General features: G+C 42.9%; 1 protein-coding gene and 1 pseudogene across 1 annotated transcript; one reads left to right on the forward strand and one right to left on the reverse strand.

Moving 5' to 3' along the window:
- The first annotated feature begins 47,948 nt into the window (after window positions 1–47,948).
- LOC116901194 lies at window positions 47,949–48,627 on the forward strand (annotated as a pseudogene).
- Window positions 48,628–58,820: 10,193 nt separating this feature from the next.
- Window positions 58,821–120,543, reverse strand: Faxc (failed axon connections homolog, metaxin like GST domain containing). The gene is made up of 6 exons (XM_032905212.1): window positions 119,894–120,543; window positions 114,922–115,057; window positions 102,341–102,537; window positions 90,890–91,113; window positions 69,045–69,161; window positions 58,821–60,777 (listed from the first exon to the last, which is right to left on the reverse strand). The coding sequence occupies exons 1-6, from the start codon at window positions 120,157–120,159 to the stop codon at window positions 60,488–60,490; spliced, it is 1,230 nt and encodes a 409-aa protein (XP_032761103.1). The 5' UTR covers window positions 120,160–120,543; the 3' UTR covers window positions 58,821–60,487.
- Between the last annotated feature and the right edge of the window lie 19,125 nt (window positions 120,544–139,668).

Below are 139,668 nucleotides of genomic sequence, written 5' to 3' on the forward strand. Positions count from 1 at the left end.
TTTGCTTCCTTCTTTCTTTCCGATCAGGTCACATATCAGAAAGTTTCCAAAAGACTTTTGAATGCTTAACTGTGCTACCAATAAAAACACATGAGAGGGGCTTCTCCAAACGGAAATTCCAATGCCTGATGAGCTTCAATTATGCAAGACTACTAACACTGTGCATAAATAGATACCACCATTCAGGACAACTTATCTGGAAGGCAGTGGGGACTCAAGCATCTAGACTTCTTTAAGTGTTTGTTAGATCTGACTCAGTAACTCCTCCCCAGGAATTCATAGTACAAAAATAAGAAGAAATGTGCTGAAATTCATATACAAAGTTTTTCATCATCTCATTGTTTGAAATTGGGTGGGGAGATGAAAATAAAATGAATTCCAACAGTGGAAAGATAAAGAAATTGTGCCATCAGTTAAAAAATAATCATGTCTATGACAAGGAAGTTGTACCTATGAAATCTTAGCAATATGGTCACCTGAAGAAGACCTGAGTGATTGATATACCAGTTGACAGCCAGTGTGGATGGGGGCAATTTCACCAAGCTTCCAGTCCGGTGTAAAGAATTACACATAATCAACAGCTATGGAGAGAGGAAGAATCCATTTTCTCTAAGGACAAAAGTCCTGATAGGTTATCTATCTTAAGTGAGCAGCCTTGTACACGAGTACCTATGAGCAACGCTAAGTGTATTCTGTAGGAATGTGTACGTATGTGTATGCACATATGTGTGTGTGATAATAATTAAAGAAGAAGAAGTCATGAATTTGAAAGGGAATGGGGGCACATGGGAAGAGTATGCATGTGTGACATTCTCAAAAATCTTTAAATTAAAATGAGTGCAATAAAGATAACATTTGGATAGGAAAATTGAGAGGATTGTATAGGAATGATAGGCAGCATGTAGAAAGGATCTCAGGAGAGGCAGAAGGAGAGACCAAAGCGTAAAGCTGAGAACACAACTAGGAAGGGATTCATTTAAACTCCATATTTGAGGTAGTATTGATAAGACATAATTCCTGAACGGTGCTAGGACATGTAAGTATCTCAAATCTGAGATACAGATAAAGCCAACACTTTAAAGAAGAGACCAACACTTCCTTGCTAAAGTAGTTTAAGCAAGTTTACCTAGTGCTGTAGTCATCTTACAAAAGAAAGCATTTAGTTGGGGGCTTGTCTACGGTTCCAGAGCGCTAGTCCACTGGCATCAGAGTGGGGATTGTGGTGGCACACAGACATAGTTCTGGAGAAGTAGCTGAGAGCTCACATCTGATCTGATAGTTGAAAGCAGAGAAAGAGAGACTGAGCCTGAAGTGGGCTTTTGAAACAACAAAGCACACCCCACGTGACCTATCCCCAACAAGGCCACACCACCTGATCCTTCCTAAATAATTCCACTAACTGGGAACTAAGCATTCAAACTACCACCCCAAGTGACAGCAGAAGTTGAAGAAGTGGTGTGTGTCTTTGAATGTGTCTGTGTGTGGTTGTGGGCAAGGCAGCAAGGAGCTGAGACTTGGAGGAATAGTATAGCTACCACATCAGAAAAATAGACAATGATGTTAATGGAAAATCTCAGTATCTTAGTCTCTCTGTCTCTTTCCTCTCTCTCACTCCCTCCCTACCCTAACTAGTGGTCAATCTAGTCTCTCTTCTTCATTCTTCCCCTTTGACCGACAAATAAATCAAGTAAATTCAACGAACCTTTTTTGTGAGTCTAGTATGTCTTACACTTTAGGGGGCAAACAAAAGACATTGTTCCATAGGTATAAGCAGGGGGGGACAAGGTCACCTCCACCAGCAAAGGCTGCTAGACTAGTACAAGTCATATTTACTTCAGAACCAACTCATTGTCTTTTTCTGGCCTTTCTTCCCTTCCAATTTAAATTTTCTACAGCTAGCAATTATCAGTAAATATTGTAAGGACCAGAAGGGAAAAATAATAGCCTTTCACAAAAACTGTAGGGTCTGAACTTGATAGTTGTACACAAAAATACTCAAATTCAAAACCACAAATGAGTTGTTTGCTTTTGGTGCCCGAGTTAAGTGAAGCAAACAGCAGTAGACAAACTGCACAGATGAAAAGTCAACTTACTTAAAAGAGTTGTTCTCTCCTTAACAAATCATAAAACGTGGTTATGAGTTGCTTTGCGTCTGTCTGACTCTGTCATTTGCTATGTGTTATAGTCCTCTGTTCACCAGCAGGTTAGGGGGAAAAAAGGAAAGAGACATGGGGTAGGAGTCTCCATATAAAGATGTACCACTATAAGTGGATTCTGTTTCACTGGGTTCATTCTCTTCAACCCTTGCCTTTCTACCTCTCTCTCTCGCTCTTCCCCCTCCTCTTCTTCCCCTCCCCCTATCTATCCTCCTCTCTCCCTCCCTCTCTTACTCTGTCCCTCCAAATGATATCATTTTTATGGACCTCCCTTGATGTTCTCATAAACAAAGAGCTCTTCGGCTCCTGAGAGGATTCTGTTTATGACTGGCTGACTTGATAAGACTAGACCCAGGTCTATGAAGAAAACTTCCAGGTCCAGACTGTCCTCCAAGAGCACTGTCAGAATCCAAAGGTGATGTCTGGCACTGAAGAACACTGTTTTATTAAATGTATACAGACCTGTGTCTTACCTGTAAGTGATCCCAGGTCTGTTTATGCTTGCAAAGGTATTTGGTTAAAGAGAATAATGCAATACACTGAACAACCAATCTGGGAAACACTGTCAACAGGGGTGCAGGCCTCAGTTTACATGATTGATGAAAGCCTGGAGCACTCTGCCATTCTGTCCACATGAGTAGCGTGCAGTGGGCCAACGCCAGGAGAATGAAATCCAGCTGAGCCAACTGCTCAGCACCGAGAATCCATAAACTCAGTGCTCAGAAGGAAGTGCATTCAATTAGCCAGGGGCTGCTGTGCTTTGCTATTTTGAGCAGTGGGAGCAATAGACACAGGTTTTTACCTTTCAAATTTGTATCTGAGACTCGGTTCCTAAAGAGCGTTCACTCCAACTCCATTGGCCTTCTAGTTCATTTCAACAGCCACTGTTGAGCATCATTCTTGCCAGATGATAGGCACTGTGCTAGGCACAGCAGAGGCAAATAAGATAGCATGTTACCTTTATGGGGAACACTGGAAGAAAGACAATTTTACTATAATATTAGTGGACATCTTGCAGCCTAAACTTTCCTTTTTAAGGTGGTTGCTTGGTCTCTACAGAGGATACTTCCCAAAACCCCAAACCTGAGAATACTCAAGTCCTTCCCATAAGTACCTTCGTATTTGTATTTAGTGTGTGTGCTTTAACTCATCTCCAGATTCCTTACAATATATAATACAACATAAAGAGTATGTGAACAGTTGCTCGCTGTAGCCAAATACCCAACAGAAACGCCTTAAAGGAGAACTAGCTTATTTTTGGCCCACGGTTTCAGAAGATTTGGTGCATGGTTGCTTGGTCCCATGCACTAGAATAAAACCTGGCAGCAAGAGGGTGGTACATCACTGTGAGCAGAAAGAAGAAAACAATGTAGGCAATGGTCAGGAATACTACACCCCGAAATACCAGGCTCCAGGGATCCACCTCCTCCAGCAAGATCCCATCTCTCAACATTTCCACAAATAGCAGTGCCAACTGGGGACCAAGCATGGACATTCATATTCAAACCACATTGTTTAGGAAAATAGTGACAAAAGAGAGAATCTATACTTGTTCAGTCTGAATACATTTTATTGAAGAGGTTTTCTGTGAAGGCTAGTTCTATCAAAAAATGTATAAACCATGTTCAAAGAAGGGCAACTGTACTTCTTTTGTTAAAGGGAAAGGAAAAAACTCTAAATCTCCCCAAAATTATTTCTTTGGACAGTCAATGAAAATGCTTCAGAGTGGAAAACATCAGGTTTGTAAGACAATCTGATCTCTAGTGCAAGGCTTTCCAAGTGAGGAGAGAAGGGCCAATTATAGAAATGCCAAGGTTCCAAGAGAAAAGACACTAGGAAATATGCCAAAAGACCTGGTGACAAAGGCCCTGTCAGTAACCTGTCTTTCAGCCAAAATTACTTGTAGCCATTTTTGCCATCTGGAGGTTAGCTTCTAGAACTTACTGTAGGATATCAGAAGTAGAAGACCTTTGCTCCTCGAGTTTTTATCCTTTTGACTTTAAAATTTACATTGTCAAATCTTTCTGTCCATGAATGTTGATTGACTAACTGACTGGTTCGTTGATTGATTGGTTTGATGTGACTGACATTTTGTGTGTGACCCTCTGAGTTTAATTGGTAGGACGTTATTTACAAGGAACTTAGCAGTGACTATATGACTAGAGAAAACAATAACCCCTTTCCCAGCAACTACTAACTGCTATAGGGCCTCAAAAAAGGTTGGGGCCTCATGGATCCCTTCCCCATTAATGATGAGATTTTGATGGGCCCAATCTTGTACAGGTCTTAAGCAAGATGACCAGAGCTACAGTGAGTTCATTGAATCAATGGCTGTGTCATATCTAGAAAACATCATTTTATTGCACACTTCTCATCCTCTGGTACTTCAATCCTTTCTGCCCCCACTTTTGCAATATTCCCCAAGCCTTGGAAGGACAATATAGATTCTCACTTAGGATCAATCTCTCCACCATCACCTATACTCGGCATTTTGTCTGTGATGGGCGTCTGCCTTGCCTCAACCTGCTGCAGTAATAAGTTTCTCTGGGGAAGATGGAGCACAACACTAATCTATGGCTATAAACATGAGTGCTTAGAAGGCATTTGGACAACATGACCAGTTAGCAAAACAATAGCAGTACAAGGGCCCCTTCTAGGACCTCTGGCCTCCCAGCCACCGGTTCTTGGACTGGACCATCATTATTGAAAACCAAATGGCATGTCCTATTAAGAAAACCTAGAAAAAAAAAAGCAACACATAAAATTAATGACTATTCACAGGCGTGACCCATACAGTGTGCTCTCTAAACCTCCTTACCTGCATGCATGGCATGCTGCAACACCTGCATGCATGGTGAGCTAGAGAACCTGTGTGATGGCGTGCTGTAGGGCCTGCATGTGTGGCAGGCTGTAGTGCATGCTAAGTCAGTCTGATATTATTTCCATCCCACCTTAAAGTTGTGTCAAATCATTTTTTTTTACATGCTCCAGAATATGATCTGGGTCATGGATGAATTTTGCTCAGCTCTGGTGGCAGATCCTTTCAGGGAGCAGGTGGAAGGAGGGATTCTAGGGGTATCTACAGAAACAGAGGTAGCTCTTCCCCTAAAAACAACTTTACAAAGAATTATGACCCTGTTATAGAAAGGGCTCCAGAAAGCCATGGTTTGGAAGAGAGGTGTAGGGTTTTGGTGTCTACATGTCTACCCATTAAAAGGTAGAAATTATTTTTAATCTTTAGAAAGGGAAAGCCTTTCTGTATCTTCTCTTCCTCCCTAAGCTGTGAAATGGGTTACCTAAGAATGTTCTGGAACAGAAAAGGATAGACACAATGGCCTTTCTGAAGTCTTTCTGATTTGTGACTGTAAAAGTTCACTTGAGTTCTTACGGCCGCTGTAAGATGTTTTGCCTACTGGCCTCTTATATAGGAGGTACCTTCCTGAAGCAGCCCTGCATGGCTGGCACAGAAGTGTGGCCCACACTAGGCTGCTCTGTGCCTGCATCCCTCAGCTCTTAACTCTTGTAACTGACTCAGAATCAGGGCTGTGCTGGGCTCACATCATTGGCTTGCTCCGGGAATCGCACTGTCACCCCGTCACTCACATTTTAATTAAATCTCATCTGTTAAGGTGTCAGTGACCCATCTTGGCAGCTAAGAGGAAACATGTGAAAGTTAATTTCCTAAGGTCCTGGGAGCACAAAGCCCTAACAACATGCAGGAGGTGCACGTTTGAACCCATTTCAAAAGCAGTGTGTCTTCACTAGCTGGATAGAAAAAGAAAGAAAAATTGGGTCTTTGATCAATGAGAAAATGTTTATAAAAATCAAGATAACCTAACTATTAAATATACTTGTCCTGACTTAAATGTTTCATACTGCCATGTTCTCTGGAACTATATAAAACTAATGGGAAGATTATTCTTATGAGGAGAAATATATAATAAGCCCATTTGGATTAAAAAATAACAATAGATCAAGAGGCAGTCTGAGAGAGTTACAGTTATTCAATCCAATTCTCTACCACTATATTACTTTACTATTGCCATTTGTGGATTATATATGGAACTCACCGACTATTGTTGAGGTGTTAGCAAGGTTACCTTCCTTTCTCAAGGCTGTACAAACAATTTGTTTTTGACCTCTCCCATCTTATAGAGACAGCCTACATCCCTAGAGGGAGCCTACATCTCCATCTGCAAAGCCAGCAACATTGCATCCCTTTGATTATTAAATATAGTCACATCTCCCATGGACCAAAGTCTTGAAGGTTCTCTGCCTCTAAGAGTCCTTGGATTACATCAGACATACTGAGGTAATCCAGGATAACTCCCCATTTCAATGTCCCTAGTGTAACCATAACTATAAAGCCTAATTTGCTCTGTAATGATAACAGGATTCAGGTATAAGAACACAGACATTTCTGTAACCACTATTCTGCCTACCATAATTACTGAGGATGGTGCTCCGTCCACAGGACTGTAGGGTTATTGTGTGATGATTGGTCTTGAATGACGGGATTCAGAATTATCATGGAAATTAATTTCTATGCGTGTCTGTGAGGGATCATCTTGATTAGGTTAACTGAAGTGAGAAGTTCCACCCTGAACATGGGCACTAACATACTCCATGACCTGGGGGTCCCACACTAAATAAAAGAAGAAAACAAACTATGCACAAGTATTCATCTTCCTCTGCTTTCTGAGGCTGATAAGATGTGATCAGCTTCCCCAAGCTCCTGCCGCCATGACTTCTCTGACATGGTGGACTGTACCATAGAACTGTAAGTTTCCTTCATCAAATCCCTTTTGTCAGGTATTTCATCCTAGAAACAAGACAAGTAACCAGTATAGCTATGTTCACCATCACATCACAACTGATAGCACGCAAAGCTGCCTAGACTGTCTTTCTTTCTTCTTTTTTTTAATTGTCTATAATCGGCAGGTTCCACAATGCCCTACCTATTAACTGTGTTTCCTCCTCCATGAAACAACACTGTCCTTTGGTTCCCTACAGCAATGTAGACATGAGAGTCTTTCACTGTGACTTAAACCTTTAATGACTTTCCAGAAGTGTCTTTCCTGTCCCTGCCCACCTGCATGCCACCCTAGCCAACCATGTCACTCATAGAAGGCCAAGCAACTTCTTGATCACTGCAGGTATACACTTCAAGGCGGTTTATCATATCCATTACTACAGATTCAGGGTAGCTGTAAACCAATAATTCAAATGCAGTGACACTTCTGGAGCTGGAATAGTTCCTTATTCTTACATGTTTCTCATATGCAAGCACTTTAAGGTCATTCCATTGTATGAAAGTAAAAGAGCACTTGAAATGTCAACATCCCAACTTCCACTGAAAGTTTACAGTGGTAAAGTCCACACATCAAGCTAAGAGCATTTGAGTAACAGGTTTGGATCCTGGGACAGAGCATAACACTGTAGATATATTTTGCCTCACTGCAACTGACAAAGATCAATATAAACACACACACAAAGCTCTTTGGTCCTTCAAAAAGGCCATCTAGGTAAATTAATTTAAAAGTAAGGGAAAGTATGGCCACTGGTCAGGCTGTGACAAAGGACAGATCTCATTCTTCCCTAAAAGAAGTTGTAAAATTATTTTCTCTAAAGCAGATTTGTCTTAGAAATGCTTGCTTTCTCTCTCGCTGTCTCTAGCTGCCCCCATCATCCTGACAGAAACACCTGTGTTGAAGATTATTATCTACATAGAACTCCTGTTCCTCTGTCACCAAGGGCACTTTTAAGCAAGAAGCCTTCCTAATGCTGAAGATTATGAAGTCCTTAATTGTTTTCCCAAGTTGCATGGCATTAGCTGCAGGGAAAACATCTCTCCTTTTTAACCAATCATTTCTTTCTGCTTTCATTCCAGAAGTGGAAATGCATGGTATCTCCACCTTGAACCAAGTGCTGCTATGATTTTCTGAATCTCCCAAGTCTGCCTGAGTTAATTCAGGGACAACAGGAGCATTGGGTTCCTCAAAATTCTCCAGATCCAGGATCTGGAATGAGAACTGGCCTAGCCTGGCAATCCCGAAAGCCTGGAACCCAGGCAGGCCTGAACAGAACTGGATATAAAGATTATTATGTGATTATTCTCAACAAGAAGTTGTAGCCTAGGTACTCCTACAACTGCCTCTATAAAAATCAAGAAGCAGATCAATCAACTACTAGCTTACTGATAATTTATTAATGATACACACAAGGCATGATGTGCTTCGAGAATATTGTCCTTTCTCTCAAAGTATAATGGAAATGAGAAAAAATGAGAAAGAGGGAAAGAAAACCATTAAAAGAATGAACATACATTTGGCTGTCTAACTGTGGCCAGGAATTTCGTCTCTTGTCATCATTTCTCCAGGTGTCCTGGATCATTGCTGTTATTCCCAACAACAGGAGAGGCAACAGAACTGATCACGGTGAGATTAACTTGCATGTGGTTAAGGCCAATAGCAACTCTCAAGTTCACTTCCTGAGAGTGGCTTCTCTGGGCAGCAACTTAATGCATCATAGTACCTTGTTCCCACACTTCATTTGAGGGGGTCTTATCCTTATATGCCAATTGTCTTTATAAAGTAAATATAACTTCTACCAATGTGGATCCTGAAGGACAGACACAGGTGGCTGGTGTGACAGGATTTCCAGCAGTTGAAAGTCTAAATTGGAGCCTCACCATCCCTTAGACAAAAAAGTATCTGCGCTCTCCCCCACCCCCACCCCCCCAGTCTGTGCAGTCCATCAGAGCACCATCCCCTAAAGGTTTCCTCAGGCTGAGGTCAGACTCTGAGGACTTAAGAACTTCAGTGGTTCAGAGTACTCTGAATTCTTCAGGCTACAAGTTGAGTTGGTTATCTACATCTACGTCCATGGGCCACTGACAACTGTCAGAGAGTCAGGCCACCTTCTCGCTGCTGGCCAATCCTGAGGCTCATGCACAAAGACAGGGACAGAGTCCAGACTGAAAGACTGGGCTCTTTCCACATGGTTCTATCTACACGGATTTGGCTGAAAAGAGCATCTGTGGTCACCAAAGCACGAAAGCTTCTTGAGGATCGTTGGGTTCACTGACTACAAAGCACGTAAGGACTGATTAGAAACTATGCTACCACAGCTGGCAGATTGTTTTGTTTCCACCAGATAGGGGTTTATTTTATCCTACTAACATCTTTTGGGCTTACCTCGAGTGCTAAGGACCACAGATGCAGCCCTCTGGGATGTGTTCTGCAACGAAGCATAAAGTGTGAAGGAGCTTTGTCATCTTCCATCTCTAATTTGCTCGCTTATTCAACAACTAGATGCCGAACCTCTGTTCTGTGCAGACCTGTGCTCAGTACGTGGAAAATAAAAGGAAACTTGCCAGGTTTCCCACCTTCAAACAGCAAGACCCTTGTACAGAATGTCAGTCACAGGTGTCACTTCCTCTAAAATGAGGGAGAATGTACCAGATGTATAGGGGAAAGTTCAGGTAAAATCACGTGAAAGAGAAAGCGATGTGAGCATTTGTAACATCATAGACATCGTCTAGAGCTGGGAGTTCCTCCACCCCAAAAGCAGATCCCAAGATAAATATATAGCGAAGAGAAGTTTGCCCCTGCAGTGGTTTGAATAAGAATGGCTTCCACAGGCTCATGTATTTGAATGCTTAGTTGTTAAGGAGTGGCACTATTGAGCATTAGAATGATGAGGAGGTGTGGCCTTGTTGAAGGAAGTGTGTCCCTAGGGGTGTGCTTTAAGGTTTCAAAGCCCATGTTAGGCCCAGACTCTCTCTCTGTCTCTCTGACTGTCTGTCTCTCTGTCTCTGTCTGTCTGTCTCCTTTCCTCTTTTTCTCTGTCTCTGTCCCTATCTCTCTGTCCCTCTGTCTCTCTGTCTCTCTCTCTGTCTCTCTGTCTCTCTCTCTCTGTCTGTCTGTCTCTCTCTGTCTCTCTCTCTGTCTCTGTCTCTCTCTCTCTCTCTCTCTCTCTCTCTCTCTCTCTCTCTGTGTGTGTGTGTGTGTGTGTGTGTGTGTGTGTGTGTGTGTGTGTCCTCTCCCTGTTCCTGCCAGTGGATCAGGATATAGCTCTCAGCTACCATTCCAGTGCAGGAGTGCCAGTGTGTTCCCACCATGCCCCCTACCCTGCCATGATGATAACTGACTAACCCTCTAAAATTGTAAGCAAGTTCACAATTAAATGCTCTTTTTTACAAGAGTTGCCTTGGTCATGGTGTCTCTTCACAGCAATAGAACAGTGATTAAGACAGAGGGGAAAAAAGAGGTATCTTAGAACGTTCCAGCATGTAAGGAAGACAGAAAAGACAAAGGGAGGAAGAAGTCAGTAAAGAATCCTTAAATGAGCAGGTTACTTCTATGAGAAGCTGGATTCTACCAGACCAGGCTGACGTGAATCAGAATCAGTGGAAGGAAAGATGAAATGGTTGGTGTGTTTACCCCACAACCCCATCCTTCAAGACTGGCCGTTTCTACATTAGCTATCTCTCCTTTCCCAGCATCTCAGATCCCATGGGTGATCAGAGAGCACAGAAACAGCAGGGAATGTTAGGGTTTAGAGGACTTTCCCTTCAGTTCCCCAGGACACATAAAGGACAATGAATAAGGAACTGCCGGCATGCTACAAAAGTCTTTCCAGAGGGTCAGTACTTGACGAGGCTTCCAACCCAAAATTTACCCTGTGTACCAGAAATATAAAAGCAGGGAATTGAGCAGACTAAGGGAATGGCCAACCAATAACCACCCCCACTTGAGACCCATCCCATGGATGCGCACCAAGCCCTGACACTATGAATGATGCTCTGTTATGCTTGCAGATCTGAGTCTAACAGGGCTGTCCTCTGAGGGGCTCCACACAGCAACTGACTAAGATAGATATAGACACCCACAACCAAACAGTGGATGGGGCTTGGGGACTTGAAGTGGAAATTTAAAGGTTCTTTGGAGAGTCAGTTGTGTTAGATGGTGTTTTGCTGGGGCAAACACACGAAGGAGGGTTTTCCTGAAGTGAACACAGGTGAAAGACCAAGGCAGACTTGTGAAGGAATGTTTCACTGAAGCAGACACAAGAGAGAGGATATTCTGCTAAAGCAAGTACATGAAAAGACACGTGATGATTGCGTAGTTGAGCTATATTTGTCAAGACTCTGCAAACTCGGGCTGACTGGATGTACATGCTAAGCCAAGACATATGGAGGACATGTAATGTTTGGAGGGTATAAGGATTCCACAGAATGACAGAGATAGAGCTCGGATTGCTGGTATAGCTAGCTATGCAACATTTGTGGGTCTTGTGTCTTCAATGATCCTTGCTTCCCTAAGAGAGGCTCAGCCAAGAACTTCTCCTGGTGTCCCTCCAGGTCCCTCCTGCTGACTCAGGCTGAGGCTGGGCCCTGGCTGTCTCTGCTAGGTCATATTACCACTGTTGCTAACCTAACTGTATAAAACTGTACTGCTGGTGTAGCCATAAAGTGTTTGTCAGTGGATCAAGCTGCCACTGTCTGCTAACCTGTGAACTGAACTGCTGATTTCCAGACAACACAGATGGGAGTTGCTCCAAAGAACCTTTCTAAACAGATCTAGTTCCCCCCATCCTTTCTTTCCTACTACCTCTGGCTGGTGGTGGGCTACAAGGAAGGTTAAAGCATTTAAGAACCATCATTAAAAATAGGATTTGAAAAAATTAAAGTTACAGGGACCCTTAAGGAAGAATAGGAGGAACAATTGTGGGCCCCAGAGGGGACAGGGATGCCACAAGAACACCAACAGAGTCAACGAACCTGAACCCTTGGGACTCTCGAAGACTGAACCACCAAACAGAGAACAAACAGGGCCTGGGCCTAAGCCTCCCCACACATATGTAGCAGATGTACAGCTTGGATCTTCATGTGGATCTTGAACAACTGAAGTGAGAGCTAACCCAAAAGCTGTTGCCTGTATGTGGGATATGTTCCAGCTGGGCTGCCTTGTCTGGCCTCAGTGGGAGAGGATGTGCCTAGCCTTACGTAGACTTGATGTGCAGTCAAGGGGAAGTACCCACTCAGAAGAGAAGGGGAGGAGGAAGGGGCAAGAATTATAGGAGGGGATGACCAGGAATGGGTTATAAAGTGAATAAGTAAAATAATAATAATAAAAACAAATAAAAAATCCAGCAAAGCCAGGCTTTGGGACTCATGGAATGGAGCTGGAGCATAGAGAAAACTTTAATCAAACTGACTTTAATTTTGTTGCTAGAACTATTATCTAAGTGGCCACCAATACTGACCGTGAAACGCTACAGCTAGTGATAGTTCATGTGTCCATGGTGGTATGCTTAATATTGGTAAATAACTTCTGGGGAAAGCAAGTGAAGTGACTAGGACGAACAGCCCAGCAGAATAGCCCCACCCCCCTATGTGGCCTCTTTTGGGAATGATCTTTGGAGGAGGTGTTACTCTTTATCAAGGTCTTCCTTTGCCCTTGGTATTTCTAGGGTTGCTTTATCTCCCTGCAACCCAAGAGTCCAGAAGGATCTTCCTTTCTCCACAGGACGAGCTCCCAAACTGAGAGTGGAAGATACTGAGCCCCACAACACACATCAACACTGAGCTAGACCGTCTCTCCAGGCCTTCCCATCCCCACAACAAAAGTCCCTCATATAAGCAAGGGCACACAGGCCACCCAGAGGCTCTGGAAGAGGAAGGGGAGCAGTGAAGAACAGAATGTATACTTCTGGTCTTGGGAGTTTAGCTTTATAGATTCGTATAGAGCCAAGAATATTTATGATACTAACAGTTCCCCAAAATGGATGGAAAAATTGATGTTATTAGATGTGATTTTTTAGCTCATATAGGAATTTTCTCTTGAAAGTCACTATTACTCTGTAAAATAAGAAAACATTTGTAGTGTGAATTTTAATTCCTTTTACAATGAAGCCAAAAGCCAAGTACCGGGACACATCCTGGAAACAGAGGTGGGTGTGGCTGTGTCTGGGCTCTAGGGAAATGCACCCCATCCCACTTTCATGGCCTGTTCCAGCAGGAACTGTGCAGTCACTGTGGGAAAGTAGGGATTCTTACTGCCGTGCTGAGGGAGTAACTTCGTGGACTAAAGCATTTGAACCCAACGGATCTTTTAGATCAGTTGCCAAGGCTATAAAAGCACAAGAGTAGGCCCATATTCCTCTTCTTCCATGGGAGCTGACGAGTGTGGCAGGTGAGCACTGTGTTTACCCGCTCTCTAAACAAATGCCTTGGTATCATTTTTTGAGAGTCAGTGCTGCGTCTTGAATTCTCTCCACTTGCTCTTCAGACCACTCCATTCTTTACTAACCATCTCAGACTTCAAGCAAATGAAATAGCTCAAAATGCTTTCTAAAAGTTGTTTTTTAAAAAAAAAAAAAGCCCATAGGAAATCCCAATCGAGATACTTGCTGAAACTCAGACTGAAATACAGACTGCCTATGAGCCTCCGCACAGCAGTGCTTGCCTGGGACCTCTGGCACTTCCTTCGCAAGCTTAGCACTGCTATGTTCTGAAACCCAGCCGGTGGAGAGACAAGGAAGTCATTTCATGTGTCACCACATCCCGTGTGCATGGTAGAGCCTACCACTAAGAGCTAGAGAGCATTAACACTACACACAACAAAACATTGGTGATGTTGAAAACCACACACAGGTCAGTGGGAAAGCCAGGATCCAGCCCAGGCTATCTAATGCCAAAGATCAAGCTACTTCTGCTGTACCCCACAGTCAAAGATAGACCCTTACTCCTCTTATACTATGTATCCACCTGTTATGGACCCCCAACGTGCTGGTATCCATAGACTGAATATCCATGAGGAATACAGAATCCTACCACCCAGGGACTCTCTGCTGGAACCTCCAAATACTTCTTTTCTTGCGTCCCTCTGTTGACTGCACGACTACTGTGTCAGGTTATTTTCTTACTCTTCAGAATCTGCTATACTGGTCAGACCATTTCTCTCTTGGCTTCTAATGTTTAACTGGGTATAAGAAGTCTTTTAGCTCCCGTTAATCTCCCATCATTCTGTGCGTGCCTCAGTCGGGGCAGCATGAATTTCAGAGACAAAAAAGCATACTGACACAGACATCCAGTCAGAGACCATGTAAGAACCAATATGCAACAAGACTACCAAAGCTGACTACCAAAGAAGGCTGGGGGGAACGAATAGAGACTTCCCACAAAGTTCTAGATTGCTAGTCTGAGAAGCCCAAAAGTATTCAATATTCTCAGACATTGCTAAGAAATTCACTTACTGAGAACGACCCAGACCAATCAACAGTTACAAGAAATAGAAACATAAACCTATCTCCTGAATACGTCACTGGTAGTCTTTCCAAAGTGAAACCCCAGTCCAGGCTGCCCCCACCCCATCTCCATGTCCAGTGCTGCTTGGGTTGAATAAGGAGGATAAGGAGACACACTCATCTCAGGAGGTGAGGAAGCGTGAGGATTCTTGAGGAAAACCACATGCATGGTGTAGGTTGCTCCCCCAAGTCGAAGACTGTTTCTACTCAATGCCAGGTCATTCTCTCACAGAGCACTCTGGCCTCCAGTTGTCTTTCTGCTTCTGCCATAGAAAGAAAATCACCTGTTGCGGCACAGCAGTCCTTAAACACAGCACAGAGGAGGCAACTGAGGCCTTTGTTTATAATCTCTGGAAAGTTAGAAAATGAATGAAAAGTTTTTATATTGAGCTATTCATCTTTTCTCTATTAATTTGCAAAAATTTATCATTGGCCTACCATATCTGATACCAAGATAACTCCCCAGGCTACTGTTGCTTTTTAAATATTATTTAGGGTGAATTTCCTTGGCATTAGTTCCCATTAATAGGTCATGTAAATGTGCTCCAAGTAAGAAGAAACTTCCTTCTTAGAGATGGGAGTGGCCATCGGTCCCTAGGGTGGTTTGAATGAACATGGGCCTCATATGCTCACAGGGGGGGGGAGCAGGATTATTAGGAGGTGTGGCCTTGTTGGAGGCAGTATGCCACTTGGGTTGGGCTTAGAGACTTTAGAAAGCTCAAGGCCAGGGCCAGGGTCTCATGTTCTTCCTGCGGCCTTCAGATCGAGATGAAGAACTCTTGGATCCTTCTCCAGCACTGTATCCACCTGCATGCCATCATTTTCCTCGACAAAAAGATAATGGATTAAACCTATAAAACAGTAAATTACATGGATTGTAAATTGCCCCAATTAACTGGATTGCCTTTTTTCCTTTATAAGAGCTGCCGTGGTCATCTCTCTTTGCAGCAATAGAACCCTAATTAAGACAGTCTCATTGGAAATGATTTGAGCAATGCTATTTGCCATGCACAGATACAGATAGTGACCCTGGAGGCCGAACACATGATCCACTAGGACTGAAAGGGAGAGAAGCACAGCCGAAACTCTGCCTAGACAGACTGACCTCCTATCAGTGTGTCAGGCAGTGTGCAAAGGGAGGTCTTTTTAAAAGGCCAGAAAGTGAGTATTTTAGGTCCTTAGAGACTTAAATTTTTATCAGCTTTACTCAATCCTGAGCTGGTAGCATGAAAGCAGCCATAGAAAATACATAAACAAAGCTGGAGAGAATGTTCAGTCTATAAAGTGCTTGCCTTGTAAGAATAATTTGCGGCCGAACCCACATTTTTCGAAACCCAAGTATAGCTTGTAACCCCAGTCGTGGGGAGGTAGAGACATGTGGATCACTAGGCTCACTGATCAGCCAGAACATACTACTTGACAAATTACAGGTTAGTGAGATACCCTGTATCAAAAAAAGTTTGCTGCTTTGAGATTGTGTCTCCTAGAATTCTCTGACCTAGAAGCTATACCCATAAAATCCCACCAACATGAAATGAACAAGGGCAAAAATGGATGTGCTAGCAAGGACAGGGAGGAGCCCTTGAGGCTTCAATCCTCTACAGAGAACTAAGGACAACTGAGGGAAGCTGGGATCAGGAGATGTAGTCTTTCCCAGGGAACCAATTAGTTATCCAATATTAGTCATCTCTGAAAGCATACACACGGGTAACATACAGACTGAGCAGGTTATACTTACATATATATGTAGATACATATGTGCATGTCACAACAGTTAATGAAAAGGAGGCCATGAATTTGAAAAAGAGAGAAAGAAACGGGGTATATGGTAGAGTTTGAAGGGAAGAAAGGGAAAGGCGGAAATGTGTGGTTACAATCTCAAAAATAAAATAAACTTTGAAAAGGTGGAGAGCACCAGAGGAATGACAGAGGTTGCTCTCTGACCTCCACCTGCAATCACACACACCTCATCCAAAGACATAGGAACGCACATGCCGAGAAAATACGTAAGCCATAGCACTGTCTAAAATACACTACAGTTTGATTCTCATGTGCTTCTAATATGTAAGGAAACAACTTTCTTCCCTTTACTTATTCCGATTTACTTCAAATTTATAAAAATGTGAACACTACTCTTGGCTCACAGGCTAAAAACATCAAGAGCTGGGCAGAATTCAGCCCGTGAGCATTACCTCACCCACCACAATGCCCACTGGGTGTTTATCATTCAGGTCAGCTACAGAAGGCTGAGGAAAAGAAAATTCTCCACTTTGTGAGCAGAAAAGATGTGTGCCGGGTAGGTAAGCTGCTAGAGGATAGAGGTGCCCACTGCCAAGACGCCAGAGGGCTGAGCTCAGTCCCGGAACTCACGTGGTGGAAGGAGAGAAACAACTCCTGCAGGCTGTCCTCTGACGTCAACATACACGTCCTGACACACACACACACACACACACACACACACACACACACACACACAAATCACAAATGTAATTTTTAAAAAGATGAATACCATATCTGAGCAGGGTCCTTAGAAGGAGTGCCATGGTTTTACTATCTCATAGGTCACTTCCATGAATGCCGTGACTGGTTAACCTAGTTCCTAGAGTGTAGATAGTGAAGGAGACCTACAGTCAACTACACTGAATGTAAAACAAAAGAAATAAAATAAAACAGAACAAAACAAAACAAAATAAACAGAACTATAAGAGGCGGCTGGACATATGGATACAACACTGGCATCTGGGGTCACACCACCTTCCTTGAATCTGCTAAGGGATTTGTACCTAAGAGCAGCACTGCTGTGGCACAGTTTGAGTCTCTTTTGTCCTTATGGGTGTCCTTATGTGGGGCTCTGGGACTGCTATGTGTTCATTAAATTTTGAGATAGGAAGAAAGTTCCATTACAGGCTGAAGAGGATTCTAAAGTCTTCACTCTGGAGTCTGACGTTATATTTCAAATTATTTTATTTCAACTCAGAGCGAAGACAGCCCAGAGGAGTTAGCTACATAATTGCTCTTTTAACAGTCCTGGCCACCCTTTGCACATTTAATTATTCCATAATTACTCATACTTACCGCCCAGTGTGGAAATTATATGTGGATTATCGATCTTTATGACGAATATAAAAGAAAAGCAGTCATTATGTTCTGTACCCAGAAGGTCTCTTTCTCTTGGAAGGAGGACAAACAGCTCTTTCTAGGCACTGAGAATACTTGAGGATGGGCCCAGGGGCCAAGAATACCTCAAAGGTGAACCTGGAGACCTCACAAGGAGGAAAGGCACCAAATTCCTCCCAGTTCTCAATGGCTATTACCACAAGTCACAGGTGCCCCATGAGATAGACGCCCAGTCACTCACTTGGAGGAGTCTTGAGACCCAACTTTTGAGTCGAAAGTCGTCCAGCATGATATTCCTATCAGTCCCAATTCAGGGCTCACGATCACATTCTAAAGGAGGCGTGAGCTTTAAATGTGTCGAACAACCCATGACTAGACCCAAAGTCAGTTCTGATATCATTTAACTTGACCCTTAAATCTTCATTCGGGCTTCTAGCTTCTGAATCACAGCTCTTCAACTTAATGGAAAAGGCACCCAATGACAATGAATAGGTAAATCCACACTTAACACCCATATCCTGTGGGTTTGCCCACCATGAATCCTACCGCAACCAGAATCATGCCAGAAAAGGAGAGGGCAAAACCTATTTATGGCTGTTGCTGCCACTCATGATGATTGGTTTTCTGTTCCTGGCTTCCCATAACTCTAAAGTTGTACTGTGTTGTACAGAACACATTGAGGAGAGGAGGATTTGTATAGACCCGTATGTCATAAGTAAAGCAGCCACCTGTTCACATGCAGTGTTTATCACAGACATCAGCCACCCCAAAAGACACCACGAGCATCCCAATTCCCAGGAAGTGCTCCACTATCTTTTGTGGTTCTCTCGAGTCAAAGCTCTTGGCCCCTTACTCCTTTAGTGTGAGTGACTGAGAAACCATTTCACTCATACACACCCTCTTCCCTCGTGAATTATCCAGTTATGGGACAGAGAGAGATGGTTCCTTAAGAAAAGGAACCAAACTTGTGTTGCAGTTTAAAACAACTTCAAGGTCATACAGGCACTCACGACCAAGGAACAGTTAATACTCCAGAGCAAAGGGAAAGTTTCATAGTTTTTCGGTGGTGGTGGTGGTGATGGTGTTTGTTTTTGTTTGTTTTGTTTTGGCTAGGACAACATGTTTAATTTATTCTCTGGATTTTATCGACTGGAATGGTCTAGAATGGCCATGTGGAAGCCCAGGGAAAAGGAGGGATGATTTGAGGTGGGGGGCTTTGTGATAAAATACGAAGCCAGCATTCTCAACATGCACACACAAGCCCAAGTGAAATTAGAGAGGCAAAACAGTGAGGGTCCCGGGGTGTGTGCTATGGGTCTGAGGTACCTGCCTATGGGTAAGCAGCAAGCATGGTCTGATGTTTGCCTCTGGAACAGAAATCTGAACCTCGGATTCTCAGTTTCTAAAGTGGGGTTTGCAATGGTGTCAGCCTCACAGTAGTGCTCCTGGAATAAATGACTATCTCCATATATAACTTAAAACAGGCACTGTGAACACGTTCCAGGATTGAGTGAGTTGGGATTTTATTATTTTTGGTAATATTCCATTATGCCTGCTATGGGGTTTTATGACCTTTGAATGTGGCTATGATGGCATGTTTAATTTATTATCTGGATTTTATAGACGAAAATAAGCATGATTCTTTACTCCCAGCAGCCGGAGACCTGATTCCTGATTTTACTCCTAAGAGAGGGATGGCATAGGGCAGAATAAAAGGCCCTGGATGGGAGCCTTTATAAGTCATCCCCAATGATAAAGCCTGCTTCTTCCACAGACTTCCCCTGGCACTTGGATCCAAGAGTCTTCTTCCATTGGAGCCCCAAAACAGTTATTGAGATGGACATCATATGAAGCAAATCGGAAACTTTTTCCAAAAGGGAAACAAGCTGAACTTCTACCGTATAAATATTACTAGATGGCCTCAGGCTCAAATGCCATTCACAAACTCTTCTAACTGCACGCTTGCAATTTATGACATTTAACAGAGCCCCTGGAGAGAGCGCCAGTCCTGCACGCACTCCAGAGCCAAATATTAGCCTCCTTGTATTAATGAGGCCGGGGCAGGGAAGAGGAAGAAGAAAGATCATTTGAGTGATTTTGCTTGTTAACTCTCAACCCTAGTCTCTCTCCTCCTCCTCTCCTCCCTCCAAGTATGCCTCTTTCCCTCGAGCTCCAGAGAAAAAACTGGAAGCTCTCAAAGCAAGAATTCAATGTGCCCTGCCACCAAGCATCTGTGCCAAGACCAGGGTCAATCTCATCGCTACAAATCCTAGGCTGTACACATACCACAGAATCCAGGTAAGGAGAGGGTAGAAGGGAGGAGGCAGATACAGTGCAGGCCAGGTTGGCACTGACCTCACCCAGTCTACATCCATTCATTTCTCATCCCAGCCCCTGAGTGGCTGTGTCTCCAGTGGAAGCCATTCTTGGCTTCACATCAAGAGAGGACCTGGTCTTTAGGACATGATTCTTTGGGTAAGGACCACCCTCGCTTGGACAGGCTACTGCTCATTAGAATCAACCCTCACTCTGGCCTTCTCTTGGACAGGACATTTTCATACCCGTGCCATGTAGTAAAAATGAGGGGGAAATTAATATAAGTGTGCCATATGTAACATTTAAGACCAAAAATTATTTAATTTTTATACCAAAAAATTATTCTTTGCTCATCTAAAATTTATTTTTTTCATTAAGCATCTGAATTTTATGTCAACCCTGTTAAGGCCTCAGAAAACTGTCTCCAAATAAAACGCTCAATTACTTCCATGCTCTCCAAACATTTGTGTTTTTGTGTGTTCGTGTGTGTATCCAAGTGTGTGGATGCATGTACATATATGTGTACACGCATATGGAGGCAGGAGGTCAATTTTGGGTTTCTTTCTTGAGACAGAGTCTCTCACTAAATTCAGCACAGCAATTCAGAGAGCCCAGCTGGACATCAAGACCCAGGGTTCTTATCGCTGACTTCACATGGTCTGGCTTTTATATGGGTACTGGGGTTAAACTCGGGTCCGCATCCTTATGCAGCCGGCATTTTATCAGATGAACCATCTCTCCACACACCTCTCTTTTGAGAAAGGGTCTCACAAACCTTTGCTGGCTTATGACTCTCATTGTAGTCAAGAATGATCTTGGACTCCTGATCCTCCTGCCTCTACCCCCAAGTTCTGAGACTATAGGGGTATAGTTCATTTTATTCTTTTAACATCTTTTTAATGCAAGAAATCGAACCCCAGGTTCAATTATACATGCAAAGCAAGTGTCCTGCCAATAAGATTCTTTCTCAGCTCTCAGACCATCTTGAACAAAAAGGACTTCCACTGAACAAAAACTTACCCTGATCCATAAAGTAACGAGTGGATCAGAAACAAGCTGTTTTGGTCAAGGCAAAGGTAAACCAAAATCCTGCTCCTAATCATTTTTTTAAAAGATTTATCCATTTGTTTTTGCATGATATGTATGAATTTTTTACCTGTATATACATATGTGTACCATGTTCATACCTGTGCAAACACTTTGCAGAAGCCAGAAGAGGGCACTAGGTCTTCTGAGACTGCAGTAACAGGTGATTGTAATCTACCATGTTGGTGCTGGGAACCAAATCCAGATCCTCTGCAAGAGCAGCAAATGCTCTTAACAACTGAGCCATCTCTCCGACACCACCCACCCATGCACATTTGCTGTACACAGGTCTGCCCTGGATTCTGATGAGAAACCACACAACTTCAGACTTCTTGTATCTGTGTGCCTTGCCAGTAGAATTCTTGACATGTAAACTGTTGTGAGCAGTCAGGAACTCATCTCAGACACCCCAGGCCATAATCCCAACCCCCCCACACCTATAGTTATAGGATAGACCCCTGCCCTGTGAACTTACATCAAGGAGAAGAAATGTTATAGGCTGTATACATCACAACAGCATCTGACAGTGGATATAAACTACTTGACCTTGGAGTTAATACCAGTCTCCTGAAACTGGTTTAATAATAAAGATAATATATTCATGAAAGATTTTTCTCAAATAAAAAAACCATAAACCCCTTTTGCCTCACAAAAGAGTACAATTTTGCCTGATCCCATTTACACAAAATTCCACAAAGATCCAAACTCATCTGTGATATCAAAAGCCCAAATGAGTAACTGCAAAGGGATAGAAAAGAAAGGAGATGCCTCAGTGGGTTATAGGAGGCAGGGGAAGTAATGGATGGGTTTACGGTCTTGCTTATGAGGATGACATTATGCTTGTATATGTATGTCAAGCTTATAAAATTGTAGTCTTTAAATATGAGAGCTTGCTAAATATCATTTATATACTAATAAAGCTGTTAGAAATAAATGATCATCAAACATTAAGACATCATATACAAGCATGATTATCATTGTTAAGTATAAAACAATGAAACTAGCAATAACCTTTGAGATTGAAGATTGTCATTTTCTTCCTTAAACAAAGAAAATCAAATTTGTTTAGTCCTGTATTGTCCGACCCTACTGGGCCTCGTAGGTGTTTGACCCCTGCTGAGCCTTGCTGATGCATGTGGAAGCCTTTTGTTCTTAACAAAGGAACATCTTGACCTTTCTGTTTGGCCAGAGCAGTACACCCCGGCTGTAACACTGTTAAATCGGTTCCGGGTTTTTGTTCCTGTTTCTTGTTCCTGAGGGAGTTAGCCTGTTTTTCCACTGTGCTTCATGGCATTCTTAACCTAGTGAATTTGGGGTATATATTCTGTGAACCATAGTAAAAGATTTGGCATTCACGTAACACGAATGACCCGAGTATGTGTTTTTTCTTAAACCTTGCAGGCCTACACACAGTTTTTGGTACCATGGCTGCACGGGCACTGACACCATATATGGTGGCTCGTGCAATGTTACTGTCTCAACCATGTGAAGGATTTTGAATGTTGTCTAAGCCCTAAGCTCTTTCAAATGCACCCCTCACTTCTCTCCCATCCCTAAATCCAAGTCCTCCTAGTTGTCCCCCTGTTTATGTCCCATCTGTACCCTCAGTTCTCTGCCTTCGCTATCCTCAACTCTTCCAAGCATCCTGAATCTTTCCTGGACAGTGAAACCTCCGCTGGATCCCACAACTCTAACCTCATTCGTTTCCAGTCTCTCATCCACAGGGCTCTTTCCAATGTCATTTGATCATATTACTTTGCTGGGAAGACAGCTCAGTGAGTAACATGCACAAGTATAAGGACCTGAACTTGCATCCTCATCACTCATATAAAACTGAGGCCCGTAGTATATACCTGACCCTAGTTTGGGGGAAGGGAGGATAAAAACAGGTGGATCACAGGGGCTTGCTGGCCAGCCAATCTCACTGAAATTACACGCTTCGTGCCTCAAGCTCCCATGACTGTACAAAGGCAAGTACATTTGCACATAAACAGGCACGCATATAACACGGAAGGAAGGCTAGATGCCTTAATTTGGTTCCCATAGGGCTTAGAAAAAGACCTCAAATCTCTATCTTGGCCTACAAGACCCATGTCAGCTGACCCTTACCCATCTATCCAGCGTCAGTCACTACCACCCTAGTTTTCTACATTTTGGCCAATGTGGATGTCCTCAAGGATCTCACTTTCCTCCTCAACTCTAGACCTCATGTTTCCCACAAGTCTATTCCTCTATCTCAAATATCTACTGCCCTTCTCTCTAACCATTTGGGGAGTTTTACCCAAACATTACCAAAACATTGACTTCTCTGAATTGAGTTAATCCTCCAGATAAGACCCAGTCTCCACATTTTAAATCTCTAATGCATCACACTTTCTCTTCTGCTAATTGTATAATACCTATCTTTTTTTCCTTAAAAAGTAATCAAGACTTATATAAACAGCCCGCCTCTGTATATTCACCACCAGAGTCTCGTGTACAGTTAGTTGCTGCAAAATGAATTACTGCAGAACTTCTGCTGCCATACAGTGTTCTGTGGTGACTCAAGTACAACCCTTCAAAGTCCTTAAAATGTGAACATAATGCTCCAAATCTACATGAAGTTTTAGAAGTGATCCTTGATTATATGAAGTAGGACCACTGTACAGTTTGAATGCCAGTTGCTGTATCCATTCCACACACGGGAAGCTATCTTTCAAATACATCCACATCTGAGTAAAAGGAAAAAAGTACCAAAAAATAATAATCAGATGGATGTATTAAGGAAGGTGGATTGCTAATATATTGTCACATATAAAAGTAATAAACCCAATGCTTTATAAAATTTTGTTTACAAAGTTCACTGGGGTGGAGGGGGCTGAGCAGTCCTGAGTACACGCACTAAATTGCTATATACTCATAATACAGATATATTCTAAGCTACCCAGGCATACATTTTTGCCACTTGAAAAATGAGCCAAAGAGAGAAGGTTTAAGAAAACAAAAAGATACTGACTTATTGGCATCAATAGTGACAGTGGATCCAAATGTGTTGTAACTTGATCCATACTCTTTAAATCCTTGGTTTTGCTAATGAGCTGGCAGGTGTTCTTTTGTTGTTGATGCTGTTGGTGGTGGTGGTGGTGGTGGTAATGGTGGTGGTGGTGGTGGTGGTGATGGTGGTGATGGTGGTGGTGGTGGTGGTGGTGGTGGTGGTGGTGGTTATGGTGGTGATGGTGGTTGTGATGGTGGTGGTGGTGGTGGTAATGGTGATGGTGATAGTGGGGGGTGGTATTGTTTTAATTTGGTTTGGTTTGGTTTAAGTTTGGTGCTTTGTAGAAAGCACCAACCACCGATGTCTGCTAACATCAAAAGGCTGAAGATGCAGAGCTACCTTGGTCTTATTCTACATCCTGCCATCATCTTCCCAACTAAACTTCCGTCTTGCTGATGTTCCATCCACAGGCCTACAGGGGCAGCTGGTCTTCAAACACTACCTCTAGCACAAATGCAAACTTGTGTAGCCTCTCTAGAAAGCAACTTTCCTGTGAGTATAGTAAGTCTTCAAAACATCTGTATTTTCTACCACACGCAGTGAATGCATTGATGGATAGTCTTTTTGATGAATTGCATTTCTCATGGTAAGGGAATACATTTCATTTCCAATCTTAATCCTCATAATCTTTGATTCACCATCTCTACTTGTAAAGCAGAAAGGAAAAGAAGTCTTACATTCAGAACGAAGGTTTATAGAGAACAATGTTCATATAAAAGCTGAAAAAGTAGAATGCCCAAAGAGATAATGCTGATGTTAGGATGTGTTTGAAGGACCAACTTTTAAGCAGTAATCTGAAAAGCTGTTGCACATGTATGATTTTAAATTATTTAGGGTTACATGAAAAGATGTGGCTTGTTTTTCTGGTTCTCCTTTATTATTTTTAATATAGCTTAGAAATGATCCATTAGAACTAACTTAGATTTGAGAAGGAAACCGATACAAAATAGCCCAGAATTAGGCATGTGGAGAGCTACAGTGACAGAAATTCATGTTATTTGGCTGAAATAATACTAGGACATACAATATACATCACTAAGCATATTTCCAGTCATATCAAATATCCCTCACAACCAGGCTACCACAGTCCTTGTGAATTGCTTACACAAAATCTTCGAACAAGTAGCCTCAGAATGATGCCCCTGAGGCAGACAAGAAGACAAGAATGCTTGTGGAATTAGGTGAAGCTACCCTACAGGCAACTATGGCTTTCCAGACCTATTACCTGAAGTCAGGCTCACTACAGGCCTCATATAACTAACTGAGAATATTCCCTCTTTAAAATGAATATTCGGCGTGTCCCCCAGGACTCACTCATAACCCAAGGGGAATAGTTTTGTCTTCTCTCTTGGTTCCTGCAGTAGTAACTGAAAAACAACTTTTCACGAAGCCACTATCCCCAAACTACTTGTTCTACCAAGTAACTTACCTTAACCTCATTTCTGATAATTGGATTAAAATATTTTGTCAGTAAGATGAACATTTAGAAAGTATTGCTTACTTGGTCTAATATAAAAACAAATCAAAAACTATACTACACTCAGAAGCAGTGTAGCATTGTGGGAAAAGTTCTATTTTGGAGTGAGAGAGACCAGAGTTCAAATCCAGCCTGACCCTATTTGGAAGTACTTGACCTGTACAGACCCCCAATTTCCTCCTAAAATAATGCTGGGATACTGCATTGTAAGCAGCCTGGATTCATCCCTTGCTTGCATGATGTACCATGAGAGCTTAATCAACTGCTTATGAATGAATGGCTAAAATTGCTAGTTGAGTACCCTTTAATGTCTATGCATGCTCCGACAACGTTGCATATGGAAATATCTTGGCATCTTGACAAAATGCAAATTCTGATTCAGAAAGAATGAAATGGGGCTTGAGAGTGCCAAAGCTACCAGTAACTCCCCACACTGCTGGTCCACAGAGCAAACTCTCCTTCGTGAGGCTTTACATCAGGGTTTTCAAACATCACTAGTATGGAATCAACTAAGGAACTTTATATATATATATATATAAAATGGAAAATGGTTGGATACCATCTGCTAAGAGTTTCATACAATCAGTTTTGGGTGTGGAATTAAGACTCCAAATTAAAGCTCCCTGGGTGATTCTGAGGTGTAGCATCCAAGTTTGAAAAATAATGTACCGTTAGTGTGTGCTTAATAAGTAGAACCTAATATCATTTTAAGTTTGGCAAAGTTCAAGGACCATGACCATATAAAACATATCACATACCTCGATGCTATCACATAATAAATAGCATATACCATTCTATAATACAGAACACAAGGAACAGCACCAGCCAGCAGACAGGTCCTAGGTAAATTACTTTTCAAGGCTGAAGAAACTAAATCAATCCACACCAAATTTGGAGTTTTCTAAACATCATAAATTACTACTTAAAGTGGATGCATGTGAAATGTTATTAAAAAGTAAAGGGTGTATCTGTCTGTGTGTATGTGTTTATATGCTTAACGGTGCCTTCTCAGGTGTGCATGTAGGAAGGGATTCATCTTACCTTGCTACCTGAAATAAATGGTCGAGGTTCTTTGACTCTACATTCTCATATCCTAGAGAGAGTGGGAGCACAGGACAAAATAGAGGAAATGTCGGGACAGCATTTTCAAACATAATCATTCAAATGTGATGGGACATGCAGTTCAGAAGACACAAGGCAAGATGACTGGGTGGGTGGGTGGGGCAGCAGGCAACGCAATCCAACCTAAAGCTGGCACGCAGATCAAAGAGTGACCGAGAGAAGCATTTCATTTGGAAATCAAGTGAATTGTGGCAGAGTTAAGGGAGGAGGACTGGAGGTAATAGGACTCTCTTTCAGCCACCTCATCTAAAGTCTGCCTGGACTCCATCCAGTGCTCATTTAGAACACTCTATCTAGACACAATGAAAAGTGCCCACTAGACCTACGGGATCTGCTTGTCTTCAAATACCTTCAGTGCAACACTTATCTAGAACATCACCCTTATGCCAATAATCTTCCTCCAAATGTGTAATTCCCCCTCCCTCCAATGTTTCTTATTTGACCACTTCACTAAGTTTAGTACTTCTGTTGCATTTTGAACCAATGTATTATACATGTCATAATTTTAAGTAAGAAAAAACTATTTCACTATATTTTCAGATCACCAAATGCCTTTTCCTACTCCCATAAACAAAATGGCTGAATTGAATTTCTTAAACTTTTCAACATTTTTTTCTTCATTTCATTATTTTGAGAATACCCATAACTTCACAAGAAAGAACTTTAAACTGCGTGCTTGTTTGCAAAGCTTACCTGTTGAGTCACCTAAAGAGAGAGAACAGAACAATTCACTCTCTGGTTTCCTTATTCCCTGAGGTGAATTAGTACGACAAATTTTTACCTTGTTTTTTTTTTTTCCATTCATAAAAGTCTTGAAAATATGAGCTATTTTAACAAAATGATACAAAATGTCTTGGGATACAATATTAAAATTCATCAAGACAAAACTAGAGTGGGAATAGTCAGAACTAGATATACACCTGAGAAGTAATTTGAACACACTGAAATATGGCATCATGCTTACATTAATTTGATCCTGTGTCTTAATAAAAACATTAAAGAAATGCCACAGTTATAATAATAATTGGATTAAATGTTAACTAAACATTTTATGATAATGATCAAAGTGATTGAAAAAATACCTGAAAACTAAATGCAGGGATCAGTCACGTGTGGGCAAACAAGTTACAGTGAAGGGACAGCATAACAAGACGGCTAGAAAGCATTAACATTGGGAAAGCAAGAGCCATGTCGGATGCTCTCGACAAGAGTTTAAGGGTAGGCCTTGTTACAATCACAGAAAGGAAACCCAGGTTGCCGAGGGTGATGGGATCTCTGAAGATCAAAGTCGCAGAAGATAATACCTAGAATGCTATGTCTACTCACTCATTAACTCAGGGATGGATGGAAAAATACATGGATGAATGCATGGGCAGATTCAGGGATGAATGCATGGGCAGATTCAGGGATGAATGCATGGGCAGATGCATGGATGAATGCATGGGCAGATTCAGGGATGAATGCATGGGCAGATGCATGGGTGAATGCATGGGCAGATGCATGGGTGAATGCATGGGCAGATGCATGGGTGAATGCATGGGCAGATGCGTGGGTGAATGCATGAACAGATGTGTGGGTGAATGCATGAGCAGATACATGGATGAATGCATGGGCAGATACATGGATGAACGCATGGGCAGATTCAGGGATGAATGCATGGGCAGATTCAGGGATGAATGCATGGGCAGAAACATGGATGAATGCATGAGCAGATTCATGGGTGAATGCATGGGCAGATACATGGATGAATGCATGGGCAGATGCATGGGTGAATGTTCTGAGTGGGATCCAAAATGAGAAATCATGTTATTTACCAAGGCAGTAAATCACAAAACATGTGGGATATAGGAGACTCGGTCTCCACATCAGCAGAAGAGAGAAAGTTTCCCAGGGAGAAAGAGAGCAGAGAGAGTCCAGTAAGAGCACAGCATGTAATGCTGGAAGAACCAAGCTAGTTTAAGATTGTAGAAAGAAAATCTTATGCATAAACAAATAATACAAAAACTAAAAGAAAAGTACCACAAATGTGTCTTTTTCTACAAGGTGAAAACAGCAAATGTGTCTGTAGTTCCCACTGAGTGACATTTCCTAGAGAGCCATAAGCAAACATCTCTTTATCCCAGATTGGACACCAACAGCATACCAAAACATTATTCAGTCTAAGCATGGGTGACTTTAAGGCAGCTGCACCATACAAAATCCTACTGTAGCATGGATGACAATTTGCAAAAACCATCTCCCTAAGGATCCTTGCACAGTTTGGAGATGTTCAGCCAACCACAGAGTCTCTCTCCCCATTGATTGTCACTGTTCCCATAGCCTTGGAGAGGGGACTTGTGAAACTCACCTTTTACCTAGGACACAGTGTGAGGTCTTCTAGGACTATCCCCTAACTCCAGTTATCAGAATTGGGACAAGATGTCAGGACTGGACTCATGCCAAAACTCATCTAGTACAAAACCTTAAACTCTTTAAATCTCTCTGTCTGAAGATAGGAGTAGACCTTGTTTGTTCAGGAAGACCTATACCCTGCAGGAGGAGAAATATAACAATAAATAAGGTAAACTGGAAACCAGACAAGTTGGGAAGAAAGCAAGATTTTAATGATTCCACTTAGAAAGGAACTGAGCACAGACGTCAAGTCCCAGGGACCATTACAACAGTCATGTAACACATCCACTTCCCAAATACCTTATGATGGAGAAGTGTGAATGCTCGTGTAGTCCCACTTATATTGGCCCTGGTAACCTAGTAACGCACGTTCATCTGGGCATCAATTTTCCCTAACTTCTGCCCTGTGTTACAAGGCCTTTCCTAGGCTTCTGTCAGAAAGAGAGGTTCCTAAAGGAACAGACAGGAATGTTAAGACTGATCAGGGATTGCATGAAAATTCCAAGGATTTCCTTTTCCAAACCCCAAGCATAGACCATTTTGCCCTAGCAATAGGCAAGGTAAAATGTCGATGATGGTTTATTTTGTTTCTAGTTTGTTTTGTCTGCAGTGGAGTCTTGCTATGTATCCTAGGCTGGCCTCAAATTTGGGATGGATCTTTCTACCTCATCCTCCTGAGTGCTGGGATTACAGACAGATGACCCAGAGACAAAGACTTCCCATTAGGAAGATAAATGACCTACTTGGGCACAGGAATACTTCCTACATGTGCATAGGGTGCTTCCTTTCCTAGCTCAGGTCCACACCTCCGATACCCTTAGCCAGGTTCCCGGTAGCTGAGTCTTTCAGTAGCCAGACAATAAGGAGAGCTGAAGTCGTGAGTTGATGCCCCAAAATGCAAGAGGTTTGCTCATGTAGAAAGCAGCCCCTCTCCCAGCCCCTCAGCTGTTTGTTTGAAAAGCCTTCCCCGCATCAGTATTCGGAAGGGTCCCTCTGATGCTCGGTGGCATTGAGGTTGAAGCAGTTGTTTTGGTTTTAGTCCATTCCGTACTCTTAGCCCCCAGCATTGCCTCCAGCCACTTGCACTTGCTTAAGAGGATCATTTGCTACTGATGTTTGCTCCAAGCATCAGCAAGATGTGATGGCGCTGCCTTTGCTTAACAAATAAGCCCCGGCTCAAAGAAAGGAGGCAAGCAGCTGCCGCGCAAGCCAAGTTCCTAGAGATGGTTTTAGAAGGAATAAACTTGTTTTTCCAGAACCAGGGTCTGTGGTAGCTCCGCCCACAGCTTTCCGAGGCCTGCTGCCAAGCACCCTTCCCCTCCAGGCAGTGTGTAGAACTAATAGAGTGGGAGGAGCGCTGCCCCAGAAGTCTGCCTCCTTATGATTGAAGAAAACAAAAGACAAGATACAGTCCAAGTCTGGGTGTTATGACAGAAAAGTAAGACCTTTCTTTAGTGTCCACTGCTCCCTGTGCCTCCCATACCACTGCAGTCTGCTGCAGCCCGCATACCCTCTCCTTCTCCATGTCACTTGAACAGGCACCTCCCAGTGCTGCGTCAGGCCGCTCACAAATGCATACAACTCCAGCCCCATGGAATCTGGTGCTCTGGCCTTCACAAACACTAGCACATGCACCCGTGTGCACACACATGCTCATAAATTAAGATTTTTTTTAAAAAAAAATCATATACTGGTCTCATAGAGGACCTGAATTTACTTCCCAGAATCCACATCAGACAGCTCACAACTACTTGTAGCTCTAAGTCCAGAGGATCTAAGGCGTTGCATTCTTCTGTTCTCTGGGGCAGTTGCACTCATGTGCACATAACCCTACACAGACAAATATGCATAACCTTAAAACTAAAACTAAAGCCTTCTTGAAAAAGTGTAAGAAGCTGGAAAGTTAGCTCAGTGATTAAGAGTCATGCCTGCTCTTTCAAAGGACGCAGACTGGATTCCCAGCTTGCCCAGGTTAGCCCATCATCTGTATCGCCAGCTCCAGAAGTTGTAATGCCCTCTTCTGGCCTACTTGGTCACTGCATGCACATATGAACGTGAATCCATGAAGACAAAACACTCACAAACATGTGTGTGTATACGTATGTGTATGTATGTTTATGTATGTGTGTGTATATATATACTTATTTATTAATTTACTTATATTAAAGCCTGGCAAGTCATGATGAAACAACTTTACTGCATTAGCCTGAATTTGTACTACTCCTCCTTTTTTCCCCACCCCCATTTCTGAATCCCTTAAGAGAAAAAAGGATTGGTGAACAAGACAGAGGAGCAAAAGGAGATAAACAGGGTTGCAGATGAAGGCCATCCAGGCAATGTTGGGTTCCAGCAAATCCTCCCAATGCCACTGTGGGAGAAAGTTAGAGACTCCTTCCCTTTGAGCCTGTTTCTTCCACTGGGCACTGAGAATGAAAACATCTATTTTCACGTCGGCTGAGGGAAACAGATGATATGGTGATTACACAAAGCCAAGAATGACATGGACATACAGTAACGGGAGACATTTCCATTGTCTTGTCCTCTAGCAGATCAAGATATCAGCAATGTGTGTGTGCTATGGTCACTTTTCTGTACCTGGCTACCAGAAACACCCCATACTGCTCAGCACCACTGAATATGACACATGCAGAAGTTCACCAAGCCAATCTGATTGCCTTTAACTTTGGCTCCTGTAGAACAGGCAAAAGCAACGTGTTCTGAGGAAGGCCGGACAGGGGACAAAGTACGCTCTGTCATCAGAGAGGGCAGACCTACTGGAAATGATACAGTAGTTCTTTTATAAGCCTGGCAGAGTGGCAGAGGTCTGTATCCACTCACTCAGAAGACCAAGAAAGGCGGATCACAAATTCAAGGCTATATAGTGAGATTCAGTTCCAAAATATTTTAAAGGCTTGGGACACAGCTCAGTGATATTGTGCTTGCCTTGCATACATAAGGCCTTAAGTTCAATCCTCGGTACAGAAAGTTCTCTTAGAGTTCACAGGATCTAAGAACCCTACTTTTCATTTCATAACACTTCCAGTATTTGCAATTACCAGCTGGCTTCAGAGACCTATGTTGTAATTTTAAGGACAGACTATATCAATATTTCTTGACCTACCTGAAACTATGTAAGTGCTCAAGAAAAATCCTGGACTCTATAAGATTTACAGACCAATTTTCTGAACCAAAGTGGTTTGCATAGGTGTTGGATAAGATCTGAAATCATGTTTCCTTATCTAAGCTAGGCCACAATAAAGGAAGGAGATACAGTGTTGGTTTTCCATGGCACGGTTCACAGCAATGTAAGACTGAAGAAAAACAATTATCTGGCAAATGAGTGTTACAAAGCAAGACTTTCTATACACCAAGGATGTCACACCACAGTTCCTAAAGCTCAGGGAGTAGACACCTGAATAACTAGTATAAAACAAAGACCACCAAGTGGGCTCAAATTATATCATTTAGAGATCCTAACTGCCATGTCCCGGATACTGATGGACAAGATGTGGTAAAAGGTGACACCATCTGTCTGAACAAGGGCTGGGACTGGCCGGGGGCATTTCCCTTCTATTACTATCTCACCATGCAGGAGGCCCAGCAATCTTGGCTGGAGACACAGAGCTTTGCTCAGCTACAGTGAAGGCCAGTGTCTGCAGCTCCTACACGGAGTCTTTTGAGTCCCAATTCAGTCTGGACCCTTGCAACTGTCTCTGGCTGAAGTCTCCCTCATCTCTACAATAGAATTCTTCTCCTCAACCACATCCTGGAGCGACAATGTCCTCATTTTCATCCACCCAGACAGGCGAGTGTTGTGCAGGAATGTGTAGGAGCTCATTCTAGAAATGGAAGTAACCATACAATGCATGGGCTTTTCACTATATTTACCTGGGGAAAATTAAAACCACAGCATTTAAGGAAAATGAGAATAATTAACAGCCTTACGTGAGGGATATTCTTTGGTGTGTTCAAGAATTTCTTATTTTCGTTGACAGTTGGGGAGCCTCCCAACACCATGTTGACTTCCAAACAAATTTTGAATAACATCTGCTCACAATCTCAAAGTAGCTTCAAAAGTTAGAGCATTCCCTACTTCCTTCTGAGACTATCTGAGGGAGGCTGCTAGTGAAACGGAACCTAACACACTAGGAGAAGATTAAATGTGGAGTTGTAAGAAACAGGACCCTGTTTGCAGAGTGCATCAGCACCACCTCTGAATACCACCGTCTCTCATGCCCTCATTTCTGCAAGATTCTTCTGGGCCAGGAGGTATGTATGACACCTTGTTAAAGATATAGATCGCCAGGCCTAGAAGAATCTCTTAAGAATCTACATTTTATCAGGATCACTGTGTGCAAGGATCTCGATGCACATAAACGTCTGAGAATTCAGTCCCAGACGTCAGCCTCCCCATTCCTAAATCTCTCTCCGTTTATTAACACCCTGAAAGCTTTTCTTAGTGAGCTTATCACAATTTCAGCTCACAAGTTTTTTTCTGTCACACGTCGCCTCATCTCCCACAGCACGCGAAGCTGTATACAGGAATTATGTTTTGCTTTTATGTTTTATATTATATGGCCTTATCTAGACTTCCTCCCATCTCCTTCTTCTTCTACTTCTTGCCACATTCAGGGGCGATGGACTCTGTAGCGGGTGCTATGGTTAAGAAGTCAGGATGATGCAGGACCTGTCCTCCAACAGATGCAATGCACTGAGGCCAGTGTCTGTCTTGCCATTTGTCCCAACAGTGAGTTGCTGTTGTTCCTGTTCCAGGAGCAAACAGCTGAGACAAGAGCTCTCAAACCAAAACAAAACAGGATAACAAACTAGTTATAGCTATCATGGGAAAATATCAAAAATATCTAATTTCTCTTCTCTTCTTGAATCAAATGACCATTGGCCAAAGCAATAAGACTTCTTTGCACCTTGTCAATGGTGCTTATCAGTTTTCTCTAAAAAAAGAAAAAAAATCTTACCAATGCATTCACATTTGGCATCTTTACTAAAATGGCAGAAAAGCAATTTCATACCCCCAAGCCCTCTCTAAATCTACATTCATCAAAATATTCATTCAATATATAAGCATTGATATAGAATAAAATGGCCAGAAATTCTATCATAAAACCACTAAAATTATATTTTAATGATCTTGCTTTGAATCTCAGTTGGCCCCATAGTTCCATGTGTTAGTCAACTTTCTGTCACTATAACAAGATGTCTGAGGTGACGTGCTATGGTGGTGCATGCCTTTAAGCCTAGCACTCAGGAGGCAGAGGTAAGAGGATCTCTGTAAATTTGAGGCAAGCTTGATATAGAAGGATATAGCTATAGATGATATAGATATAGATTAGATATAGATTAGAGATGATAATAGATAGATATAGAGTTAGAGTTAGATAGAGAGAGAGAGAGAGAGAGAGATATAGAGAGAGAGATAGAGAGAGAGATATATATACACACATAATCTCCAGGCCAACCAGGGCAACATGGTAAGACTCTATAAAAGAAAGAAACAAACAAACAAACACAAAGAAACAAATGAAGAGGGAGAGAAAGAAGACAGGAAGAATGGGGGAAGAAAACAAGCAAGCCAGCCTGAGATGATCGATTTGGGAAGAGAATAGTTTTAGTTTTGCTCACAGCTTTGGAGGTCTGCATGCGAGATTGAGTATCACTGATTTGGGTCAATGATGAGGCTGTACATTGTAGCAGAAGTACACTGCAAAGCAAAGCCACTCACCTATGGCCAGGAAGCACAAGAGAGAAAGGAAGGAGACAGGACCCCCATAATCCTTTTCTACGATATGTCCTAATGACCTAAAGAGCTCTTCCTAGGGCCCACCCCTGATGGCATTAAGTGCCATCCTGGTAACAAAGCCTTTAGAACATGAGTCTTTTAAAAACTCTCAAAACCCAGACAACAGTAATTCCTAATGGCTAGACATGACATCATACCAGTCCCAGGCCTAGGTTCTAACCAGGCCAGAAGCTTCCACTTTAGCTCTTTTGGGAGCTCCAGCCACCATACAGATAGATAACTTCACTATCCTTGTGAAGCCACAGAGGGAAGTGGCCTGTGATGACTGGGGAAGGAGAAGGCTGAGGTCTTCCAGTGCCCCAGGCTAGCCCCCAGACTGACTGAAGCTCCTTTCACTGCAGTCACTTGACAGACTTTAAGCAACAGAAGCAGCTAAGCACAGTTGATCAAAAGAACTGAATAGATGATGAAATAATCTGTAACTCCAGTCCATTAAGACTTAGTGAAGTTCATTACAGAATAACTACAACAGAATACTTCTGCTCAATCAGACACAACCTTGACAACTCAAAATGCTAAGCCTACTTAAAATCTTCCTCACATGAAAGAAAGTTGGCAACACTTCCAGTTAACCAGCCCAGTAGACAACCAAGAGATCAGTGCAGCCCCAATGAATGTAGGATAAACACATTAGCTGAGGAAGGGTGACAGGCCCTACAGGGGGAGACATGAATATTTCCTGGTGTGACCAGCAAAACCCCATGCCACCTGAGATTACTTGCCACCTCCCTCCGTAAACTGTGGACAAAATCACTTTCATGGAGATTAAATTCCAACTGTGACACATTACAGAAAAGAAGGAAACTCTTCAAAAAACCAACCAGATTTTTTTTTTGAAGAGCCACTCTCTCTGGATTCACACAAGAGAAAAATCTCAATATTTGCAGTGAAGAAAGTTGACTCTCTCAGAACTGAATAGTCTTAGCAACCTCTCTGGCTTCAAATTAGCACCTTATCCTTAGTTGTCATTATCCAAGGAAAAGACACAAATAAAAACATACATCAGGGATGGGGCTATTGCTCCATGGTAAGACTGCTTACTATATAAGCAAGAGGACATGGGTTCAAATCTCAAGAACCCTGATAAGAAACCAGGCATGGTTAAGTGCACACCAATAACACCAGCACAGGGAGAGCACAGCAGAGATAGGAGGACTAGGTAGGCTTACTGATCACCATCCTAGCTGTAGGGAGAGGCACTGTCTCAGGGAATGAGATGGAGTGGGTAACATAGGACACCAGATGTCCTCCTCTGGCATATGCACAACACACACACGCGCACACACACACACACACACACACACACACACACACACACGCATACAGACACATACACACACACATATGCATATATCTTTACATGTACACATAAACACACACTCAAAGCACACATCACAAGATGATCAACCGAGATTAGGGCAGCAGTTAAAGTACTCAGAGTATATTTATCTAAAATTTAGCATTTTCATTTAAAATTATAATTAATGAAGACTGGTGTTGGCATGGTGGATTCTCAGACTTTTGTTCCTCTCATGCGAAGCTTTCTGTGCCAACTTTTCCTTATCAATCAGCGGGAACAACAACACTCTACTCATTAGCTTTAAGACATGTGGCTTTTTTTTTCACTATCTCTCTGCAAAATTATAATTTACGCTGACTTACAGTTCATTAGTTGTGCTTTTCCTTTGCCTCTTAGCCTATATGAAATGCACTTTATCTTAGAGCCTACCATACTTTAGGCTTGATGACAAGCAAGGTAAGGTCTAAGTTGTAGTGAGATGGACAATGAACCCATTTATATAATTAGCATCTAATGGTAATAGTAATACCATCAAAGGGTTAATATAAGTTTGCAAACTAGGAACTGTGGTATACAAAGACAGACACGTAGAAATTAGCTACTTATAACTATTCTCAGATGAGAGTACCATTGCATACGTGTGCTCACCTCAACAGGAATAGTCACCTACCTGGCAGAGTAGGCCAAACAGCACTAACAAACAAGCAATCCCAAAACACACAGACACACTTCTCTCTTTTCACGTCTGGACTTCATATACTGCACCCTTTCCCATCCATCAAAGCAGGACTTTTAATCCTGATTCCATATCACATAAAACCTTTACAAAATGCCAGTGCCTGGAATGCCACCACACACACACACACACACACACACACACACACACACACACACACACACACACACACACACACACACACACACACACACACACACACACACACACACAAACCTACCTTGTTGGATAGGACACTGGCACAGGGATTTAAAAGCTCCCTAGATACTTCTTATATGCACCCATGTCAGAGAGCTACTGCATTAACTTAGAAGATACTTGGTGCTAACTGCCATTGTAGGAATCTAGGTGTGATCAGGGGGTCTGTAGTCAGTGAGGTCTGCCTTCAAGGTCCTGTTCCTCCTGTGGACAAGCTAAGCGACAAAGTTAACAGCCCACAGCCTCAACGTCTCCATTTGTATATTAGAAATAACGCCTAGTTTATAGGATTGTTTGGGGGATAATGAAATGTCAGCAAATCAACTAAGCACACATATCTAATACGTAAGTTATTGTGGGTATTATTTTATGTCCCTTAAGGCATGTACCCAGTGATTTTCCCGAAGAAGTACCTGATAAATATTCATTGATTTGAATTTGGAGACTATAGAAGGACCCTCCCATGAGACAGAAGGACATAGAGATGGGAAATGAAAGGATGTCACAGAAGGGCCAAACTCATAATTCACCCTAGGCCTGTCTGTGCCTTCCACGACAGGAACACGGGAACGATGATATATACTCAGTTGCAGGACAACGTTCAACCCGATGGCCAACAAGGAAAAGACTCTTCCAACAAGACACCTTCTTCAGCCTCCTAGGTAAGTAAATTGTCAACTGATTAGCATCTAATAATTTGGTAAGCGGTGTGGTGGTACAAAGGCTCTTTAGGAGCATGGGGTGTTAAAACAATAAAACGTATTTGTGCGCTACCAGATGCAGTGTAAAAGCCTTCCTTTCCCTGGATAAAAAAAACCCTGACCTCAGAAGCTGAGCATACAAAGAGGCACAATCTCTACTCATCTCCGGGCGGGGAGACCACCAGCCCACGCTTGCCACGCTCCAGTGATAAGCTGTGCTAACAAGAATGTGCGGAGGAATGAGACCCAGGTCCCATCCCTCCCATCAGTAGCAAATTTTTATTTCTTGACTAACTAGAAGCTCTCTGGAAGCAAAGCAAAATGATTTTTAGAGGAAGCAAAAGCAGATTGGAAATCATCTGCTGCCCTCTTGTGGGTGGCTTGGGGTCCTATCCTGGTGCTTTTCAGAAGGGAGACCGAATGTGCTGCCCATTACTGCAAAGAAGAACGAAGAAGAACGAGAAAACAGTACCTCCTGCTGCTCAAAGTCACCCCACTGGCGTTAGAATCAGGCTAGTTCTGCCTACCTTAGAAGTAGCCCAAAGATATCTGCACTGTACCCTTAGCCTCAGGAAGAGGAAGGGAAGAGAGAAGACAAAATCTGGTGTTAGGGATTTTTTACTTTCCTGGGGCACCAACCTGGATTTGGGCTCCCTGACTAACCCTCCCTGGTGGAAGAAAGGAGAAAGGAACTGGAGACTGTCCCTTGGGGTACTTCTTGGGGGTAGGGGTGAGGGTGGGGAGGCGGGGAAGCAGGGGGTGGAGTCATAGTGAAATCCTGAACCAGATCAACTGTGAAAGCAACCTGGGCTCCAAGGAATAGCAGGGAGGCAGGTCGAAGCTGGGAACAGATGTTATGCTCCCTTTGCACTACAACCCAAGTCCTGTTCTCAAGAGGATAGGCCAGACTCCGGGCCCATGAGGCGCTAAGAGAATTGGTTTTTGTCTTTAGGAATGTTGAAAAAGATCCTCCTGGACTTGGAATACATCCAAAGTGCACGTCACGGCCCCTCTAGAGATCAGCCTGTGCTAATGAAAGATTTAAGAGTCCCCTGTTAGCTCCCACATCATTTGCAACTTAACTAGTGACAGGCAAATGAGCGCGAACGGGTATTTTTAAGTTATTACACCCTTAAAATGTAAATGAAATGTCAGAAATCTCAGCAAAAATGCAATCACATGTGCAAATAATCTAAAGGAAGAATCTTCATAAAACAGTATCTTATTGACTATTGTTTTTTTATTGATATATCACAATCTATGCTGGAACAGTGGCTCTTACGTACCATCCTCTCTGATCCTACTAGTGCATTCACAACCGACAAGACTGCTTCCAGCACCATTTGATTCTAAATCGACTGAATGTAAAAATTAATTAATTTATTTTTTAACTAGTTTAACTATGCTGCCATTGCATAGGAATGGCTTCATATTAATAATTCTTCTAATGGAGGATTCACGAGGGTCATACCTAATCACATCTGTCCCTACCAGAACGTCTGTCTTGCACTTGTATTCTAGAGTCTCACTGTTCAACATGGAAACCACTAGCCATGTTTATCTATTTTCATTTGTATTTCAAAAAGACCTCCCTTGCAGGAGTTACATTTTAAGTATTCAAGAGGCGTGTGTGGCTACTGTATTGAACAATACATCTTGAGAGAGTATTGTCTACATATTAATACTCCAGAAAAAGATCAATATTAAAAATTCAAAATATGGTTTCCACTGAATGCATTTCACGTTCTTACCACCACAGGGTTGAAAAAAATAGACTGAATCATGATAAGTCAAGGGTCATCTGTATATGGGCAATATAGGGTCTCTTATGAACAAAATTGTTTGTTTTATAAAAAAGCTATTCAGTACTTGTCCTGTGGGATTTTCCCCCCAAAGATTCATGTGCTAGAAGCTTCTACAAGTAAATGGTATCTGGGTAGAACCTTCAAGCAGTGGGTCCTCTCGAAAAGTGACCGGGTCATGGGCTTCACCTCCATGACGGATCAATAAGACTAAGGGCTGGGCTTCTCCTTGTGTAAGGCCACCCAGCATAGATGGCTGGCCCCATGCTACATGGCTGCTCCTCTTTCTGTTTTTCTGCCATGTTGCTAGACAGCTAGGAGGTCTTCACTTGAGTCTCAGCATCCAACTACTGAGTTCCCATCTGAACCCGGCAGCCACTAGAATCAAGAGATAAATAAATTTCACGGTAAGTTATTTAGCATTTGTTACTGTGCTACAGCAACACAGTAATAAAAGTTACTAACCGTTCTCTATAAAAGTACACTTTATTGAAAAATGTTTTCTTAGATGTTAATATTACTTTATAAAATTGGAGAATGATAATTTGTAAAATAAAGATCATCTTTGATCTTATGATTCTACAGTAGAATCATAAGAAAGGAGATCTAGATAGAAGAAAATTTAACTAGGGGAGGGGAAACCTGGAGTCAAACCTTAGCTCAAATCTCCATCTTAAGCAAACCAATAAAGCGCTTAGCTTAAAAAAAAACAAAAAACAAAAAAACAAACAAAAAACCATTGGCAGTCATGTGTCCCTAGAAAATACCATTCTTCCTAAACCTTTGTGAGATACAATCAAATTCTTCCAAGCGATTCTAAGGCTCGTAATCCAATGAATCTTAACTAATCCAGATGGAGCATACTCTATTCCACTCTGTCGCCCATGATTCTGTCACAGATAGCATTATAGCACTGTGGATATTGAATTGTCACAAAAATAATTTTACTTACTGATCAAAGTCAGCTGCTCACAAGTAGGAAGCTGTCAGTGCAGGTGAAATGCATGAACAAGAGTAAATGCAGGAACAGGGTGACTGTAGTAACCTAGAAAGCACCCAGAGAACTGGGAAAATCATACCAAACCAGGAATATTTAAAAGGGAGCTTTTATTTTCCTAAGACCCAGCTTCATAGCATTGGACACACTAGCCTCAAACTCCTGAGGATGCTACATGAGCTCCCCAAGCAGATGGGATGGCAAGCATATATGTATTGTATGGAAATACTGCAAGACCTATATGGATGTTGTGATCAGCACAATCAGGTAAGAGATGTTCTGAGGATCTGGCTGCTTGGAAAGACTTTGAGATTTTAGGTGGGCCTGATCCTCACGAACCAACACCATAAATGTACACAGTGAGAAATGGCCCAAACCCAGAGCTGTCTAAGCCAACACCAGGACCACCCATGGTGAGAAGCAGCAAGTGAACCAAAACCCAGATCAGGATAGGGACCAAGATTTACAGTTCGTATGACCAAATCTGCCGTCATCCTACAAGGATGGCCCTGACTAATGATCTCGAAGATAAGGGTTCTAAAGTAATGAGAGACGTGTAAACTGCATGTGTGTGAGGAGGGCCGGGAAGGTGTAAGAGAACCTGATCGGTTCATCAAATGTTAAAAACAAAAACAAAGAAACAAGCACAAGGCAGATGTGAGGAGGTCCATGCCTGAGAGCTGAACACTAGGAAGGCAGAGGCAGGAGGATTCAGGGGAATCCAGACCAACTCAGTCTATGTAGTTACTCTCAGAGCTATATAATAAGACCTGGTCTGAAATGTTTTAAAAAGAAAAGGAAAAAAGACCCACATGGAAGCCTTGTTTGTAGCTCCAGTGGACAGTAGTGGGGCCAAGGAAAACAGAAGCCCTCTCTGAAAATTCCCCAACAATATAGTAATAGACATGAGCCAGAAATGGACTATTCTCCTGGGACTGTTCTCAAACAGTCTATGCTGAGATATTTGGAAATCCCTTCTGCATGGAGCAAAGGGACCAACGACAGAGACGCCATCCAGTCTCTTTCAACACTAAGATGAAGAGTGGTGTTTTCCTGGCTTCTACCATACATCATCTGCAGGACTCAAGCATGTGCTGTAGTTTGGTTCTGTTGCTATCTATGATAAACACCATGACCACAAGCAACCTGGGGAGGAAAGGCTGTGCTTCATCTTATACTTACAGTCAGTCCTAGAAGGAAAGCAAGACAGGTACTTGAGGAAGAGACCACAGGAGAACAAAAGCTTGCTTTCCATGTCTTGCTCAACCTGCTCAACCAGCCAGGACCACCTGCCAAGCATGGACCACCGACAGTGGATTGGACCCTCTCACGTCAGTCATTGATGAAAAAAGTAACATGCTAGTGTAAAAGGGGGAAATTTCATGAGACCTCAACCCTACACAAATAACCACAGGCAGCCAAAGAATTCAGAGAGTGGGAAAAACAGTCTTCCTCAAGGAAGAGTACACCCATTTGTTGGCTAATATCAAAGGGTCATCCCTGAAACATACATACAAGTAACATTATATAGATGGAGCAGATTGTATTTATGTATTTAGTATATACATACTTATATGTACAGGTATATGTACTAAAAATTAAAGGAAAAAAGGATATAAATGTGAAAGAGAACAAGGGGTAGGGTACATGGGAGGGTTTAGAGAGAAGAACAGGAAGGGGGGCATGATATAATCATGAAAATAATTTAAAATTAAATTAGGAAAAACAAACAAGCCTTTTGAAATTATATATTTATGTATATACATGTAATTTTATGTCATATAACAATGGAAAATTAAAACTAATAGTAAGAAGAGAACTAGGTAGAATACAAGGACACAGAGAAGCTCAGCCTTTCTCCAGCCTTCCTGGCCTGCTTCAAGGTAGCTTCCCAAGCTCTTTAATAAATCTCAACATCACTAATGCAAGCTATGTGGTTAAAACCATAGTTTTACTTCTGATTCATCATCATCATCATCATCACCATCATCATCATTATTATTAAAGGTTCTTTTTATCCAAATGAGGATTTCCCTGAGTGTAAATAGTACTTTTATTTCTGCATATGAAGTGATGACATGAGAGCCATATCCAAGCTTTGCAAATACACCTTGGATTGAGCCCATAATGTTTTCTTCTCTGTTCTAACTATCCCTAGTCCTAGGCCTAGAAGCTTCTAGCCTTCGTATAATCTAATCTTCCCAGCTGACTGATTCAATGTGGCTTCTTTCAGCTTCTGACTGAATTGTTCTGCCTGGCCTCGTACTAGCTTTGGCAATATATTCTAATCCTCTGGCTTCTCTCATTCTCTAGCTCATTCTGTCTTCACTATTTAGCTTATTTTTTTCTGCTTGTCCTATCATTGTAAAATATCAGACTAAAGCTGCCACACACACTTTTCTCTCTACACTGCTTCCTAAAGTCAAATCTTCTCTGTTCTCATGAGATTTGGGCATAGCCTATCTCTGAGTCATTTTGTCAAATCTTTCTCTGATTCATCACTTTGTCTGCCCCTCAATTAGATGCCACTTTCAAACATGTCTGCTTCCTTCTACAAACTAACCTTACCTTTATTGTTAGGGATGAAAGGTATATACAAGAATGTGTCTGTATTTCAGCCAGACCATACTGTAATTCAGGGTAGTGTTTGTATTCCATCATGTAGACCTAGAAGGTCTTTGAATGTGATCCCTTGACAGAGCAGCCATATTGCTGTATTAAATTTTCTCTGTACCTGAGGCTTGGTGAATTTCCCCTTTTATATCCATCACATATTGAATTTCCCACTTATGCTGAGTCCCCTACTTGGTATGCAGAAGATTCTGCTGCATCAGTCGTCTTGAACGAGCTACAGCAGCATTGCAACAAGCACTCCACAAACAGCTCCTGGCTCTCAGGTGTCATTACATGCAAGTTAAACCAAACGGATAAATTTCTAGCAGGGATAATGTAGTTCATGTTGACATTATTCATAACTTTCCCAAGAAGACAAGCATTAATCAGACAACACTCATGAAGATTCCTGTGTATAAATATTTGGGTGTCTGGCTAAATAATGCCCTAACCTTTAAAAGCATATAGACCTTATGCTTTAAGTGGGATCATCAGTATAAAGGGTAATTTAAGACAAATAAAAAGAAGAACTTCGGGCTGGAGAAATGGCTCAGAAGTTAAAAGCACAGACTGTCTTTCCAGAGGTCCTGAGTTCAATTCCCAGCAACCACATGGTGGCTCACAACCATCTATAATGAGATCTAGTCTGCCTGATGACAGCCACGTGTACTCACCAAAAATAAATAAATAAATCTTTAAAAAAAAAAAAAAAAAAAAAAGAAGAACTTCTTTGCCCAGGAGTCTGGATACATATGGAACCCATCACTTCAAGAGTTTGAACAACACAAAAATAAAATAATCTTAATAGTCATTAACTACCAGGTTATACGGGTTTTTCTTTTATAATCACTCAAGCAGTAGGAAGTGGTAGCATAGGCCTACACAAGCTACGTGGATTGCTGAGTAAGAAAGATCAGCTGAGCTGGAGAATCAGGCTAGGCTGCATAGTGAGGTCACAATCACATCTCTCTGAAAATCACTCAACCATGGGTTCTTTCCCATATCTTTTAGCTGTCTCCACCTTCAACAAAATATTTGAAAACACACACACACACACACACGCACACACACACACGCACACACACACACACACACACACACACACATCTAGCAAGGGAGTACTTTGTTTTAATTCAGAAACTCCATTACTTTTTTCTGGAAGTGTATAATTTACACAGTGAGATGCGGTATATCTCCTACTGGGAGTGGATAGAAAGTGTGCGGGCAGAGGCTAGGTAATAACTGAACAGATGGACCGCGTGTGCTTCAGAAGTTAAGGTAGAACCTTGGGGCAGGACATTTCCTTGGATAAGAATGAACCACAGAAGGAGGAGCACAGATAAGATGAGAGAATGGGAACCCTGAGCTGAGATATTAAGGCAACAAGGAGGCTGACACAAATTTGAGTAATAGGTCCTCTAGATGGAGAACAAAACCAATGGGAAGAAAGTTCCCATGGGGCATAAGGAGAATAAAAATCTTAAGACTTTGGTATTAAAATTGACAAGAAGGCTACAGATTCACATCCATTGTTAAAATAGCGAGAAACCAGCAAATGAGCCAACAGGAAGGGCTATAGATATAGGTCAGTGGGTTCCAAGTTCAGCAATGAAACCAGAGAAGAGGGCGCAGATAGTGGGACCCACTGTGCTCCCCTCCTGGGGGATGCTGCTGAGCAACTAGAGATTTCCCTCTCAGCTTTTCATTGTCTAAGAGCAAGCATGGCACACGCTTATGGGGGCTCTCCTGGGACGCCATCCAGCTTTGGAGGGAAAAACAAACCCCACAGAGCTGCTGTACAGTTGCCCATGTTACGCCTGTTTATGAGATACTCATTACATACAAAGACAGCATAGGAAAGAGGACCCAAAGCATCATCACATTACTATGAATTGGAACTCGTCTTATAGACAAACTAAGGAGAAGAAAAAATAAAAGAGGGCTCATTATCTCCCACTACCAGGGAATTTTCCTTCTGCCTCTGTATGCAGAGGTTAGAGGACATCGACTCATGCTGGCTCTTAAGCGACTGGTGCTTCACTAACCTCACTCTGCTTCCTATAGGGTGCAAGAGCCAATAACTAAGAGGAAGTTACTTCTCAAAGTGTTTTACACTGCTTAACATGAGTATGTGTGTGTGGGGGTAAGTATGTGGTATGTGTGGGGGCTCTGAGAGCCAGCATACATGTGGAGATCAGAGACCAACCTTTGGTAGTCAGCTCTTTCCTTCCACCATGGGTTCTGAGAAGCTCATACCGGGAGTGCTTTCACTCACATCCCAGCCCGTCATGAAACTATGAGACCTCAGAGAAATCTATACCATTTCAATGTGCTTAGCTTTGACAAAAGTGATACAAAGAAAGATCTGGGTGTCCCTGTGTTTTTATTAATATGAAATTAAGATACCTGACACTGAAGGTGCCAACAAGCGACTTTCTTGGGCAGCAGAAGAGTTCAACAGTGAAGACACATGGTCCCACCACGGGCGAGATTTGGAATTCATACCCATGCTTTGTGTGTTTCAAGGAAGCAGGAGCTATTTGAATTGTGGGGCTATAATTCCAACAAGGGATGCTAAGACTGCATAAACCCACCTGAGTCTACAAAAATTACTATCCTGCACTTCAGGCACCTGTGGTTTGCTTTATGAGTAATTTACTGACTCCCTTTGCACAGTGTGTTGTGTCAAACTTCAAACTTTGGATATTTCTTTGCAATTTGATTTGTCTTTTACCTGAGAATCTGTCCGTGTCTGTAGTAAATCTTCATTGAGCACTTACTATGTGTGTCATGCTGTGAGGAGAAGTGGATTGTGTAGTCCTGTTTGGACCTCCAGCTGCTGTGGGCTTTAAAGCCTTCATATTATCCAGCACAGCAATCAAACATCCTAGAGCCAGCAAGGAAGCCCTGCCTGGAAAATAAGTACCTATTGACATCTAAAATGAAAGCAAATGTTTATTATGGACAGAACCACAAGCGTTTCAGAATGGGCTTCTCAGAGAATTTCATGTTCAGGGCTCTAAACAGCTTCCCAGAACTTCACTTGCTGGAAAGAAAGCTAATGCACAGTGACTTGGGAATGCTCCTTTAAGGAAGCTTCTTAAAGGAAACATTTAGATGATGGTAAAAGCATGAGATAGACATACAACCATTCCATATCACTGACCTCCAGGCAACTAGAATGCCATCAGTAATACCAGGTTCTTGCCTACTGAAGATGCATTCCATATCTACTTTTAAGATGCATCGTTATATCCTTCATCCCTTCATTGCAAACATTGTTTAGTGGAAGGTGTGGATTATGGAGAATCCTTGAGAGTGTGAGTCACCCTGGCTGTTGGTACAGCTCTTTAGGATTCAGATCAAGGAGTGTTGATTGGTAGAAGGAAGGGTGGGCTAAAGTTGTAAGAGAAGCTGAGGTTTGTTTGTTCACCTGACTGCTTTTATCTCCTTACCTTTGAGGATTCAGTGTTCCCTTCTCAGAGATCTCCTTGCCCACACTGTAAGGTCCTTCATTGAGATGAGGGTGCAAAGCAGGGACTAAATACAAAATTAAACTTCTTCTTTGATGAAGAAGAGACAACTCAAAGGGGAGAAGACAGCAGAGAGACCTGGCAAAGATACATGAGGAATGAGGATGAGGACTTAGGGGATCCTGAGACTCTGCTCAGAGATGAACTTGTTGCCTCTCAGAATAGAGACAAGGGAAGTCCACATGCTGTGTTTCTGATTCCAGTTTCAGCCTCTCCCAAATGTCTGGAGACACCAATACTACATAGCAAGAGCAAACTGGGGGTCCAATGACAACTCCACTCCCAAAAGTTTGCTGAGCCAACCAGAGATTTCTTAAGAAAAGTTTTCTGTCCAAAGCTATAAACATCGATATGAAGACCTCTTTGTCTTTAGTCAATACCAATTATTCACTCCAGAGTCCTATAGAGAAATTACTCCTTCAAGGAAAGAGCAAGAGGGAAACCAGAAGCTATCTCGAGGAAATTGTAGAAGAGGAAGGCAAATCAGAATGTGCTAGTTTCTACAGGAAACTAACATGGCTTCCTGCTGTGAAAAAGCATTCTTGGGAGTAAAACTGGAACTAGAGAATTTGGTACAGTCTCCAAGTGCATTATGAGACTGGATGGATGCATTTATTCAATAAAGTGCTCTACAAAACCCTTTTCAGGCTCATCAAATCAGCCTGCCCCACATGTGGCCCATACGTATAGAGCCACCCAATTAGACAAGATGGATGAAGCAAAGAAGTGCAAACCGACAGGAGCCGGATGTAGATCGATCCTGAGAGACACAGCCAGAATACAGAAAATACAGAGGCGAATGCCAGCAGCAAACCACTGAACTGAGAACGGGACACCGTTGAAGGAATCAGAGAAATGATCGAAAGAGCTTGAAGGGGCTTGAGACCCCATATGTACAACAATGCCACTCAACCAGAGCTTCCAGTGACCAAGCTACTACCCAAAGACTATACATGGACTGACCCTGGACTCTGACCTCATAGGTAGCAATGAATATCCTAGTAAGAGCACCAGTGGAAGGGGAAGCCCTGGTCCATAAGACTGAACCCCAGTGAACTAGACTGTCGGGGAGGCAGCAATGGGGGAGGGTGGGAGGGGAACACCCATAAGGAAGGAGGGGGGGAGGGGATGTTTGCCCGAAACCGGAAAGGGAATAACACCTTTAAATGTATATATAAGAAATACTGCAAGTTAATAAAAAAAAATCAGAAATTGGATTTGTACAACACTAATGCTCGTATGGTAATTAGCCATCACCCCCATGCGATACATTACTATTCTTCTGATGGAGAAGATGATCATGTGATCACTCCAAATGAATAAACTAATGGTGGGAGCTTGTAAACTGCTATGTTTGAAAAAGTAATGCTATACCTGGTAACCACTTCCAAGAACCCAAACTCTAAGGCATTCTTCTGCAGATTCTCTCGAGGCTTAAGATCTTTCACAACTCTGTCTACCTAGACATCAAGCCCAGTAACATCTTTGTCATAAGATGCAAAGTGACCCTCCTGGAGGCCTGGGATGTTGAAAATAAAGCTAGCTGATTGGCTTCTTTCTGCTGATGTGATATATAATATTGGTGACCTGGGTCATGTGACATTAACAGTAAACCCAGAGTAGAAGAAAGGTATTTCCTGTGCTTTCAGGTTAATGAGATCTTGGAAGGGAACAGCCAACAACTTCCCAAAGCATATTTTGCTTATGGCTAACAACTGCAATGTCTTGAGGAAGAGAGTCATTGCCCACTAGTGGTAACATGTGACACCACAAAAGTGACTTAACTGACATTCCTCAGGAGCTCCCAGATTACTTTTATTGTCTACTCAGGTGCACTGAGAGAAGGTCAGCAGGCCCCTCAGAGAGACATCCACCACAGTGGTCCTGGACCCTTGGGAGCCTACACAGAGTGAAATAACACAAGACATCTGGTAGGAGAAAGTGTAGAAAGTGCTCAAGCTTTCCCAGTGGGGAATCTTCCTTTGAAGAACTCATCTCTCACTGGGCAGGCATTTTATCACACAACTTTCAGAAACATCTTGTAGGATGGAGAAATGACCAGGTTGGATGTCCAAATATTTCAAAAGCAATCCTGATTCGGCTTCTCTTGACAAAACCACAAAGCTTCAAGCAATTGTCTCACGTACAATAATTGCTAAGCACCTCTCAACCCTGTTGTAATATGTCTAGTGCCACCTACTGAGAACTTCCGGTGAATAATGGCTGATGTCTTATCTGATATTGTATTATTAAATAAAAGATTACTATTATGTGAGATGATTAGAAATAAGGCTATGGATATTCCTGAGCTGCATATTAATGTGTGCAACAAAATTAATAGGCAAAGGAGCCAAGGGACCTTGACTACTCCCCCTAAAGAAGACTGGTGTTACAGTCCCAAGGCTACTGAGTGCTTGGGCTGTGAGATATTCTGTGTTCCTTTTGCATGACCTTGCTCGATTAGCTTCCCACTGACTTTGTCCCTTTGTATGAAAGCTTTCTACTGACTCTGTCCCATCTCTCCCCTGCAAATTGTATATAAGATGCTGCATAAGTTCTTATAAAACTTCTTAATGAATTTGCTTGGCAGGATCCATCAGCTTATGCAAGACTTCTGGCCTCAAACTTTCTTCTGTATCTTCTCGTCCCCGGTCCTCCCTCTCTACACTTGTTCAGGATCCTATTCCTGTGGCTTTGGGTCAGGAATATATATCTAAGAATAGAAACAGTATCTGTGTGCCCTCAGCTTACCACGGTGTTGCTGAATTCCTCTTCAAATGTCTTTTACAGTGTGAACGTTATCCTATAGTATATAAATTCCTATAAGGCTAAGGCTAATCTTACTGGGAAACACCCTCAAAGACATTCTCAGAAATAGTGTTCAATCAATGAATCTCATGACCCATTGGAGTTGACACATAAAGTTAGCCATCATAAAGCTAAATAATGGTTAATAAAGTTAAGCATCATTAACTCACTGTTAAAGGAATGAATGTTTACAATGATGATTATGATAGTGACAAGAACAAAATATATCTCCTAACACTGCAGTGAAGATTACATGAGTTATGTGTGTAGGCTGCTAAGAACACTGTACTTGGTGCAGAGTGATTTGTTAATGCTTGCTATAATTACTTGATTTGGTCAATTAACTCCTCTTTCCGATGCTGTAAGAATCATCAAAGCAGGAGGTAAGTCAGTATTTACAGAGCAGTAGTCAGCATCAGAGAAGGATGGCAAGAGGTTTGGGCTGAAAGATTTCGAAGACCAACATGTGAGGTTCCTCATTTTATATAGAAGGGCACAGGCATAGTTTCTATTATCCTAAAGACAATTAAACATCATACACATGCAATAATGGTTCTCTATCCAACCTATGTGCTTCAGTTACCTCTTCAGGGTGGTCACACACACACACACACACACACACACACACACACACACACTTTGAAAAGTTTGAAGACTCAACCTCCTATTGGATGGGATCAGTACGGCTAGCACCAAACTCCTTGCCCTCCCCAAGCCTATTCCCCTAAGTCATGAAAATGTAGTGACACTCTCCAGCGCAGTGACCTCTTCTCTGATTATTCCTACATGCAGACCCTCATGTAAATATCACTTAAATGCAGTGCCAAGTTAGCCCTCTGCTCAGAAATCCCTCCTTGTAGCCATATTAGCTGTCTGACCCTACCTCCTCACATACCCCATCAATACTTGAGCCGCTGGCCAATATGAACTATTTTATGGTACTGTGTAAATGCGCAAATGTTCTGCCATCTTCCCTGAGTTCTCAAATAAAGTGGGAGGGAGGCCCACAAGGGCCAAGAAGGCACCTGCAGCATGGTTGGCTAGCCTGTACACCTCTTAGGACAGGGGTCTGAGACTCCTGGCCCTTTCCACACTTTTCTGACCCTCCTTTTCAAGGCTGCCATAAATCTTGGTGTTATCTGGTGTTGGCCAGTTCACACTGTAAACGTCTTGTCCAAGACAAACCAACCCCCCCCCCGCCTCCCAGGTGAGAAAATCTCAGCCTCAGACCCTAAGATCACATCCACTAAAGATAGCTCTGTTAAATTATAATCTCAACCAACCAGGCACCTCCCTCATGCACACAGAGCAACTTCACCCTACCTCTCTAAGGAAGAGACAGTCTGCCTTTCCTCCGTTCCAGAGTTCTCTTTTGTCCACAGGAAATGCTATTTTAGCCAGGGAACTCTCTAAAAGAAAAGTCTGTTGCTGAAAGGAATCAGCTCAGCTGGGAAACCTTCCATGAGAGCCGACAAAACTGGCAGGTCCTGGAGCCCAGGGACCAGTTCCTCCATCTCAGCACTTGCAGGGAAGGTAGACAAACTCTGAGAGGCAGGGAACATTCAGCACCAGCAGTAAAGCGTTCATCTTCACCCGCTAGCAGTACGTGCTGGATGGCAAACCCTCCCTCCCTTCCCTGGTGAGTCTAAAGGCAAGCACAGCAATGCCTCTGTAACAAGGCAGGTGCTGACGGTAGAGCCTATGTCAGCACCTCTCCTCCATATAAGTTCCAGAAGGTCTGGCCTACCAAGTTACATTTGGGCAGGGTCCGTGGACACTGGGCACGCATGCCTTTAATTCCAGAAATCAGAAGGCAGAGCAAAAGGAGCTCTGTGAGCTTGTGGTCACCCTGGTCAATATAGTAGGCTCCAAGCAAGATAGTAATGTACTGTCATTCATATGCATATGCATATACATGTACATCATATGCACATACACACATACGTATACATACACATCATATGCATGTGCATGTGCATATACATATATCATATACACATACACATATATCATTAAAAATAAGTGCGGTGTATAGTTAAGAATGGAGTTCTTGGGTAGGCTTGGCGCAGTCGTGGTGAGTGTCTTTTGTCTCAGCACCCAGGAGGCAAAGGCAAGCAAATCTCTTAAGTTCAAGGATATCCTAGTCTACAGAGTGAGTTTCAGGACAGCCAGGGTTACAAACAGAAACGCTGCTTGGGAAAAACAAGGACGATAGGGGAGGGAGAAAGAGGAGAAGGGAAGAGAGGGAACGAAAGGAGTGAGGGGAGAGAAAAAAGGGAGAGAGACTGGAGCTCTTAAGCAAGATGTGTATGTATGAGGTGGCCAGCACTCTGGGGGTGCTAGGCAAGCACTCGGCTACTGCGCTACCTCGCATCCCGCTAGTTCTCAGAGCACAGAAATTCAAACCACTCAATTTAGAATGGGATTCGAGATCCTCTCATTTTCCACTTACTATCCTGACTGTGGGGTAAAGTTTGGATATTACCTTATTCTACTTTGCCCCAAATGGTGTTTCATATGAAAGCATCATATCTGCAGATGATATTTGAAGCAACCTGCCTATCCCCACAGAACCTGTCATGCCTGTAGGTCCAGCTACTCTGAGGTTCAATGCCACACACACACACTTCGGAATATATAGAAACAGACTTGTCTTTCCAAAACCACACCTGTGCATCTCGGACTCCAACATACGAGCCACGCTTTAGCCATGTGCAAACCCCACCCCCTTGGTCTGTAAATGGGAAGCATAGTTACTTTACTGAAGAATAGAAATTGAGCGAGGCAATAAGAAGTGGATTCACTGCAGGGTCTAGCCACAGCTAAAGCTTTAAGATGTACTCCTCACTGTCCCTCTGATTCCTTCTTGGCCAGGGTTATCATACCTCACAGTGCTTGCAGGCCACAGGGAGCATGGTGGAGGAGCATAAAAAGGAGGACTACATATCCCAGAGACCAGTGCTTCTTCTTTAGAAACACTCACTTAAAATCAAAGCAGGAATTTATGTGCCTAAAAAAATTCATTACCTTGGCCCAATTGTACAGCAGCCTTACAACAAAAATATTCCCCCTAGTAATCTAAGAGGCCACCATTTAGCATACTTGATGCAAATTTCCATATTCCCCCCATAGGTATAAAGATTAAACATTCAAATTTTCAAAAGAAATGAATTGGAATGAAGACATCCACAGCAAACTATTTCATATCCATTAGTTATCATTTACACATCAAATACATGTAGCATAAGACCAAATATACAGAATTTCCACATTTATATAGAGTAATCAACATAGTGCACAATTTAAATCTATCTTACAGTCAAGTGTACAAGTGGAAGTATGGCTTGTAAACTACTAACAGTAACTGTGCTAAAGTAACTCGTAGCTCCAGAAAAAACACTGTATGACACCTCCCAACTGGAGCCCTCGATAGGGAGTTGCTATTCACTGTGTTTGCAAACCAGATGATACAGACACATGTCCTCCATCAGCCCCAAGCAGCTGAGAGGTAGGCTGAAATCATGCCAGTGTAGGTCTTTACTACCTCAGATATCAGGGGAGACCTGGACATCTTCCATACATTTGGATACACAAGGCGAGATGGTGATTACCAGTTATTAGCAAAGCTTGCCTGTCAGAAAGGTCCCCACACTCTCCAGCAATGCATTTCGTGTTGAATAATTTGGGTTCCTTTTCCTTGATCTTCTTGTTTTCCTTAGAGTGGTGAAAGCATTTGGGAGTTGTCAATGCATTTTAGATTGGATGTTCCCAAAAACAGAATTAAAATGAGCTAATGTAAAAGTGACATCTAGCTGCATGAGGTCCTGTCTCAAGTAGGGAGGAAGGGGAACAAGTAACATGTAGCCATGACTTTTACTTATGCCCACTTTACACAAAATAAGTAAATAACTTGACCTAAACCATGCATCCAAGTCTTTCCACTTGCCACACCACTTACAGACACATCCTCTAATCAGTGACAGCCTTTGGGGTACTATCTAAGCAACCATCTAGTCTCCATTCCCTGAACAATACTGAATCACACACTTTCTAGTGCCTAGGCCTGATGTGCTTTGTAATGGACAGTGTACATCAGCACAGCCATATACACACATGCAACAGTGTCTGTATATATACATCTGCATTTACTATAAGTAAATACAGAGAGACGAGCACAGAAAGTTCTAATAAATTAAATACAACGGTTTGGACAGATGACTAAATATAGATGACCCGGGGTATCTCCAGAGATTTTTTAAAACTTCTCATATAAAATATAATCTCTTTGTACATTGTTTATCGGTGCCGTAACTTTTGATACTAGAACAAAGTTTCAAAGAAGTAAAGAAACACACTGGGCCGGAACCTGTAAGGTCCTCTGCGAATTGCCAACCCAGTGTCCGTGGGTCAGTACTGGGGCAGGAGCACTGAGACAGAGGTGGACCAGGCTGTGCATTCAGGACTTGTGTCTCTGGTGAGAAATTAAGAGAAACGTTGCTTCACTGCTTCCCACACTGGCCACTTGTACGTCCACAGGCAATCTGTCACTGTGCAGACTGTTTCTCATTTGGAAGCCTATGCCTTTTATTTTTTAAAAAAACATTTCATCACCTAAAAACCTTTCCATGAACAACAGATCTCCGACCCAGCCACACCACACCATTGTCTGAATCCTGGTATTTATTGCTATTTCTTTCTCTCCTGTATCAGTGAAAGGCTAAGTAAGAACCACAGAAAGAGGACTTGGTACCTTACTTTCCCAACCACCATCATGAAGAAACCATCACCCAAATTAAAACCTGAGTTGTCAATTTAATCTGGTGCAGGTCAGTTGGCAAAGCCTGCTTACGGCTGGCATGATCTGATCTCATGAAGTTTGCTATTGAGGCAAAACCACTTTGACAGGAGTTGCAGAAGCATGTCAGTCCCGCTGACGCAGAGGCCTGCCAAACACTTGAATGTTCTCTTTCGTCACATTATTGCAAAGAAAAAAATTTCAAATATAATTAAAAATTAAAAACTAGCTACTGGGCTTGGTTAATAAAGCAAAAGCGATCTCTCAAAAGGGGTAGGATTGGAGGAAATGTGAAAGACTACTTCCATTCCAAACAATTATTAAAGGGTAAACTATACAAACTGAAGACCGGTTCTCTGTTTAGCACTGAAACAAACGTCTTAATTTACAAGCTAAATCCATTTTTTTAAAGAGCAGGGGATGGCTTGTGCATATGTCTATTATTCAACAGTCAGTAGATTGTCTTAAGATAGGTAAAGCTGTGATTTTAAGGTCTAGGAATTAACCGTGCACAGAACGGGTTCTAAAGCACTGTAACAGGACTAGGTATGAAACCACGTTCATGACTTGTTTCACTGTTTCAAAGACTCCTTCCGTGCCCTCAAATTGGATATTTTGGAGCCATGATTCTTTGTAGTTTTCATGGTCTAGCAAGATGACTTTTAGAAACTCTAGGCCTGGGGAAGGTCTCTGCTCCTGCAAAAGCCAGAGTGGCCAAGGTCACACTGTCTACTGGCTACAAGACAGCTGAGTCCTTGTCCCTTAAGCCTCATTGACTACCTCCCATAACTGTACTCTGAAGGGTATGGTATTCACTGACTCCAGCAACCACTTCTTCAGGACTTCAGTTAGTCTTCAAAGTCACAGACTGCAAACCTAAGTTCCAGGGAGGGAATGAAAATGAGGACAGTGTCCTACATGTCCCATGGCATTAGTAAGAATTCTATAAGTGCGGGGAACTCCAGTCCAACCTACCACAACTTGGGGTCCTTGTGCACATTGCAGGGTCATTCGGGTCACCAGGAGCATCACAGAAAGACAAACCATGTCAGAGTCTCAGTCACTTGATCTTTGGGCCTTCTAAAGGTGCACTGGTGGAGCTCAGCTTTCAAAGTGGGAAACACCGCCCTGGGTCTACGCAAACAATAGACTGCGAACTCGGAAAGGATTCTAGGTCAGCCATGAGCACTGAAGATAACTTAGTTCTGATTTGGGGTGGGGGTTGGTTTTTTAATGGAAGAATAAACTGAGCTAATCCCTACCAACATAATGCATTACCATTTTATTGAAAATACAATCAGCAATTGATCCGTGAAAAAAAAAATGAACACAGGAAAACTTGTTGCATAAATGTTACTCCATAAGGAAAACAAATAACAACAAAAGAAAAAAAAAACCCAACCACTTCTTTCCCACCTTCGGTCCCCAAACAGCTGCTTACCCACTCCCAGGTGGTAAACTTCAGGGCAGAAACCATGTCCCTGGATCCTGAACTCGTTTTGCTACATCAGCTTTGGAAGTGGTTAAAATAAGTAACAATAACAGCAACAAGAAACTTTAACGCTTTCAAAACTCTAAATCCAGGGCTAGAGGGATGGCTGAGAGGTTCAGAGGGATTGCTGCTCAATAGTGAGGGCCAGAATTCGAATCCCAGCACCCAGGTCCCATAAACATCTGTCTCTCCAGCTGGGTAGCATCCAATTCCCCAGACTGGTTTGTACACCCTCAAAGGTGCATGCATCCACAAAGACATGTACACACAACATAAAAATAAAGTCCCCAAATCTGTCTGAACAAAGATATTTTCTAGAACAATGTGAGACAGCTGTCCTTTCTCTCCTCTTTGTAGCTTAGCACTTACTCAGTGTTGATAACAATGGGCATCATTTCTCACACATCTCATTCCAGTCCTGTCCTCCCTGGATGTGTAAATGACAAGAACAACACCAACAGGGACATTCAGTGACTCATTAGAACAAGACCTCTGCATCTGGGGTCTGTGGGTCCCCCTAAGGAATCAAAGAGCAATTCCACTTTCCAAATCTTTGAATTTATATGTTAAAAATTCAGATATTTGCATATTGCACTTTTCTGGGAATAGAGCCTAGGACTCTCATTAGATTATCAATAGAGGCACCAAAACGCACAATGAAAACCCATTACTTCATAGAATGTGGCCCACTTTCTGATGCTCTGCCCATCTAGCCTTTGGGGAAAGAATGGATAAGTGTTTTTGTTTTTAGAGGAAAGGGGGTTGATAATAGGTTGGGAATTCCTCATGCGGAACTGATGAAGTTGGGCCTTAAGAGATGGGTGGTTGGGGCTGTGGTTAGGGCATCTCAGCAGAGGGACTGTCGTGACCCGAAGCACAAAGGGGGAACATGGGAGGCTTGTATAGGTAGCAATAAATGGATCTGCTGCACTCGAGGCTGTGTGGAGAGTCCTGGGAGACAAGAGAAGAAAGTGAGAATATCAAACCCTAAGAAGGAAGCATTGACTTGAGCCAAGAAATACCCCACTAGAGACCAAAAGTTCTCCAAAGATTACTCCAGCGGTATGTGTGACGTGGGTATGGAAAAACTCTGGGCATGTAAAGGTTACCACAGAAAAATAAACACAGGAGGATACCCTGAAGTCAGAATGTTATGTCTGCCCCGCCACCTAACTCTATTCCTAGTGCACATCCCAGGGTCAGACAGAGGGTAAATGCTCAGTACATACAGGGTGAGTGGATGAATGAGTGAACAGAAGTTACTTTAAAGATAGTAAAAGACAGAGTGGGGAGTATTGGTAATTTCTAAACCCACCCTCTTATTATTCACGGAGCCTAGCAGTGTTGTACATAGGATATGAACAAAGACAAGGTCTCTTGAGTTGGTTTGAACCAGCCTGACTGGATGTGGGAGGGGAATGATACAGGAACCCAGCACTCGGAGTGAGGCTGGAGGGCCGGTACTGACCATGGGGGAATTGCTCAGAAACGTGGATTGATAAGGAAACCAAGCCAAAGTGGTGCGGTAGCAAGAGCCCTCCAGGGCAAGGTGAAAAACTTGAGTTTCGGGTCTTACTGTTCGAATACACGGAATGTGATGGAGACAGGGATGATTTTGGGGGCTCTACGGGGTTCTCTAGAACTAAGTCTTGGAATTCTTCACTTCTGTGCTCTCAAACACCACCAATCTCAGACTTTCTTTCCTTGACTCTTGCTCGTTTTCCGAAAGTACACAGGAGGACGCACTCGGCCTGCACTGCCGTAGACACTCAAGTCCAAATTGTTCTGCGACTGTGATCGATCGATGTTGTCCTAGCCTTGGCTATGTCAATGGTCACAGTTGATTATAGGACAACAAAATGGGTAAGACTTGGCAACAGAGTGTCTATTTCTGCACAGACGTACTTTGCCCTTTTAACTGTCCTGATGGATCCAAAGCATAAATACAGTCACTGCTCATTGACACTGACTGTGAGGTGGAAAGCAGATGTACAAGAAACTTTGTTTCTATAATAACAGGTTAAAAAATAACACGTCCCCAGGGCTTTCTGTCCAATCAAAAGCATCTATTTATATAAAAGATTGTGCTTCCTTCAATTACTTTCTGAAGGGTAGGGAGGGGCTGTGTGACTTGAGCAAATGAGTAAATTTCTCACTGTTTTTCTTCTAAGGTGCATCTGTTCACCAGATTGGATAGGACTTCAAATCTGGGCAGCACATAAATAAGTGAAGGCCTCCCATAAAGACCCACATTGCTGCGATTTTTGTCTCGGTCATTTTGTTTCAATAACCCATATGGAGGATAAAAACAGGGGTGTTTTCTCAGGTTGTACTCGAATCTGTACCCAGCTCTAAGCTGTCCAAGTACCCATGACTCCAGTTGATAATACCCGTTCATCACATCCCCTCTAATGGTACCTGGGTCAAACGGGTTGCCCTACAATTTCACAACAAACATTGTCTATCCAAGGAGGTTCCCTCCAAGTAATGCATAAAAGAGCAACTATTCATCTGCATACTCCTACTGAAAACATTCTTACAGGGAGAAGTATCACTCAGTAAGAATAGGTTGCTTATCTGCAAAGTGTCCGGCATTTCTTTCCAGCTGAGAAAGGAAAGCAGGCAAGGAAATGTGTGGAGAGTCAAGTCCACAGATCTCCTACCCATGTTCTGTCCAAGAGTTTCCTAGTCACACAGAGCTGCCACCAGTTGCTTAGAACACCAGGAGAACTCCAAATGACACTGATACCCAAGCATGCCTTCTCTCTCTCTCTCTCTTTCTCTCTCTCTCTCTCTCTCTCTCTCTCTCTCTCTCTCTCTCCCTCCTACTCATCAAACTGGTCCTCCCAATGGTTTTAATACAAAAAATTCATAGCTAAGTTTTCTACAAGTAAGAATTTCTAACTTAGGAGTTCAACACTACTCCCATTTCCCCATGCCCTATGGCTGCTTAGGTGGCAAACCTCTTCAAAACACTTCCCCTTTGCCTCTTTGAAAATGGAAAACACCCTAAAGATTTTCATGGAACAGCTATATTAAGAAGAGTTTACTTTCCAAGCAAAGTACATTCATTTCTCAGAAACGTCCATCTTTGAAGGGTCTCTTCAACCCTCCATGAAGTAATCCTCACCCAGTTGGTCAGAAGCAAAGCCATTGGTGTGCAGTTAAGTCTTACAGCCCAAATCCACAGCCATCACACAGAAAACCCTTGCCCCACAACTGCCTGCAAAATGATCTAAGCTATCCAGTGCTGTCTCAGAGACAGACACAAATGCAGGGGAATTTCACCAGTTCAGAGGCTCTGTGGAGCGGGAGAACACGGAAAGGGTGATGGGAAGGGGCAAGCGATCAAACACTAGGATTTGGTGTCAGTGATATCATGCTGTCACCCAACAACAGGGGGACACCCGACAAGGAAACTGCAGAGGCTCAGACACTAGGAACCTTCATGCTTCTCTTTCCAATACATCTCCATCTTACACACACACACACACACACACACACACACACACACACACACACACACTGCATAACCCACAACCCACACCAGTTGACAAGCTTCTACCTTCAAAGTCAACTACTTTCCTTTATCTCTGCTAGCCTGCTGTGGTCCTAAGCTTAATCTTCTCTAAATTAATAAACACAGGTAAGTTAGCACTCGAGGGCGGGGGTGGGGGGGAGGTAAGCCACATTCCGATGCACCAGACAAAGAAAGAGATGCTGTTCTGTAAAGCACAGAGCAGAAGTTCCTCCCAAAGTTCCTCCAGCAAGGTCACTAAGAGAAATGACACAGTCCTAACTGGCTTTATGTGTGTTTCACGGGCACAGCCTTTGGCAAGTGACTGTGCTTGTTGCCCAAGTCTGAAAGTCCTTCACCCTCAGACCCTAACATTTATGAAGCACAATGAAGAATAAAATAGGTTCGCGTTGCACCACTGCCCAGAGGTTGAAAGCATCACACTAATGCTGCCACGTGAGTCCCCACAACACCCCTGTGAGGTAGGTAGGTGGAGAGTATTGTAACCCCCACCGTACAGGTGGGAGAAATGAGGCACACAATAGTTAAAGGACCTGCCCCAAATCACACAGCTAGTCACTGGCAGGGTTGAGACTGAAACTCGTGTTGCATAGCACCCCCACTCAGTGCCACACTCGGAACAGCCATCCACTGAATATCGGTGGACTCCATTTGACTTCTGTCTCGACATACAAATACACACACAAAATACAACAGCAGCCAAGGGACATAAGCTCCTACGTCTTTTCTGATGGTATGTCTCATTACTTAAAACCCCAGTCGATGAGAGATGGTCAAGAATCCATCTGACGGCCGAGTCCTCGGTTCAACAGGATCAATACGATCACCCAGTTGACAACCCACTCGTGTACCTGCCTCCCACACGATATTGGTTTTCTAATGAAAACAAAAATGGATTTCAGGTACCATGCTGATATTTGTTTTGTCTGTTTTAGACGGAGCCATCTGAATGGTTCTGTGTTTCTGTTTGTACAAAAAAAGAAAGAAAAAAAAAGAAAGAAAGAAGGCGGTTTATAGTCCAGTTAGTATGTTGAAACTGGGCCAGGCTTGAAGATCTCCTCCCAGCTCAGATGGATTTCTATCTGGGAAACCAGACCGACCCCAGGGAATGGTGACTCCTGAGGAAGATGGTCCATGATGGGGCATCATTTGCACTGTTCGTGTTCTGTGTAGTCATCCATGTCCACGTCAGAGTCAAAGAGAGAATGTCCGGTGAAATCCGTGTCTGGGGTCCTGGAAAAACTGTTCTCAGCCCCCTCATCTTCAAAGGTCTCTGTCCTTGAGTAAAAGCTAAAATCCAGCATAGGTGTGTGAGTCTTGCTGCCCTCGCTGCTCTCCTCAGACTCATAGATGGTGTTGTCATCGTCATGGTGCCACTCGGGCCAGAATTTCCTCCTGATCCTCTCGCAGTACATGGCAAGGTTGATCAGCTCACCTGCGGTGTGACAGAGAAGCAAGAGTTAGCGCCCTCAAACGCAATGACCTAATAGTGCTGTGGTCAGAATGCCTGGGTTTCCCATCCCCAGGAATGGGAAACTCCCAAGGGAAAGTCAAGGATATCCATCACAAAATCTACAGAGTCAACTAACCTGGCCTGTGCGGGCTTGCTCACATAAACCACCAGCCAAAGAGCATGCATGGTCTGACCTAGGCCCCCTACACATAAGTAGCAGATGTGCAGTTTGGTCTTCATGTGGGTCCCCTAATAAGTGAATTGGGCTGTCTCTGTTTCCGTTGTCTGCCTTTGGATCCCTTCCCCTAGCTGGGCTGCCTTGTCTGGCCTCAACAGGAAAGGATACTCTTAGTCCTGCTGCAACTTGGATGTGCCAGAGTGGATTGGTATCCATGGGGGGCTTCCCATTCTCTGAGGAGAAGCAAGAGGGTAGTGAAGGGAGGGGCTTGTGAGGGTGGGACTAAGAGGTGGGGCTGTGATCGGGATGTAAAATGAATAGTGAAAAACAAAACAAAAAAGAAAAAACAACAACAAAACAAACAAACGACAGCAAAAATTAGCTTGTTGGGTTGGGGATTTAGCTCAGTGTAGAGCGCTTGCCTAGCAAGCGCAAGGCCCTGGGTTCAGTCCCCAGCTCCGAAAAAAAGAAAAAAAAAATCAGCTTGTTTTGTTCCTTCTGCTTTATGAGGGTCTAGTGAGGAGACACTTCATCTACCAACAAGGAAACAGGGCCTCTAAGACACCAAGCCTTCCACACCACAATCATGGACTTCCCATCTTCAAGCACTGTGAGGAATAAAATAGCTTTCACTTACAAAACCACCTAGTTTGGGATGTGAAGGGGACATGACATTGTCCCTGGGCCCCCCAGGTAACATGGAAGAATGAAGCCAGGTGGACATTAACACTGTTTTTTTTCACAGAGATACTGTCAAAATATTTGGATTTTTATGTGCACAGTAAACGGTTTTAAAATAAGAAAAACGGTTTTAAACCATGAGCAGGCTGAATGGAAAAAGGCAGTGTGCTCTACAGCAGACAGAAGCAAAGGGCAGCTTGCAAAAGGCCCTCTGAATCAACCAAGCAAGGTTCATATAAAGTCACAGAGACTGAAGCAGCAAGCAGAGGCCTGCTGGGTCTGTACTAGGTCGCCTGTGTGTGTCACAGCTCTTAGTTTTGTATTTTCACGGGACTCCTGAATATGAGAACAAGTGAGCCTCTGACTCCCGTGCCTGCTGTCAGGACTCTTTTCCTCCTGTTGGGTCCCCATGTCCAGCTCCAATGTGATGGGTTTTGCTTCATCTTCTTAGACTTTATTTTGTCCTGTTTGGCTGTGGTCTCCTAGAAGCCTGTCCTTTTCTAATGAGAAATTGAAAGGGTGTGGATCCAGAGGGGGATGAGAAGGAACCAGAAGGAGTAGAGGGAGGGGAAACTACAATCAGGATATATTGCATGAGCAAAGAATCTGATTTCAATAAAAAGAAAAAACAAAAATAAACTTTAAAAGAGATTAAAAACTATGCCTTATATTTTCCATAAACAGTCCAGAATTGTCCTTACAGATAAGTGTGCCTACAAACACACATAGCAAAACTTACGCTGTTTGCGCTTTTAAATATTTTAATTTACACAGCTGTACACACAACTGCAAATATGATACAGTATCTGCCCACTGTTTCCCAATTCCAAAAGAAAAATGAAGGAATTGCATGAGTTTTTGCCTTTGACCCACTAGATGGCAGTGTTGCTTATAAATAGTATTTGACCATCTCTCTTACTGTAGGAAGACTGTACATCTTTATAGCTATATAAACATTCCGCTTATTATGCATGTAAGCCATGTTTAGTTAAAAAAAAACTAGGAAATTTCGATAATCGCAATAAATAATTTCTAGTAACCCATTCTCAATAACATTTTTAGACTCTTAAAGAAATACTTTCAAGTATTTACATAAAGTAGCACTCACTAGCGTCTGCCTGACCCTTCCTTCTAAACGACACAGAGCGAGGACCTCTGAATTTCACAGTTCAGCAACCACAGTCATCACCAGTGCATTATGTGAATGCACCCCACTCTAATTATTTCCTCCAGTCCCTTGTCACTGCCATCTGATTTGTTTCTACACTGATGGCTCTGTTGATTAGAGTCTAACTTCGTTGGCTTATCTTTTATTAAAGAAAATAACGTAATTCAGAAGGCTACCAGCCTGTGGATAGAAATTGTATAAACACAAACAGAAAAAAAGAGCTCTTACCAGGTCACCCATCCAAGGTGATCACAACTCTCATTTTAATTTAATTCGTCTTTTCTATTTATCTAAAGTGTTGTTACCTGCTACCCCATGTAACATTGTCATGAATATTGTCCCGTGTCATGAAAACCTTCCAGACCCTGAATGGTGTTTTCCTGAAATTGTCACTCCATCTACAAGCATGACAACACAGGGGCCCTGCTTCAGGGACCTGCAAGCCTTCGGTCTTCTACTGGTTGAGCTTGGCACTTTATTCTTAAATCGCGATAGTGTGGTCCACGTGACCACATTGTCTTCTGAAGAGGATATTTATGCTCATGCTGAGGAGGCAGAAGCTGAGACGTAGGCATTCTTGACACAGTTACAGTCCTTTCTCCTTCGGGGGAGGCATGGGATATCTTCCAGCTACCTCTGATAATCACAGGGAACTGAGAACTATAAACCAATGTTATGGCCACAGCAAGAAAGAGGAAAGAACTCACAAAAAAGAGAGACATTGGACGTCCCAGATGGCTCTCTTCAGCTTAATCAAATCCATCGCCAGGAGCTGCCTCAAGGGAGCCCTGGAGAATGAGAATCTTACCCTAATGGTACAGGCCTACAGTCCCAGCTGTTTGAGAGCCTGAGGCAGGCCAAGGTATGCCTGGTGCAGAAGTTTGAATGAGAATGGCCCTCATAGGCTCCCATATTTAAATGTTTAGTCGCCACAGAATGTCACTAATTTAAAAGAACTGGAAATATTAGGTGTGGCCTTGTTGAAGCAGGTGTGGCCTTGTTGGAGGAAGTGTGTCACTGGGGGTGGGCCTTGAGGTGTCATTCATAAGTCCATGCCAGTTCCAGGCTTTCTCTCTGCTTGCAGATCAGTATGTAGTTCTCAGGCACTTCTCCAGCAGCCTCTAGATCTTATGGCTAGAGCCTCCCTGCCCCCCCCCCCTGCCCCTGCCCCCTACCTCCTTCCTCCTCCTTCCTCCTCCTTTCTCCTCCTGCCTCCTCCTGCCTCCTGTCCCCTGCCTCCTGCTGCACTAAGCCTCGGGAGCAGTAAGCCAGCCCTGAATTAAATGCTTTCTTTCATTAAGAGTTGCCTTGGTCATGGTGTCTCTTCACAGCAATAGAATAGTGACTAAGACATCTGGGCCACAAGGGTGAGTTCAAGGGTACCATGGACAACTTAATAAGACTTTGTTTCTAAATATAAAAGTCAAACAAAAGATAAATAAATAAATAAATAAATAAATAAATAAATAAATACAAAAAGGAGGGCTGCAGACATGGCTCAATTAAAAAGCACTGTCCCAGCCATGAGGAGAGGAACCTTGGGCTTCATTCCTGACACTTACCAAAAGAAGAAAAAAAGTGGGAGGGGAGAAGAGGAGGGAGAGAAAGAAAAATGAGAAGAAATAGAAAGAGGGTAAGAGAGGGAAAGCAAGGGAAGAAAGAAAACTAGACTCTAGCCATAAGATCTAGAGGACACACAGCATTAAGGCTCTGTCACTAGGCTGCCTGTCTTCCTATACTCTTGCTTCTTTACTTTTCTTCCAGAAGAGTTGTCCCTTAGTGGTGTGGCATTAATGTGTGAGATCATGAAGATTGCTAATCACATCTGTCTACTTTGACATGCTCCCTTGTGAACAACACAGCATTAAAGAGCTTTACCCCGCTGCTGAGCTCATATGAACTCCCACCGCCCTCAATTCCCACCATGATCCTCATCTCATGAGAGAGACTGGCCTGGGATGTAATCATTTTCACTATTTGTCGTGGGCCAATATTGTTTCTTGCTGGAATGATGAAAACAAAGGAGCTGTCCCCTAACAGCTGTGAGCTACGGTGGGAGAAGTGGTAATTCTATTGGACAGACAAGAGGGTTTGTCTTGATGAGCAAGGACCGGGAGCCTACGCATCACATTCTGACTCTCAAAAGATACGAAACAAAGAGTGAACATCTAGACCTGGGCTCTACATTTGCCTTGCTGGGCTCTCCTTCCCATGACCAAGTTTCCCATCAGAGGACATGTTTAAAACTAAATGTAAAACACTAAATGTGGGCAGCAGAAACAGATGTTGGTTGTAAGGAGAGAGAGAGACAGACAGACAGACAGACAGACAGACAGACACAGACACAGACACACACAGAGAGAGACAGACAGACAGAGAAACGCTGTATAAACATAAATGCCTGTGCTAAATATGTAAACTTCACAAATAGAAAAACTGTTTTCCTTCAAGGCACACTCAGTCATCAGATAACAATTTTATGCTCTGTAGAGTATAAAGGGTTAAAGATTAGTGTGGTATCATCCAATACCGATGAGGATATAGAAGCCATACACAGCACTATATGCCAGCAAAGGGTTAGTTGCTACTTTGGAACATAATTTGATATTGTCTATTGAAACTCTAAGTGTGTATAGCTGCTGCCTTATCAGTAGATAAGGTTATGTGCACGTGAGTGTTACATATCAGGACAGGAAGAGAAGATGGCAAGAGGAGAAAAGGAAAGATGGGTGTTGTAAAAATTTTTATATAAAATGCTGTCTTTAACCTGCTAGGTCCGGCACCACAGTGTTCCAAGATACCTGCTAGATATCTTGTCTGAAACACACATCCTAATTCTGTGGCGGCCCAGTGTCTCTGCTGCCACACACTCTCCCAACTCAAATCTCCACAAGAAGAACACACAACACAATAACCTCTGAATCAATTGATAAGATATAATTGCCTACCTAAACGTACAAAGCCCTGTACACATCCATCCCTTAAGAACATTCTTAACAACCTGTAACGGTACAACGTGAATCTTAACCTCAGCTTCCAGGTTGTGCCGCCCCTGCCTCTCTCTCCCTATCTCCTCCTCTTCCCACTAACTTTTCTCCCGCCCATCCTTCCTTCTCGTCCAATGACAGGCTTCGTTCTATCCTGTACCTGCCCTCACCTGTGTTTTACAAATTAAATGGGAAGAAGGTTCTGGTGAAATCAACTGAGTCCTGAGTATGCGACTAGCAGCAACCTTGGGGCAGTGGAATTAGCATCAAAATACAGATAACTCCAGGGCAAACCACAACAGGCAGGCATCCCTCCATAGGGACTCACTGAATAAATTACCTCTTCTATAGAAAGTTGTACCACGGTTAAGCAATCTAGTGAGTTAAAAGTAAGCCATACAGTAATACACACGGTACTGCCCACTGTTTAAACAAACCAGAACCATGAACCTATGAATTTGTGCCTGAAGATAAAGAGCCTACATTAACTCTTCTACATTGGTTATTCTGTGTGAGTGACAGTGGACATCAATAAAGAGGACATCCATACAGTTTACCCCATTCTTTTGTAATTCAACTGGCAGCCATTAGGTATTACTGTCTAATTTGAAGATCGGGAAAAAAAAACAAACTAAAGTGACACTCTCAGACAACTCGAAAGCTGAAAGTTCCCCTACCCAGAAGGCAATCCTAGAATAGAGTCTTCTTTTGGAATTTCCCAAGCAGAAATACCCTCAACTGCCTTTTCAAGGAAAAAAAAAAAAAAGAGTAACCAGTGTTCTTCCTGTGTCAACCTAATATCTATAATAATCAAAAATTTCCGTGACACTAGAAACACTGTCACTCAGACCCAGAATCCAAGATTAACTTTCTCCAACATCAATGGTGCTCGGTAAGAATGAGGATGAAGGAGAGGCCTGCAGCATCCCCCAGCATTAACTCCAACCTGTCCTGGGTCATTACCAGTAAATATTTGCCGAACATGGGACCAGTGGCAACACACACACACACACACACACACACACACACACACACACACACACACACACACACAGACACACACACACACACACACACACACACACAGACACACACACACACAGAGACACACACACAGACACACACAGAGAGACATAGACACACATACACACAGACACAGACACAGACACACACACACACACACACACACACACACCATAGAAAATGACTTAATAAGGGTTGGTGGGATTGCTCGGCACCTAAGTATTATCAACCCTGAGTTTGATCTCCAAATCCCACATTAATAGAAAGAGGACCAACTCCTACAAGTTGTCCTCTGATCTCCACACATGTACCACATGTCCCTGTTCGTATGCATCACACACACTAAGTAAATGAATAAACAACAGAAAATGTTACCTAGTACATGCCAATAAAAATGCAGAAAGACTGTTACTGATAATATAGATTACAAAAACGGTCAAAATTTTAAGACAAATTATAGCTAAAGCCTAATCAAAGAATTAAAATTGAAGAGGCTTTCAGACATTGCTCATAGGTGCAGAAGATGGTCTGGCCTTGCTAGAAATCATAAAGTCTGAAGCATCGATCCTTCGACATAGCGATCCCCACCTAGGACTTAGCTCAGGGAACAAGGAGGGAAAGGCTGAGGGCATATATACAGTAATATTCACTACAGAACACTGATTTACAGTAAGGGGAGGGGGCTGGAGAGAGACTTCTTCAGTGAGTGAAGTGTTTGCCATGGTAACCCTGAGGCCCTGAGTTCAGATCCCCAGGACTCATGGAAACTCTAGACATGGAGGTGTGTGTGTCTGCCACTCCAGTGTTTCCTGACCAGCCAGCCTGGCCTAGTGAGGTTCAGTTAGAGACCTGTCTCCAAAAAGAAATAGAGTGGGAAGTGAGAGAGGAAGATACTAATGTCCCCTGTGAGCCTTCATACACACATGCACATGCATGCCCAGGCACCAGTAAGATATCTCACACACATGCATGAACACACACGTGCACAAAGATTTTAAGTCTTAAAAAAAGAATACTAACAAAAATATCTTAAGTAACCCACAAATACAAAACAACACTAATTGGATAAATGACAATATAGAAAAAGTATAGGACATTATACAACTATTAAATTCATCCTTCCGGAATATTTAGTAACAAGGGAAGACTAAAATGCACCATTTATTTTAAAACTTCAGGTTCTAATGGTATCGGCATTATGGTTCCAGCCTTTTAAAGTGCATACACAGTGGTAATTGATAAAACATGAAAATACATAGTACAATATCAACAGTTCTCTGTGAATGATGAAGTCATGGATGTGACTGCTTGTTTGTTGCATGTTTGTGTCTGGGGGACAGGATCTCACCATATGATCAGGCTGCCTTGAGCCCACCACTCTCTTGCCTTGGGCCTGAATGTTCTGGGACTACAGGTGTGAGTCACCACGCCTAGATTACATTTCTCATTTAAAAAAATCTTTTTTATCTTTTCTCCAGTTAAATGTGTAGTATTTGATAATTATATATTTTATATATATATATATATATATATATATATATGTAGCTATAGTGCAACTCTATTTTTATTATACTTATCAATTTACCATGGCATAAGTAAGGTCAGCGACAACCTGCAGGAATTGGTTCTCTTCTTCTCTGTAGGTTCCGGAGATGGCACACTGGGTGTTGGGATTTGTAGCAGGTGACTTTACCTGCTGTGCCGCCCCACTGACCCACCACATTTAAGAGGTGCTGATATTCAGTCTGCCTTCGTCTTCATCTAAATTGTGGAGAATTTCTCACTATGTCAGGCCCTTCCAAGAGCAGCCTACATGGCTCTGCCAACAGCTAAAACCAAAGAACTAAAATTCACCTTACCATACTCATTTGCCAAGTGTGTCCTGGTTGTTTGTTCCAAAGCTACCACAGAAAACTTCCCTGCCCAGGCCACTCCCACTCCTGCCTTTGGAATAGTCCTAAATGATCTAGGTGCTTTCTTGCTGCTCTCTTGGCAATGCTTCTACCAAGAGAGCGAAAGCACCGAAAGGGATGGATACAAAATTAGTTGCATGCTGAGAACTGAGGGCGTCACTGGTTCTCACTGCACCCATCTCTCCATGCTGGGGACACAGAACTGAGGGCATCACTGGTTCTCACTGTACCCATCTCTCCATGCGGCTGCCCACCCCACCCAGTCCTGCAACTCCTACATGAAGGGCATTACTGCTTGCCTTTGATTAGCCGCTCCGGTCTTGTCCCTGGCAAGGTCCACATCGCCTGTGCCAAGTGTCCAAAGACAGTGGCATCAAGAGTGGAAAGCTTGGGCCCCATGATGTACTTCTTGTCACCTGCAGCAAATGGAACAGAGAGGTCATTGAAATGGTCCATACTGTCTAGTATGACAAGAGCATTAAACATATCCTCACTATACATTCGTTTAACTGTGCACCAAAGCCATTTATAGAGTAGAAATGCATGCATGCCCTTTACAAAATAAAGACCCTCCCCCCAAAATGTTCTATGACAACTCCCAATGTAGCAAAGCAGGAAAAGGTGCTCACTTAAAGAATAAAGATGCTTCCAGAAAGACGAATAACTCATCAACAACTGACCTTCAGGGAACCTCCTTGTCTCAACTCCAGTAATTAAAAGATGTGACACTTACCAATACCTGGGAGTTTTCTAGAACCATCTCAAAAGTAATTTACGCCAAGCACAGGAGACCTCAATGTTTGTAAGACTAAATCAATACGTATTTGCTTAGCAACAAAATGAAAGGCTAGGCTAAGGAATGTGAAAGCAATGTTGTCCGTGATACTCCCATGAACATGGCAACTGTAAGTCACAGAATGCCAGCTTGCTTGAGAAACTTCAACTACAGAGAAGACAGAGGGTCGCAGGTTCAGTCCTGGCATCAGGCCCTAGGCAAGGAGGTTTCAGACAACTGCTCTCACATCTTCTTAACCAGCACTGATGCTAAGTTCAGGCCTAGACATATGAGCTATCACACTCGACAAAGAAGCACTTCCCAAGTTGTTTACTGGGCTGTTGTAAGGTACCCAGTAGCATAGATAGAAACTTCCATTTGTAGCAGACTGAGACCAACAGAAAGCCACAATGCATCAAATGTAAAGAACAGTTGGTCATGGGATGCCCAGTCCCAGCTGATATGGTGCATCTCCAAAATAATCCCTATACATAAAGCTCAGGGAACAACACAGAAGAGGGGACAGAAATATTTTAAGAGCCAGAGGACCAGGACTTCAAAAATGTATCTTCTAGACATGACAGGTAGGCTACAGCCATGAAATCTCTACAGTATGGTTGACTGTAAAATATATAAACAATGACACCAATTAATATTCCAACATGGATAAGGGAAACATCATAGAACCCCAACTTTAGATGAAGACCTATAGGTAATTAATGACTGCTGAGAAACAGAATTAGTCCTCCTCAGGATGGAGCTCCTAAGTGGTTGTCCAATACCAAGTGGTCAACCCGAAAACACACGCATATAACCAAAACCAAACGGACCCAGCAGGTGGTATTTATATGTTTATTTATATATATTTGTAGCAATAATAAAGACAAAGAGGCCATGAATTTGAGAGGGGACAGAGCAGGAAGACTTGGAAGGGGCTATAGAGAGGAAAGGTGGTTATGTATCATTCACATATGTGAAAATATTTTAAATTAATTTGATAGAGAATGAAAACTGCTCCAAGTTGGCTGCCGGGCTGTTATCAAATACTCTATCATAAAGAGACAATACTAGAGTGGTATCCACCCACGTCACATCCCAGCACATGACTATCCATCCTGATCATTACTTAACCCTTTCAGAGATTTCCTGTCTGCAATATGGAGATGACATTAAGGATGTTTGTTCCTAGAGCCTGAGGATATATCTGTCAATAAAGTTTTTGCTTTGCAAGGATAAGAATATAAGTTCCATCCCTACGACCCACATAGGGAAAAGATGGGCAAGACAGCATGTGGTTGTAACCTCCCTTCTGGTTTGCTGGTCAGCAAGCTGAGCATATTTTGTGATTATCAGCAAGAGGCTCAGTCTCATTAAAAATAAAGGAAATGATGCCTGAGGAAGGACACCTGAGGCTGCTCCCTGACCTCTAGAGGCCAGCACAAATGAGAGCATGTAGGAACACAGTTGCTCTCACACACAAAAGAGGGCCTGCTCCTCAGGACAACTGTGAGGATGTAAAAGTGTAATGCACTGTGCACCAGTTCTGAGTACCTTGATGACCACAAGCTCTCTTGAATGTCATCGCCTTTTTAAAAAAGATTAATTTATTTAATGTACTTGCGGACACTGTAGCTATTTTCAAACACACCAGAAGAGGGCGTCAGATCCCATTATAGATGGTTGTGATGTGGTTGCTGGGAATTGAACTCAGGACCTCTGGAAGATCAGTCAGTGTTCTTAACCACTGAACCATCTCTCCAGCCCAATGAAGGTCATCTTGTAGGTCATATCACTCCTCTTCCATGGCTTATTCCAAGCTCAACTTGGAAAACGAGGCCCATGATACTTTGCTCCCAACCCGGCCTGTACTGTAGTGACATCCCTCTCTTCTTCACTCTACAACCCGTGTTCTGCTCTGCAGTGCATGCTGTCTACCACTGCTACACTGCACGTTATGCCCCACCACCTATATGGGTTCCCACTTGTATCTATCAGTTCTGTCTGGCTTTGAGATTCACAACCAGCTTCCTTTCAGAGTGGTCTCTCTTATTCTGCCCAGAGATAACAGGAACTTCCAAGTCATACGTCCTCAGCCCAGTTTCACTTCTGTACATGTAACCGCACAGGACCTAAAGCATAAATGTCTGGCAACATCGTATTCCTGAACTATGAACTAAAAACATTTGCAAGTTCCTGGGACTACGGAGGTGACTTGAGCTAAGCACAAAGGAAATAATATGTCCTGCTTCCTTTTCTCGGGCCCCTAACATAGAATTTTTCCTATACCGACTCTATGCATCTATGCGTAGGCTGTCTTTTACTGTGGATGTCCCATCTACCAGATGGAAAGCCCTTTGACAGCAGGGCTCATTTCTTATTTTTCCTTGACAAACTCTCTCAATGTGCTTTTATTTTCATGACATGGTTGTATCATAGAAGCATCCTTGAGTTGTTCAGCATCCTGAGGAAGCTGAACCTTTGGTGTCAATGCATAGGTCAGGGAAGAGGAGAGACTGTCAAAGGAGGCAACAGAAGCAAACAAGCTGGTGAAGACAAGTGAAACTGGGAGGTGTTCTTTAAATTGTGTCTCCTGCCAGGCATGGGGTGCAGCTCTTGAATCCCTGCATTCTGGAGGCATAGGCAGAAAGACTTTTGTGAGTTTGATGTCCTCAAAGAGGGAGAGAGAGAAGAGAGAGCAGAAGAAGAGGGGAGGGAAGGGGAGGGAAAGAGAGGGAAAGGGAAGGGAAGGGAAGGGAAGGGAGGGAAAGGGAGGGGAAGAATGTCTACTGTTGAGAATGTCCCTGTTCCATATGAATCAAGGAATACCCCATGCTAGAGCAGTAAGCTGAGTCTAGTCAAATAATCTTTCCTGATGAAGAAAATCAAGTTATACTTGTTAGACCCCTTGGTGTTGTCAACTGATGGCCACCATTTCAGTCTTACCTCAGAATCTAAGCTGATTGCCCAAATAATAGGAAAATAGTGATAAACCATCCAAGCAAAAATAACACATACAGTAGGCATCATCTGATCTTAAGACTGATACTTCACTGTATCTTCTCTCTCTCCCTCTCTCTCCTCTCTCTCTCTCTCTCTCTGTCTCTCTCTCTCTCTCTGTCTCTCTGTCTCTCTGTCTCTCTCTCTCTCTCTCTCTCTCTCTCTCTCTCTCTCTCTTTTACTGGGAAAGGCTAGAGTGTTAAAAATCAAAGACTTTTAAGACAAAATGGGAAGACACATATAGATAAAACATTTAGGGACTAGAGTGGCTCAGTGGTTGAGAGTACTGACTGCTCTTCCAGAGGATCTAAGTTTAATTCCCTCTCCTGGTGTGTCTCAAGACAGCTACAGTGTACTCATATACATAAAATAAATGAATAATTTTTAAAATGTTAGAAAATGATAAAATTACAGCATGATAATACATATAATACCTATATAATGATTTTAAGCCACACACCAACTTGTGTATATGGTATTTAGCTAAAACTACTTAGTTTCAGAAAATAACAAGTGGAAATTAACCAAATTAATACAGAACCACACTAAGATGCTGGCACTACAGCTTCTTGAGTTCTGGACCAGAATTTTTTTTGTCCCCATAATATTATGAATACATTATCATCTCAGAGACAAAGACCCCAGAACCAACAGAGCCAAGGGAGCTTGCTATGGTCAGGAGAAGCACAGAGCAGAAAAAGGAAATCAGGGCAGAAACCTGAGAGATTTTAAGAGCTGTTCATAAAATAAACTTGGATTGAACTTGGCATCTATGGAAAAGGTAGTAGTTGTTTCCGAAAAGAATCAGTTCAGTAACCCTTCCAATACAAAAATCTATTTTATCACCCTCTACAAGATACATTCCAACTCCACTAGCTCCATTTCCACCTTCATTTTGGGCACACTAGACTATTCTGTAGTTCTTATTTATGAGACCAGATGTATCTCCTCAGAATACCCCATTCTTTCATGGTGTCACAGTAGCCACTCCTGTCCTAATACACTCCTTTGGGAGAACTGGTCACCTTTCCTCACATTTCTGCAGGATGGCATATTGCAAGGTTTCCTCCAAGCAGAAGAAAGAGCACGACTCTCTTCCCTTACTAACTATTTTCCCAGCTTCAATTAGCCACTCGTGTCACATCTCTGCAACTTTGCTGAATTTTCAGACTCTACAGAGCAGAAAGGAATGAATACTTTCAGAGAAAATGATTTTCAAAACTCATTTTTATCCATACATAGTGAATAACAATTGTATGTTTTACCCCCAGAGGTCCCTGTACTTGACACTAGCAATTTGCAAGCAGACAATTCCAGTGAAGTCAAAGTGGATGACATTTTGTTTCATACTGTCCCTCTGTTGCCTTGAATTTACTGAGAATTCAAGCAAAGTTGAGAATCAAACATGTCAAATGCTGCCCCAAGGACAGCAGAGTCAGGGTAATCTTGGAGTCACCCACCAGGAAATATGTCCTTTCAACAGCTTCTACTTCTGATTTTCCCAGAAGATAAGAATGTAGGAAAACACAGCCAGCTTTCTGCTCTCCCTTAAATTGGATCAAACCATTCTTTGTTTATAATAATACACATGCCAGCCCTTGCTCATGGTTCCGGCAAACCCCAAACTCAGCACACAGTTCTTAGCTTCTCTCTCAGATGAGGTTATTGTGCATTGCTTGGGTAGGTCTCAGAACCAGTCAACTTTGACAATTCTCTAACTAGTTCCACTGACTGGCTCAAAATCTGGGGAAAGATAACGGTAAGGGAGGAGACAGGCTAGCAGGCTCTGCTTAACTTAATGCCTTGTCACTAGCTAGAGTACCCAAATAGTCCTCTAGTTTTCTGAATGATCTTCAGAACAACTTTCTTTTGACTTGGATGAACTTTGCATATCATCACCATTCATGACTAACACCAATCCCCCTTTCTCTTCCTCACAATCTCTCCTTTGAAGATATCCTACCTCTTGAAGTTTCTCAAGAAAGAGGGAAGAAGTACATGAACCCGACTATAAGAATATGTCTGAACACCTTCTGGACTCCGTCCACCCAAAGCATTCCTAAGTAGTTTGTAAACCTAGGAAACGTAGGTGTAGGGTTACACCCATGCAGAAAAACCTGACCTATGGGAATTCTAGATAATGAATGCATTCCTGGGGAGGGGCGAGAGCCACCTACACTCACTTCTTGCAGTTCAACATTACTGAACAGCAGCTTCTCCATCTTAAAGTGAGCAGCTAGCATCTGGAACGAAGACATCTGTGATCCTAACTCACTACTAATCAGAGGACTTATTTCTCTGTTCCCATATTGCTTCAACATTGTTGCTTCTGGATCTGACCATCCATCTGCCTGCAATAGTGAGAATGGAGAGCTATAAAAAGTCAAATAAGGGGGCAGGAATGATGGCTTCCTGGGTAAAAATAATTACTGCCAAGTCTGGCCACTGGAGTTTGATCCCTGCAACCTACATAGTGAAAGGAGAGAATGAGAGAAACGGACTCCTACAAGTTGTCCCCTGACCTACACATGCGCTTGCCACACACACACACACACACACACACACACACACACACACACACACACAAAAGAAAAAATAAGTCATATGAGTCAAGTGTCCCTCCCCAGTTTCGAATGCTCAAATGCACTCCTGAAGCTAAAGAATATGCAACTGAACTTACCAAGACAGGTCCCTCACTTCTGCCTGGGCTGCCCTGTTTGGGGCCATCAAGGGAATCTGCTTTTCTATCTCTCTGTTCAGACTGACTCCTTACACAGCCTCTGAATTTAGCTTAGTGAGAAAACCCATTACACAGAACCCAGTGATATATTGAACTTTTGTTTCCAAACCTTTTACAAAGACCATGACTTTCTATCAAGAAAACAGGAGCGAAACAGAGCCTGACAGATGGCCTTGTGCCTGATCATCAGGGCTGGAAGAGGTCACCCTCACAAGCAGACACCACTTCAATGACACACTCCAAGTGTCTCCCTAGCTGGAATCCAAGATCTTCGATCACTTCCAACGTCTGGGTAAGCAGGAAACCTGGTAAACATCTTTAACCATCAGCACTATTGGATCTGCCTAGAGAATAAACCGTATTCAAATCAAATCTATGAGAACAGGTTCCTGAGAAAGACGTCCAACTGCTTCGTGTTTGTGTGTGCACATATGCAAGTGTGGGGGGGATTCGCATGTGCATGTATGTGGACATGTGTGGACATGTGTGTGAGAATCAAAGGCCAATCTCAGATCTTACTCTTTAGGAGCCATCTCTACTTTGTGTTTCTTGACACAGGCTATCTCACAGGGAATTGGGACTCACTGATTAGGATAGCTTGTCTGACAAGTGAGTTACAGGGACCCCCCTCCCCCCACCCCATCTCTATTTCTCCAGTGCTGGAATGCAAGCATGCACCTCTGCACCCCGCTTTCTACATGGATTCTGGGTGTTCGAACTTAAGTCCTCATGTTTGCATGGGAGTCACTTAAGCAGTTTTAAGGTCCCTGTCTTGTCTTTAAACACAGGAGTCCTATGCCTTATTAGTTCTCTGGGCACCATGCTAAAATTCTGTGTGAGGCTTCTTGGCATGTGCAGGACTAAACCTCCAACTCCCACTTTGTGGGAGACTTTGTTATTGCCTTTCCAGTGCTCTTCTCATTTGTGTCTGGACCCTTAAGAATGTCCACACAGCTTTTCCCCCCGTGAACACTCCCTTCTCAAAGATCACTGAATCCATAGACAGAACCCTCTGTGTGCAATGCTGTGTCATCCTGCAATTAGTCCCCAGGTTCTTCACAGCCAAGATAAGAATACTCCTGCTGGTTTAAGAACAGTGGTGAAAACAGAGAGCCCCTCAGAGACTGAACAACAAGATGCTACCTCTAAAAGACGTAAAGTCTTTTATCTAAACGATTTGAAAATGGCCAAGAAATGGTGGCTGCTATCAACTAAGTGAGCAAACATTCCTAGGACTGATGGCAAACCGACCTTACTCCCCATGGCTCAGCAGCTAAATAAAGGAACCTGCTATAATCAGTGCGGCTAAGGCTACAGTGGAGAGTTACTGCGAGCTGTCAACAAATTACCTCCCAAATGTAACAGCTTTTGACGAAAAACTTCTTGTTGTTAGTGCTTTCTGAGACAAGAGTCTCTCTGTATCACCGGCTGACCTGAAACTTTAAATGTAGACCAGGCTGGCCTAAAACCTATAAAGATCTGCCTGCTTCTGCCTCCTGAATACTGTGATTAAAGATGTGTGCTACCACACCCAGCTCTATTTTTAATTTTTAATTGCACGTTTGTGTGTGTGTGTGTGTGTGTGTGAGAGAGAGAGAGAGACAGAGAGAGACAGAGAGACAGAGAGACAGAGAGACAGAGAGACACAGAGAGTCAGAGAGACAGAAGGAGAGAGAGACAGACAGACAGACAGACAGACAGAGAGAGAGAGAGAGAGAGAGAGAGACAGAGAGACACAGAGAGACAGAGAGACAGAAGGAGAGAGAGACAGACAGACAGACAGACAGACAGAGAGAGAGAGAGAGAGAGAGAGAGAGAGAGAGAGAGAGAGAGAGACAGAGAGAGAGAGAACTTGTGCCATGGAGTATTTGCACATATGAACTGACCAGTTGCAGGAGTTGGTTCTCTCCTTCCGTCATGGTAATCTTAGTGAGTGAGTTCACGATGCCATGCTTGGTGGAAAGTGTCCTTACTCAATGAACTAGACTCTATGGGCCCAGAACCCAGGAAGTCTTATCTGGGTACCACACGCTCAGGGTCTCTCACAGCACCACTATCAAAGGGGTAACAGCAACGAGTCCGCCTAATCATAAACAGTATCTGAAAGCCAAAATAAACCTTTTCTCTTTGTAAGTTAATTGTCTCTGTTATTTATTATAGTATCAGAAAGCTGACTAAAATGCCAGGGTTTCAGTTATATAGAGAGATAACTTAGGAAAGATCTGCTAAGAAACTGTCCACATAGCTGCTAATATGTGATTTCTCTGCTGGTGAAATGAGACACACATACACACTCACACATATACACATGTATATTTGTGTATGTTTGTATAAATCGAACAGATTTATTGGGAAACTGCTCTTGGATGGGTGAGTTCACTGGCTCCAAGGAAGGAGGCCAGAGGCCGGGAAGTCTCCATGGGAAGGGAGAGAGAGGGGAGGGGGAAGAGAAAGAAAGATCAGAGAAAAGCAGAGAGTGAGTGAAGGAGAAAATGAAGAAGGAGAGGAGAGGAGACCAAAATGTCTGGATCATATAGGGAAGAGACTCTGGGGAAGGGCAGCCTACCCCTGGGTGGAAAGTTCAAGGTTGGGGGAAGGGTATGCCAAGTAGAGATTGAGGGATGCTGGGAGAGTCTGGGGTTCAGATGTGCTTTGATATGTAAAATACGCACCTCAGCCCCTTGTCCCTGGGTCTAAAACCAAGCAGCTGATACGGTCTCAGCTGTTCACTGGCTCAGAGGGCTCTCTGTTGGTCTATGGACCTTTCTAGTTAAAGTGATGTATATAAAGTTACGTATTGTATTATTATTCTATTTTTCTGTGTCTTAAATGTTTCATAATAAGAACAAACCACCTGGCTAAGGGGGTATGCACCAACTACACCTGACCTTAAACTATGCTTGGCAGCCATTCTCTAACATTAAAGCAGACTGTGGTGCTTTGAATAGGAATCTCACACCCCCATAGGCTCATAGATTTGAATACTTGGTCACTAGGGAGTGGCACTATTAAGAGGTGTGCCTTATTGGAATAGGTGTAGCCTTGCTGAAGGGAGTGTGTAACTGAGTTACGACTTTGAGGAAGGTGGGCTTTGAGGTTTCAAATGCTCAACCCTCCCCCTTCTCTCTCTCCCTCCCTCCCCTCTCCTTCTCCTTCCCCTTTCCCCTATCCCTATCCCTCTGTCTCTTCCTGCTGCCTGATGACCCGGATGTAGAATTCTTGGCCCCTTTTCCAGCACCATGTCTGCCTGCATATGCTGCCATGCTTCCTGCCATGATGATAGTGGACTAAGCCTCTGACACTGTAAACTAACCCAGTTAAATGCTTTCCTATATAAGAGTTGCCATGGTAATGGTGTTTCTTCACAGAAATAGAACATTGACTAAGATACAGACAGTGCTTTCACTTTTTTTAAAAAAAAAAAAAAAAACAGACAGTGTGACTTAACATAGCACTGTAATCCCAGCAGCTAGGAACCTGAAGGAAGACTTCAGGTTCAAGGCACCGCCAACTAGACAGAAAAAGTCCGTCTCAAAACAAGCAGACACAGACAATGCTAACTAGTCCTCATGTAACAAGCAAATTAACTCAACTATCAGGGGGCTTGTTTGGCAACCATGTGCTCTAACGGTCCCATCAGAATGGTTCTCTGATGGCTCTGTCTAAAGAATACATTCCAGAAAGACAGAAACCAATGTAGACAATAATCTGCCTCAGCCCTAAACTCCACCTCCCAGCGCCTGCCCCGGCCAGTGGCCGGCACTACAGGAACTCAGAAAATAGAATTGTTCTTACATTAGTGGAAACTAAGTTACAATACTTTGTCCTGAAATCTTGTACACTAAATTAGTTCCTTTCAATGTTTAGCGTCACATGACTATAGGCTCTAGAACTTAGGAGCAAGGACATAGATAGGTACTCAAGCTAACTATTGGATTGTCATACCATCAGGGCTCACTCTCCTCAAGTTACTTGGCCTTCTATTTACAGGCCTTCTAGTAGGTACCAGGATCACAGGAAAGCTGGTCAGTTTTCAAATGATCATGTCCCCGGGCAAGGCTGGGAGAAGAGGTACATAGAAGAGTTGGATAGCCCCTTACTGCCAGCAGACATGGACGATGCTTCCACAATGGGTACCAATATAAAACGAAGCCACTCAGAGGGGAAACGACCAATCTAAGTAGTTTCATGAGGTGGGAAGGAGGGGAAAGACAAAGAAAACGTCTAAGTAGAAACAAATATCAAACAAGGCAGGGGAGATAAGCCCACGCAAGTGAACTTCAGCAAGCAAGGATTATACAGTGTGGCAGACACACATGGGAACAAGTGGGAAGAAGGATATCATGAGGGTAGGGTTAGGGTTATAAAGAAAGGACCTTACATTTTAGTAAAGAAGAGTGAAGGCCTTCGAGTCTGGCTTATATTTTAGAATCTAAAATTTAGATGAACAGCTCTAGAAAGAAGAGACGAAACTAGAGGTTGAGACAGCAGCCATGAAGCTCAAGCAAATCCAGGCAAGTCACCCAGCACTTCTATCTCAGCGGGAGCTTCAACCTCAGTGGGTGCTTCTACCACAGAGGTGGGGCAGAAAGCAGTTAGGAGATTACAGAATTCAGTGAGCATTCCAACAGTGAAGTCTGTCAGTGTTCTCAGTAAGCAACCACTTACTAGGGATCTCACTGTATAGCCAGGGGCTTGGGTCCAGGTTCCATTGCCCACTAGACGTAATTATATCGCTGGTAATAATAATCAGAATAATGCCCGCTCTCTGATGTTTTTGGTGAGGATTAATAAAACAATTACTACTCCAGTTAATTCTCACCAAAACTACATAAAACACTGTCATTAGGTCACTACTCATATATCTAACTTATATTCTTGTGCACGTTTTAGCTTACATAGTACATTCATAACAGACACACTATTTTGAACTGGGTTCCCTATGAAGGTATGCGTTACATACTTCACTTCTTGCCTTTGTGAGTGCTGCATGAATGGCAGCTCTTGTTGGTGTCATTTTTGATTCTCCATGAGGCAGAGCTCTAGGGGCTTGAGACACAGAGGTGAATAGACCAGACAAATTCTCATCGAGCTACTGAGTTGAGCAAGGACCTATAAAAAATGCTCACAAACGTATTAGGATGTAACAGGTTATCACCTATCTAAAATTTATTCCTCCTCAAATTTTATCCAAATCAGTCAATCCAAAAGAACACAGATGAGGAACGCCATCTTGGAGGAGCACACTGTGGTGATCTGAATGACGCCCATAGGCTCAACTGGCAAAACTGGGAAGGACTAGGAGTCATGGCCTTGTTGGAGGAGATGTTGGGGAGGGGCTAGGCTTTGAGGCTTAAACCTAGTGCGGCTCCCAGTGTACCTCTCTGCCTACTACTTCTGTTTTAATACATGAGCTCTCTGCCATTATTCCACCATGCCTTTGTTTCACCATTACGGATTGTAGACCTCACACAAATTTATGCCCAAGTAAATGTTTTCCTTTACAAGTTATCTTGGTTGTAGTGTTTTATTACAGAAAAGTAACTAAGCTTCTCATTCGATATTGAAACCTAAAATAAAACCACCTAATATGGTTTTGTTGCCAATATTGTTTTTGTTGTTTTATTTTGTTTTGCTTTGCTTTGCTTTGGTTTTGCAGGGCATTGTGCAGCCCTGGTTGACCTGAAGTTCCCTATGTAGGTACATAAAGCTGGCCTCAAATTCACAGGGCTCTACCTGCCTCTGCCTTCCCAGCAGTGGGATTAAAGGTATATGCTACCATGCCTGACCCAATAAAGATTTTAAAGCTGATTGTCTATGTGGCGCTATATTCTCAGAGTTTTTATTTTGTTTGTTTTGTTTTGTTTTTTCAAGTATCCTCATTTAGGAATTGAATCCCCCACTAGGAATTGTGTGGAAGCACAAAGTTAAACCCTGTTCTCTAAAGAAGAAGCTAGAATAGCCCAGAACAAAACAAAGAAGTCTGTCATAATTATATCAAGTAGTCTGTATCACAAAATACATCACGAAGACTTCGAGGAACTCAGTATTTATTCATATTTAATTTCTTTCTTCTAAAACACAAATCTGGGTGTACACACAATGTATCAGCTAATTTTTAACACGACACATTTTTACTAATAAAATACAAACAATAAAAAGGGAAAAGAGCTGGAAGAGTGGCTCAATAGCTGCTCTCCCAGAGGTCCTGAGTTCAATTCCCAGCAACCACATGGTAGCTCTCAATCATCTGTAATGGGACCTGACTGTGGCTCTGTATCACATATATAAATAAATCTTTTATTAATGGAAAAGAGAGGAACAATGGCACAAGCCTGTTATCCCAGTTCTCAAGAGGTTAAGCCAGGATGATTGCCACAAGTTCAAAGACATCCTGGAAACATATCAAGTTCAAGGTCAGCCTGGACCACACAGAAAGACCCTGTCTGAAAATTAGCAAGAGGAAAAGAGGAGGAAGGGGAGAAGAATGCAAAATAAACCACAAACTGAGGTTCCAACTGTGCTGTCCTCTTCAGCACACAAATGGGGCCTGATCTCACAAACAAGGAGATCAGAATCATTAACCCTCGGGCTCTCTAGACCCCATCCTACCTCTGGAATTCTGGAATGAGGAGGATGAGCAAAAGGAGGAGTTTGTACTTTCTAAGTGTATCATCTAGTGCCCTCTCCATCGGAGAGCAGCACACACGTTAGCGTTACTGATCAATATGTAAAAGCCTTTCTGAGTAAATCACTTGCCCTTCGAGCATTAAGCACAGATTTCCAGTATGGCCCTTTGAAGAGTTAAGCTCTCGCCAGAGTTCAATTGACAAAGAGAAAAGTAAGACTTACAAGTCTAACCAATGCTTTTCTTACATGTGACTTTAACGACCCAGCAGTGCAAACAGAGACCTAAGTGTACTAAAGCAAAAGACACAGAATGACCCACGGAATGTACAGTTCTTAGCCCCTCTGAACCATGCATGCTCTAGTGAGGATCCAGATGTAATTATCCTTATCAACGTGATTAAAAAGAGACCATCCACAGGTAAAAGGAGAAATACTAAAGGAGATGTTTTGGAACCTCAAAGCAATGCTTCATGAAGCAGGTTCTAAATGGTCTGCAAACCAGGAGGCCCACATAGAACGGTGGCCTGCAGCTGGATTGCTCTTTAGCATTGCCTGGGAAAATGTGTTTAGCTAGGGTGTTTTAAGTTTAGAATATCTGCAAGGTACTACTTACTAAAATACTGCCTAAAATTTACCCACACCAAAAACCAGACTTCCCTCAGGGGCCAGTGGGAAGACTCAGGTTAAAGTAATTATCACCGAATCTGATGACCTGCGTTCCATCTCAGAAATCTACACGGCAGAAGGACTGAAACAAGCATCTCGAGCTAAGCCATCCTCTGACGTGTGCACACACCAAATAAAACTAAATAAATACAATTTAAAATTTTTCTAAATGGACAGAGTATCAACTGCCCTCTAAATTCAGTTGTCTCTACCCATGCAGCTCTCAGACTTCATCAGAGAACTTTCGTTATACACAGTGGTCGGTGGTTATCGCACAAATTCACAATCGGTCAAAGTCCTAAGAATAAGCATGGAGTTCCCAGCCGCTAATGAGGAATTTGTACCTTTGTACCATCAGTAACTGGGGAGCTGTGGACAGTCTGTCTTCTGCAGGAGGAAAATCAGTTCTCTTCAAGGCTGTGGCTCCTGGTAGGTCAACCATGCTCCAGTCATGACCCCACCCCAAGAAGTATACGGGCAGCACAATTCGCAATCAATACGGTATTAAACTTTAAAGGGCAAAGAATTGTTACAAACATTTATTAATTTTTAAATCCAGAGTCATGCTTAATGGATTAAATATGATGTGAGCAGACCCAATCAAGGTCGCATCCTCAACAGCACCGAGGTAAGCCTGATTTGTTCTCATTTGATCCCCTCCCTAATAAAAGACTCCAGTATTCTTTCTTATAGTGTCATGAAGGCGCAGAATCGTCCCGGGCCCCTACATCTGTTCCCTTCCTAAGTATGTGAGTCCCCACTCCTAACCTAACCAGATTTCAGACCTGTTTAGACCATCCACAAATAAGCAAATAAACAAATTACACGGACTGATCAAAGGGGGATGTGGAGTTTACATAGATGATCAAAAGCAAGGCTTTCAGCTTTAAAAATAAAAATGTATCTCTTCACAGATACTGCTGGGAATGCTGAGTTATCCGGCTGGCGTGGGGCTGTGTAGCTGGCTCCCTACCAGACTACGCACATCTGCCGGGTGATCTGAAAGAGCAATCAGGCTACAGGTCACTTTTCCAAAAGTGTCCCCATAGTGTGGTGAGCACTCAGGAAGCACTGCTTTGAGGTTCTGAAACATTCCTTTTAATATCTATTCTTTTCTTCTTTTCTAGGTGGCTCTCCCCTTTTTGGCTTGATTGACAGGCACGGTTATTTCTGCATCTTTATTCTTCCCAGCTGGCCCGAGTTCCCAGCATGCAATGCGTGTGCTAAAATGTGTGTAGACACAAACTATGGCCTTCATCCTTTCTCACTGCCCAGCTATGAGGCTTTCTCCATCATGTTCACTGGGAACAGTGTGTTCCAGGCAGGGCTCAGGCAAGGCCTAACGGCCCAATGTGAAAGTGGCCCAGGCATCCCTTTCCTGGATGAGACACTGCTTGTTTGCATGCAGAATAGGGGGCTTACATGGTTCAGCAGTTTAGAGCACTTGCTGCTCTTGCCAAGCCCTGGGGTTTAGTTCCCAGCACCCTCATCACGCAGTTCCAGGGAACCTGACACCCTCTTCTGACCTCTGCAGGCACAGGCATACATTCTCATGCAAGGATATACACAATACACATACAGTAAGAATATAAATATTTTAAAAATTGGATAGCCAAACTAGTATAAAATGTACTATGTCAAAAATATATACATAGATCAAAGTGTTACATTCAGTGGGGTAGCGGTACGTGCTATAATCCTAGCTACTGAGAAAACAATTTCTCCAAAGATGTGAACAGGTCATTGATAAAAATACTGAGTGTGACCAGCCCTAGGAGCTGGGTGGTGTCAGTCTATCCTAACTGACAACAAGAAGATACGGTTATTCAGCCTGGCATGAGTCTGCCTCAATCTAACGGAGAAGTTTTCTATTGCTTTCCCTGGAGGAGAACGTTCTCTTGCCCACCAGATGGCATCCAGCCATAGGAAGAAATCCAGAACTGTTCTTCCCAGTGCCGAGCAATGCAGATAATGTTAGTTTTGCTGTAACCTGTTCAGAATTAATAAGAGGTAGCTTTGTAAAGCCAGCCATCCCCTTAATAACTCACGAGTATTTTGTTTCTCTAGTGAAACCATTGCCCCATGCCCTTTGTAAAGAGGAACAGTTTCCTATCTCCATCTTCCAACATCTTCCTATTTCTAAATGATGACAAGAGATTCTGAGATCACATAGGAAATCTCCACACATTATGACACTGTTTGGGCCTTGCAGACAGAGTCTAAGCCTCTGAAGAGTTAAAGATCTTGCTTGCTGTTCTGTGTTTAGCCCAGCACCAAATTAACAACTGTACCTAGCTGATAGAAAGTCAGTATGCAAAACCACGAACTGGGGTCTGGAGAGACGGCTCAGAGGTTAAGAGCTGCTCTTCCAGAGGTCCTGAGTTCAAGTCTCAGCAACCACATGGTGGCTCACAGCCATCTGTAATGGGATCTGATGCCCTCTTCCGGTGTGTCTGAAGACAGCTACAGTATTACTCATGCACATTAAATAAGTAAATAAATGAGTAACATCACTAACTGCAACGCCAGTCTGTTTGTTAGTCAAAGAGCTTTCTGGCCACCTCCTCGCCTCTTTTGGAGTTCATGTCAATTCACCTGTCTGGAAGCCAGCTGACTGGCTTTGTCCCTGCAGCCACTAAAAAGTGGCTCCTTTTACCTCCTAAAGCTATGTCACACACTTCAACCTACTGCTTTCCCACCTCCTCATACGGATGTACCCACCTCAGCTCAACACTGACGGAAAGGTCATTTATGCAGGTGTGGACCAAACAGCACTCACCACAGCGTCTACCAACCTGTCTGTCTGTAACATGAAATTAGAATTACACTGATTTGTTCCCAACAATTGCACAACCGCTTTAGTATAACTTGATAAACACATTTGCCTTAAATCCACTAACAATAAGCTCCCTTTGCCACATACTTCATCTCCACTCGTGTCTGTCTCAAACAGTATGTCCCCACCTAAAATCCATGACTCCCCTTCCTCCAACACTCCTGTCCACAAACAGAAGTGTTTTCTGTTTCTACTTCTGTCTCTAAACTCAAGCCTAATCCATCCCTTGCTGCCCAACTATATATAACACCTTGGTCATAGTCCCAACACCATCTTATCTTTCCTGGACAGTAACAACCCTCTCAACCCTCTTCTTCACACACACACACACACACACACGCCCATACACATGCACACACATACATATGCACGCACACACATGCACACTCTCCATCATCACACTAAACATAAAACAGGATATGAAACATTTCTATTTTGTTCTCTCTCTCTCTCTCTCTCTCTCTCTCTCTCTCTCTGTGTGTGTGTGTGTGTGTGTGTGTTTGTTTCAATGTGTATGGGTACATATGTCACCACACATGTGTAGAAAGGCCAGAGAATCTTTTAAGAGTTGGTTTTCTCCATCTCTTTCCACCATGTGGATCCTGGGATCAAACATAACTCATCAACAGGCTTGGGAACAGAGCCCTTATCTGCTGAGCCATCCCTTCAGTTCCCAACCTCTCATGGTCTCCTTTGCTCTCAGACAAGAGGCACAGAAATTATTTACATGACATATAAAACCTGAACGTTCTCAGCCCCTGACTACCTCTGCCTACTAACACCCCTCTGCTCTTGTAAAATGTCCAACCACATTGGCCACCTTTTCAGTCTTTGAAAACTGCCAGCTGCATCTGATTTCTAGATCTTTCCACAGAATGATCCTTTCTTATCCCAAGCTATTCAGTTTGCTGCCATAGCCCTGCCCTCCTCCCACCACACACATGCTTGCCTAACCCTGGCTTATGTTTCAGCATTCACTTTAAATGTCATCCACCAAAGAAGTCTTCTGGAGTGACGACCGCTCCCCTGAAAACTACCTCTCTGCATCCTGTTGTTCATGAAGGAAACCCACAGATGTGTGATTTTATAAATGTTTACCAAAAATGTTGCCTTCTTATGGCAGCCCTGGTAACTCGGAGCTGTGCTAAACTTGCCCTTCACAAGGAACTCAGCATGCTACCCACTGCATGTCTCATTGGTCAATGGGATTCTGAGCTCTCGTGTTTACAAATACATTATCCTGCTATGTTCCTAGTGGAAACGGGTCTGAAAGGGGCATTAGAGCCTGTTACTCTTTCTATCTCCATCCTTTCAATGTAACCATAAACATTTAAGATGTTCATAGCACATGCCAGTAATCCCAACAATCAGAACTTAGAGAGAAGAGAATCAGGAGTTCAAAGCCAGACTTTGCTACATGGTGAATTTGAGAACAGACTAGGCCACATGAGACCCTTACTAGAAAAATCAAGTAGATTCATAAATTTAATATTTTTGCTCAGAACTAATTCTTAGATCCACAGATCCAAAGGTTACTGTTGGCTGTCTGCTAACTGTATGCAAACAGACACTATTAACTCCCACTATGCAGTACTGGTCCCCATACCTGAAACTGGATTTCATTATTTTCCTGATATAGGATTCCATCTCACAAACAAACTTTATTTATCAGTTACTCATCTACTGTCACGTGATATAACAGCAGTGTCATCACATGGGGCCTATAGATGTCCAATTAAAGGCAAAGAAGCACTCTAAGGAACTAGTCTATACTTCTTCATTATAACCAGAGACACACACTGTAGTAAGATGGATGGTCCCCAAGTCCAGCTACCACAGCCAGCAGCGTGTAACTCCACTATGAGCCTGAGAAGCCGGAAGGAATTCTAGAGAAGAAACTGAGTTGACCCATCCATTAGCGCCCCCCCCCCACACACACACACACAGGAAGTAACTTTAAAGTAACACATAGCTTTGGTCCACATTATGAAATCTCCTTTTCAAAACTTCAAAATGCAGTCTTGTTTTGTGACGGGAAGGTCTGAGAACCACGAGGGCTAGAGATTTTCTATTTCTCAATCGCAAATGCTTTTCCATGCTGTTCTTTGAGAATATTTTAATCATCTATATATAACTTAACTGTGAACTAAGGGACCAGTCAAATGTCTTTTCTGTTTGAAAAACAGAATGATTCCTTTTATCCAACAGCGCCATGCAAACATTCTATAAAACTGCACCACGCTGTAATTACATTTGCTTAGGAGGGTCTGGGAAGCTGCCTCTGACAGGACACAGACTTTACATCATTTACCCTTCATTAAATACTCAGGATCACAAAGGCTTATTAAAATAGCCAACAGATGTGATTCTTACAAATGTGCCAACCTGATATCAATAAGGACTGAAGACCAAAGAAACCCTGATCTATTTCCGGACTCAAAAGAAATACTTCACACTAGAAAATGCACAATAAATGTTTTATTAAGCAGACAAAGCTTTCTGGAAATCAGCTTTTCTCACTCCCACTTATAAGTCAAATTTCTCAGTTGGCTCTTATCTGAGCAGGCTCTTAAAGGCATTCCTACCAATGATGGTACAACCCCAGTTTACAAACCTATCTATGTTTGTTTTATTTTGTTTTGTTTTCAGTCCTTGGCAGTGGAGCCTAGGGTCCTACATTGGACAAGTGCTCTACCACAGAGCTCCATTCTCAGACAACCCAAAATTGTTCAGTAGCCCACTTCTAGGAGCAAGCAAATAAAAGTCTTTAAACATCACTTTAGAGACCACCCCTTAATTTGATAGTCTAAGCTCTGTCTACTTCAGGAAATGTTCTGAAGATGCCAACCTGAAATAATAAAGAGTCACCCCGAGTACAATTCGAGGGGGATTTGGGGTCACAGTTGGGTAGTAGTGAGCCATGTCAAAGACCCTAGTGCCTCAGTCCCTTGGGAATGGCAAACCCTTCCCTCCTCATATGGATGTTGATAGGATATGCAGAAATGTCTACTGTGGCTTTGTCCTCTCAGTCCATGTTTAAGTTTGAAGCTTTCCCACAGAGACTGCCCTCACCGTGATTACCTAAACCTGTGTCCTTGCCTCAGCTGTACGCCATATGCCTGCCTCCTTATTCAATCCTGTGTAAAAAGCACGCTGAGCTTCAGGTGCTGCGGCTTCTCCATCAGACCACCCAGACCACCCGGTCCCAGGTTTCCTGTATGAGTGTCTGACCTTTCCTTATTCCCTCACATCCAGATCTGAGTCCTGGAACCCAAGCCATGCAAGCACTCAGCAGGTAGAAAAGAACGTCTTACGCCTAATGTTCTGGATTTGATCCTGTCTCACCTCTGCCTAACGGCGTGACTCAATCTGAGTGTGCTTCCGTTTCCCCCATTATCAGATGTGTAGTGTTGTTTGACTTCCTTCTGGATCCCATGGTCTCTACGGACTTTAACTGCATACCTAATGGTCACAGCTGGGGATCTCCTTGCTAATACTAGACACAGCTCAACAAATCTTATTCTCATGCTGTCTTATTTTCTGGGGTTTTTTTTAAATGTATCAGTAGACCCAGAATTACAGAACAGAACTATAAGACAAACAGTAGGCAAAGCGGAGTTTGTCTGATAAGTTTTTCTGGCATCAACTATGATACAGGCATACAGTCACATGGTACAGAATACTTGATGATAGAAAAAAGAAAAGAAAAATAATGTGTGTATGTATATACATGATTCAAAATTATTTATAAAAGTATTCAAAGGCTAGGCATCAAATAGTTAGCATCAAATAGTACTTTGGTTAGCCATAAGTTGTAAAATTATTGTTGACTTGCTCTCTTTCTCTGTGTTTTTCTGAACCGTCCCAAACTTCTATAATTGACAAATTTAAAAGTCAGGGGGAAAAAAGGGTTTTGTTTCAAACATAGTTTTCCTAGGAAATAATATTCCTAATGAAGTTAGATTATGTTAAGTGCAAATTCTGTGATTAAGTGAAATAAAGCTTACTTCAATGCAAGCATTGTAACTCCTCACCACAGTCAATCTGTTGCTACTAGGTGGCAGTAAGCGGTAGTTGTGAGAGCAGCCAACAGAGAGGAGTCATCTATGTCCTGGGCTACACAGAACAGGTCCTAGCACCCAATTTAAAACTTACAAATATTAAATGGGACATCCTATTCAGACCACAGTCAACCACTGATGTTTGAAACCATCACAAATGAGCCATGAGTGAGGGCAAAGTCCCAGGCTTACAAGGCTTCCAGCCTACCCATCAGTGACTCACAGTGATGCACTGGGAACAAAGCATCCATCTAGTCACTGAGTGCTCAGAGAAGAAGTCAGTGGTCATTACTGCCATCACCCTGCTCTCTAAACTTCTCCAAACAAAACACTTCTAGTGGAGTGATATTCACCAATGCTCTGGTTAAGAAATCAATGCTGGTTAATTGTTCAAAAGGCTTTTACTGGCATAATCTTGGCCATAATAATTACTCTGGGACTCAACTCCTCATTTGTGGAGGCTTCCAACAGCATAAACTGGAGAGGAGTAGGAATAAGTCAGAAACAGACAGAGCCACTGTTAAGGAAGAAGGATTCCATTAAGGGTTGGTTGTCTGAGATGACGATTCCCAGAGCAAGGCACCAGATGGTGTTCAAGGGCGGACACCAGGTCTAGTGAGATTCTGGAATGTGGAACAATCGAGTGGTCAGTGTAGATCACTCTGCAAGAAGGGTTATGTCCATTGAGCCTCCACTTCCAGGTAGATTCCAACAAAACAAACCACACCCCAGTTCCTCATGGAGGCGAGGAATCTAGCTTTCCTTACAATGGGAATGGAGACAGATTTGAACATCACTGCCACAGAGGGAGGACTGTTGAACAAAACCAAGTTCTGAAAATAAAACCAGAAGTCCCACTGAGTCCATTAAACAGTCCCATATTAGAGGACATGGGTTCACATCTATACTGCTGCTTTGGAAAGTCTCTCTGTGAATAGTCACAGCCAAGAATCAAGCTCGCCCAGTATGGAATTATAGCAGCCCAGGTTATCTGCAGTCAGTGGGTGATAAAACACATTAGGAAGAAGAAAACTAAGGATATACACCAGAATGAACAGCATGACAAGGGTCAGCACATGCGCATGCAGAACAGGTCAGAAGCTGGGTTGTCACCAAGTCCGTGGAACTTTACATGAGGATGTGCTTACAAGCAGCCTGGCCTGTGAATAAATAGAGGAGGTTCCCTGCTCAAAATCACCTATCCTTACAGCACAGCCAGAATCCCCTGCAGCCAAGTTCCAATGCTTAAGAGTCCTCCATATGTTCTCACAGGGGTCCTGAGTTGCTATACTAAAAACGAATGCCAGAGATTACTCTGGGAGATTAGGGGCCTTGGTTAAATGGTGGAAGCAAAAACTCTAAGCAAGTTAAATCCACAAACCAGCAGCACTAGTCATGCAACAGTAAGCACAGAAAATATAGAAGGTGTGGTACGTTACCCAAAAGCCCCGCTAAAGACCGCATGTCCTTCTCCATCAGCATGTAAATCTCTTCCTCCGAGAAGCGGCCAATGCCGTGGCCGTGCATCTCCCGCTTCACAATTCCTTTTGTTATGTGGCACACGACCCACCTGAGCAGGTTACTGAAGGGACCACCACCACTAAGTGACAGCATCTTCCGGGTCTCATTGAGATTGTCCACCCACTGGCAATAAGCTAATGTCCTGGAATTGTGTGGAAACAAGTTACTGTTGTGCATCGGAGATGTGTAGCTCTGCGGTCACTTTCAAATGCACTGTACAGAACTTAGTACTTTCTGGAGGAACCAAAGACGTGCAATGTTTAACCTGAGTGGCAGGGATTGTCACAACAGCTCTAGCCAACGTGTGGACTTACAAGCTTTCAGAGAAACAATGCTGTCCTGTATCCCTGTTCAACCAAATCTTCCCAGTCACCTGCCCTCAGACACCTCTGTTCATTCTCGCGCTATCTCATACAAGCCTTGCAGGAGGCTGGCGCGTGCGCCTTAGGGTGCATGGCAATGCCTGCAGCCAACCGGAAGAGAGCAGCATTCCCTTCTGGAGCTTAAGGATGGCTCCACAGGCACGTGTGTGCTTTGTGCTAAGTCATGTGTTTGTTTTCTAGGCTGCATGTATTTTACATTTCATAATGGAAAAGGTGGAGTTATTTTTTTTTTTCTCTTTTTTCTTTTTCGGAGCTGGGGACCGAACCCAGGGCCTTGCGCTCGCTAGGCAAGCGCTCTACCGCTGAGCTAAATCCCCAACCCCGTGGTGGAGTTATTTTTTAAGACATCCTTTTGCCCTTTGGACAGAGGTTAAGGCGCAGGTACACCTGCCTGTGTGTCTGTCTATAGGCCATAAATAATATGCGGATAATATGCAAATTATTTGCTCTCCAGAAAATCAACTCTCTCGCTCAGGCTGTTTCCAAGGATTTTAAGAATTCGCCCAAGGAACTGCGGAGTCGCTCTCCCACTGGGTGGCGCTTGTGGCCATCTCACCATCCCGAGTTCCCACACAACACATGCAGATGGTAAGTATCCTGTTGGAGGCAACGCCTGTACTTTTCCTTACTTGGTTTGAGAAACCTGCACCATCTCAAAAGTGGTTTTATAGCTAACCATGTTATTAGATACACAGTTAAGGGTTTTCCTCTGAGAAGAATGTGAAAATATACACATGAAATATTTTAACTTCTCTTTATAATAAAAAAATGTATTGATCATTATCCCCTGGTGTGGGCTGATATGTAGTAATGACCTCTTAAATATCAAAAGGTAAAAGATACTATTATTATTATTAAAAACACACAGGGTGATAGTAAATTGTAGCTACGGAGAAATGTTATTTTACACATTAGGAAGAAAACAAATGCTGGGGTGCATGGTGGTGTAAGATTTGCCAACATGTGCCAGGTCCTATTCTCTACACACACACACACACACACACACACACACACACACACACACACACACAGCCCTGGAATTTTAAGGATTTTATATAGTTATGCTCTATTGAGATCCTCTCCGAGAGAGAGAGAGAGAGAGAGAGAGAGAGAGAGAGAGAGAGAGAGAGTATAGTTTCTAATCATTCTTGGATTTTTACTAAAAAGCCCTAATTTAAAAGCACTCTCCACACTACAGCCATATTTAACTCTTCCGTGTCATCTTTTCAAAAGAAATTCTACAAATCTTGTAAAGAGTTCTCTGTATGTGTCTCTTTCATAAGTCTCTCAAAACTGCAAAGTGAAGAAATGAGTTTCGCTGAGAATAGCAAAAGTACCTCGCGACCATATCTGACATGGGCAGGGCATGTGATGGGTCTTTTGAGGTAAACTATCTCACATCCATTGCACTGAATCCTATGTAAATGGCAGTGCTACCCTGCGAGAGCTTTTTTATATCTGCAATAATCTACTAGTGGTTTTCATATTCCGTTAAATAACGAGCACCGTGATTCTCATTGCACATTATTTAAACTCACAACAAAGGAGGCTACATATCCTTTGATCATCAGGAAAGCCTTAGGGGGAAACATTAATCTAAACTGAGCATAAACAAGTAATAATCGCATACCAGAGGTACCTAAAGCATAAAAAGGAGGCACTTGTGACTTTAAGCTGGCAAGTTCACATGAGAAGAAGTGTGGTGTCACCCAGTTGGATCCTGTGCATAACTGCGGGATGCACAAGAAGGAGCTCAGGAGGCACCTGCCTGACGACACTGTCTGCCTGGACCTGCAAGAATTCCAGGAGTGTAGCTGGGCTCTAGGATGTATGTGAGGAAGCTTAAAGACCTGGGATGGGTGGGCCCCACGGAGCCAATCCCTGGAGATCTGAAGCCAGGCTGAATCATTCTAATTCCCAAAGTAAAGACTAAGTGCTGGAAGGTTTCAGACCTACGGTAAGGAGGCTGGCAGGAAGACAGGGTGAGGGAAACAGACAAGAAAGGAGGTACTGTATACCATGGCAGATAGGTGCCGCACGGTACATGGAGAGATTCTAGGCAGAGGAGTGCAGTAACCGGTGGGCATTCCGGGAAAGTGGCTGCTTTCTCTCAGGCTAAGCATCTGAGTGGATTTCACTAATAAGTGCTGGACCACACAGGGTGGAATGGGTTCGAGGAATGAAAGGGAGGTGGGCCAGATGCACTTGAAGGTTCCAAAGACAGAAGATGTTCAGAAAGCAGAAAACTCAAGAGACAAGTTTAAACTCTACATGGAGATCAAACTGGTAGGCAGGGACATGTTAGTGGGCTTTAAAACTGCAAGGGGAAATGAGATTAAGGAAATTTCTAGAATGGGGACAATTAGAAAATTCATAATTCAAAGGCACATTAGAAGGTAAGAAAGTGCTGGTAGGTGCTACGGAAGGGAGGAGAGACGCCTCATTGCCTAAGATAGAAGGAAGGCGGGTCTTACAAAGAACAGAGGGCTACAGAGAGGATAAGCTTCCTGCCTCAGGATGACATCTGTTATGGCCCCAGAGCAGGAAATATGGATATGGGGATGTGCAGAAGGTAGAGTGGCAGGTTGTAGGAGAGGCGACCACCTGCGCCACACAGCTCAGCAGTGATGGCAGAAAGTGAACGATGTAAGGTTCTCAACCTGCAGTAGCAGCGTGAACACGGGCACAAGAGACGAACTGCACTCATTCTGAACTCTGCAGCTATAAGTAGCCTTGTAAACTGGTCTTTCTCTCTTCCCCATTGTGTGCTCTGTGTGTGTGTGTGTGTGTGTGTGTGTGTGTGTGTGTGTGTGTGTGTGTGCATGTGCGTGTCTGTGTCTATGTATGTGTCCATACACACGTTCATTATGTATACAAGTGCATGTGTTATAAGGACACATGAGCACATGCATGCACCAGAGTATGATGGTTCCTCAGGTTCTACACACAACTTTTTTTCAGGCCTGGTCACTACTGACCTAGAACTTGCCAAGTGCGGCTAGGCTGGCTGGCCAGTGAGCCCCCCCCTGAGCCATGCCTGCCCCAGCCTTCCCAGCACTGGGATTACAAGTGTACTCTGCCACACTTGCACTTGGCTTTATTTATTTATTTTTTTTCGGAGTTGGGTAGTACACTCCATGTGCTCATATGCCCTGCCATGGACCCTAGGAGCAGAAGTCAGGCCCTCTGGAAGAACAGCAAGCACTCTTAACTGCTAAGCCATCTCGTTAACACCAACACTCAGCACATGTGAAATCAAACTCAGGTCCCATACCTGCAAGGCCTCGAAAGCGCTTTAGTGACTGAATGTCTCCCAAGCCCCTGATCTGCATCTGATTTCTTTACTTCTCTACTGTTCCCAAATATTACAAACCAGCATCAAATAAGGACCTCGGGGCTCTTTGGGGATCGAATCTAGCAAAGTGTCAAAAGATAACAAATGTGGGAATTACAAACTCTTACCTCAGCTATGGCAGGCAGGGGACATGATATTGTGCACGTTTCCATGTCATTACAGCCAAGGATAGACCTCTCAATCAGGATTGCAGAAACAATGAGAGGTTCCACCCCATCACTCCGCCCAAACAACTCTCATGTAGGCCAAAGGTCAGCAACTTGCTCCATGCAACTTAGTCTCATGAACGCTGCAGCATTCAACACTATTAGCCTCTCTTGGAACTTGCCTTTTGCCTACAATGGCTGTTTTCCCTCCCACCTTTCTCGTGTTCTGAAAGAATTTTATCAGTTTTTCTTCTAGTTTCCTACCTTCTAAATCTACGGTCATAAGGTGATCTCGTTCATACCCAGGAGTTCAAAGTAACTCCCAAATCTATACCTAACCCAGACCTCCATCCTCAGACTCATGAGTCCCAAATGGGAGAGCTTCAGGGAATGCAAAGTACATTACCAATATTGGATTGCATTGCCTCATAAGCCAGACCCCCAAAAGTCATTTTTCAGGAACCCAGGAGACGTTCTTCATGGTTTCCACCCAGGTGTGCTTGCAGGCCATGTGAATGCCAGGATGGCTAGAACATATTTGTAGATTACATAGTATGGCAATGTCAGAAACCCAGAACCCTCACCGTATTCTGGCCCTTCCCAGTCTCCATCTCTCAGTATGGCCTCGTATAAACTGTATGTTAGCTGTGAGGAAGGGCATGATCCTCCATTTCCAATTACAGACTGGACGTCCATGTTCCCAAATGTCTTGTACTGAAACCAAGTGGTATTATGAAGCAAGGCCTTTAGTGTACTTAAGTCATGAAGACAGAGCCCTTAAGGGTAAGATTACTGCCCTTATAAAACTGACCCCATAGAGTTTCTGTATCCTTTCTGTTATGTGACCTTACTGTATGATGATAGCTATCTGTGGACCAGGAAACAGGACCTCATTAAACAATGAATCTGCTAAAACCTTGGCCTTGGGTTTACTAGTTTCCCCGTCTAGTGAGATATAAACTTCTAAACTGCCCAGACTGCTATTCAGTTACAGGAGCCTGAACAGACTAAGACACTCCCCAAACACCTCTTTCTCGGTTTCATGTGTTTGCAGGCACTGCTGTCTACCTGAACATCCTAATTGGCCTTAGAATTACCTCCTTCACCTGCCACTCCAGTTGTCTCTATCACACTACTCTTCCTCTGGGACCCTTGCCTTCATCTCTCTGGTAGGTGCTTACTGCCTTCCCTCAGCCTCAAACTCTTCCCCAACAATGGCAAAGCTTAAGGAAGGATTCTCATAAAGGCTCTCCAGCCTGAGAGCCACGTAAGGGTAGGGGCATGGTGTCTGTTCACTATCTGGCATTCGCTTCACTTGCTAAGAGGGACTTGATGATTGAATGGAAACCAGGTTTATACTGAGTCAGTGCTGGCTCTGTGATGTTTCTAAGGGACAGCATGTACTTAGAAAACTGCAGAGAAAAACCCAGGAGAGCTAAAACTATCCTCTATAATAAAAAGACTTCCGGGGGAATCACTATCCCTGAACTCAAGCAGTATTACAGAGCAATAGTGATAAAAACTGCATGGTATTCATACAGAGACAGACAGATAGACCAATGGAATAGAATTGAAGACCCAGAAATGAGCCCACACACCTATGGGCACTTGATTTTTGACAAAGGAGCCAAAACCATCCAATGGAAAAAAGATAGCATTTTCAGCAAATGGTGCTGGTTCAACTAGAGGTCAGCATGTAGAAGAATGCAGATCGATCCATTCTTATCACCCTGTACAAAGCTTAAGTCCAAGTGGATCAAGGACCTCCACATCAAACCAGATACACTCAAACTAATAGAAGAAAAGGCAGGGAAGAATCTCGAACACATGGGCACTGGGGAAAATTTCCTGAACAAAACACCAGTGGCTTATGCTCTAAGATCAAGAATCGACAAATGGGATCTCATAAAACTGCAAAGCTTCTGTAAGGCAAAGGACACTGTTGTTAGGACAAAATGGCAACCAACAAATTGGGAAAAGATCTTTACCAATCCTACAACTGATAGAGGGCTTATATCCAAAATATACAAAGAACTCACAAAGTTACACTGCAGGGAGACAAATAACCCTATTTAAAAAATGGGTTCAGAGCTAAACAAAGAATTCACAGCTGAGGAATGCCGAATGGCTGAGAAACACCTAAAGAAATGTTCAACATCTTTAGTCATAAGGGAAATGCAAATCAAAACAACCCTGAGATTCCACCTCACACCAGTCAGAATGGCTAAGATCAAAAACTCCAGCGACAGCAGATGCTGGCAAGGATGTGGAGAAAGAGGAACACTACTCCATTGCAGGTGGGATTGCAGACTGGTACAACCATTCTGGAAATCAGTCTGAGGTTCCTCAGAAAATTGGAGATTGAACTACCTGAGGACCCAGCTATACTTCTCTTGGGCATATACCCAAAAGATGCCCCAACATATAACAAAGACACATGCTCCACTACGTTCACAGCAGCCTTATTTATAATAGCCAGAAGCTAGAAAGAACCCAGATGCCCTTCGACAGAGGAATGGATACAGAAAATGTGGTACATCTACACAATGGAATACTACTCAGCTATCAAAAACAATGACTTTATGAAATTCACAGGCAAATGGATGGAACTAGAAAATATCCTGAGTGAGGTAACCCAATCACAGAAAAACACACATGGTATGCACTTATTGATAAGTGGATATTAGCCCAAATGCTCGAATTACCATAGATGCACAGAACACATGAAACTCAAAAAGGATGATCAAAATGCGAATGCTTCACTCCTTCTTTAAAAGGGGAAGAAGAATTCCCTTGGGAGGGAATAGGGAGGCAAAGTTTAGAACAGAGGCAGAAGAAACACCCATTCAGAGCCTGCCCCACATGTGGCCCATACATATACAGCCACCAAACTAGATAAGATGGATGAAGCAAAGAAGTGCAGGCTGACAGGAACCGGATGTAGATCTCTCCTAAGAGAAACCGAATGCCAGCAGCAAACCACTGAACTGAGAATGGGACCCCCGTTGAAGGAATCAGAGAAAGAACTGAAAGAGCTTAAAGGGTCTTGAGACCCCATATGAACAACAATGCCAACCAACCAGCTTCCAGGGGCTAAGCTACTACCCAAAGACTATACATGGACTGACCCTGGGCTCCAACCTCATAGGTAGCAATGAATAGCCTAGTAAGAGCACCAGTGGAAGGGGAAGCCCTGGGTCCTGCCAAGACTGAACACCCAGTGAACGTGATTGTTGAGGGAGGGCGGTAATGGGGAAGATGGGAGGGAACACCCATATAGAAGGGAGGGAAGGGATTGGGGATGTTGGCCCAGAAACTTGGAAAGGGAATAACAATTGAAATGTAAATAAGAAATACCCAAGTTAATAAAGATGGAGGGAAAAAAATTAAAAAAAGAAAAGAAAAGAAAACTGCAGAGAAGGATCCATGGAGGAGGATGAAGTGAAGGCCACTCATCTCTTTAGCAGTTCACAGCCCCTTTATCTTCACTGGGAAGAAGCCCAGTGCACAGGGAGTCATGAATTATTAAGTGGTGTCAGCAGGAAGGGCCAACTGGGAAAACAGACTAGGATAAGCAATTAAAGTGATTTATCATGTGACAATCTATTTCAGAAAGTTCAAATATCCATTTTCTTGTCACAACTAATGTGTCTAATCTCTCCTACATAAATTGGGCCAAAGATTTAAAGATTTAAAGCCTGTGCTAACACTTCTAAAGGAAACCTAGAAAATAGGCAAAGGGCCAAGCATCGTGGCCCATGGCTGTAATCCCAGCACCCAGGAAACAGGCAGAAGGAGGTGAGTTTACATAACTCACAGGACTACAGAACAGGATCCTGTCTCAAATAGAGACAGCTGGTCTTGGGTTTAGTTTGGTTTAGTTTGGTTTTAGTACTGAATCAAACCCAATACCTTATGCCTGCTAAGTTAGGCACTCAACCTCTGAGCTGTATATCTTCAGTCCCTTATTGCTGACGTTTTGATGAAAATATTTTTCACCATAACCTAACATAAAGTCAGGCCCAAGGCATAAACGAAACTGTTGAGCCTCAGAGCAGGACCTCCCAAGTCAGAAGAACGCCTTTCACTGACAAGCATGGTGGCTCACCTGTTAGTTCCAGCACTCAGAAGGCAGAGCTGTGTGGGTCTCTATGAGTTCCCAGCTAGTCAAGATTACAGAGTGAGACCCTATCTCAAAAACCACCTCTTTCTACGTGAGGCTTTACCCTTGTTGTCTTTATTGATTCTATTTAAAGGTGTAGGAACTTATGATGTACTTCTTCAAGTATCATCAAATTTCACAAACTTTCCAAACAGGAACTCCCCCTACAGCTAAGACTGGATAAAGAAGGAAAACCGTGGAATGGTTCTGTAATGTTGTAATCAGCCATCACGGTCAGGTTGTCACATGGCTTTTACACATCTGGTAAGCCAGCTAAGGAAAGTTCCCCATCTCCCTCAGACACTAAAACTACATCAAAAGCCACGTTCAGGTGGGGATAGGTTTCCATGCTGCTGTGCTTACCTAGCACACACAAGGTCTCCAAGTTCAAATGCCAGCACTCAGAAAGATGAAGCTTAAAAGTATAAATTATGTGCAACCTAGAAGCAGATTTGTGTGGGAAATGTTGAGTGTTGCACTTATTCTATAGTGTTAGAATCTGAGGTTTTCACTGATGGCCATGGGAGGGCAGTATGCACCACTGAAGAAACAACATCGTTAGAAAATCAATTTCATTTTGGTAATTTGATTCTGTGTCTGAGAAATCCAGTTCCCAAGCATTAGATCTAACTTAAGCACTCGGAACAAAACAAAGAAGATAAGGAAAAAAAAAAACAGACTTCTTCATCTTCAATAATAGCTCTTGTAGTGCACATGGGATATAATTATATAGATTTCAAATGCAAGAAAAACTACTTTACAGCTGAGTGCGCTTATCTGAGTGGACATAAAACAAAGCTTCGAAATTATGTCATGTTCCGTGGTAGTGACAGCATCCTGTCACCTCTGTCTCACAGAAAACTGTACCCAAGCAGTTTTAAAGTTTCAGGCCAAAATGAAATGTACCTGAAAAACCTCAGATCCTCAGATAAATGCGTTAAGCACGGAGGGTTGACACGCCTCTGCTCCTTCCTGCGTAAGTACCATCGCAACCTCAGAGCTCGATGCTTGTCAGCATGTAAGAGAATCTCATAGACAACTCCCATGCGGTGAGGTCAGTCCGCTCTCTGGGACCGGAAGAACAGAAGGGTAGGAGAATGTCGCTGCCTTGGACCTTTCCTTGTGAGAGTGGGGGTATAAACCCCCTGGTGGGTGTGGGGGAGTCTCTGCCAGAGGGCAGAAAAGAAACAGAACAAGGGATTGTTTTCCCTTTGGTACTAGAGATAAAAATGTATCTCAAAATGCCTCCCTTTTTTTTCTAATAGAAAGTGAGTTAGAGGAAACAAAGAGGGTATGTACACCCCAAATGCAGTAAGCTTTTGGAAGTTCATGATCTTCCCCTGCTCCCTCTCACATCCACAGCCTCCCTATTAGCTGAGGGTTAGTGAAGACAAGGGCAGAAAAGAGTTGTCTGTGAGTTTCTACCAGGAGGTAAAGTTATAGAAAATGATGCAGGTCCCTGACCAAAAGGCCTAATATCTGAGAACTGGGTATTTCACCGAATCCAAACATTTATATTTTACATATATATCTATATGTGTATGTACATGTATTTCTGAGCTAGTACAAAACTGTAAGAGATACAGCCACAATATGAGTGGAAAACATAAGTTCTGCAGCTTTCTAGAAAGCTGACATTTAGCTGTCCACATCCTTGTGACAGGCACCCCATCTCTCAAAGCGGGTAGAGTGAACACAATCAAAGGTGGCCTGAGGGTCAGGGGCACAGGGCAGCTTCTTCATTTCCCTCTGCTGCTTCGGAGCTGTGTCTGAAACCTGGCAAATGAATGAGATGGATCCTTTGCACAGCCTTTCCCAGAAGCCAAGTGAGCCAGACAGTCACACGGCCTAGTGTCCACTGTGACAAAGCAGAGGCCTGGCATCTCCATCAGCATTTCATGGAAAGGACCAGGCTCCTTCAAACACTGAGTCTGCTCTCTCACACACTGACCGCTCCACACTCTCCAACAAGGCATGCCCTTGGGCAGCCCTCCATCTCGATAGTGAGGTGAGGAGAGGATGTGGAGTGCTGGTGAGTCGCAAGACAGAGTACAAGAGACAAGCATAGGAACAGAGACAAAGAAACACCCAGTTTGCTACTTAGAAAGAGGGTGGAGGATGAAGCAGTGAGTCAGGGAGGAAGGATCACACGGTGAATCCCATGAGAAGATGGCCTCCATTAAGTGGTCAGTAAAAGCTCCTGGATCAGCAACTGACCAAGAAACAGCAATGCCAATAAAGTGGGACTAAGGATTTCTAATTAAGTATTTGAGACAAAGTAAAGTCAGCAACTAATCGGAAGAAACTTCCTGTCAACTCTAGGAGCATAGAGACAGGGGAAGATGTGCTGAACAATAGCCGAAGACAGGAAAGCCCACAAAACATATAGGTTTACAAAGCAAAACTAAGCAGATGTGATCAACTCAAATGCAGCAACTTGTTACCACCAAAACAAAACAGAACAACTGGTCAACCCAACTGTGTACCGCTTCAAACTTGGGGACTGTGAACTAGAAATGCAGCAACCAGGGCAGAATATTATCTAAGGAAAGGTGACATCATCTCACAAATGTCTACCTTATTCTACAGAGGAATTATATCTCTACTTAGCCTTTCATGTCTTCCTCTGGTGTCTCATGCACTTTCCTTTTTTTTTTTTTTTTTTTTTTTTTTTTTTTTTTTTTTTTTTGTTTTGTTTTTGTTTTTAGAGACAGGGTTTCTCTGTGTAGCCCTAGCTGTCCTGGAACTCGATCTGTAGACCAGATTTGCCTCAAACTCAGAGATCCGCGTCTCTCTGCCTCCTGAGTGTGGGATTAAGGGTGTATGCCAGTACTGCTCAGCATCTGATTCACATTTATTCAGCAGTTTGTGCTGATAAGTCCCAAAAATTGATATATGTCCCTCACTAAAATCCAGGAAATTGCAACACATAGGGTGTAAAAGTTGTTCATGTTTATGTGGTTGGGAAAAGATCAAAGGAAGATTATGTTATTATAAATAAAATCCAAGTTTCAGTGTGCATAATAGTTTTACTGAAATGACGTCTGCTTGCAAACTGCCAGGTTTATTGGTATAGTTGTGTGATTGTGACTGTGGAGTCCTTATCTAGATTCTTAGAGACAACAGGCAGAACTATGGCCCTAAATCAAAGGGCTTTCTTTTGGTTTTGTTGTTTGTTTGTTTTTTTGTTTGTTTTTTAATAAAACCTTTGAGAAAGGTGATAAACTTAACAGACAACTTTTGAGACCATGAGTAAACTTGGGCTGGCTGGGCAGTGCCTGTGGGGTAGGGGTGGGGGTGGGGGAGACACAGCAAGGACTCACCAGTAAAAGTGCTCTTCCACCATCTTGGTCACAGCTCTTGAGACAGCTCTTTCATGGGGGCCAAGGTTTTTGTTTAAGTTCACTCCAAGTTTCTCTTCCAGAAAGTCGATTATGAATTCTGTGCCAGACACTTTTTCATTATTATATTCAATCCAAGGCATTTTCCCTTGAGCAGAGAGTTTTCCACCAAAATAGTTCTAAATAGAGCATTTTTGAGAGAGAGAGAGAGAGAGAGAGAGAGAGAGAGAGAGAGAGAGAAAGCAATGTGTATAAATGTCACTGATTAACAGAAACAACCATTCCAACCCCAGTGCTCAAATGAACTCAGCACACTGACTCTTTAAGATCATTACTCTAAAAGGGGGAGGGGGCCTTTTACTGAACAGTAAAGTATTAATTTGTGCCCATAGGTTCTGTCATGGGCTCAAATTCTATCTAAACTAGGAAAGGAAGGGGAACTGTGAGTCAAGGAGTGGGAGAAGAAAGGGGTAAGCTTGAAGTGGACAAGTGTAGCTACAGTGTGTAAAACTAGCCACAAAAAGAAAAAAAAAACTGAAGATAAACCACAAAGAAGATTGCACCAATTTATTAACCAAAGAACTCCTTTGAAATCCAGTATGTTGCATCTGAATGCTTATTGTCACTACAGAGCAAGTAAGAGATCCCCTAAATTATCTATCATACTGAGGTTAAAAACAAAGAATACACAACAGACTCAACTGCAGTGTCTCCTAAAGGAAATTAATTCAGCAGGTTCCTGGGTTTCAGCCCAGAGTTAATGGCTAGTCCTAGTGGTAGTGGGCAGAACCTGTTCAGACAAGCTCTGTTTTGATCTATAAGCACGGTAGAAGTATCTCAGAAGATATCAGAAAGAAGGTGTACAGATCAAGTTATACAATTGAAAATTACAATGACATTTGTTCTCCAATGTGCAAAAAGACAGGGACCACATGAATGGAGGGATTCTGGAAAATTCTGTCCTCAATCACTTTTCTCAATAAATAAAATCATTTAAAATTAATGTTAGAATGGTATCCACTGACTCGCAGACCACACACTAAATCAATCTGATTGTCAAAAACTCTTCTTTATACAATATACAAACACTATTGTATAATGCAAACGATGGCCCCTCAGAGGCCAATTGATACTCAAAACCATGGTGGGGTTGTTAAATGGCCAACCACTTTAAAGCGATCTAACACTGTCTTAAGTTAAACGTACACCACTCTTCTCTTTTTAAAAATGCATTTTATTATTTTATGTATATAAGTGTTTGCCTCCAATGTATATCTGTACCATGGGCCAGTCGGGTGACAGTGGAGCCAGAGGGGTCATTAGATCCTCTGGAACTAGAAATACAGTGGTGAGCCATCCTGTGGTGTGAGGAACTGAACCAGGATCCTCTAAAAGAGCCTCCTTCTATTAACTAATGTCTCTCCAGCCCCTACAACTTTCTTCATTTGTTCTTTTTTTTTCAAGATGTATTTGTTATTTATATGAGTACACTGTAGCTATCTTCAGACACACCAAAAGAGGGAATGAGATCCCATTATAGATGGTTGTAAGTCACTATGTAGTTTCTGGGAATTGAACTCAGGACTTCTGGAAGAACAGTCAGTGCTCTCAACCACTGAGCCATCTCTCCAGCCCCTCAACCTTCTTCTAATCAAGCCATTTCACTCCTAAGTATTTACCCAAGAGTAAGAAAGCATACAGCCATGCAAAGACATGTAAACAAAAGTCTGGGCCGGAGAGATGGCTATGTGGTTAATAGCATGTAGTGCTCTTCCAGAGGACCCAAGTTCGGTTCTGACTGGCCATATATGGTTGGAGGATACCACAGTCAGTAAAGTGCTTGCTTTTCAAGAGTGAAAACCAAAATTCAAACCACAGTCTCTACACTAAAAGCCAGAAGTGAAACAGGCATCTGTAATCTCATCAGTGGGGGAGTAGAGACAGGCAGAAGATTGGGACTTACTGGCCATCCAGCCTAGACAAAGTAATGAGCTCTGTGGTTGTGTGAACAATACTGTCCCCCAACAGGTTTCTGTGTTTGAATGCTTGGCTGCCAGTTTGAGAAAAGTTGGGTGATATGGCTTTGTTGGAGAAAGTCTGCCATTGGGGATGGGCTTTGAGGTTTCTAAAGCCTGCTAGACCCAGGCTTTCCCTCTCCCTCTCCCTCTCCCTCTCCCTCTCCCTCTCCCTCTCCCTTTCCTCTCCCTCTCCCTCTCATGTGTGTGTGTGTGTCTCTGTCTCCCCTCTCTGTGTCCCCCCACTCTGTCCTCTCTCTCTGCCCCTCCCTCATTCCCTCCCCTCTCTCTCCTACCTAGGGATCAGAACATAAAGCTCTCAGCTACTGCTCCAGTACCATGTCTACCTGCTTCCTGCCAGGATGATTAAGAACTAACCCTCTGAAACCACAAGCAAGGTCCCAATTAAATGCTTTCCTTATAAGTTGCCTCCATCTTAGTGTCTCTTCATAGCAGTAAAGCAGTAACTAAGATAAGCTCCAAGGTCAGTAAGAAACCATGCTCAAACATTAAGATAGAAAGCAATAAGATAAAGATAAAAAATACCAACATCAGTCTATGGTCCCACATGGCACACAAAGACAGAGGCACATGTGCTGGGCATGGGGCTGTGCACCTTTAATTCCAGCACTAGAGAGGCAGAAGCAGACAGATTTCTGTTGAGTTTCAGGCCAACACACATACAAAAGAAGTATACTGTAAATTCTTCCTTTCTTTCTCCCTTTCTTTCTCCCTTTCTTTCTCCTTTTCTTTCTTTCTTTCTTCTTTCTTTCTTGACTTTCATCCATCCTTCCTTTCAAAAACTCTAGAAAATGTAATCTAATCTCTGGTGACAGAAGGTCTATCCAAGGTTATTGAGAACAATGAAGTAAAAGCCAAAGAATTTCAAAGAGGCTCATGAAAATCTCAGAAGAAAATCGATCCTTTCACTGTGTTTTGTTTTGAAACAGTCTTAAATACTCCAGAGTTGCTTTGAATTTGCCACATAGTTAAGGCTAGTCTGGAACTCCTGATCCTTCTGCTTCTACCCCTAAGTGCTAGGATTACAGGTATGCACCACCACACTTGGCTGATACTTTCACTCTTGATTGTGACAATGGCTTCATAAGTACTTACCTCGTTAAAACAATTAACAAATTTTACACTTGAAACATGTGCAACTTGTTGCATGTCAATTTTAACTATAGGAAGTTGTGGACTTTTTTTAATAGAAGAAAGTATTAGATGAAATTTGGAATATAACAATCCTCAACATCTTTAAGTGTTTCTCTAGAATAGAGGTCAGCAAAATCTTCCTACAGAAAGCCAGGTAGTAAATACTCCAGGCTATAAAGTCTCTACTAACAGCTTAACATTGCAGCAGAAGAGCAGGCATGGGTCAACACAAGGGAACGAGTTTGGCTGCTTCCAATAAAAAGTCAGGACACTGAGATCTGAACTTAATTATTATTTTTATTTTTCCCCAACTATTCTAAAATCTATAAATGCCTCTTCCTTCACAGGCCTGATAAGACAACCCCTGTTGCAAAGGCTAGTCATTACCCACTTTCTTTGCTAGAGAAACCAAACTAAAACTAAAGCAACATTCTGATCAAGCCTGAGACAAGAAAACACCTTTTTACAAAGGTATATTTTAACAGAAGACTCTAGAAGAGCACAAATCAACTCTCCCTAGTAATCCCAAAACTTAAAGAATTTCAGAAATAAAACAAAAACTCCTGGATCTTTTGTTGGTAGGGATAATCTTGGGTACTGTGTGGAAGCATTACCTGTCAATAAAAATCTGATGGCCAATAAGCTGAGGCAGGATTAAAAGGTGGGACATCTGGCAGGAAGAGAGGAACTCTGGGATAGAGTCAGCCAGTGTCAGAGATTTCCCCCACTGGACTCTGGGGAAGTCAGTCAGAAACTGAGGAGGTAACTAGCTATGTGACAGACATAGAATAGTATAAACGGGTTAAATAAGTTATGAGCTAATAGGAACAAGCTTTTCTTATGGCCTAGGCATTTTTAAAATAAATAATAGGCCTACAAGTTGTTATTTGGGAAGTGGGGCCTGGGTGGAAAAGCATGAAGTTTCATTTGGTTTCTTTAGGGGATTAACACCCACACGGAGAGACAACAGCACAGCAGCCACCTGGACATGATAGGACCACTACTCTCACAGCACATCACAGCTGTGGTTGCCTGCACAGAACCTGTATGAGATAAGCCAGTCAGTGACAGCATGGTTAGAGAAGAGGCTGGCGTGAGGAGCTATTGACAGGGGATGGCTGCTAGGAGAGGGAAAAAAAATCTTCCTTATGCATGTCGACCCCAGACCAATGAGTAAATGGGGCCCCCACAAATTGAATTCAGTCAGTTATTTAAAAAAAAAAAAACATAAAGAGGAAAGGGGGTGGAAAAGTAGATTCAGGGTTAAGTTAGAGGAAAGAAGTGACTGTAAATGTGATGTAAATACAGTGTATGCATATATGAAATTCTCGAAGACCTAATAAAAATTATTGTATTAAAAAAATCAAGGAGTTGGGGATTTAGCTCAGCAGTAGAGCGCTTGCCTAGCAAGCACAAGGCCCTGGGTTCGGTCCTCAGCTCTGAAAAAAAAAAATGGTTGAAGTTGGGATTGGAGATATGGCCCCATGGTTAAGAATATTGGCTGCTCTTCCAGAGGACCTGGGTTCAATTCCTAGCACTCATATGACAGCCCATAACCACTTTAACTACAGTCCCAGAGGATCTAATGTCCTTTTTTGACCTCTGCAAGCACTAGTCACACGCACACATTTGGTCCACAGACATACGTACAAAAAATACATGGCAAAACACCCATACACTAAAGAACTAGGTAGATACATATTTTGTAAGTCATTCAATCTGTTTCTACATAAATCACACCCAGATTTTTATGTCTCTGTATGGTGTGCACTAGAGTATGGCCTGCTTCTGAGATCTCATGGCCACAAGCTTGGGCTGAGCTTCAGGGTCCTGGACTTCTCAAACTGGTCTCACCTTTCCAGAGGGTCAAAAGCAGAGTGTGAAGAAGGTAAATGCCACTTACCACTGTCTTCATTAGACTAGTCTTTGTTCAGAGAGTCTTGATACTTAATCTCATTGCTTATTATCAAATGAAAGTAGGTCAAGCCTCAAAATAAAATAGTAATGAAACCAGATTGCCTATGCACAGTTTAGAAAAAAGGAACTTCCTCTAGTCGAACCTTTATCCTTATACTGTTATACAGAAAGCAACCTACACAATCATACATGGGTGCTACTTAGACATTATCTTTAATATTAGTTAAAAGAAATGTCACACCTCTCTAAAAGTTACTAGTGCACCTGACATTTCTGTCATTTGTATTCTAGAGATGTAAAATCACCACACAAGACTACCCCTGTTGCCAATTTCTCTTGCTGCACTGGAATCCTCCCATCATGTCCCTTTTAGATTCATTGCTTCACATGTAATCTAGCTTCAACAATGCCACCAGAAGGAATTCTACAGTGCAAATGATACAAATATTCTGCCTCGGGGTTGGGGATTTAGCTCAGCGGTAGAGCGCTTGCCTAGCGAGCACAAGGCCCTGGGTTCGGTCCCCAGCTCCGAAAAAAAAAAAACAAAAAACAAACAAACAAAAAAAAAACAAATATTCTGCCTCAAAATCAGTGCTAACTAAGCATAGTAGCATATGCTTATATCCCTGCATGCTAGAGGCTGAGGCAGTGTGTACAACATAGCTGAGTTCAAGGCTAGTCTGGGCTATGTATTAGACCTTATCTAAAAAATAATACACTTTAAAATGCTTACCATGAAAATAAGAAAACCAGAGTTTAGTTGTTTAGAGCCCATGTAAATGCTGGGTAAATGTGATGGCTTACCTGTAATTCAACCCTAGAGATGAGAGACAGGATCCCAAAGTAAGCTGGTGAGACTAACGAAATCAGCAAGCTCTGGGTTTGATTGAGATACCCTGCCTTAGTGAATAATGTGGAAGAGCAATCAAGGAACAGTCTCATAATTAACCTAGGACCTCCAGCACACAAATTTCAACATGCATACATATGCATATGCAAACCAGACAAACAAAACAAAACAAACAAACAAAACAGATTTATTTTTAGTATAGAATAGAGTTTATTCAGGAGGGGAGTTAAGAGGGTAGTAGGGGCAGAGAAAGACAGAGAGAGAGAGAGAAGAGTAGAAAAGAGGAGTAGAGGAGTAGAGTAGAGGCCAGCCATGGGGGGGTGGGGGGCAGAAAGGGGAAGAGAGGAAGAAAGAGAGAGAGGGGAGGAGGGGAATGGGAGAGAAGGGACAAAGGGAAAAGAGGGTAGGAGAGCAAGAGAACATTAAAACAAAATTTAAAAGCTGAGGTTATAATTCAGTGGTAGATCACTTGCCTCATATACAGAGAACATTGGTTGACCTAGTACCTTCCTCTTGCAAATAAAATAAAATAAAATAAAATAAAATAAAATAAAATAAAAATTGCAACAACTACCTAGACTCATAGCATCCAGCTGATGCCACCTGCCGAGCATAGTGACACATGACTTTAATCCCAACACTCAGGAGGCAGAGACAGGCAGATCTCTATGAGTTCAAGGCCAGCCTGGACTACATAGTGAGTTCCAGGATATCCAGAGCTGCAAAGGGAGACCTTTACCTAAGAAAATACAAAACAAACTACAGAAATAAAAACTATAGGTCAATTCTGGGTATGATAACTCAAGTATGTTTTCATAATCAATATTTGCTTTGTAGCTAAAATTAGAGACAATTATAATTTACTTAGGTATGACCAGATCTAAGGAAAAACCTTTGGGTATCATCATCGCCATTCTAAGATAATGAATTTTAAAGCCTAAGTGAGATTTCAAAGTCTTGGAGCTCTGACTTGCTATACTGACCTCTAAATTTTCAGCTCAATTGCTTTTAACTATGTAACAAAATGAATCCTCACTGTACTCCAGACCACCAGCACCTCCCACGGGCTACATTTGAAACAACTTGGCTCTCTTTTGTAAACTGTAACACTTGGAGAAAAGCCCATGTACCTAATATATATTGTAATTTTGTAGAAAAACTGTTCACATTGGGGGGGGGCAGGTTAAAGCATTGTAAACGAAGTGTCTTGATTTTTGCACAGTACTTTCGAATGGTGTGTGAAAAATATCTTTCTAAAAGCATATTAAAAGAGAGCGAAAGCAAGGGAGGTGAGATAATAACCATAAGTGAACTTGTGGGGAGCACTGGGGTGCTCTTTATATTAGTCATACAGGTTGTCCATAGAAAACAGAAAATCAAGCCAGAGAGCTGAAACGCAAGATGAGCAAATAAGCAGAACACAGGAAGTGGAGGCCGAGGACCACGGAGGGGCTCTGGCTGTTTCCCAGCACAAAGCCTGGAGAGGAAAGCCAGTACCCTGAGAGGAGATCTAAAAAGAAAGTGTGGACCTCTGATGAGTACAACACAAAAGAAAGGACTACCATGCTGCGTACAGGCAGCACGTGGCAAAAATAGTGGGTCAGCCCAAATGCTTCTAGTTAGCATAATGAATATCCTCCCACAGACAAAGGGAGAGATTAGGAAAATTGACTAAGGAGACACACTTTTCAGGAAAATATAAGGGCCAAGTGGTGGCACACGCTGGGAGGCAGAGGCAGGGGGATCTCTTTGAGTCTGAGGCCAGCCTGGTCTACAGAATGAGTTCCAGGACAGCCAAGGTTACACTGAGAAACCCTGGAGAGAGAGGGGGGAGAGGAGGGGGATGGTTAGGGGAGGGGAGGAAGTGAGAGGAGAGGAGGGGGTGGGGGAGGGGAGGGGAAAAAAGTCAACCTTAGTCAACAGCTAGCCAGGAATGGTGACATACACCTAGAATGGTGGCAAGAGGAATGGCCAACCAAGGCTACACAGGAAAGAGTCTAAAGAAGAAAGAACACAACCGATGAAAACACCACAAGGGGCTGGAGGGATGGCTCAACAGTTAAAAGCACGCAGCTTTTCAGAGAACCCAAGTTTGATTCCCACCACCCACATCCAGCAGATCACAACTACCTGTGATCCAGCCTCCAAGGAATCAGGTACCTACGGCCTCCACAAGCTCCTGGACTCACATGTGCACAGCCCTAGATACACAGGCACACAGAATTAAAAATTAAAAAAATAAAACATTAAAAAAAAAAAAAAACCCAGCAACATAATGGTTGCAAGAACAGAATACAGCATTGGATGCTCAGCAAAAGGAAAGTTCCATGAGGCAGCAGAGAATTACAGGACAGCACAGAGTCAAGAGAGAGAAAAGCAGAAGGACGAACATCTAGACAACAGGGAACAGGCACGGAGAAAATCAAACAATTATTAAAGGAAATATTTTTAAAATATTAATGATTAGTTCTCCCAGAATAAAAAATTTTAAAAAGCTCATAGTCACCTCAGTCCGGTCCAAGTGGCGCTCACCGGGACAACAAATGAGAGCAAACACTCCCTGGGACATTTAGCACTTAGAACCCTGAATATAAACTGGTGCAGCCAACCTGCAGAATGAAGGTTTCTCAAAAAAGCTAACGTGTGAGCCACTATACCACTTCTGGATGCACAGCTGAAGGAATCTAAGTCAACAGTTAGTGAGGCACTGTTCCCAACAGCCCAGTGACGAAACCAGCCTAAGTGTCCGGCAATCCGTGAATGATTAAAGAAATGTGCTGTGTATACACAGTGGGGTTTTACCGGGCCATAAAGAATGAAATTATGTCACTTACTGGGAAATGGATTGAACTGGAAATCACTCTGGTAAATGAGACACACCAGACTCAGGAAGAACACGCTCACATTTTCTTTCATATGCAAACACTAAGATTTAAATTTAGACATATGCATGCATTTCTGTGTCCCACAAAAACTAAAAGGAGAGCCTAAGTGTTGGGGAAAGAGAGAGTAATGGAATTCATGTGACCTGAATACTGGGAGAGACTATTTGGGGTGAAGAATTGAGCCAGCAATAGAGTTGGGGAGCAGGGGAGGAGAGGGTCAAATTAGGCAAAGTATAATGACACATATGTAAAAGTAATATGTAAAAGTAATATGTAAAAGTATAATGACACATATGTAAGAAAATGTGACACTCACAACCAAACAGACCACTATCCAAACAACAACAAAACCAAAATCAAACTTTTCCGTTTCTAAACCATGCACCTTTGTGGGGTTAGATTTTCCTCATAGATTGCAGACATCAACAAACATTGAATATAAATTGGACATGAGCCTAAAGCATTTACCTTATAAGCTAGAATAGAGCAGATTTATAAAGATGCAAAAAAAGTTCCTTTTTTCAGTAAATGTTTCTGTGTTTGAAAATGTATTGTTCTAAGAAATGGTATTTATGCTAATGCTTATTGGGTTTATTATCTCTAAAGAGTTAAAAGGCTCAATTATTTTTAATAAAAGAAAACATGCTGTAATCAAATCCATTGCTTTTTATGTTGACTTTAGAAATTTATAAAAAGAAAAGACACATAAAAACTCAAAAGAAGGGCTGGAGAGATGGCTCAGCGGGTAAGAGCACTGACTGCTCTTCCAGAGGTCCTGGGTTCAAATCCCAGCAACTACATGGTGGCTCACAACCAATGCCCTCTTCTGGTGTGTCTGAAGATAGCTACAGTGTACTTATGTATAATAAATAAATAAACATTAAAAAAAACTCAAAAGAATTTAAAAAGAACCAGAGGGGCTGGTGAGGTAGCTTAGCAAGCGAAAGTACCTGCCACCAAGCCCGATGACCTAAGTTTCATCCCCAGGCTGCACACGGCAGAAGGAGAAAACTGACTACTTCACATGTGTGGCCTTCACACATGTGCCATGGTATGCAGACGTATTATGTGCGTGTGCGTGAGCACACACAATAAATAAAAAGCTGAAAAAGTACAGGGTACAGATATATAAGAGAGATAGGTGATAGATAGATAGATAGATAGATAGATAGATAGATAGATAGATAGATAGATGATAGATAGATAGATAGATAGGAAATGCACCATTAAGTATTAAGATTAAAAACCAATTCTAAAAAAAGTCAGAGAAAAAGCAATGAGATTAAGTTAAGTTTCTCAGTAGCTGCCAGCAGTTGAGAGGCAAAGGCAGGAGGACCAAGTTCAAGGACTCACTCTAGCTACTGGTACAAACTGAGTTCATGGCCAGCTTACCCTACAGAGCAAGTTCCAGGCCAGCCTGGACTACATAGTGAGACTGTCTTTAAAAACCACCACCAACAACAACAACAAAATTCTCAGTAGCAACATCAGAGTAAAAAAGACATTGGGGTAATAGTTTCAAAACACTAAATGTAAAGAATTTTGGAAGAAAACTTATGAAATGTGAAACTGGAGGTGGAGGAAGCTGTTTCAGAATTCCAAGCCATGGAGACTTAACAGGAAAATATTCATCAAGAAATGACGCACCAAAGTCAGGTGCATGCCTTTAAACTCAGCATTCAAAAGGCATGGAGGAGGGGCAGATCTCTGAGATTTCAAGGCTAGCCTGGTATATTATAGCAAGTTCCAGGCCAGCCAGAGCTACATAGTAAGGCCCTGTCTCAAGGAAGGAAGGAAGGGAGGAAAAGAGAGAGGGAGAGAAATTACCCAAATGAAAAGATAGCCTGTGTAGGATACGCATAGGTAAATAGGTAACTGGATGTAAAACATTTTTTATATAAATTTACCAAATGTAAGAATGCTATTTCCAGAATGCAAAGCTAGTAAGACTCTTGGATCCAATACAGACAATGCAATATCTATGAGAAGCAAATGTATAAAAGATAAAGAGATAGAGAAAGATATCCCAACTGAATAAGAACCAAGGGAGGGCTGAATCCACCTCACTATGTGACAAGTCCAATTTTAAATCATCACAAGGGACAATAATTGGAGCTGTACTTTGAACACTAAAACACTTTGAAATGCAATCCTCTGTGGTATAAGTACCTAATAATAAAACCTCAAATATACAAACAGTATAAAAGTATGAACCAAACAACAAAAAGAGACCAATCAATGAAGACTTGACTGCTTTTACCCTTTGGGAAGCAAAGGCAAACCATTTTTAAAACGCAAAAGTGCAGCTCTAAAAGACACAGCAAACATGTTCAAGCAAGTAAACAGATAAACAGATGCATACTGATAAGATTTAATTAATTATTTTCACTATTAAAAAAGAAAAATAACTGCCAGGAGGTGGTGGCGGGTGCCTTTAGTCCTGGCTCTTGAGAGACAGGGGCAGGCTGATCCCAGAGGGAATCGGATCTCTGTGAGTTGGAAGACAGAGCTCACTCTAAGGCCAGAGTGGGTTCCTGGACAGCCAGTGCTACACAGAGAAACCCTGCCTGCGCTGAATGAAAAACTTACACATTTGGATAAAGTCTCAGTAAACTGAAGGACTGGCATCAGAGACTATTTTCTCTGACCATAACCTAAAAACTTATAGAAATGGAGCTTCAGTAAACTTACACCCAGCTAGAATTTGTTTAAAAGGGAAGCATAAGGGAAAAGTTAAGCTACATAGAGTAATGACAAGAACAGCAATAATGCAGCCATGTGTGAGCCATCTCCAGGGTTACTGAGGGGAAAACGGACGTCTTCAAGTACATTCTTTTGTTTACTCTTTCTATGAAATGGTGTTTGTTTAAATTATCCATTTCTAAACATCACTAATTAGCCATAATTAAGATTCTCACATATTTTCTTTTTTCACAGGGTGAAAATACTTGCAAATTATTTATTACATATGAATGTGTATGTATATGCATGTATGTATGGGTATGTGCGTTTCTTTTTCCTTCTTTTTTCTTGAATTTCTTCTTATAATACTTTTTATTTATTTACTTTATATGTCTGGTTTTTGCTTGTCTTGGTGCCTAAAGTCAGAAGAAGACATGGGATCCCCTGTAACTAAAGTCACACATGACCATGAACTATCAGGTAGGTGTTGGAACCGAACCAGGGTCCTGCAGGAGTCACAAATGCTCTTAATCACCAACCCATCTCTCCAATATCTTTTAATTGATTCTTTAATGCTGAAATGAACAGGTACTTCCTTGATAGCCACTTGAGCAAAACATAGGGAAGTTAAAGTCTATTCAAAGACGGAGCTGTAGTTGGGTGGGAAGCCCTTGTCTGGTACACATGAGGCAAAGCTTCAGGCCCTAGAACTGCCAATCTAGTGTGCCCTTTAACCCCACACTCATGGAGGACAAAATGACAAATGAAAACCTAAAAGTCCCACCAGGCAGTCACACACTTACATTTCTCACCAGCTGCTCTGTATGCCTATCCAAACCTCCCACCAAAGAACACATTAAAAGAAATACTGAGTCCTTCATTAAAACTGATGCAAAAAGACGTTAATAGACCCTGGAATCACATGCCTGTCTTACTGAGGACTCGGCACTGTTACCTTCAGACCCTGCCTACACTGATATTCACTTTTCTGACATCAACTACCCCTCCCTCTAGGTGATATCAATGGCATAAGAGTAAAACACATTTGCAAACAGGTACCTGATAGGGAAGGTCGGCCATTCTTAAGTAAGTTTCCATTTTCAAACAGAAAGGAGACAAGCTGGGGACACCATTGTTAGGTCTTGCAAACTGATGCAAAATAATGGCGTCTTTGGAGTCGAGCTCTTGCTGCTTCCTGTCAGAAATAAAGAACAGCCTGCATGTTAGTTTTCTGTTTCCTTAGTTCTCAAGAGGACCCTGAAGGACTGTAGTCCTCTATGGACACGTGGAAGTGTGTGTGTTAGGTCTTACCTCGTCTGGGGTTTAGAGACCAGAAGCATAGCGGACATGCAGGAGGATCTTACAAACTCTGAAGTGACTGTAACTTGGTGGCTCTGGGAAGTAATTACAAATCAACTAGCTTTTATTATGTGGAGCCCAAGGGCGAGAGGGGTATTTGGGGGACAGGCATTTTGCATTTACCATGTTCCACCTGACTGTGCATGTTTCCCGGGCATTGTTTTAGTTAATCTCCAAAGCAACCTTATAAAGTAGATATATTCCATATATTTTATGGATTGCAAATGCTAGAAGGTGAGAATGGTACTCCAGGCCTCTAATCCTGGCTCTAGGAGGCAGATACAGAAGGATCACAAGTTCAAGGTCTACCTGGGCTACAGAGAATCCTGGGTACAGAGATGGTCACATTGATAGTTCTCTGCAGAACCTGGGCAGTGCCTCCATTAGACAATCCCTTGAACCAGACCCTTCTCCATAAGATGAGGAGACAACAGAATGGGCAGGCTGCACTATGACCCACATCTCCAGGAACTCTAATACTAAAAATCCCATTTCTAGATGGACAGTCACATGGATTTAATAAAAAAAAAAGTATCTGTGAACGTTTAGTAAGCTATCAAGCATTAAAAGTTGGCAAGAATTTATTCTTACACAACAAGATATGGTCTTGTACAATTACAGTTTCACCCAATCTGGCTTACACACCCCTCAGGGACCTATTACAGTTTCCACCGTTTTGTGTGCCTAGCATTTCCCAGTCAGATAAACTACATTCTCAAGCTTGCCCCCACCCCCACCACCATGCTTCCCCTCTCCAAATCCCAGTTTAGTTCTACACCTACTTCTGGCCAAGAAGAAATGGCTTGTGACCATCCCCACATGGTGCTCACTAGTTTCAGCATCTCCATAACAAGTTCTTTTGGGGTTTACCAACTGAGAGCCTACTCCATTTAAATTGCTCAGAGTGACTCATTCTAAATCACAAGCCAAAAGATTAAAAGCATTCACTACAAAACCAAGGTTGTATGTACTATGAAATGTGTGGGAGGTCAGATATTGAAATCCAGGACCCACTTTTTGACTCTATTAGTAGACAATATGAACTCTACACTTCACAACTGACTTTGCCCAGGACAATAATTCACACTACAAAGTGATGTTTTCGTATAAATCAGAGAGGCAAAGGTTTAAGAACTAAAAGGAGGTAAATAGGAAATCCTCTGCCTCTCTGGCCCAAAGAGTCAAGTTCTAAAGACTAATTTAGGCCCCATCGCAGTCACAAAGATGCTGCTTATGTCCAGCATGTGCCAGTGACGCCACAGACATGGCCCGTATTAGCCTACTTGATCCCACTCTAAAGCGGGCATTGCTTGAGTTTAAATTTGGGATGCCGTACTAATGTTTTGTAGTAGATGGGAAACTTCAAAGTCAGAAAGCAATTTGCCTGAGGAACACCAATTTAGGACCAAGTCTGTCAGGCCAAGAATGGCAGCAGATTTCAGTTATTCAGAAGGCTTGGGCAAGAAAAATTGCAAGTTTAAGAGCAGCCTAGGCAATTCAGTTAGACCACGTCAAAAATAAATGCCAAAAAAAATGAGTGAAAAATGAGGATATAACTCTATGGTAGGGTACTTGGCTTCCCTGGGTGAAGCATTGGGATCAATCCCTAGTACAACCCATTTATATAATATATAATGTGTGTGTGTGTGTGTGTGTGTGTGTGTGTGTGCATCAAAAGGCTGAATCAAATTTGAACCCGAACAACCTGTCTCCATAGGCCTCCTTCTACATGTCAGAACCCCTCCTTAGTTTAAGGTCACAGGATAAATTGCTTCCTGTGCAACTTTATCATAAAACAGCCTTAGAAGGAGATTTGAATAACAACACCTGCAGAGGCCAGCTGGCTAACCTAATAGGAGACTCGCTAGCCCCTGGCCCTGCTCTAAAGACACCAGAGATGATCATGCCTCTACAACAGGCAATGAGTCAGTCGTGGTGATCAGATAGGGACCCTTTAGCTCGAGAGCACAAAGTGCAAATGCACCCCAGGTAATGAAGTCATTACTTAGTCATTTGGTTTACAACCAAATTTCCAGATGCTGAGTGAATTTAATATAGATGCCAAGCCATCTCCACTCTGGGAAGACAAAGGATGAAAATGATAATTATTTTAAAATAGAACAGTGGAAAAATACAAACACCAAAAATATATTGCAAATAAAAAAAAACATGCATCACCCAAAAAAAAAAAAAATACCTGCATTGGTTATGCTCATTAATTAAACTTCTTAATTAACCTTATAAGTTTATTTTCTGAGACAAAGCCATAATTAAGGCTACTCTGGGCAACAGAAAGTCCAGGCAGAGTAGGGGAGAGTTGACGGTTGCCAATAAACTCAGACAGTGGGGGTCACTTCATTTTCCTCCCATACACGTCACATTTCGATTTTGCCTAACTGTACAGAAGCTTAGATTTCTCAGCAAGTAAAAGTCTTCCTCTCTTGTACCCTTTGAAGCCTGTCTTCACTGCTCCTGTCTGCTCCGTAGATCTCTGGACGCTGGCAGAAAGTTGAGTCTTGATCACAGGCCTCACTTCCCAGGAAATGCCCCTGTTCCCAGGTCCTTCCTTTTCCCCTAACAGAGCCCCTCAAAGTGAGCACTTTCTCCCAAGCAGCCAGGCTCCACACTGGAACCTCAGTGTTATCCTGTTACTGTGTGATCACCAGCAGGTTACCTAACCCCTCCCACTCCACAGTGGGAGCTGTTAAAGATACATGCAATCATGCCCGCGCGCGCGCACGCACACACACACACACATACACACACACACACAGAGAGACAGACAGACAGACAGAGACAGAGAACTACTAAGTTCCCAAAAATCCAGCTGCCTTCTTTCAGTTTGTATTATAATAGGGGTTTATCAATTCATTTGTCAAGAAACAAAAGTTAAACAAACATGGATCTTAAAACCCCTTGATTCATGTCAAGATCCAGAGCTGGGGCTTGTGGTTACCACAATGGGGAAGGAACTAGTCTAGGGCTTGTGGTCACCACAATGGGGAAGGAGCTAGCCTGGGACTTATGGCCACCACAATGGGGAAGGAGCTAGCCTGGGCAGAGGGCTCAAGAATATATAGGGTCCAAAGCTTCCAGGGTGTGGTCTATTCCAAAGGGAGCGCCCAAGGCCCCATTATTTCTGCAAGGTCATCGAAGCCACATTTTGGATTCAGCCATATGAAGCCTTCATTCTCCACCAACTGGAGAAATGCTGGGAAGCTGCATGGTACGGGGACAGTCTTCATAGGCTTTGGACTGAAATACAACTGAGAAACAACAGGCTACTGTTTAAAAAAAAACACTGCACAGATGTGGGGTGTCTTTATATGGACTGAAACCTGACTTGAAAATAGAGTCCTAAAGACTGGAGCCAAGGGGAGTAATCTTGATGATATCTCACGTTAAAACTTTTGTGTTTGGCTCAACTAAATTCAAGACGCTGTGCTCAATGAGATGCTCTGAAGTTAAAATAAACTTCTCAGTCTTCCATTATTGTGGCTAAATAATATGAGAGCCAACACATTTTCTCAGGTCCAAATGATTCCTTATCCTTTCAGAACCAACGAATAGTGTGAATTCAGTAGGGCTATCATAGTGTCCTCCTGGACTTCCCAAAGTCCATTAGAGGTCACCAGCCGCTTTATAACCTCTAGAACCATGCCCCCTCTTTTACCCTACCCCTGGAAAATATGGTACAAATACACCCTTGCTCCTTTGAAAATACTGGCCAGAAGAGAAATTCTGAGCTACTGAAAAGTGCTCTGCCTCCAACAATCTCCAGAGACTGGGGCCCCAAATGCATGGAAATTTTAACCCAAAATTGACACACCGGCTAGCCAAAGACTCTCTTGGTACCCTGTAATATCTACCACCTACTGCACTGAAGACCTATGGGACTAGCAATACCAACAGCAGGAGCCTCCATTTATTGTAATGTTCAAGTCAGCCCTGTACACATTCTGCGGCAGGCGGCCATGAAACTGTTTACAGCCCAGGGAGACTCCCTGTTAGGTCAAGTGCCCCATGTGCTAGTGCTGCCCTCAGATCTCCTACTGCTCGCACAACGATCGCATTTAAGCCCGAAGGTGCTCACAGTTCCACACCAGATAAGCAGGTAAGCAGGTTAAGGCTGCATTCAAAACTGAACAGGTTTGCACAAAGCAGAACTGCAGTCTCTTAATAATGTTGACATTTACCGAGAGGAATAAGAGAGAACTAACCTTTTAAGTAAAGATGAGGCTAATAGCTGCTGTTCCAGCATTATTACCTATAAACCAATTAGGCGTTTATAAAAGTGTGTCTTAGTATTTCTACAGAGCTTTCGTCTATTGGTACAAATGCATTGATTGCAGTTAGAATCTTCCTATGGGCTTTAGCGGATTGTTTTGATCCATAACACTAGTGACTCACAGCACTTTGCTTTTAGCATGGAAATGATGGAAGGCAAATGCTTTCTTTCCCCTCCCAATTCAATTCACCCATCAATTCTAAATGGCCTCTCACAAGTGGCTAGGTGGCCATGAAACGCCTTAGGGGGTTGAGGATGAGTGAGGACACTTGGACCTTTGAGCTGCGGGACCTAGGGGCTGGCTCCGGAACCCCCTTCGAGCCAGCCCTACCCAGGCTAGCTGCCCCGGTCAGCGCCCGCTTCGGGGCCCTCTCTCTGGCTCACCTAATGACCAGGAGTTCGTGGAGCAGATACGCAGCCGCGGCCAGCAAAGCTCCCCCGGTCAAATAAAGGGTTTTCTTCCACCAGGGATCCGAGCCCAGCCCTGCCATGATCCCACCGTAATCCTGCAAAGGGAAAGCGATGATGTCCCCATAAAAGGAGAAGGGCTCCTCGGACCCGGCCCACCAGCCGAAGAAGGAGATGCTCTGGTTCCAGCTCAGGTCCACCACGCACGGCCTGGACGAGGCAAAGCCAACCCCCCAGTGCATGCTGCGCGGCTGGCTCCGGGCGCCCCTCCCAGGGCCCGCGCCGCCCGCATGGGAAGGGGCCGGCGCCCGGGCGGGCGGGCTCAACGGTGCGCAGGGGGCGCAGGCGGAGGCGGTAGTGGAAGGGCGCGGGTGGCGAGCGGAGAGCCGGGCTGACGGGGCCCCGGGGCCCGGCGAGGCAGCGGCGGCCGCCGGCCTCCCTGGCCGAGGCCTCTCGCAGGCGTTCTTTGTGTCGGTGCGTGGAAAAGGCCACGTGATGTCATTGCTCCCCAGGGCCGGGCAACAGAGGCGGGATAAAGTCACCTACCCCGCGCCCTGCCCCCCGCCCAGCATCCCCGCGGTGCGCTGCTTCCACTCGGCCGCAGCTGCGGGGCTGGGCGCCGGGGATCCGGGAGGCGGGCGGTGCGGGAGGCTGCGATGACTGCGGCTGAGCCGAGCCCAGAGCCGCCGCCCTCGATCCCACCCTCTCCCGCCTGCAGGCGCCTTGCAGGACACCGGACTCACCTGCCCTAAGCCACCAACTGGAAACCTTGGGCCAGGGCAGATTAAGGTCGGGAGTGTGTCTGCTCTGGTTGCTTTAAAGCGCCCAGGGGAGCACAAGCACCTAGGTCCTGGGCAGGGTACTAATGAAGTGCTGTCTGCCTTGACAAATAACAGCAGAAAGTACTCTTGGTGAGAAATCATTCCCTCCTCAGAAATCGTTATCAAGAAGATCACTGAATACCACGTTCGGTGGGTCTCCTTCCCTTTGGGTGCAGAAAATTTGTAAAAGAAGCAACTGTGGTTTGCCCACCCTGGATAAGCCTGAAGAGATTGATTGGGGATTGGGTTTAGGGCCTTACACAGCCAGGCAAGCTCTCTACCAGCAAGGAATGTTCTGGGTCCTTTAAATCCTTAACCGTAGAGAACAAGACCATGTTTTCTAGCCAGAGCATGGGCAGCTTCAGTTTAGAAGAAGTAAAAGATGCTGAAGACATAAGATTTGTCACAACTAAAATTCAAGTATGAATATAAGAATATATCCGTCCCCCAAGACAGCAGAGTCTGAGGGGCTGATGAAAGGGGCTCCCATTTCCTGGACTTCACCCTCGTAGAATAAACAGGTGGTACAGTGATGCTAGAAATAAAACAAGGGCTTGATTGCCACCATAGATAGATGGAGAGGCCCTCGACAAGTTGACAAGAATTTCAGGGGTCCCTACCTCCATCCCAGAGGGAGTTATTGACCTTTCAGGAGATAGAGTATGTAGTCAGATTTGAACATCCATGACAAGGATACAGGAAGCAACCCCATGCAGTGACAGAGGGAGTCACTAGAATGCCAGCCTGGGCTAGGGACCAAGGAGCTACCGGGGCCTTAGATACAGGAAGGGGAAAGAGAATCAATAATTGAATAATCTTACATCCAGAAAACAAGCTAGAAATGGGACAGATTTTAATGTGGTAACCCCATGGCGCCACTTACTGCAGCTCATTTCCATGAATCTGCTGCTGTCTTCAGTGGCTTCTCACAAGTATCAGAAAGTTATTGAGTATTATCTGGCCTTTGACTCAAATATGGTGTAAATATTCAGAGATACTCTCAGGTGAGTATCTTTATGAAGCAACTAGAGGTCAAGTAAAATCACAAGAGAAACCAAAACGGCATCTTAATCTGATGCAGTGTGATGGTTTTGCATACGCTTGGCCCAAGGAGTGGCACTACTTGGGAGTGTGGCCTTGTTGGAGTAAGTGTGTCACTGTGGCTTGGGCTTAAGATCCTCCTCCTAGCTGCCTGGAAGTCAGTCTTCCGTTAGCAGCCTTCAGATGAAGATGTACATCTCTCAGCTCCTCCTGAACCATGCCTGCCTAGACGCTGCCCTGCTCCCACCTCGATGACTGAACCTCTGAACTTGTAAACCAGCCCAATTAAATGTTATCCTTTATAAGACTTGCCCTGGTCTTGGTGTCTGTTCACAGCAGTAAAACCCTAAGACATGCAGGTTAAATTTTAGCATGCCATGGAGGACAAAATACTATTACTACTATAGCCAGATATGATGAAGGAGTTAGTAGACTCTGAGAAGCCAACACTTTGAATCAAGTACACTTTGAGGGAACAAGGAAAGCCCCCTCCCATTAAGGGAACAGCTATGCAAGCCTTTAGCCAGCTTTTCATCCAAGGTCAACCTAAGTCTCGCTTAGAAAAGCATATCCACAAAGGCGCATGATCCAGCTACAGGGAGAAGGCAACCCAAGGCTCCAGGTGATGAACTCAGCAGAAGGAAGCTAAACATCTAAGCAGTCCATCGTGGTGGTGCTTGTCTTAATCCCAGTACTTGGGAGACAGAGACAGGTGGGTCTCTGAGATCGAAGCCTGACTGGTCTACAGAGTGAGTTCCAGAACAACCAGGGCTACAAAGAGAGACCCTGTCCGGAAAGAACGAAAACAAAAATTCAAAAATTAATCAGACAAATAGTTAAACAGAAGTGGGTTAACCATAGAGCTGGGAAGACTGACTGTTCTATTTATTCACTTTATAACCCAATGTCAGCCCTTCTTCCCCTCCCAGTCCTCCTCATGCAAGTCCTCTCCCCATTCCACCTTCTCTGAGAAAGGGAGGTCCCCCTCTGGGTCTCATCCACCATGCACTAACACAATACTCGAGAGCAAAGACACACACACCCTGTAAGTCACTGTGTGACTAGGCTGGACTAGGGGCATCCTCTCCCACTGACGCCAGAGGAGATGGTTCATTTAGGGGTGTGGGATCCACAGGCAGGTAACAGGCTCTGGGACAGCCCCTGCTCCAGTTGTTGAGGGACCAGAAGACTTTAAAGAACGTTCTTTAAAGAACAGCTTCTCTTTTTTTTTTATTTTTTTATTTTTTTAGATTTCCAAATCAATTTATTCTTATTATCTTGACAGTTGGCAGCACCAATGTTAACAAACCAATTAAAAATTAGCCAAAATCTAAGATAGACACATGTACAAAAGATATACAAATTAAAACCATTTTAAAAGCAATGGATAACATAATTTGTCTGTGGCTATACCATCTACATTTAGAAATGATTGTAAAATTAAAACCAAAGATAAAAACTGTACAGCATGAACTCTGAGCGATTTCCATTTCAGTCTTTCACTCTCACACATTTAGTGTCTCTGGTGGGTTGAGAAGAGAAACACTGTGATATTTTGAATGCTTGTACTTTTCCCTTATTGACTGTTGGTCATGCGGTGGTGCTTTGAGGGTAGGTCTGGTGAAGGTCCATGAGACAAGGCTTAAGACTTTCTAGGGTATATCCAGTCTTTTGTACCAATGACTCAGGCCAGCTTTGTCCTGTGACTGTGTAGAGAGCTAAGTGAAAGGCAATAAGTGATGGCAAATACTTGAGGTATGGGTCAGCATCTATCAAACTTAACTCTCCCAAAAACATCGCTAAGTAAAGAACGGCTTCTTAAAGCAGAATAGACACTCAGATCTCAGGTGCAGTCCCACCTTATCTCTGAAGGCAAAGGGTATGGGAGTTAGGCCTGAGCTTTAACACCCCTCCTTGGCTCCACTAGTCACTGAGATGGTATGGAGATTCCAGTAAGGGCCAGCACCTTTACTCTATCGCTACCATCACAACTAAGTTTGTCAGTTTTGGTAATTCCTCCGAGTCAAAAAAAATGGAATATACTTCTAGCCCTGGGTGGAAAATGAGTTTTCTCTGGAGAATAGAACGTTTCATACTATTGTCTTTTCCCTTAAGAGTTAATTCATCTGGGCCTGTCAATCATTTGGCCAAGAGACCACCACCTCATGAAGGCTGACGCTAATCTGATAAAGTTGTCCTCAAGCTCCTCCTGACAATTTTTAAGTCCTTTTGTGAACAAGAACCCAAAGGAGGAGTTTTAATTTCCCCTATAATAATATTAAAATCACAATTAATTGTGAACTAGTAAAGTATTTTTCAAGCAATTTTTTTTTTCAAAATTAACGTAAGTCAAACTGTTGAAAGGGGAGGGAACTAGTTAACTGAATGAACCCTTGCCTATATTGTATTGTGCTACATAGATTTTTCGGTTATTTTTTCAAAACAAGACTTCTTAGACATGTTTTCACCTGTCCCCAAGCAAATAAACCAAGGTCCCAGCAGGACCTAATTCCCAGAATTAAAATCCAAGAGAGTCTCATACAATGGCCCTGTGGGCTATCTATCACCTGTATGGCCTTTCCTACCATGCATGGCTGCTGGCATACTGTCTGCCATATAGAAGGAATATGTCTTAGTCAGGGTTTCCATTCCTGCACAAACATCATAACCAAGAAGCAAGTTGGGGAGGAAAGGGTTTATTCAGCTTGCACTTTCACACTGCTGTTCATCACCAAAGGAAGTCAGGACAGGAACTCACACATGGTAGGAACCTGGAAGAAGGAGCTGATACAGAGGCCATGAAGGGGTGCTGCTTATTGGCTTGCTTCCCCTGGCTTGCTTGCTTTCTTACAGAACCCAGGACGACCAGCCCAGGGATGGCACCACCCACAATGGGCTGGGTCCTCCCCCCTTGATCACTAGTTGAGAAATTGCCTTACAGCTGGTTCTCATGGAGGCATTTCCTCAAGAGAGGCTCCTTTCTCTGTGATAACTCCAGCTTGTGTCCAGTTGACACACAAAACCAGCCAGTACACTCCCCAAGTTGCTTTTGGTCATGGTGTTTCATCACAGTAACAGTAATCCTGACTAAAATTATTTGTAAAGAAAAAATCTAGTATTTCCCTATTCGCCTGGGAGAAGGTGATTTTTTTTTAATGCCAGGAACTGAACCAATAGTTTTGCATGTGATAGGCAAGCACTCTGGCCTTCATTTTTCATTTTGGGAAAGCCTCACTAAGTTGCTCAGGCTGTCCTTGAACTGTCCACTTTCCCACCTCAGCCTTCAAGGAACTGGGATGGCAGACCTGCACTACCAGATCCAACGATGAACATTATATCTATAAGCTATTCTGTCACCATGAAGTGGCTTTATCTATGTGCTTTGCTGATCCACTGGACGTGAGCATTTTATAAATCTTTAAGCAGCTCTCAGAAAGCATCTCCTATGAGACTAGCTTAGTGTTGAGAAGGAAAACAGGAACTGATAAACAGGCTCAGATGAGTTGAAAATGCTTCATTAAAGGATGGAGCATTTGTTAATTTAGCAGCGTATCAGTTTGCTAGTACAAAGGACAAAACTGGTTTCACATTTACATGAGCAAAGCAAGAAAGGAAGGCACATCAAGGTAACCGGAAGGGCCAAAACAATGTAAGAGGTAAGTCAGACAGGTGTGAGAAAGGCAGTCAAGGAAGGAGCGCTTGGAAAAAATACCGAATGGAATCAATTGAGTCGTATGTTCCTAGAAACTCAAATTAAGTGAATTCAGCCACCAGAGCAGATACTACTGACCTTAGTGTGTATAATAAACCTTTTTTAATGTTTCTTTCATTGCTATAACAAAATGTGTCAGCCATGCTAATTTAATTTCAGAAACCATGATTGTAGACATACATTTTTTGCAACCTACTTTTAATAAGGGTTCAATCTCTTCTCTGCCATCCAGCAGAGGTAGTGGAAGAGAAAAGTTATTAGGATATGGGGGAAGTGGACCTGTTCTTTGGCAGCAGTTAGGTCCCATAGCAAACACTAAATACGAGTCAGCAGCTGAAGACCCTTCCTCTAGGCAGGCAGAACACCAGGCACAAACCAGCAGCTACAGCCCAGTCCTTTCAGCAAGCAGACACCAGGCAGCTGTAGTCAATCTTGAAGAAAACGCCAGACTTGCCAACCGGCCTGAGGAGATCTAGCATGCTGACCAACTCAGCTACCACTCAGGCCAAAATCCAGGGCTTTGAGGTGGCCCATCCCAACATCTACCCGTCTATGAAGAGGCTGATTCTGCAGAACCAAAGCTGCAGGATCTGCATGATGCAGGACAACAACAGAATATCCAAGAGGTGTCCCAGTGAGGATCCAGCATTGATAGTGTAGCAGAAGCCAGAGGCCTTCACCCAGACCAGTGACTCATTGCTATGAACATTTGTAAGTAAAGCTATTTGGGCAAAGGGGTATACTGTGTGACACACCATAGCTTCCATAGAGAGATATTTGGGGGTGGGGGGGTTGAATATGCTTGGCCCAGGGAGTAGCACTATTTGGAGGTGTGGCCTTGTTGGAGGAAGTGTGTCACTGTGGGTGTGGGCTCTAAGACCTTCTTCCTAGCTAACTGGAAATCAGTCTTCTCCTAGCTGCCTTTGGAACAAGATGCAGAACTCTCAGCTCCTCCAGCACTATTCATGGATGCCTTGATGATAATGGACTGAATCTCTGAACCTGTAAGCCAGCCCCGATTAAATGTTGCCCTTATAAAAGTTGCCTTGGTCATGGGGTCTGTTCACAGCAATGGAAACCCTAACTAAGATGGGGTAGGTGCCGTTTTTATGACTTATCTTCTTTTGGAGGGGAGGTTGCAAGAAAGGAGAGCAGATATGAAGGGACAGAGAGATGAGTAGGATCAGCATGCATAATATGAAATTCACAAAGAATAAAACATTAAAAACAATAATAAAAATACATGAATTAGGGAGTGGGAACATGGAAAAGATTGAAGGGAGGAGGAGTGAGGAAATAATATATATTTTATATTTGTTTTATATGTGTATGTGTGTATACACATACACACCAATTTTAAGTTAATTTTTAAGCCAGGTATGGTGGCACATAGCTTTTTATCCCATATCTAGGGAAGCAGAGGAAGGTTTGGGGCCAGCCTGTTCTACATAGCAAGTTTCAGGACAGCCAGGACTACATAGAGACCTTGATTCAAAAAATACTAATTTCATAAACGAATAAGAAAATAAAACTCTGCTTTTCTTGTATCTCAAACTAAGTACACGTTTGAAAGATGCATTTGTGTTGAGTGTTATATGAATTATCTGTTTCTTTTCCATTGGTCTCTTCGGTTTTATTGAGTTCTAGAAGCTTGTAATTAAAAGAAAACTCTTTACATATAGATTGGTTTGTGAGTGTAGATTATATAGTTTTTTGCCTTTCAAGAATTTTTCTTCTCTTTTTGACTTTCAATCATGATTTTCATGTTATTTTCTTTGGTTTGTCTATTTACACATACTCGCAATCTGTAGCCCAGGCTAACCTTGAAATGCGTATGTAGACCTACTGGTCTGGAACTCAAGGCAATCTTCCTGCTTGAGCCTCTGAGTGCTGGGAATACAGAATGAAGCACCACACTGAACTATTGTGAAATGCATAAAAGACAGTGAGGAAGGCTTCACTCAAGGACTGGTTGTCATGGGATTGTGCAGTCTAAAGTCTGACAGACTGAGCTTTGTTCTGAGTACAAGGAAAAGAGGAACCTTCCAGCCAAGAAACAGCTGTGGGGAAGAGAGCGTGCAAACAAAATGAACCAGAGATGATATTTGCTAAAGACACGTCAGGGTGATGAGCAATGGCCTGGTGAGTGGAGTCTGGTAAGAGAACTTGATCAACCAGTGATGAATCAGGTAGGACGGGGAGTTCTGCTAACTCGGCATTCCTGCTAACCTTCGGCAGTGTGTGATCTTTACAGACGCCCATAGTTCTCAGTGTAGAGGAGGGGATATCTTCAAGGGACTGAAATTTGATTAAGAATCTTAGGCCAGGGGCTGGAGAGATGGCTCAGCGGTTAAGAGCACTGACTGCTCTTCCAGAGGTCCTGAGTTCAATTCCCAGCAACCACATGGTGGCTCACAACCATCTGCAACACAATCTGATTCCCTCTTCTTGTGTGTCTGAAGAGAGTGACAGGGTACTCACTTGTATAAAAAAAATAAAATCTTAAAAAAAAAAAAAAAAAAAAAAAGAATCTTAGGCCAATGTCTCTGTGGAGATGGGACCCCCAAGAGATATGGCCCTATCATCACTGACAAGCAGAACAGTGCATACAAGGACTGCCCACTGGAGTTACTCAGCAAAGACTTAAGAAAGAGAACAGTTATGGAAAGAATTTTTTATCCTAGCAAGCCCAGATAAAAGACACACAATCCGGGTATTTTATTTATGAGGCATAGCCTAGATTGGGCAGGTTTAGAGCTATACTGACTTGTTCCCTAACTACGAAGTCCCTTGTTACTTGCTGTTTCTCCTGGCTGATTAGTGGTCGTGGTCCATCTCCTCTCATGGAAGCCTCCTCCACCCTTAGCTTCTTTCTTCCTCTTTCCCCTCTACCTACAACCCCGTCACTCAATCCTCAAGCCCCACCCTTCTCCCTCCACTATCCAATCACAGCCTTTTATCGACCAGTTAATTTGGGAAGCAAGGTCCACATAGCATCATTCGGTGTGTGTAAGGATCTGTTCCTTGGGTGGGAGCAGTCACATCTTGAGAAGCCAGTATTTAGCACTAGAATAGAAACAGTGTCAGACCAACCCACTACAAAGAACAAAGATATTTAAATAAGGCAGCGACCTGAGCAGGGGGGTGTGAGGTTGCAACAAAGCAGTACTAGATTAGAGAGTCGGGCCAAGGTCCGAGAGAAGCATAAGGTCTTACTAAGTAATAGCAGTGAGCAAAAAGCGTATATAAACCCACTGTCCAACTCCGGTCTCTAGGAAACATAAAATCACATCTTCAAGGAGGAGCTGGGTTTCAGTTAAGGTAGGAGGTAAAGGAAGACTTGAGAAGGAAGGAGACTTGGTACAGCAGGGACAGGCGGAACAAGGTGGGTGGGCTTTGTCAGGGAAGATAAATTCAACTGAGAGTTACAGAGAGAGATTCTAGGAGAGGAGGCATCCGTGCTGAGCGAGCGATGGTGCACGACTGTCGTCAGTCTTCCTGAATGGCCCAGCCATCTGAACCCACAGGTCACTGAAGGGCCAATTACAGTTGCCAGAGGTGTCACCAAGGAGTAGAGGATGGCTCCCACCTACAGAAGAGCTATAGTCAGCCTCCACCATGAGGGGTCTCAGGGAAAGCTGTGAGTTCAGAACTGACGATTTGGGGCACCCTCATCCATCCGAGCTTGGACACAGTGTGTGCCTTGTGTTTCATGTGAAGTTTAAGCGTATAACGGCAGGAGTCAAACTACCTGGCTGTCCTACTGCACAAGCTGTATTCCTATGAGCTCTAGATTAACACAGCGGTTAAGTATCTCCCATTCATTTATCCATCTGTGTAGCCATATAGAGTGCCACTGACCTATTAACCCATTTATCTCTATTTAAAACCAGATATCATTTGTTCTGAGTTGAAATTCTTTAAACATCCTTAAAATATTAATGATTCCTGACTGGCCGCCTATGATCCCATTTTCACAAAACTAAGCCTAACAAGAAGCTTAAAAAGTTTATCTATTTCATCTCTAAAGACTCTAAAGACAAAGATTATACCTTGTCCATTTTTTGCTTTTCAGAACTGCGTGTGTGTGTGTGTGTGTGTGTGTGTGTGTGTGTAAGTACGTGTGTTTGGGGGGGTGCATTCTCAATTACTTTTCACCTTTTTTTGGAGCCACGCTCTCTCACTGAACCTGGAGCTCTAGAGTCAGCTGAGCTGACTAACCAGGGGCTCTAGGATCCTCTTGTTTCCGCTTGCCCAGCTCTGGCTTGACCAGCTTTTTATGTGGATACTGTGGCTTGGAATGCAGGTCCTTGGGTTTGTGCAGTCAGCACTTTCCTGACCGAGCCATCTCCATGCCCTCTTAGTGCCTTTATATATACTTTTTAACATAAAAGGAAAGATGAAAAAGCAAGCAAGCAAATAAACAAACACTTTTCTTTCTATGTCAAGACTGCATGCCGACATATTTCAGAGTAGTAATTTATAATTTTTCTAGGGTCAGAGAGCCTTCAACTCTGATGAAAGCTATAGGATTCTCAGAAAGAAAAGCAATGAGGGAGAATTGGGGATATATATATATATAGATAGATAGATAGATAGATAGATAGATAGATAGATATAGATATAGATATAGATAGATAGATAGATAGATAGATAGATAGATAGATAGGTAGATAGATAGTCAGTTGGTACTGTGCGGTGTGCTTATACTAAGGTCTGGGTTCAATCCTCAGCACCTCATAACATGTGCCTGTGATCCTAGCACTTGAAAGGTAGAGGCAGGAGGATAAGAAGTTCAAAGCTGAGTGCTGGAGAGGAGAGTCAAGATGACAGTGGCCACCAGCACCTGAGAGAACTCAAAGATTCTCCAAGGAGCCTGAGAGACCCACGGAGGATTTGAGGGAGGCACAGCAGGGGAAGATGGGTCTGGAGAATATACAGTATCTCAGGATCAACAACAAGAAGGCAGGTTTTATGGGAAGACGCTTCTAAAGTGGCCTCATAATATTGGGGGAAAAAGATAGTAAAGTGAGTCAGGGCCACACACAGAGAGAATGAAACTACAGATGCACTGAGAAGCATGTTGCAGCTGCAGCACACAGAGAAGCATGTCCTTGCTGAGTAGGACCAGCCCTTGGCCCACCAGGAGCTCCTTAGACCAGTCAACAGCATGGAGCTGCCACTGCTGCTGCAGCTTTTCCCGTTCACCCTGCTGCGGGGAGGACAATGGTCATGCATGGTGAGCCATCGGGGCAGTCGGTGCCAAGGGTACAGAGAGTGCAGCAACCTGGAGCTCACACAGATCCTACCCCTTAACCGCTGCCCGGCAAAATTACCCAGACTCTGGGCAACAACAGGATATCCTAGATGAGTCCCAACCATAGTCCCATACTTATGGTGCTTCAAAAACAGAAACCTTGAACCAGACCGATGATAATGCTAAGTATTTGTATGTAAAGCTGTTTGGGCAAATACATAAATATATTTATATATAATATAAAATATGTTATTATTTATATAATATAATAAATATGTTATTTATTATTTATATATTATGCAATAGTAATGCATATCATATGTAATATAAATAATATGTATAATATATATTGTGTGATTGTGTGATGTACAATAGTTTGTAATGCCACTTTGATGGATGAATATGCAATGAAAATGAGGGAAAACTGGTGGAACAGATTGGTGTTTCCAAGTAGGGCCGAATAGGGCCAGCAGGGTGGTGTGCAGCAACTTGCAGCTCATGAAATTCTGTCCCAGAAAGAACTGCCCACCTACACGATCACCTGCTCTGAACAAGATCTCTGAGATAAAGAATGGTTCATTTACTAAATTAAGCTTCCTCAAAAGACTTCCATGATCTGTGCTACCACCCAAGACCATATTGGTGTCTGTGATCCATGCTGTGACTTGGAGGGTGCAGATGTCCTCAGCCTGGGCTTCCTTCAGGATATCCATGGTCAGTGTTGCCACGGGAGGCCATGTTAGTGTCTATGGTCTGTACTGCTGCTGGAGGCTGATGTCTGTGGTAAGAGCTACCTTGGGAGACCATGTTGATGTCCATGATCTGTGCTTTTGCTTAAAGATGTGTTAATGTCTCTGATCCTTGCTGCCACCAGAATCCGTGCAGAAGTCCATGATCCCTGGTAGTGGTTATGGGCAAGGAAGTTTCTATGCAGAGATTTCAATGGCTGCAGACTCATGATAGAGAATGAGAGACAATTAAGGCTGCTTCTATGACAACCTCCTCTCAACCTCCCAAAAGAAACAAAACAGACAGGAAGCCACTGAGATAACGATGGTGAAGTGCAGCTCTTCACAGTTGATGGCATCTGGGAAGGGAAGGGGGGTGATGGCTGAGTTCTCTTTAAGGGCCTGGCCACTGGGAATTTGACCAATGGTATATTCCAATGTTCCAATGGGTATATGGGCAGCACGCACTGGAATTGGTATATTTTTTTTCTTTTGGGGGAAAGGGCACAATGGTGGGAGGGTGGACCTGGGAGGAATGAGAAGCCAGTGTGATCAGGGTACAGTGTACGAAATGCCCAAATAATCAATAAAATTATTATGTTAGAAAAAAATTATAGTCACCCTTGACACTGCACACATCTTTCTTCTCTCTCTCTCTCTCTCTCTCTCTCTCTCTCTCTCACACACACACACACACACACACACACACACACACACACCACACCACACACCCCACACAAAGTTTGTTTTCCCCTGTCTATCACCCTTCATAAAACTCAAGTCCAAGTAGATCAAAGACCTAAACTTAAAACCAGATACACTGAGTCTGAGAGAAATAGCCTTGAATGTGCTGAGACAGGAGACAACTTCCTGAACAGAACACCAATAGCATAGGCATTGAAAATTAATAAATGGGACCTCAAGAAGCTGAAAATCTTCTGTAAGGTAAAGGACACCATAAACAGAACAAAATGGCATAATGATTTTCAACAACTCCACATCTGACAGAGGGCTAATACGCAAAATATATAAAGAACTCAAGAAACTAGACATCAACAAACTAAATAATCCAATTTAAAAATGGTATAGATCTAAGCAGAGAATTCTCAACAGATGAATCTCTCAACATCCTTAGCTATCAGGGAAATACAAATCGAAACGACCCTGAGATTCCGCCTTACACTCATCAGAACGGCTAAGGTCAAAACCTCTCTCACACCGGTGAGGATGCAGAGCAAGTGTATCACTCTTCCATTGCTGGTGGAAGCTCAAACTTGTACAACCACTATGGCGATCAATATGTCAGTTCCTCAGAAAAATTGGAAAGTGATCTACCTCAAGACCCAGCTATACCATTCCTGGGCATATACCCAAAATACATTCCTCCGTACCATAAGGAAACTTGTTCAACCATGTTCATAGTGGCTTTATTCATAATAGCCAGAAACTCAAAACAACCTCCATGTCCATCAAGCAAAGAATGGAGAAAGAAAATGTACTAAGTATATTTGCACCATGGAGTATTACTCAGCTTAGAAAAAACAAAAAGACATCATGAAATTCCAGCCAGTGGATGGAATTAGAAAAATCATCCTGAGTGAGGCAGCCCAGACCCAGAAAGGGAAAAAAAGAACATGATACTTACTCACTTATAAGTGGATATTAGATAGCAAATAAAGGATAATCATACTACAATTCACAGACCCAGAGGCTAAGTAACAAGGAAGGCTCTAGGGGAACTCATAGTCTCCCCGAGAAGGACAAATAGCATAGATTTTGGGGGTGGATGTGGGTGGGTGGGAATGGGATCAGGTGGAGGAGGAAGAGATAGAGTGAGAGATGACTGGAATATGGGGGCAGTTAGAAGGCAAGTGGAAAACCTAGAGCAGTGGAAACTTCCTGGAACCTATGAGGGTGACCCTAGCAATAAACAACTTAAATAGACTGATAACCCCTAAGGAAATAGAAGCAGTCATTAAAAGTCTCCCAATCAAAAACAAAGACAAAAAACAACCCCCTCAAAACCCAAACAAACAAAAAACTCAGGGCCAGATTTTAGTACATAATTCTACCAGATTTTCAAAAAGGAATTAATGCCAATACTCCTCAAATTATTCCACAAAACAGAAACAGAGGGAATATTGCCAAATTCACTATATAAGGCCACAGTCACCCTGATATCCAAACTACACCAAGATTCAACAAAGATAATTACAGACCAATTTCCCTTATAAACATAGATGCAAAGATATTCAACAAAATACTCACAAACCAAATACATAAACACATCAGAAAGATCAGCCACCCTGATCAAGCAGGCTTCATGCCAGAAGTGCAGGATGGTTCAACATATGAAAATCAGTCAATGAAAGCAACCATATAAACAAACTGGGAAAAAACCAAACCAACTGATCATCTCATTAGATGCTGAAAGAGCCTTTGACAAAAGTAAATACCACTTCACGATGAAAGTATTGAAGAGATTAGGGATACAGGGAAATACCTAAACATAATAAAGGCAATTTACAGCAGGCCTGTAGTATTAATATTTTAATAAATCCCAGTAGTCGGTTCGCTTCCTGCCCCAATGTTCATGTCCCCGAGTGAAAGACACACACACACACACACACAGCCTTTCTATTTTCATGTACCTTACGCAGCACAGTAGCTGAGCAGCCGCCTAGTCTCCATGTTGTTAGAATCTACCTCCTGCTGATAATCCTGAGATACTTCTTACTAATTTCTCTATTCCATCTTAGATTCCCTTAACCCAATTGCGCAGCCCTCTGAGGCTTTATGTGATGGCCCCTTTATATGATGGCTCCGCCTCACTCAGTCTTGCACTCTTCTCAGGCTCCTCTTCCTACTCCTCATGGTTCCAAGGCCAGGAAACCTCAACCTGCTTCCTTCTCTCCTCCCCAGCTGTTGGCATCTTTACTAATCAGAATTAACTAGGGCCAAGTTTCCAGAAGCTATGTGAAGACCCTCTCATGCAAGCAATTTTGGGGGGACATACTTAGCATTATAATACAAGCAGCTACACAGGCCTATAGTCAACATCAAATTAAAAGGAGAGAAATTCACATCAATTCCACCAAAATCAGAAAGAGGACAAGCTTGTCCAGTCTCTACATATCTATTCAATATAATACTTGAATTTCTAGCTACAGCAATAAGACAGCAGAAGAAGATCAAGGGGATGCAAATTAGAAAGGAAGAAATCAAAGTACCATTTGCAGATAATATCATATGCTCATATATCCCAAAAATTCTGCCAGGGAACTCCTACAGCTGTGAAACACCTTCAGCAAAGTAGCTGAACACAAGATTAACCTAGAAAAACAAAAATCAGTAGCCCTCATATATACAAATGACAAAAAGGCCGAGAAATAAAACGGGGAAACAGAACCCTTCACAAAAGACAGAAAACAATAAACTAGCTTGTGGTAATCCTAGCCAAGCAAATGAAAGACTTGTATGACAAAAATGTCAAGTCATCGGGGAAAAGCATTGAAGAAGATATTAGAAGATGGAAAGATTTCCCATGCTAACGAATCAGTAGAATTAACATAGTAAAAATGGTCATCCTACCAAAAGCAATCTACTGTCTAATCAAAAGCAAAAGATTCAATGCAAATTCAATTCAAAATTCCAACACAATTCTTTACAGACTTTGAAAGAAAACAACTCAACTTCACATAAAAAAAAACCAAAAAAACAAAAACAAAAAGCCCAGGATAGTTAAAACAATCCTGTATAATATAAAAACTTCTAGAGGTATCACCATCCCTGGTTTCAAGCTATATTAGAGCACCAGTAATAAATACCTCAAGGGTACTGACATAAAAACAGACAGATTGATCAGTGGAATTGAGTCAAAGACTCAAGCTAAATCCACATACCTGTAGATGTATGATTTTTTATGACAAAGCTAGAAATAGATAATGGAAAAAAGAAAGCATCTGGAACTAATGGTGTTGGTCTAGCTGGATGTCTGCACGTAAAAGAATGAAAACAGATCCATATTTATCACTCTGCACAAAACGCAAGTCTACTGGGATCAAAGACCTCAACATAAAAAATAGACTGAACCTGGTAGAAGAGAAAGTGGGGGAAAGTCTTGGGATTTAGTTGAAATTGGCTGTAAGTTCAACTTAGATCCTCCCCAGAGGCCCAGCACTTTCATGTCTTCATCTGAGAGGAAGCCAAGTCAAACACAGAAACCGTTTTTACTGAATGATCTTCAGCTTTCAGCACTGAACCACATGTGTACTTAATAACTGAAATAGAACACTCTGTCTAAAAATAAATGTTTGGGGAAAGCATTCTAATCAATTCCCAAAGTACACATTCCTTTTATTTAAATAAAAAAAAACAAACACATGGGGTTGGGGATTTAGCTCAGTGGTAGAGCGCTTGCCTAGCAAGCGCAAGGCCCTGGGTTCGGTCCCCAGCTCCGGAAAAAAAAAAAAAGAAGAAGAAAAAAAAGAAAAAAAACATATTAATAACTCACACATATACGTATATACCTGCCAAACGCTACTCTGTCTCCTCTCCCCCAGTCACTCCCCCCATTCCCTTTCCCCTTCTCCTATGAGTGGGGCCACTTTGTGTCTGCGTTTCCACCTTGCTGGAGCTGTCCTTTCAGGAAAGGCAAAAAACGCAGTCTAAGACAGGGATTTTACCCCGTGTTTCTCCAGATGAGAAACAGTGGCTTGCTGGGACTGAGGCTGAGGTCCTCAAACTCCTGTGCACTAAACTGCACTGGGAGCCAAGGAGTTGGGAACTGGAGCCTGCCGGCCAGTGATGAGCCTAGGAGAGGGCTGAATTTGGCTTAGCTCTGAGTGTCAGGAGTTTGGAGGGGCTTCAATCAGAGACTTAGGCACAGCTCTGTATAACGTAGACCTCCCTCTGCCATGGTCCTTGATGAAGGAGACAGTCTTTGCTTACCCAAACTGTTTTATCCATGGCGAATGAAGATGCATACATCATACTCAGGGTGAAATCAGGGAGTAAATACCTTCTGCAGGAAGGGATGCCCAGCAAGGGAGCTCATTGGCTAAACACTTGGCCCTATCTAGATAGCTCATTAGCATGGAGAGCTCTAGGTTCTATGCTATGTGACTGGTTGTCATGGTCCTCTTAGTAGGGTGTTGTGGTCATGTGCTCCAGGGCAGGAACCTGGACAGGATCTAGTTCGAACTCCTGCTGTTTTCAATTATGAGATTTACCAGGGTTCTGAACTTATTACTACCTTACCAGTTCTTCTGTGTGATGGCACCATCCACTGCCCCACAGGCTGCCCCTGGATAGCCCACAACCTTGTAGAATCAAGTCTCTGCAGGATTAGATGTGTCCTGTCCCACTGAGGCCATACAAGGTAGCCCTGTTGGGGAACGGATTCCACAGTCAGGATTTCGGGTTAGCCCCCATTTCAGTTGTTGGGGGACTAAATGGGGACTGAGCTGCATGTCTGCTACATATGTGTGGGGGTTAGGGGGGCGGTCCAGCCCGTGTATAGTCTTTGATTGGTGGTTCCATCTCTGAGTACACATTTTTTTTTTTTTCCGGAGCTGGGGACCGAACCCAGGGCCTTGCGCTTGCTAGGCAAGTGCTCTACCACTGAGCTAAATCCCCAACCCTTTTTCTTTTTTCTTTTTTTTTTTTTCGGAGTGAGTACACATTTCTTAATACCAACATTTTTTATTCCAGTGAGTAGAATAAAGTACCTTGATTTATTTTATTAAGAACATTCCTAAAATTCAGCTTATAAATAAGTATTGTGATGATGATGATGGTGGTGATGATGATGATGCAGGTTTTGTTTTGAAATAAGGTCACATATAATCCAGGCTGGCCTTGAATTATGTAACTACAAAGGCCTCTTGTGGTGGTTTGAATGGGAATGGTCCCCATGGACCATTCATATGTTTGAATGTTTGGTCATTAGGGACTATTTGACAAGTATTGTGAGGTGTGGCCTTGTTGGAGTAGGTGTGGCCTTGTTGGAGTAGGTGTGGCCTTGTTGGAGTAGGTGTGACCTTGTTGGAGTAGGTGTGGCCTTGCTGGAGTAGGTGTGGCCTTGTTGGAGTAGGTGTGACCTTGGAGTAGGTGTGGCCTTGTTGGAGTAGGTGTGGCCTTGTTGGAGTAGGTGTGACTTTGCTAGAGTAGGTGTAGCCTTGTTGAAGGAAATGTGTCACTGGGAGTGGGGCTTTGAGATTTCAACTGCTAAGGCCAGGCCAGGTGTCTCTTCCTTCTGCCTTCTGATCCAGATGTAGAAATCTCAGCTACGATGTCTGCCAGTGAGACTCTATGCTCCCTCCTATGATGATAATAGCTAAACCTCTGAAATTGTACACCAGCACCAATTAAACGTTTTCCTTTATTAGAGTTATTGTGGTCATGGTTTCTCTTCACAGCAATAGAATATTAAGACAACCCTGAAGTTCTAACCCTCCTGACTCCACAGCCGAAGTTTGGTATTACAAGTGTTGGCTACTACCCTTAACTCGGGATCACAGTTCACATGCGTGTGAGTGCACATCTGTACACGGGGGTCAGAGGATAACTTGTGGGCGTCAGTTTTCTCTGTCACCATGTGAGTCCCAAGGACCAGATTCAGGTGTCAGGAATGGCAGCAAGTGCTGCTGTGCTAGCTCACTGGCCCAGAATCAAAGAGTCAAACGGAGTCATGAAATTCATACTTTTTCACCCTAATTGTGCAGAAGAAAATTTTCTCTCCTTTTCTTTCTTTATTTCCTTCCATTCTTGTTGTTGCTTTCGTTTTAAAATAGCAGAACTGGAGAGATGGCTCAGCAGTTAAGAACACTAGCTGACTGCTCTTCCAGAGGACCCAGACATCCCAGCACCCACATGGCAGCTCACGGCTGTCTATAACTCTAGTTCCAGGGGATCTGTCACCCTCACACAGACAAACATGCAGAAAAACCACCAAAGCAAATAAAATAAAAATAAATAAACCATTTTTTAAAATAGTTCTCACTGTGTATCTCTGGCTGCGGCTCCCTAGAGCTCACTCTGGCCCTGAGCTTGGGCTAACAGAATTGCCATCCTTGGCTCTCTTCTAGTGATCCAAATTTCAGTTTTGTCCTTGTAAATGACACTAAGAACAAATGAAATGTTTTCCCAAACTGTTAGTATGTCTACAGTAAGCCTATGAACCTAAAAGTGAGAAGGGCTCTAAATTAGACACAAGCTGCAACACGAACCACATGCTTTCCACCTACATCACTCAGCAAACACCCCCTGTGGATGTCCTTGCTTAGCGTCTGGTCTTTGAGAAAAAGCCAGCTTCACATAGTTCTCTTTTAATTATATAAACAATAGCTGGAGGAAAGATTCTCGAAGCTGAAGTTTTAAATTAAAGTTAGTATACTGACCATTTTTCTGTTGCTATGATAAGCACCATGGCCAAGGCAACTCACAGAAGGAAGGGTTGATCTGAGGCTTACAGTTCCAGAGGTAAGGGAGTCCGTAACCATCATGGCAGCGAGCATGGTAACAGGCAGGCCGGCCTGGCACAGGGGCAGCTGCTGAAAGCTCACACCCAAATCCACAGGCAGAATGCAGAGATCATACTTGGAATGACATAAGTCTTGAAACCTCAAATCCCACCACCAGTGACACACATCCAACAAGAGCATACCTCCCACTTGTTCCACCAATTGAAGGTCAAGTAGTCAAACATACAGGCCTATGGGGACCATTCTCATTCAAACTCACTGGTTATTTTTATTAATTTATATGTAGGCTATTTTGCCTGCATGTATGTCTGTATATCACATGAGTGCCTGCAAAAGCCAGAAGATGGGGTCAGATCCCCTGCAACTGGAGTTATAGACAGCTGTGGCCCATCATGGGGGTGCTAGGAATGAGCTCCAAGTCCTTTGCTGGAGCGACCAGAGCTCTTAACTGTTGAGCTATTTCTCCTGTCCTGGACCATAAAATATTCAAAAACCACATACAGAACCAAGTCCCATACACAAAACATTTCCTGAACTTCTTCTGTGTGTGGATTAAAACCCACCGTATATTTAATAACCCATTTACTTGAGAATCCCATTTTTATAGGATAAAGTGTGTTTTACTTAGAGGAAAAAGTAGCTCACGTCTGCTAAGGCACTGTTAGCATTTGATAGCTGCTGGGAAAGAGGCGATTTCCTTTAATGCTG

Source organism: Rattus rattus, chromosome 1 (assembly GCF_011064425.1).
Source record: "Rattus rattus isolate New Zealand chromosome 1, Rrattus_CSIRO_v1, whole genome shotgun sequence".
Lineage (NCBI taxonomy): Eukaryota > Metazoa > Chordata > Mammalia > Rodentia > Muridae > Rattus > Rattus rattus.

What these genes read in the sequence shown, in the direction of transcription:
- Faxc (XM_032905212.1), bottom strand. Translation starts at nt 120,159, where the DNA reads ATGCACTGGGGGGTTGGCTTTGCCTCGTCCAGGCCGTGCGTGGTGGAC. An exon ending in TGGCCGACCTTCCCTATCAG is followed by an intron (nt 102,538 to 114,921) that starts GTACCTGTTTGC and finishes TGCTCTATTTAG; the next exon opens with AACTATTTTGGTGGAAAACT. An exon ending in GTCTTTAGCGGGGCTTTTGG is followed by an intron (nt 69,162 to 90,889) that starts GTAACGTACCAC and finishes CATTTGCTGCAG; the next exon opens with GTGACAAGAAGTACATCATG.